The sequence below is a fragment of the Haemorhous mexicanus genome, chromosome 3, assembly GCF_027477595.1.
Source record: "Haemorhous mexicanus isolate bHaeMex1 chromosome 3, bHaeMex1.pri, whole genome shotgun sequence".
NCBI lineage: Eukaryota > Metazoa > Chordata > Aves > Passeriformes > Fringillidae > Haemorhous > Haemorhous mexicanus.
This window is the reverse complement of record NC_082343.1, coordinates 103,932,219-104,076,397: the sequence shown is the minus strand read 5'-3', so window position 1 is coordinate 104,076,397 and position 144,179 is coordinate 103,932,219. Positions and strand designations below refer to the sequence as shown.

General features: G+C 38.4%; 3 protein-coding genes across 6 annotated transcripts; 2 read left to right on the top strand and 1 right to left on the bottom strand.

Moving 5' to 3' along the window:
• The first annotated feature begins 3,154 nt into the window (after window positions 1-3,154).
• On the top strand, window positions 3,155-13,743 carry E2F6 (E2F transcription factor 6). 3 transcript variants are annotated; one of them, XM_059842887.1, is made up of 7 exons: window positions 3,155-3,363; window positions 7,433-7,481; window positions 9,013-9,229; window positions 9,545-9,704; window positions 10,699-10,812; window positions 12,118-12,270; window positions 13,015-13,743. In XM_059842887.1, exons 1-6 carry the CDS (start codon window positions 3,313-3,315, stop codon window positions 12,235-12,237), a joined length of 711 nt encoding a protein of 236 aa, XP_059698870.1. In that variant the 5' UTR covers window positions 3,155-3,312; the 3' UTR covers window positions 12,238-12,270; window positions 13,015-13,743. The 3 variants fall into 3 exon arrangements, with proteins under 3 accessions (XP_059698870.1, XP_059698869.1, XP_059698867.1); XM_059842886.1 differs by having other exon boundaries at window positions 3,155-3,369; XM_059842884.1 differs by having other exon boundaries at window positions 3,155-3,378.
• A 14,570-nt stretch (window positions 13,744-28,313) lies between these two features.
• ROCK2 (Rho associated coiled-coil containing protein kinase 2) lies at window positions 28,314-133,250 on the top strand. 2 transcript variants are annotated; one of them, XM_059842881.1, is made up of 32 exons: window positions 28,316-28,908; window positions 69,033-69,114; window positions 79,779-79,879; window positions 86,000-86,137; window positions 88,720-88,980; window positions 94,643-94,787; window positions 97,158-97,296; window positions 98,973-99,064; window positions 99,883-100,042; window positions 100,630-100,693; window positions 102,450-102,529; window positions 102,918-102,966; window positions 103,692-103,827; window positions 103,956-104,047; window positions 104,291-104,537; window positions 104,868-104,974; window positions 105,636-105,795; window positions 106,460-106,620; window positions 107,017-107,201; window positions 108,382-108,451; window positions 109,771-109,874; window positions 110,011-110,197; window positions 110,527-110,620; window positions 110,736-110,830; window positions 111,492-111,671; window positions 111,891-112,059; window positions 115,083-115,153; window positions 116,123-116,211; window positions 116,948-117,026; window positions 117,229-117,490; window positions 118,116-118,329; window positions 122,982-133,250. In XM_059842881.1, the coding sequence occupies exons 1-32, from the start codon at window positions 28,759-28,761 to the stop codon at window positions 122,983-122,985; spliced, it is 4,167 nt and encodes a 1,388-aa protein (XP_059698864.1). In that variant the 5' UTR covers window positions 28,316-28,758; the 3' UTR covers window positions 122,986-133,250. The 2 variants fall into 2 exon arrangements, with proteins under 2 accessions (XP_059698865.1, XP_059698864.1); XM_059842882.1 differs by lacking the exons at window positions 115,083-115,153; window positions 116,123-116,211; window positions 116,948-117,026; ... (1 more) ...; window positions 118,116-118,329; window positions 122,982-133,250 and adding an exon at window positions 112,439-114,598 and having other exon boundaries at window positions 28,314-28,908.
• SLC66A3 (solute carrier family 66 member 3) lies at window positions 131,782-141,398 on the bottom strand. Its single transcript, XM_059842883.1, has 7 exons — window positions 141,137-141,398; window positions 139,045-139,127; window positions 138,528-138,597; window positions 137,835-137,892; window positions 136,528-136,648; window positions 135,354-135,395; window positions 131,782-133,534 (listed from the first exon to the last, which is right to left on the bottom strand). Exons 1-7 carry the CDS (start codon window positions 141,277-141,279, stop codon window positions 133,446-133,448), a joined length of 606 nt encoding a protein of 201 aa, XP_059698866.1. The 5' UTR covers window positions 141,280-141,398; the 3' UTR covers window positions 131,782-133,445.
• Window positions 141,399-144,179: the final 2,781 nt, after the last annotated feature.

The following is a 144,179-nucleotide window of genomic DNA, read 5'->3' as shown; positions in this document are numbered from 1 at the left end:
GGATCACTTATATAGGCTAATAAATATTAATACTATATTATACTAATACTATATTTTTATTAGTATTACTATATATTTATTACTAATACTAATACTATATTTTTACCAGAAAAATCCCACACTGCACGAAATACACACCATCCACCATTTCAGTGCTGCATGAAGCTTACCAGTAAAAACTTTTACAAAGCAGTCAAATTTCAGCTGCTCAAAATAAAAGACCTAAGTAGTGCACAGTAAAATATTAAATTACACAAGTAATTTAAGAAGTTCTTTTAAGACACTTATGTTGCCTTTCACATACAGTCATTTAAAAATATTAGTAAATCCACTATTCTGGCAGGTTTTGATGGTAAAAGATCAGATTTAGGAAATGAATTATTGCCCCCTGGTGGCACACTGAGAATCAATGTAATGAAAAAGAAACCGATTACAGATAAATAATCAAATATTTTATTTTAAGATTACAATTAATGTCTGGAGGTGTTAAAAGAAAGCACAGTCATTTTAATATGCATTAAAATAAGAGTAAATGGGGTATAATTTATGTTTTCATCTACAAGATGATTCTAATAAAGAATGTGTAATGTTTAATGATCAGCTTTGTAAAATGTAAATAACAACATACTAGAATAAAACTCTTTATCAGCAGACCACCACAACAAAAACTCCTGATAGTCAAGCGAGTTACTTCAACATCTAATTTTCATTTAAAAGAATAATAAGTCTTATTAATTTTCATATAAATATAGAAAACACTTCCTGAATCTGAATCCCTGTGGGGCTCTTCTTCATTCCATGAGATAATGTCAGCAGGCAAGAACAGAGAAGCATGGGAACAACAGGATTTGATCTTATGACTGGCTAGAACAACAGCATAGTTAAACGCTGATGCAATGTTTTCCACATGGGTTAATTCAGGAATTCATGTATCCTAATCCTCAAATTATGAGTTGTTAACATCCTCCTAATGTCTGGCCAGCCAACAGCCACCAATTCCTGTTCAACGACCTTAATACTGCTCAGCACATTCCTCACATCCCCTCAAACTAACGTGGCCCTAAACATCTACTCCAAACTGTTTTGCTGTTCCAGGTGGAAAAAACCTGCTCTGTCACAGGGGGTTTATACAATCTGTAATTGCAATGATAAAATACATCTTCAGAATACAAAAAAGAGTGAGAAATATTCATTCCTCATGGAACTACACACATGACCGCATTGAAGTTAGCAATTACGTTATGTTGCACACACAGTAAAAATGAGCATTTTTACATTTTGGTGCAATCATGTGTCCCTTCCATGATAGGAAAACCTGCACCTGCAGCCGTCTAACCTTGCCTTACAATACTGCATGACGTCATTAAATGCACAACTCCAAATCTCCTGAAACACAGACATCTTGCCTTTGAGGAGCTGTAATATATTTTCCCCTCTTTTATTCTGGTTGATTCATTAGAGCACCAGAACAACTTACCTTAGTTCTACACTTCTCTACAAGGTCAATTATTACCAGGCAAGTAGTTGACTGAAAATTAGTTGCTATGTAGAAAACTCTATCCTCTATCAAGGCATCTTATACATCATTGGTGATACCATAAGCTACTCTAAAGAAATGTCTTAACCAGAAGGGCTATGAAACACATCGTAAATGAAAATTAATTCAGTATTTATTCAAGATAGAGTGTTTGTTGACTTGTTTGGTCTGACAGAAGATGAACAAAGTTCTTCGTGGCTTTGAATTCCTCATACCAGACTAGCAGTTTTACACATCTGATGAAATCAGGACTAGAAATTCCACCTGAAATGTGGGTGGGAGAAGCAAAACAGTTCATAATTCTTAAAGCAAAAGAACTCCATGACAGACTTACTTGCTGTAGAAGAGAGTTAACTGCCATGAAGAGCAACAAATGGACTACCTAACAAGGAGCTGCATTTTAAAGAAATGTTTTTGGCTGACAAAGAGAAGTTATGTAAGCAACTGGAAATTTTGAGACTACTGCTGAGGTTGGCAAATGACAAAGCATCCGTGCTTGTAAAGGGCAGGAGCAATGGAACTGGGACTTGGGAAAGGATATTGCTGCAAGGTAAATGTACAGGATTAGTTTGGACGTGCCACATTTGATGGTTCCTGTCTGGCCCTAGAGGAATACACCTCGCCCTTCACTCACAAACCTCTTGTAATTAACTTATACCTGACACGGGCATTCCATCCATGTCTCCCCTGTGAGCGACACACACAGCTGTGGCTGCCTTGTACTAGCAATTATTGACAAAACCAGGTAATTTGGCACAGAGTCAATACTAATTACTCTCACACACACTTGCGTGGCAATGCTCAGCCAGAATGCTCTCTCCTAGCTCACGCTGTTACCTGGAGGAAAGAGAAAGCTCCCTCCTCGCAGTAACCAGTGAGGACCCTCACCGTGAGGGGAAGCCGTGTGAGGGCTGCCTGAGGTCACCTGGAGGAGACCGAGGGGAGGCCTCGCCGCAGTCACAACTTCTCGTGAGGGGAAGAGGGGCCAACACTTCTCTTCGGTGACCAGGGACGGACCTGAGGGAAAGTCCTGAAGTTGTACCAGGGGAGGTTTAGGTTGGATATTAGAAAATGGTTCTTCACCCAGAGAAGCAGTGCTCGGATACTGGAACAAGCTCCTCAAGGAAGCGGTCACAGCACCAGCCTGACAGACCTTAAGAAGGACCTGGACAACATTCTCAGGCACATGGTGCGACCCTTGAGGTGTCCCGTGCAGAGCCAGGAGCTGGACTCGACGGATCCACGTGGGTCCCTTCGAACTCAGCATATTCTGTGACTCCTCCCTTAACGCACGCTGGCCGCTGCAGTGCTCAGTGCGCTCCCGCTGTCGCAAAGGCGAGGACGGGGACGACGGGATCGTTTCCTGCGCCGGTCTGGCAGGCTGACGGGAGGGGAGGGGAGGGGAGGGGAGGGAAGGAGCTGATTTGGCGCATTCCAGCCGGCGCTGGGAGAGGCGGGGGCTGTCCCGGGGGGAGGGAGAAGCCGGGAGAAGCCGGGCAGGGCGGGAAGGCGCCGCGGGGGCCGATGGGTAACAGAGGGAGAAGGCGGCGGCGCCGCGCGCCCCGGCGGCAGAGGGGAGGGCGCGTGCGCGGCTCCCGCCCGTTCCCGCCCCAGCGGCCGCCTCAGGAGCGCGCGGGAGCCGCGGCCATGACGGGCAGCGATGAGGGCGGGAGCGGCCCTGCGGCGCCCCGCGCCCGGCCGCGGCTCGGAGCCTCGGCGTGAGGGCGTCTGTGCGCTCTGCCTCCTCCAGCGCCTCGCCGCGGGGCCGGGCCGACATGGCCAGCCCCGACCAGTGGGAGCGCCTGAAGACGCTGCAGCCGGACGCGGTGCGTGTGAGTGAGGTACATGGCGGGAGGCGCTGCCTGTGGATGCGGAGAGGGCGGGACGGCGCTGCAGCTGCGCTCCCGCCGCGGGAGCTTGTGAGGGGGCGGCCGAAAGCCCGTCCTACGTCTCTGGGCGGGAAAGATGCGACGGGCCTGGCAGCGTGGTAGCCGTACGGAGCATTGGGGTGCTTCCCTCCCTCGTAGCGTTGGGGCGAGCTTCCCGGGAAAGGTGCTGGAATGCAAAAGGATTGCTTTTCTCGCCTGTGTTACTTATAGCCTCTTAATCGAGCTAAATATGGTGTAGCTAAGTATGAGAAAAGGGGACTACAATGTGTTTTCTCCTCTTAACGTCTGTGATCATCTTACATGCAGCTGCCACCGTTACACCGTTACCTTTAGGATTGCTATGAAGTAGTTTGCAAAAAAGTCTATTTTGTAAAACTTTAAAAAAAGTTACATGTTTTTAGTTAATCGTGATGGTGTGTGCTTTTAATTTTGCGATATATTTTAAATATACTACTTTTTTTCTTAAATTAATCTTGTCAGTTGGGCTAAAGGTTACTTGGTAGTACTTTTGCTTCCTAAAGGCATGAAAGAGTTCACGTTAGTTTTTTGGTGGGTAATTGAACTGATGATTTTAAGAAGCAAATAGTGTTTGGCACAGCTTCTTTGTGCAGATACTTAGATGCGGTTACAGTAGGTGATACTTTCCTGAATCAGCTTTTTATAAACAGGGAGGTCAAAGATGTGGTAATCATTAACAGCCCTTGCCTGTGATGGCTATGGAACAGTGGGTGGGTATTACATCTCGTGCAGGTAGCTCGGTTTGCAGGCAGCAGATGGGTGGGATCCCTAGGCAAGAGGCCATGAACTGCCCAGCCCTTGGGATAACAAAGGGCAGGAACAACATGGTGAGTGGAAACTGAGGGACACAGCAGAAGCCATGAACTGCCAACCCTTTGGGTAACTAAAGGACACAGATGGTGGCACTGCCAAGGTGGATGTAGAGAGATGCACGGGGAGACACAGCAGGAGCAGAGGACTCAGGGCAAGATTTACCTGAGTAGACAATGAGGGTATAAAAATTTAGAGCTTCCTTTATTGTGCATCCCTCATTGGAGGTACCAGCTTGGGCTGTTTGTTCACCGTGAATAAATTGCTTTTTGGAGAGACATCTGAGACTCTGCAGTGGGAAACCAGGGGTTGAACCAGTGAGGAAACATGGCCTGACTGCATGAGTGTGGTGTGTAGGGAGTCAAGTGAGCCTCCCAATAGCTCACTGAGGCAGTCCACCATGAAGGGGCTTCATTCCCAGCAGTGACAGCATGAGACTTAAGGGAAATCTCATAAATGGTCAGACTGGGAAGTTTTCTTAATAGTGGGATATTCAAGACCCTGAGCCTACTAATAAGGAAGATTAGCAAGGTGCAGAACCTGGATTCCCGCTTACTCAGTCTTCAAGACTCCAGCTTATTCTACCAAGAGGTAGGTTGAGATTTTTGGGATGGCTGCTTTGGAAGCTGGAGGAGCTGAAGAGATTGAGATCAGTAAGGAGAAACATGTTTCATCATGACACTCAGGGCAAAAAGAACAGGACAGACTTAAAGGACAGACTACAGAACAAGGATAAAAAGTGCCTGGACCTTCAGATATGATGCTTGGAAAGCATGTCTGTAGTGTTGAAACTGGCAAGGAATATCAGAGGTCACAATATTGAAGAAATTTCCCTGTCTGACCATTCAAGAGCCACTCTTGTCAGTCACTCTCACACCCCCTGAGCTGGGACCAAGGCCCCTTTGCAGCTGCACCCCCCACACTCACACACCCAAGGTCCCCTCACCAGATTGACCCCAGGTTTCCCATAGCAGAGCCTCAGACATTTAGACCCTTAAAATAACTTATTCCTGGTACAATAGCTGGAACAGGGACCCCAAACAGAGGAAACCTCGGGCTTGTATAAACCTGTATTGGGTTTTTGTGGTCATGTTTTGATAGCAGGTTGGGGGCTGCAGGGTGGCTTCTGTGAGAAGCTGTCAGAAGTTTCCCCCATGTCCTGCAGAGCTAATTCCAGGCAGCTCCAGGATGGATCTGTCACTGGCCAAGGCAGAGTTCATCAGAGAGAGTAATAGTGCCTCTGTGATAACGTATTTAAGAAGGGGAAAAAAAGTTACTATACAGTTGTAATTACAGCCAGAGAAGAGTGAAGTGGGAATATATGAGAGGAACAACTCTGCAGACACCAAGGTGAGTGGAAAAAGAGGAGAAGGACGTGCTCTGGGTGCTGGAGCAGAGACTCCCTGCAGTCTCTGGGGCAGCCCATGGTGAAACAGCTGCAGCCCATGGAGGACCATGGGGATGCAGAGATCCCCCTGCAGCCCCTGGAGGAGACCCAGGCTGGTGCAGGTGGATGCCTGAAAGGAGGCTGTGAACTTGTGGGAAGCCCATGCTGGAGCAGGTTCCTAGCAGGGACCTGTGGATCCATGGAGAGTGGAGCCCATGCTGGAGCAGGCTTTCTGGTAGAACTTGTGACCCTTGAACCATGCTGGACCAGGCTGTGCCTGAAGGACTGCACACTGAAGAAAAGTGATGGTCGTTGAAGCAGTTGGTGAACAGCAACTTGGTGAACAGCAGTTGCTGTGGGATGGACTCATATTGGAGAAGTTCATGGGGGGCTTTCTTCTGTGGGAGGGAACTCCACTCTGAAGTAGAGGAAGGACTCTCCACCCTGAGCAGCAGCAGGAACAGCATTTGATGAACTGACATAATCCCCATTCCTGTCTCCCTGCGCTGCTGGTGTGGAGAAGGTAGAGCTTGGGGAGGGGTGGGGGGAAGGTGTTTTCTTAAGATATGTTTTATTTATCATTTTACTGCTCTGACTTTATTGGTAATAAATTTAATTAATATTCCGAAGTTGAGTCTGTTTTGCTCATGATGGTATTCGGGGAGTGATCTCTTCTGGTCTTTATCTCAACTCCTGAACTTCTTGTTACATCTCTCCCCTGACCACTTGTAGAGGGGAGTGATAGAGAGCTTTGGTGGGTGCCTGGCAGGGTCTATCCTAGGGCCTGTTGTTAGGTGAAGGATGTGAGGTTTATGGGCTGGAGGAAGGGGTCATCTAACACCTCATAAACCTGGGAAGTTGAAAAACAAGAGTTAAAGCCTTGCCTTTACCCTGTAGTGGTACAGGCTGGGGACTACCCTGTTGAAAGCACCTGGAGGTCCTCATGGACAGTGGGCTAAATGTGCACCTGCATTGTGTCCTGACATCGAGGCATATGAGGCTGTCTTAGCAGGAGAACAGTAAATTGAGGGAAATTATTCTTTTTCTTTACTTGGCATATGTTAGATTGCCCTTGGAATGCTGTTCCTGTTTTAGGCCCACTAGTACAGGAAGGCTGTTAATAAACTCCTGAGAGAACTTGTTAAGCCACTGCAGCCTTCAGTAAAATCATAGCATATCCTGAGTTGGAAAGGACCCATAAGGATCATCAAGTCCAACTCCTGTCCCAGCACAGGACAATCCCAAGAGTCACGCCATGTTCCTGACAGCATTGTCCAAGAGCTTCTTGAACTCTTGGTGCTGTGACTGCTTCCCTTGGGGAGCCTGTTCCAGTGCCCAACCACCCTCTGAGTGAAGATCCATTTTCCTAATATCTAACCCAAATTTCCCCTGACAAGTTTCATTCCACGCTTGCAAGCAAATTAGGAATTTTAAATGTTACCAGATATTTCACAGTTGTATGTGATGGGCAACTGAAAGGAAATAGCCATTAATTGAAACATGAATTGAAGCAAGAGAGGTTGCAGCTTGCCTGAGCATCAGCGAGTTCAGTGGAGTTTCCCGTTTTTGAAAACAGAGTGAGTTGTGCTGAGATGAAGGGCTGAAAGTTCTGGCAGGAATTAAAAAGCATGTATTCCTTTATTCTATTGACAGTTCATAGTAATAGCTGTTGAGTTGTCAGAGCTGTGATGGCTGTAACATCTAAAGAAGATTTGAGGATTTCTTCTGAAGAAGCTCCCCCTGTAGAGAGCATTTTATGACAGTTGTTTTTTTCCCTTTTTATTTCCTCAGGCACCAATGATTGACCTGAATGTTCACAAGGACACACAGCTTGTGAAAAGTAAGTTGCTATGTGTCATGTGTGAAAATTAATCTTGCAGTATGTCATGCCTTTTTACAATGTGAGTACAATTCTGTAGACAAATGAAAAATTGTATTTAATATCAGCAAAGCAGGAAGAATGCTGAACACTGACTGAAATAACAGATGTGAAGCAGTACATTCTTTATAGTTTTTTCTTTTCAGATCTGTTGCAAGCATACATTCCCATTGCTATATAGAAAATAGTGCACAGGAAAAGTGAGTTAAGAGAAAACTGGAACAACATACTGGCAAACATTGCCTTTCAACTGGTGTTAATAAATGTGGAAATAAACTTGAGTGAATTTCTACGTGTTGGGTTGGTTTTTTGTTTTTTGGTGGGGTTTTTTGTTTGTTTGTTTGTTTGTTTTCTCACCAGCTGAATTATTTCATGCTTTCCACAGTAACACAGTCCAAAACTGAGTTGTTGAACCTGTCACTTTGTGTTAAGTAGTGCATAAACTTGCAACCATTTAATGGGTGTGATACATTATGAGTAAAAGTGTGTATCTCATTCATCTTGGGAAACATACTGATGGTTGAAGTATTTCTGTTGTTGTCTAGGGTACTTTGTTTACACACTCACCTTTTATTGAAGCTTTAGACTGCAATGTTGCTCGGGGACACAGGTTGATCAGATGAAATACCTGGTTTGCTTTACAGGAGAAACAACAAGTAACAGCTGAATTTGACAATCTTTTATTGGTTGGCATCAAATGAATGTGTGCATACCATGACTTTTTGACTCCGAAGTAGGTGCTTTTTTGTGCTTTTTGCATACATAAATAACAATCTCAAGTTATTCATCAGGGATTTCTGCTCTTTCTGCAAATATGGTGGTAATGAATACACATAGCCCAGGGATCTTTTAAACCAGGGTGTCAGGGTAGCTGTAGATCTTTGTTGTATTAGTAAATCGACCAATGGAATGACTAGTTCTTTTTCCCTGAGACCAGATGCAAACAGTTTGTCTGCATACTAAATTCTTCAGTTCCAGAGCAGATGGGTCCTGTCCAGGCTGAAACAGTCCTGAAGCCAAGCTGACTTGTGAACCATGCCTAATAGTTGCATGTGAGGTCTGCTGGTTAAACTGGACCAAAAAGATATTAAAAAATACTCTAATAGTGTCATGCAGCAGAGAAAGAGCTGTGTTTCTCTGGCAGCACCTCAGCACTGTCTATAGTTAACCAAAGGTTTCATTGGTATTTGGTCAGTGATCTGATCCCAAGTCCTGTAGAGCATGCAGTTACTCCGTTATTAATATCCATACTAGCAGTGTGGAGTCATGGATGTCGAAAGCACAAAAATGTATGATTTTATTTAGATAAAATCATTGCAAACAAATGAAAGTATGTGTAGTTAATAGGCTTTATATGGTGTCATTGCAATATAAGCATTAAAAACTGCAGCGCTTCCAGACTTTTACCTTCATTGTTACTTCATCACTATCACTTTTTTTAATTCATGCTTATGTAGTAGCTTACCCTAAATATTCTACCAAAACCTTACAGAAACTGTGGACATCAAAAGGCCTCGATTTGATGCATCCTTGGTGCTTTTGACACGAAAATTTATGGCTCTTCTCAGAAAAGCTCCAGATGGTGTTCTTGATTTAAATGAAGTAGCGACAACACTTGGAGTACGAAAACGAAGAGTATATGACATCACCAATGTGTTGGATGGCATCGACTTGATTCAGAAAAGATCTAAGAATCATATCCAGTGGATGTGAGTTGGCTTTGAAGCTTCTAGTTTCTGAAACAGTAAATCCCAGCAGTGTTGAGTAATGTTTATAACTTTGAGAGTATCTTTAAGCATATTAAGTTACTTCTCCTAGATAATATTTTATGTTCTGTATCCTTCCTTATGTTATATGAGTTACCTAATATGTTAACAAGTATCAAGTGCATATGTACATGGAAACATATTTCAGCAGAATAAAGGATGCCAGACTTTCATGCTGTTTGCTGTTAGTATACTTGATGTTTAATAAACAGGCTTTTATTTATACAAACATGCTAGACAATTTTCATATTCTTCTAGAGGTAACAGTCTTGACCAACTTATTGGAAAAGCACCAGAGCAGCAGAACCTTAAAGATGAACTTTCTGACTTATCAGCCATGGAAGAAGCTCTGGATGAATTAATCAAGAATTGTGCTCATCAGATATTTGAACTAACAGATGACAAAGAAAATGCAAAATATCCTTTCAAGTCTTGCATTATTTTAACACATGATTTTGGTTGCACGTACGCACATATCTAGTAAGAAGTGTAGGCTGATACCACAGGTATGCAGTACTACTTGATAATGAGTTTCATAATAGCAGGCTTTTTGATTATTTTGCATTTGAGAATGCCAGTCCTGTGCTTTGTAGTAGTCCTTGCTTTGTAGTATCGTGGAGAGTCTAGCCTGTCCTCAGAGGAGTGCTGCTTGTGTGACCTTTCCTCTGTAGAAGAATGAAGTGGGGCAATAGTTTTACTGCCCTGACCATCACCCTCTTCTCTCCATTTGAGTCATCTCAGGGGCAGGTTTTGACCCACCAGTGAGCTGAAGATGCTTAGTGAGATGACAGAGAGGACTCAGAATGGAGACCCAGTGGTCTGTCGCCAAGGAGATATAATGGTATGTTGGTTATGTCCTAATACTCTTCTCTCTTGAGAGATTCCAGTGCAGTTCTGACTTTCAGATGGGTTTTGACAATAGAAAAGAAATTCATTTTAATATGTGGCATAAAGATTGAATTTTGCCTTTGGGTTACAATAAAATATTATTTAGCTCCCTTGTTTGGCAAGATGTTAAGGTGTGTGCACAAATGAAACATGCTCATATTCTTTATACCTTACTGGTTAAGAAAATAGTTCTACAGTGTCTCAGGAAATTATTTTCATGCGATTAGAAAACAGAGTGTAATTCCTGAAGAAGAGTATTCCTTCTGCTTTATAGACTTTTGACAACATCTGTGAAGACTGTTCAGGGGGGTTTTTTAACACTGAATATATTTTTTAAGCTTTTTTTTCCTTCCTGGAAATACAGAAATGTATTTTTCTGGTACTTCATTTTACAAAGCTAATATTAACCTCTGCTGAATTGTTGATCAATTTTCTGAAGTTGGTGTTCTGGCTCAACATATCTTGACATCACACTCATGCTTCTGCCCATTAGCAAATTACATAATCCTTGACCAATGTATACACTAGCTTATGTGACATACCAAGATATCCGAAGTATTCCAGCATTTCAGGAACAGATTGTGATTGCAATCAAAGCTCCAGAGGAAACCAAATTGGAAATACCAGTTCCTAAAGACGTAAGTTTTATACATTTCTCCTAAAGAAACCAAAGTTTTTAAATTTGATTTTTTCAAATTTTTTCAGCAGTCAGTAATTGACTTCCAGTTTCTCTGTCATGCGATAAATGCTGTTGTTTTCCACTGAACAGTGCTGCAGGGATAATAGTCTTAGAAGCTTACTTGCCATATTTTTCTTTTTGCCTAAATTACTAAGCCATGAATGTATCTGAGTTTTAGTTACCTGGTTTTGTTAGAGAGAATGGAAAAGCTGTAATAAAGTATGCAATGTACAGTATGGTTGGAAAAAGAAAACCTTTTGTCACTCTGGTAGATGATATCTAGAGGGATTTTTTTATGGAATGGGGCTGTGCCCTGTCCTCACCCCACAGTGCAATACACAGGCTCCATTCTTGTCTCACAGAGGAGCCAGACCTTTGCCCCCTGCACCCAGCAATGCTGCAGCTGCATAGTGGGGTCTGTGTACTGGGAACCCACTGTTGGTAATGCTCTGAGAGGGCAAATCCTGGAAGACAGCCTAAGATAACAAATGGAACTTTAATTCCATTTTCTTTTTTGCATGACCATTTTTGATAATCTTCCCAATTGCATAGTCATTGAAGTTGCCTTGCTGTGTTGACAGAAATGTGGGTATATCTTAGAAGGAAATGAATCAGTAGAACCAAAGAGTTAGATCCACTACATAGATCTCCAGTAGTTTCCCTGGTCAAAGGAGCTGTCTCTCATCCAGTGGAGATGAAAAAGATACAATTCCAGATGCCTCCTGAAGCAATAAAAAGGCAGAATTTAAAAAGTTGTACATTAGAACTGAATATTTTCTCCATTGTGTATTAAGATTTATTTGCTCTGTGTCTTGCAACATGATGTCTGTGTAAGGAAAGCAGTAAAAGCAATAAGGATTAGTTGCTTTACTATTTTGTTAAAGCTGTGTGCTCCAGTTTGTTGTCTGATTCATGGCAATGTTTTCTCAAGTTTTTAAATTTTGTTACTCTTTCTAAACATATAAGTAAGTCTGGGTCATAAATCTGAAGGTCAATAGACAGACTAAACAAATACTTAAATGCACAAACAAATACTTAAATTCATTAAAAATGAGAGCTTGTTAGCTTAATTCTGCATAATAGTTGTCCTAGAAATGTATGTAAAAGTCATAATTTATGGGGAAGCAGTAACACAATTTTAAATAGCTGCATCATTTTTGTATTTGTTCTGTTCTTAATCTATTGTCTTTAAAATAAGTGCAAAAATAGATAAAGAATGTATAAGATTTATTCTTTGAATTATATACAAGTTGCTGTTTTATAGGATCACATAGAAGTACATGTGAAGAGCACAAAAGGACCCATTGATGTGTATCTATGTGAGGTGGAAAAAGAGAATCCAGGTGCCGAAACTTGTGAAGATATGGATACTGTCCTTATCTAGTGAAACTGAGACATTCATTTTATCCTGATGAAGGTAACAACCTCCTTTTAAATTTTAATCCACATGTTTTTTTTTTTTTTGTTTGTTTTCTTAAGATTATCATATTCTGATAAACCTGTAAGTTGTACTGTTGAACAAGTATAATTTTCAGAGCCTAGATTGTGGACCAAGATTTGTGGGAGTATAGGAAACGCCTGGAAGAGAAGTCGGTGCTGCTGTGTTACCTCACAGCAACAGGAGGTCAGAGAGTCAGGCACGTGCACACAGAGCAAGGCACTCTTGTTCCCTGGCCTTTTCCTTCCTTTGCTCTTGCTGATTTCCTGTCAGAGCTGCGCTCCATGGATGGAGCTCTCAGCTCCATGTGTCAGCTCTCAGCTGCTGCACTACAGAGTCCTGCTCAGCTCAGATTGTTGCCATGAGAGTTACGATGCTGTTTTAAATGAGACTGTGCTACTGCTCATTCCTGCCCTAAGGAAGGGCAGCCAGAAGAGGGGATGTAGTATTTTAATCTCCTAAAACAAGATTGGACAGAATAGAGATTCTGAAGAACTCTAGTGCTGCAGGATATTGTGGCTTAAAAGTAAATGTGGCAGGAATTGCAGTAGCTCAGAACACAAAGAAAGAAATTATCTTTAGAAGTGCTGCTTTATAGGTGAAGGGAAGAGTTAGCTTTTTCATCCCAGGCATTTTTTTAACTTATTTCACTTGGGGAATAACTCAAAATTGTATTTTCTACAATTAGAGTAATCATATTCCTTTTTTACTTTCCTTTTAAAGTGAGATCTCCGATGGAAGAGAAAAAAACATTTGAGATGCCAGATTAATTACAACACAAAAATCTAATATAGAATGTAAATATCTGTGTTATAGGGCTTTTCCAAACTGCTTGGATCTGCAAACTTCATAACCTGAAATGTTCCAAAATGTTTTAAAAATCCAGCAGTGGATTGGTTGAGTGCTTTCACAGGATTGCTTATCTTCCCAAGTCAAAGGACAACAGTTTCTGGAGTTGCGTTTAGGAGCTTTGTTTTCTTAATTGCATATGACCTACAGAGATTTGGGTAAAAAGTTTTTTACCTTAAATTTTTAATTGACAGAAAACAAAGATAATTAATTACTTCTAAAATTTAAGGTTGGAGAACAATTTCTGGAACGGTCCACAATCTGCATGAGAATGTATAAAATGAGGAAATGCACTTTTCAGCTCTGAGGCAGCACTACTAAGCAGGATTGTCAAATACAAGTGTAACAATGAACTGGCGTATTGGAAGCCTTTGCTATAAAGAACAAGATGTAAATATCCCAGGAGTTATGCTTTACACCGTGTAAGTGCTGTTTGCATCCAGCTCTACATGAACTATGGTATCAACACTGAAGTGAAATAATTGGGCCTTGTGTACATACTTGTATAATTTCTAGGTAGTTACTGATGTACATTTATTGAGATGGTTTGCATTTCTGCCTCTGTACAGCAAAGAAATAAAATAAGCTTACAAAAACATTAAATAGTGTAATGAAACATGTTGGGTTGCCTTTGCTGCAGTTCACTGAGTAACTACAAGCATTTAAAATTATGTGAAAATTTAAAATCTGTTTTACATGGTACTGTCAGATAACACTTAAGTCTGGATCTTGTGATGCCACAGTAATGTAGCTATTTTCAGAAGAACTATCGATAACTGCTTCAATTGGTCCATTCCAGTTTCTGGAGTTTACATACAGCAGAACCTTAGTTGAGTATTGTGACTTCTTTGTGGCTCAGCTTGCAAAAGTATGTAAAATACTTTAGGACTATGTCGGTATTATCCGTCTTTCTTATCCATAAAACAAAGCTGACATTTGTATACTGGATTTTCTAATGGAGTGAACTGCCATTGTACAAATGCTGTGCGTGGGCTCACTTCAGAATTATTTAAGTAGGAAAGACCTCCAAGAATATCAACTCCAACCTTTGACCAAACACCACAATGTCAAGTAGTCTATAGCACTGAGTTTCAGATCTAGTCATTCCTTGAACTCCCCTAGGGATGGTGACTCCACCACCTCCCAGTGGAAGCATCTTCCAGTGCTTCACAGTTCTTTCAGTGAAGAAATTCTTCCTGACATCCAACCTGAATCTCCCTGGTGCAGCTTGAGGCCATTTCCTCTCCTGCTGGTTGCTCAAAGCCCCATCCAGCCTCGCCTTGAACACTTCCAGAGATGATAAGGCATCCACAGCGTCTCTTGGCAACCTGTTCTAGTGCCTTTCCACCCTCATAATAAAGAATTTCTTCCTAATATTTAATCTAAACCAACCCTCTAACTCATAGCCATTACCTACCTTACCTATAGAGTAAGGAAATACATTTTTACAAAATAACCATCTTAAAAATGTTGAGGAAGTTTGTCTTCAACAGCAGAACAATCCATTTAAATGAAACATTGGGATTTTTCAATTTTTGAACAAATCTCTAGTGGTTGTTTTTCCTTACTCATTTGTACAGGTTTTCTAGCAGTATAATTAATGCTTTTAGCCACAAAATTGTCACAGTGAAATGGAAGAAGCTGTAATATGACAGTTATACTGCTACTATTTTATTAAATACATCTGTTGTTTTAATAGTGCACCTTCAGCAGAACAAATGGACTTTTGAAGATTAAACCCCTGCTTTTGCTACTTGGTTACATAGAGTATTACCCATTGGTGATGCTGGAAAACAGTGTAAGACCAGTGCACTATAACTAGCTGAAAAGATTCAACTTGGACTTGAAAAATTCCCGAGTGATGCTGAACTTAGACACAAGTTACAAGCTTACTTGTAAATGTGACAGGACCTTACTCTGAATTTGTATAGTAATGCTTGATTTTTTTTTTTTCTGAGAGGTTATTATTTTTGCTGAGTCTCCATCTGTTTATTTTCAGAACATTTCTAAGTGTAAGAAGCTCTCTTGGCTATTTGAGGACTCTGATAAATTAAAAGTTTCTAGTACTCTTTCTGCCTTCCCTTCAGTAAGAGTGGCTAAGCATGTTAATGCATCAGTCAGCAATAGCAACAGCCAGGACCCATAATTATTAAATTCCTGGTTTTGCTGATTCTTACAGTAAAAAGCACTACAGGTTGCCAGTTCAGGCCTTACTTGGTGTGGAGAGTCACTTGTCAGAGTTTTCAGATGTGAACTACAGTTTTAAATAATGTGATTTTTAAGAAGAGAGAAGATTCTTGCAAATTATTGTCTGTTGGAAAGCATTTGAAAGTCAGCAATTTTCTTCATTTTGAATAATCTGTGTGTGAAGAGCCTCATTTTATAAGCGTAATTAAACACTGATTTCAAAAGTCACTTTAGCTTGTCCTTGTCAGTGGCAAGGTTCACCTTCTGGCCAGCCCATGAGCTGCTCCCAGCATGCTGGGGCTGGCTGCAAGCTCTAAACCCTTGTGTTCCATGATCCTGGCATGGTGGCCCCTGCGTCCTGCTGGGACCTCAGTAACTGCTGAAGGGTTTATCAGGAACACAAATCTGCTATTTTTGGTTCCACCTCTGATCTGCCTGGAGTAACTTGCAAGAAGTGCATTGAGGCTAAAATCATATAAACTATCCTTGGTTGTGTAGGTTATATAAATCTAGACGAGGCTTCTCACTGTTGGTAGATCTTTAGCGAAGGACTCAGATACTTGTTAGTCAAAAAGCATGATCTGCATTTTGAAGGGAATTTAATGTTTGCAGAGAAAGGGCAGTCTGGTTCTGTCCATGTATGGCACCCCTAGTTCCCTCCCTGCCACCGCTGCAGGCAGACCATGGGTGATCCCAGGGTCTGGAGCTGCGCTCTCCAGACACCCTCCATGTGGACGTGGGCTGACAGAAGCTCCTCACCTTGTGATCCATGAATGAAGTGGTGTTTCCGGTTGACTCTAGATTAAGGGATGGAGCTATAGAAGACAATCCTAGAAGCTGTAACAGCAAATTCAAAGATCCAAGCTCAGCACATCGCAACTCTTACTGATTTCTCTTAGGCCACGGGGGGGGCATTCCCCCCACCCAGCCACACTGTGATCCCAGAAATGCTCATTAGGCCTCAGTCTTGACAAACAGCAGCTGGTTGAGCTTCTCTTGAGCTTACCAGAAACACTCTTTTCTCCCAGAAACTTTTGCTGTCTAACAAGCTCCTGTTTTAATGAACAGCCATGGAAACTTATTTTTGTTGCCTGAACAACCTAAGTGGAATAAAATTTTTGTTATCAAATTTTCAAAGAAAGTTACCGAATTGTGGCCAGGATGGAAAATTACTGTGACTAAAGCCAACTCTCTTGTGACCCTATAAACACCAGACCATAGTGAGACCCTTGGAGCTCTCCTGGACCGCAGTGCACTGTGGCCAATACCCGACACTCTGCTGCTAGCTGGGCATTCAGGGATCAAATCAAGCTTCCCAGAAGTTAGTTGTGATGTTTTCACAATCCCTAAAAGACCTACGAAACAGGACAATATCCACACAGTGCCTCCATCCTATACACTAAAACAGGTTGCACAGAATTCAGTCAGGAGCTAGAACTGTGATTTACTTGACAATGCTACTCTCCGCAGATCATCAGAGAACTTTTTTACCAAGCAACATTCTCACCATTGTGTAGAAACAATTTCTGATGAGAAAAATCTCCCTGGTTTTAGAAACAACTTCAGCCTTAACTGCCCAGCCATGTGTGCAACATTGTCTTCAGGCTGACAAGAAGCTATTGGAGGTGATTTCTGTATTTATTCAGCTGAAGAGAAAACAAACACATTTGAAATTATGCAATATTGTCCTATCCTGGGAGAATATTAATGAGGGAAATATAGAGATACAGGATTAATTCTTCCTATGATTAGAGGTTAAAATAAAGCAAAGTAAAAGCAAAATACTGTGAAAGCATTAGTATTGCCTTTCTTTTGAGATAGAAGAAACTTAATTGAAGATTTATCTTAAAGAACTGAATAAAGGGATAGAAACAAATGCTAGTCTTTCACATTGCCAAAATTGACACATTGGCTGTCAGTCTCCATGCAGAGATTAGTAGTTTTGATTTAAAAAACATTGACAACCCTGGGCCACTGAGCAGCAGAAGAGGGAAATGTGGATTAATGTGTATTTATTGATAATTATGTGTTTCTCCTGATCTGAAATGCTCTAGATTGTATTAAAAATTTACTGCAGGTTGAAGCTCAGGTATTTTTCTTCTTTCAAAAAGACTTTAAATTTGTGACATTAGATGATGATTAGATTCTTTAAAACAAGTATCTTCCAATCAACATATATTTTATTCCAAATCTGTAAAATACTGTTCCTTTATACAGAGAGAAAGTATTAATTGCTTGGAAAGAAGGGATTGGAAAGTTGTCCAGATATTGTTGTCTGTATTCTGTGTATGTGTCTCTGAGGATCAGTTGCCTGGAAATGAAAACAAGACAACAGCAATTGTTTACATAGATGTCGCCTAAAAACTTCTCAGGCGTTTATGCTCTCTCTGCTGACTTTAAGCCAATTGTCCATCTCTTAAATTGACACGTGGAGCTATTTTTGGGGTGTAAGGAGGGAAGTCTGCAAAGCAGTATTTATAATTTGGAGGGGAAAGGATACCGAGCTAAAGGGAAAAAAAAATCTCCTTAATGCAACTTAAAAAGCTTTTTACCACCTTTGAAATCAAAACCTGATCAGGATGGTGATGTGTGTTCAGTCAGTTGCTTCCAATCAGTTTAACAAAATCAAGGTTCAACCAGAAATACTCATTCAGCCATGGCTTTACTGACAGCAAATGCTGGCTTTGAAATGGGCCTGAGTTCAGCTCTAAGTATAATTTACTTAATTGTTGCACTATGATATTTTTGTATAGGTAATTCTTACTTAAAAATAATAAAGGATTCACAATGGTAATACTGGTAGTACAGGTGGATTACTGAGATACAGAACTATCATTACCAGAAGGATGAGATCTGTAGTTTCTGTTTCCATACAGAGAAAATCTCAGAGTGGGCTGTCCTTTAAGGACAGTTTTACTTATGTATAAATCCGAATCTCCTTTCAACACCACATCCTGCTGCTATCAGGCAGCTTGCTGCCTCTGCAACAAATCATTCCTCTGTGCTGTGCCTATTTGCAAAAAGGGGGCACTGTCTTGATCTCCTTTGCAAACTCTGATCACTGCTCTGCAGTGACTCCTCAGAGTATCCCAGCTTCCCCGGGACCCTCCATAGGATGCTTGTCCAGCACCAGCAAGGGCAATTCCCAGACTTGCTGTGCTCCATGAAGTAACCACAGTGGGTGCCCTGGGACAGCACCCTTTCTGAAGACAGTACTGGAGACCTCTTCACTATCTTTAAAGTTGCTATCCCAGGATTCCCATTTCTGCTGCATGTCCTTTAACAAATTAAAAAACAAAATAAATTAAATGTTCCAAACACATAAACATAATTAGTATCTTAATGGCAACTTCAGTTGAGAAGCCAAACTATACACATGTACAAATAAGTGTTCCTTATGTTTATTTTACATATACTTTGGGGTTTTTTGGGGTTTTTTTTCCCTTTGGTATTCTGTCGGTCTTGTATTAAAGAGACAAGAAGATCTGAAACATTTAATTAATCTTCAAGTATAACTTGCCTTTTTTTTCAATAATGACAAAGTTTTTTCTCACTCTGGGTTAAATAAACTGACATTAAAGAAAACTTAGAGACAGAATTAACCCTTTCCTCATACCACCTCCCAGTACCTCTGTTTTTTACAGTGGCCAGTGAAATGGGTTCAGCCTTCAGGTATCAAGGCTTGTGAAACAAACACTCTAAACAGCCTGAACTGGTGCAGAGTTTCCAGGGAAACTTAAGTGAAATGGAAAAAGGCAGACATTATCTGCTAGTTCCCCAGCCCCGCAGAGGACCCAGCTGCACAGAGGAGCACATCTGCCCCTGCTGAGCCCGGGGATGCCAGAGCTGCTCCCGGCGTCCCGGACGCTGCGGGGCCACTAGAGGGATGTCTACAACCATCCTTCCACGGCTTCTGAGGCAAACCACCACTTCACATTCCTGACCAGCTGCAAATCGCACACGGCAACCAACAGTCCTTAGAAATGCTGCAAGGGATGCATCAGAGGGCTGCTTGCCGCGGCCTAGGGAGAGTATTTGGACACTACCTGTTGGAAAGATGAGATGCAATGCTTGGAGTGCTACAAGGTCCAGCAGAGCAGACCAGAAATCACACAGTCATGGATTCACCGAATGGTTTAGGTTACAAAGGATCTTGATGACAATCTAATTCCAACCCTCTTGTTCTGGTTGAATAGTTTTAACACTATTATAAACTACATCTAGTTATATCCTTTTATTTGATTTGTTTCCAATAGTTTAGCTTGTATCTAGTGGAATGGTATAATCTATTTAAAATATCAACAAGTTAGCACAAGGCTCTCTGCAAAAAGTGCTTTATTTTTCTATTACTTTAAATTAATTGACCAGAGAAGCGTGAAAATGTAATAGAGAAGAGTTCCCTCTCCTACAGTGATCAGCTGTTGGAACTGATAGGATGAAAGGGGCTGCAAAAAAAAGGAAAATATGAGTAAACGGAAGAAATAAGCATTAGTGGTAAGTGCTATAAAACAGCTTGTGCACTCCAGGACAGCAAAACTAAGGAGCCCCAATTTACTACCCTGGCTGGATAGATGGGTTAAACTGTTACATTTAATTACATATACTAATTAAAAAAAAAAGTTTCAATTTATGTGGAAAAGAAGCATCATGGATTTTAAAAGAGGTAATAGTTAGAGTTGGGTGGTTTATTTATTTATTTTAATAGTTAATTCCCTGGAAAATGTGGTTTCAGTCATGTCTAAACTATTTGCTTCAAATTTGCTGAATAGTTTTGGCTGAAAAAAAAAAAAAAAGAAGGGGATAAACTCTGTTGGAAGAAAGTTCCCAGTTACCCAACAGCTCAATGATCAGAGCATTTACTTAGGTAGCAGAGACCCCTTAACAGAGGCTCTATTGAGGTGGACTACGCTCAATCCTTCCTGTGATTTTGTCCCAGTTGAGAGGGATGGGGACACACCTCCCAAAGGAGCAGGCTGCTTCCCAGAGTAGGAAGCTGTGATTCTCATGCTCCTCCTCGGTGACCCAACAAACTTGGTGCCTTTGTGCAGGTCAGCAGATTCATTGTGAGGAAGAATTTCCCCTTTGTCCTGCTTCATGGATACCAAGTCCTTGGACAGCTTTCTAAGAAGTAGAATTCTGCTTCAAGTTCCCTTGGACAAAAGGAAGATTTCCTTATCCTAAGTATCTCCATGCTATGACATTCTTTCCAAGCATCCAAAACAAATATTCTACATCAGATTAAAACATAACATTTAATGGTTCACACATAGAAATAACCTTCAGGTTATCTTCTTTCAGCAAAGAAAAGCAGCCAGTTTAGTTATGTCCACACTGTGCTGATTTTTATGACATCCACTGAACAAAAATGTAACTTCCACCAGGTCTTTAACTGATCATGAAATAGTTTGATAACCTTCATCCAGACTACCCTATGCTTCTTACAAAGCCTTATGTCTGCAGCCACATAAGAGCTGAAAATGACATTGAGAGCTCCTGATTCCAGTCCCCGTGGTGCCAGACACCATATCTTATGGCCCTTTCAAAGTGCACTGATATACTGCAGGTAGGTATTTTCTGGCTGCCTTTACTTGGACAAAGGTTGTACTAACCCCACATTGTGAATAGCCAGAAACAGTCTTATTTCCCATCTGTGTTTATCTGTGACCAGTTTACTTGCATATGCTCTTCTGCCAGCATTCTTCTGTAATGTACAGCTCTTAAACTCCTTGGTTGCTGTCTTTGCTGTCTTTTAGAAACCACCATATTCTCATTCACTTCTCTGCTGGATCTAGAAAACTAAGTTATTGAAGCTACCTCACATAAAACAGGCTGCTTTGTTCCTTTATCTCTGCCAAATTCCCATTTTCAGTTCCTCTTCTCCAATCAGAAGAATGGAACTATTTATGTCCCAGTGTTCTCACTGGATCTTGCCCTATCCAATCTCACTTGAGTATCTTTGTTAAATTTTACAATATCATTTATACTTTATAATTCCACATTTTCATTAGCTAATGTAAGCCTGAAATAATTTTCCTCAGCTATTTCCAAGTGGTAAATTCCCACGTACATCAGAATTTCTTACTACTCCCCAAGGGCACTCCCTCTGTAGACTCTACCATTTAAAAATGTCTTGTTTCTATCATTCCCATCATTGAGCTGATCCAGATCTTCTGAGCAATATCCTAACCCTCAACTTTCTACTGATGTCTGATGCAAACAACATCAATAGCAGAGTCCTGGATTTCATGCTGGTAAACAAAAAGCTTCCAATTTCAAAAAGTTAAACAAGAGGGATCAGGACTGATCCTTGTAGTTCCTACCAATCCAAATCTTCAAGGATTTGACTAATACTTCCCTCTCTATTTTCCCCCTTAAGGAATTGCTATCCTACATGAAGTGAGTTCTTTTTACTTTGGGAATAGCATGATATCCTTCAGCATGTTTTATTCTCCTTTAAAAATTTTACATGAAAATGTCTCCTAATAATTCCCAATAACTTCAGCTTTCTCACATCAAAATCTTCCAAGTTTTCTTCCAATTTGGTTGCAATTGCCTCCTGTAATACCATAATTTTTCTAATCCATAAACGTGGAAAAATAAAGTATTACAAGATATGTTTTTCTTATCCATGTGTAGAGTGTTTCATTTTAATATTGTCCCCATCACCAAAGACTGGGGCAAAACTGAGATCATCTCTATGTCAGCCTCTTCATACAGTAATCCCATTTATTATTTGACAGCCAAGTCTAGAAATAACAGCAGTTAAACATACTGTACATGTTGGAAAAAAGGATAGATAGAAAAGTCATATTTTTTCCAAGCAGTAACCTACCTTCCTTCCTTACTTACTTCCTTCTTCCCTTCCCTTCCCTTCCTGAAACCTTCCCTTCCCTTCCCTTCCCTTCCCTTCCCTCCCTCCCTCCTTGACTCTGATTCTGTTTAAATACAAAGTGATGTTATTTCTCAAAGACTGTAAACGCTTATAAGCAAAGCTGTGTTTTCACTCATGCACTCACAACTGTTCTTATTTGTATCTAAGCCCCTGCAAGTTCCCTGAGAGCAGGCCCAGCAGCTGTAGTTGTTTACACCCCAGTATCAGCTTGACTGGCTTGGTTTCCCCACAATTAACAGTAGCTAAGTCTTGATGAAAAGCAGATCACAGGAATGACAGTGCTAATGCAGAGACATATAATATGGGTATTCAGAACCTCTACACTAATCATCTTTTTTTAGCTTGCTCTATCCAAGTCATCTTCTACTGGCATTTCCCCCTAATTGCAGGGAGCATTCAGTGCCTGGGGTTTTACTGTCATTTTCCAAGCCAGCTCCTGAATACTTATGGCAAAAGGCCAGATCAAAAGAAAGATTGATTAGGTGCCTCCAGTGGTTCTTACACCAAAATCCAAGATGGCAATTCAAAAAAACCTCAATAACTGTATAACTGTGAAGGTCACTAAGTTTGCCACCTACCTTTCTGCCTCCATTCTGCTGAGGGTTCTCATTGAAAGGCTACAAAGCCTTTTCTTCCTGGCATCCCATTTCTCCTTAATACAATTTTCTGCAAAACCACACACCAACCTGCAAGATAGTGTCTAGGAACTTTATTTGGAGGTGTACTGTGCAACATGAATTGCCACAGGATGGAGAAAGGGCAATGTGTACATGGATTCTTGTTCTGCTAAAGACTTCTGGATCCGATCAGAATGAACATGCTGGTTCAGATTATGTCTCATCTAGGAAAAAAATGGGACTTTGGCCAGATTTCTCATAATTCCCATTTGGTATCCAATGTTTAAATGTTTGATCTTAAGTACAGACTAAACTATCAGAAATGCATTTGTTCTTACTGATACATGTTCACTGGAAAAGATTGTGAAAGGCATACAAGTGACAGGTCTGAATCAACCTCCAGTCCCCTTGTCAAATTAAAAGGAGGCAGAGACAGCTTTGAGAAGCTCTGGCCAGTACTTCCAAAGGACCAGCAGCGTTGTACTCCAGCATATTTCCAATATTTCAACCTTTTCAATGTGTCATGTAAAGGAAGTGCTGGAGATAATGCTCATAGCAGAAAGAAGAGCAGTAGAAACCCTCCTCTGCTCCAAGGTACTGTGAGGTATAAACAGCCTACTGACAGCATAACAGCAAGGATTTCATAAATCACAGCTGTCTCTCAAACTGCTGTGATTTACACCTATGGGCCACAGAGCCCTAAGCTTCACCTAAATGCACAAAGCAGCAAAGGAAAACTCGAGGTCACTTTGTCCTTACTCTCCAAGCTACACTTACTGCAAGTTTCCTCCTGAGACTTAGAGCAGAGAATCTGGCACATCACCATCACATAAGCATTTCAATTAACCTAGATTCACAGCTTCACTTCTGTCTTCCCAATGCATCCAAGAAACTATAAAACTACCTTATTAACAAAAGCAATGTTATTTAGCTGGGGAGAATTATGTAAGCAATTAAGAGCCAGGCAGAGACCAAGTCCTGCATTATCAGACACACCCAGACATTACACAGCCACTTTTGATTCACACCTCCTTTTCTTGATTCTTTGGTATTTGTGCTTAAGATACTAACTTTAACACAGCAACAGACAGTACCAAACTAATAATTCTGTATTTATCAGCTATATATGCTGTTTGAAAAAATGGGAAGCAGCTTCCTGGTGAACCTTCAGAGACAAAGGTACATGCCTTTCCAAGCAGAATGTAGATATAGGCCTTTACCTACAAAGCTTACCAGATGAAGACATTTTCTTTAGCATTTGCTTGATTACTTTGGTTTGCATTTAATTACACAGATGGCTGAGTGGTTTTGTAATTTTATAGCTGGCCTGTGCTAGTAATTGATGTGGTAGTGTCAGTCTTACTGAGGCTGGTTTGGAAATGCATGGGGTTTGAAAAGCTACTTGTATTTAAAGCCTCTTGTTACAATGCAAGAGATTAATTAAATGAAAGAACGTTAAACAATGTTGGGGTTTTTTTCTGTGGACTTTACATAACTGTACTATTTGTCCCAAGACAACACTGGAATCAGTATATCAACTATGAAGATTGCGGCTGACTTTGCAAGTCCTTCAAAAACATAACTCCTATATACACAAGTTGTGTGCCTGTCTTCCTGTGTGTTTTCACTAACTTAAAACGAAGAAGTTTATTTTTAATCCAGAAAAAATAATTTATTAACACTTAGGCTGACTGAACACTAGCTTGTGAAAAAGGAAAATTAAAACAAACAAACAAAACTGACAATAAACTTATATTCCTTTTCACCCCTAGTTTGTATTTATGAATATAAAAGTAAAGAAACTCCTGAACTAATGACATAAATCTACATTATTTTCTGGAGGTAGGATGACAATCTTTAGCTACGCCCTCCAAAGTCTCAAGACCTCATTATCTGAAAAATTACTTGTCCTATTTCCATCACAACAACACTGATCCACGTCAATGCAGTGTCCTGAGTGAGTGATGATAGTTATGCACCTTTGCCTGTAGCAGTCTGGCATGGTTTACTTTTGGCAGCTTTCAAAGACTGTATTTGCTTGGACTACTGACATTTTGTCCTTCTTACTCTGTTGTCATAATTTGCTTCTCATTTGGGATAGAGTTGATTCATGTCATTGGATAGAGATAGTCCACGATATCTCTGGCAACTCACTTAGCTCTTCTGTTCTCCCATATGCAAAACACAAAGATGGACTAGATCCATGAGATGCTAAACCTAAATTTTAGAGAACCTAGCTATTAGGAGAATCAACTCCCCTGTCAGTAGAGCTCTTATGTTCTTCAAATATTCTCAGAGTGGGAGCCTGCAAAGAGGATTTGCAAAAGCCTTGCTTAGCCAGCAGCAAGTGCTAAAAGCACAGCCCCTTCTCTTAAAACAGATGCACACATGGGTTGTTTATCTGCTTCTGCTTCTTTTGCAATAGTAGTGAGAGCATGCCTGAGGTCCAAAGCCAAAGCCCACTTCTCCCTGAATAGGCTTGGGAACTATGGAATACCCTAAAAGAACAACCTGAAGCTGATGGCTTTTAACCAATAAGCCCCAGGTACCAACATCTTACAAATCTGTATCTATAAATGTAGTCAGTTGTGAAAATGGTCAACAGTGAATTCCCTACTGCCTTGGGACACCTAAAACATATTTGGACTGTAGAATATCTAAAGTGTTCAGCAACATTTCAGGGAGCAAACAGAGAGATGAAGGATCCAACTGTGGAGTCCTAGGCTTAAAGCTACAGCAGACGCACTGGAAGGCTTGGACTTTGCCTTACAAAACATAGTAAATAGCATTTGACAATTCACTGCATAGGACTTCAAAACTAGCATACACAGAGAGAGTAGGAAGAGTTCTGCCTTAGATGGTTATTGCAGGAATAGGTGATACCCTGAGAGATTTACACCACTGACGGCAGAAAAGGTAGAAAGACCACAGAAGGTAGTGTTATTTTCCCTTGAGGGCATGTTAAAACAGTATTTTTTGCAAACACTGAGAGAAGGATTGGACTTTCTGAGTACTATTTTTGTTAATTAGTCACTTATAACCAGCAATAAATCTTCTGCTGATGATTCTGTTGAGGATTTGTGTCGTACAAAGGAATTCAGCTGACAACCGTTGTCAATGTGTCCCTGTAAGAGTAAAACTTGTTTAGCTAGTAAACAGATATGTCCTGAAGTGTGGAAGAATAGATCTATTGGGCAAGAATTTCAAGAAGGTACTATTTCTACACACTTGCTTTTGAAGTCACAATCACACTTTTTTTCCTATGTAAAAAGGGCTGTTATGTTTATTTAAGATTTTCTTTGTTACCTTTTTTTAGATAGCACCCTGAACAATGCCATTAAATCACATAAGCCAAAAATCAGTTTTTACAAAGCTTATAGATAAGAAAAACTGAAGAAAAAAGAAGCACCTTGCTTATAGCTAAGAGGAAACTAAGAGCTTAGATCATCAAATGACCTAGTGCCCAACTCTGAGTTCATTGAAATCACCCCAAAATTGTTCACAGCAACAGAACTTAGCAAAAGCTCCTTATTGATCACTAGAGACACACTCATTATGTTTGGTCTATTGTCCAAACCTATTTTAAATCCTTTTCAAAAGCCAAAACATTTTTGTTGTGCTACTTATAAAAATTAGCCAGTTAATAGGCTGTAAGTGAAGAAATCATGTTTATTTTAGGTAATTTAGAGTTTTGAACTGCTGTTTTGCAAGGCTGTGTAACTTCATGATCCAGTTAGTACCCACATATAATCCTAATAGCAACCCAATTCATTCTCACACTTACTTCTTTTACTTCCTAGTCAAATAAACTGTTCAAGGAGAATATGTGATTTTTTTTGGTGGTGCTGCAGTTAAGCAGATCCTAATCTGTTTTGAAGATGAAGTAGTCCTAAGATATTAATAACCAGCACCTCTCTCAAACAGATTTCACCAGTTCCTTCAGAAAACTCACAAACTCAATGTGGTTCACTGTAAAGCGTGAGTGATAACACCCATACTGACTTTTCAAAATGTTCTTGTGTGTGCATGTTTCTGTGAGGCTTGAGGATTTTGACTCAGTGGACTGTAAAAGCAGAATCCAGTTATGGAGTTTGGGTGGATATTCAGAGCAGACCTTCCCTCAAGCTGGGAGTTGTTTAGCACCAGGGCCCTGACTCAGAATATCACTGAGTGAGATCTCGCTCAAAGCCATGCAAGTGACTCACATATTTACTTCTCTGACTCCCTCTCCTCTTCCTTTAAAGTTAAAATATTGAGCCGCTTTTCTGACATCAGCTCACTGCCAGCCAGCTATCAGCTGAAAGTCAACACAGTAAAATGTTAACCTTTCCTCCCTGAGGTCCCTCCACCTTAGTGAATGACACTTCCACAGTCTCTGTTGTTCTGCCCCAGAACATCTGCCCAGCAGCCACATCTCAGGGCTGCTGGAACCATAGTTTGGCCACAACCTCACACGCCATTCCATGGAGTATCCCTACCATCCAATTCCCCACCTCCATTCCTGCGGCCACAGCTCAGGCATCAGTGACACTCTCCCTGCTGTAGCCACTCTTGCCTGGGTCTGATAAACAGCATCCTGTCCTCTGAAAGTGTCCACAGAGGGCAAGGTGGCTGTACCCATCTCCAGCAGTGTGGAGGCTCATGTTCCTCGAGAGGCATGAGGGTGGCCTGCACCTTCCCCAGCACAGCTCCTCTCTGCCTAGTTCTTCATCCTCCCTCTCATACATGTAGGATATACACACAGCAGAAGGATGGAGTACCACTCCTATGAGAGAATTTGGACTGCTCGGCCTGGAAAAGAGAAGGCTTTGGGGTCACCTTATTGTGGCCTTTCAATACCTGAAGAGAATTTATAGAAAAGATAGGGCAAGACTATTGACAATACCATGTAGCAACAAAACAACGGGGAATGGTTTCAAATTCAAGGAGCGTAGGCTTAAACTAGATATGAGGGAAAAAATCTTTACCATGAGGGTGGTGAGGCACTGGAATACATTTCCCAGGGAAATTGTGGGTGCACCATCCCTGACGTGGTAGGGCCAGGCTGGATGGAGCCCTGAGCAATCTGGCCGAGTGAAAGGTGCCACTGCCCATGGCAAGGGGCTTGGAATTAGACAATATTTAAGGTCCTTTCCAACCGAAACCATTCCACGAATCTCTGATTACTGCCGTGAGCACTGCTGGTCTATCGGAAACACTGCTCTCCCACCTTCTCAAATATTTTTCCCTTTTTTTTCCTGTGTGCTTGCCGCCATGCGGGCAGGCTGAGGTCTCAAGTGCCAAAACCCCGTCCCTGAGCGGCTGCCTTGCCCAGGCCCGGCACGGCCCCGCCGAGCTCAGGGCTGCAGCCGGGTGCCGAGCGAGCGCCGAACAATGCGCCGCTCGCAGCGGGGCCTTGTGGGTAGGGGAGGCGGCCTGCGCGGGGCCGGGGAGCGGGAGGCCGCGCCGGGCCGGGGGTGGGCGGAACGCGGAGAGCGGCGAAGGACAGCGAGGCTGGTAGGGATCGCGGCTCCTGCCCCAGTAGCAGGCGAGCGCTGCAGAGAGAGCTGCCGCACTCTGAGCCCGACCCCACGGCAGCCGCTCCCCCTTCGCTCCCCGCCTCCCACCGCCCTCAGAGCGATGTCCCGGCGGAGCGGGCAGTGAGGCGGCGGCCGCCAAGGGACGCCCTGAGCGGGAGAGGCGGAGGCACGGCGGGAAGCGCTCCGTCCCTCCCTTCCAGCTCTCTCCCCTCCCTCTCCCCGCGCCCGGGCGGAGCAGCGGCCGTTTTCCCTCGCCCTTCATGCCCGGGCGGCCGCCACCGGCGGCGCTGCCCTCCGCTCCCGCCTCGCCGCCCCCGCCCTTCCCGGGTTCGCCGCCGCGCTAGGCCCGCCGGGCGGCCCCGCGCAGTGCCCTCCGCGGGCCCGGCACTAGGCGAGCCGGAGGATGAGCCAGCAGCCGGCAGGGAAGATGTCGGCGGCTCCCCTGGCGGCCGAGGCGCTGGAGCCAACGGCGGGGATGCTCGAGGGCCGCCAGAGGAAGCTGGAGTCCATGATCCGCGACCCGCGCTCTCCGGTCAACGTGGAGAGCCTGCTGGTGAGGGGCGGCCGCGCCTGGGGGAAGCGCTCGGCGGGGGAACAAAGGGAGCGCTGCCCTCGCCTCAGGCGGGCGGGAGGGAACGGGAAGGAAGGAAAGGGCTCCCGCGTCCTGAAAGTGCTTTCCTGGGGGAGGACGAAGGATCGTCTCCACGCCCCCGGCCGGGCCACCGGCTGCGGGGAGGTGGCGGGAGCGGCCCTCGCCCCTAGGACGGTGTTGAGCGAGGGGACGGGCGCGGCGCTGTGAGAGGAAAGCGAGCGCTCCCCGATTAGCTGCATCGTATTTGGGGGAAAGAGAGAGACGTCCCTGACGAGATTTGATCCAGGGAGAGGAAAGCGCCTTGTTTTCCCTCCGAGCATCGTTCACACCGTTCGCTTTCGCGCCTGGGAATCGCAGCGTGTCCGTCCCCAAAGTACCTGCCTTTGTGTGCGCTGCCGGGCACCCATCGCTCACCCCCCGTGAAACGTCCCCTGGTGAAGCTGAGGTTGCTGTGTGATGTGGAAATAATTCAGGAAAAGGGGACACGCCTAAGGGAGAAATGTAACTGAGGGGTCCAGTGACCCTTCACGTTTATTTTTTATTGGGGCAAATTGATTCGTCTGTGTCCTGTTTCAAATAGCAATTTCCCGTGTGAGTGTATGAAATACAATTTACTGTAGTGAGAAATCTATGCCCTTGTGAAGAAGTGTGAAAGGGGTTAGATTTTCTCATTTAACCGTCTGGAATCTAGAAAGGCAGCCAAGAGACAGATTATTATCATTATTGTTATCACTGTTGTAATCATTATTTTCATTATTAGTATTATAATTATTAGTATTTTAACTGAACTTTAGGGTCTTCAAATCGTCTACTCCAGTCTGCTCCAGGATTTCCAATGTGTCCCAGTTATGAGGAGCAAAAAAAGGGGGAATAAATCCCAGTCCTTCCAACAGTTGCTCAAGGCACATAACACTGTGGTTTTTTTTGTGCTTTCAAATGACTCAGTTCTGTTTGGCCAAAAATACAGGAACTGACTGAACAGAATGTATGCCTGTGCTGTGTGGAGAATATAGGAATTTCCTATAACATCTGAAAAATGTTCTTCCCGAGGCTGTGGTGCTGTTACTCCTCTCATACATGTTCAGAGGCATAATGACAGCCATAGTCAATGGAGGGGGGTGGGAAACAGTGCTACATATTTGACTGGATTCAGATAAGTTTTTGCCTAGGCCAAAGCAGAGAGAGCTGCCTCTGGGCTTCGCTCCCAGCATTTTCACTTTGGTATTTTGCTTGGAAAACTTTGACCTGTGGCCAAAAAAGAGCAGTTAAAAATAGTACAGTCGTTCTGAAAAATGCATCAGGTTAATACTTAACCCCAGTAGACTTTTTCACACTCTGCTCTTATACTTTTATATGCATGATTCTTTTATTCTCTCACCTCCCATGCCTTGGACATAGATTGAATACTCTAAAATATGTTCATGTTTCTGAAGAGAAATCCTAGCTACAAAATTGAGAGTGGGCTGCTTAGAACTTGATTTTTTTGTTTGTTTTCTGTGCTAGCAATGTAGTAATCTCATGTAATACATTGAGAAAGCAAACCATGGGAGAGTGTTAGCTAGATTGTAAATGCATTTTTTTTGTAGTAAAGGTCATCACTGTTCTCTACACTCTGTAAGTATTGTTTAAAAAACTAGCAGCAAGTGAAATATAATGCTAATCAATCAAATTTCCTAGCTTTTGCAGTCTACATATCTGTGTATAAAATAATGGACTATTTATTATTCTTATTTAGGAAATTTATGACAGATTTCCTGTAAAAGCGCTTTCTTTTGGTCTCTGGTTTTGTTGCTTTATGCAATTTGACATTAATTTTGCATTGGTGTGCTGCTAAATAGTCGAGTATGAAAGCATATTCATATTGAAAAATTTACTTGTTTACTAACCAGCTCCCTTGCAGTGTAAATTATCAAAAGTGGAAATGTGTTTTCAGTTAAAAGTAGAAATACAGCAACATGAACTGAGAGTCAGGGAAGGCATCTTAAAAAGACTAGCTGGAATGCCACTATTCCATCCTCCAAAAATAACATAACCAAAACTAAAAATGTGGAATGGAATTCGAAATGGAATTCATTTCCTTACAGTGTAAAAAGTCATAAACAGCTGCTATTCTGTATTTTGTGTGCATGCTTTATTTTTGGGAAGCCGTAAAAAGCGAAAAAGTAGCTGTTGATCTATAACGCATGGTGTAAATTTGAAAGTCGTGAGAAGCTGAGGTAATAAGCTGTCTTTCTCTAGATAGCAATTCCAGTGTCATCAAGAGATGTTTTATTCAGTGTCTGTAAATGAAGAGACTTTCTTTGCGTACCTTCCTGACCACAGGATGGCTGACCATATCCATCTGTTTCTTTAGCAGGAGAATCTATGAAGCCAAATACATTGATTGATTGTGTTCCTCCCATCCCCCTTGGGGGCTCAAGAGAGACTGTTTGACATATTCTAATGGGTTTTTTGCTAACTTGTGTGCCTTAACAGTTATTAATGCCTGTGTTGAGCATAATTATTTGTGTTTGATTAAAGCATATCTTCAGAAAAGATCTATGCATTCTCAGTTCAGAGGCATTATGAGATGGAGAACTCTGCATTTAGTTTGTTGTCATAGGCAGTTATGAAAGCAAAATAAAACGTCCCAGGAAACAACCAACCGACCAAAATGTGTGGCATGTTATTACCACCCTTCTTCTAAATTAAAAAAAAAAAAAAAAAAAAGGAGGACTTTCTACTCATTAGCAGAGATGAGATGCACAGCCAGCACTTGGTGGGGTTCTTCTGGTTTTGGTCTGATAAGGAGATGGAAAGAGGAATGCTAGGACTGTGTGCTCGGTGCAGTGATAGGTGTCAGCAAAGACATCCACAAAGGGAAGTGGTTATTGCAACCTCATTGAGGCGTTGGCTGAGTGCTCATTCTCTCATTGTGTCTTGTTGAAAGCTTGTTGTTAGGTTGCCTATGCTAAGATAAATAATTTTGATATTGTCACAGCTTTCTATGGTACAGTCTTACTCTTTTTGGGCATGTAACAGTGCATTAGTGGTTATGAAAACCTGTTTTCTCTATTACATTTAGATCATGCAGATTACTTTGTAAAGCTACCATAATTTTTATTATTTGCTTTTCTGCCAGTTGTGTCACCCACTAATTTAATGAAGTGACATTTTTATGTGTACTGCATGTACACATGGATGATAGCACTTAATGGCATTTGACCTTGGCTGATCCATAAGAAACCCTTCTATAAATACATTCCTACCGAATAGTTCCAAGTTGACAGCTACATTTAAGGAGAGCTTAACAGTGCTCAAATATATTTGGGCATTTATGATTTTGCACATAAAATCTATCTACAGTATGAACGGAGTTATTTTTGATAGTATTTCGTACATATTATCTAGGGGTGCCTTGGCAAGTGTTACCTTCTCTAAAACAAGAGCAGATAGGTCACTGTAGGCAGTGTAAAACTAATCCAGACCCATGCTTCCTTGCCATAAGTAATTGTATCACTTCAGCACATGCTGAACTCAACTTTTGAGTTGTGTGGTGGTGATGAACAGCTCTGGTAAATCTTACCACGCTCTTTCTGCAGTGCTTTGCCTGGGCTGGAGCTGCTCGAGTGCAGTTGTCCAGAGAAAGGTGCTGGTGTTTGCCCTTGGACTCACTCGTTCAGTGCAAGCCTCAGGATTTTAGTGTTAAGCTTGAAGTTTGGCATTACACTGGAGGTGTAAAATGTTGAGTATATTCTGGCTGCTCTGCTATGGTTGTGTCAGCTTTTGAAAGAAGGAGCTCTTAAAACTGTTAATTAGGCAGTGCATCAGTGAAATTGTGAGCACAGTGCTGGGCTATGCTGGCATGCGGGCATGGTGGACTGAGAAATGGAGAGATGATTAGCAGGAGAGTGCTCAAGTGTCTCAGAATACACATGCCTTACAACCCAAACCCGCAAACCAAAACTGAACTAATTTGCCATTTCTTTCTTTTTTAAATAAAGCTGACAGTAAACTGTGTATTTACACTAGTTTGAACATGAATAGATGTTCATCTACAATGGATCATTACCATCAAGACCCTGGAATTTTATTCTTAATGAAAAGTGGATTTGAGATACAGCTGTGACTCCCATTCTTTCAGTAGGTGCATCTGTCCATAAAGATCTCATCAACTGAGTAGATGCCAAGATGTTAATTGAGCAGATCACTAGGCTGAGCTCTGTTAATTCAGGGTCTCCAGGTCATCATGGCTGATACAAGGTATCCCTTGCAGGATTTTAGCCTTAGGAACTTTCTAAGTATTTCATAGTTAATATGAAAGTTGTTTCACTTTCCTGAATTTATTGCCACACATAATTTTGAATCAGCAAGAACAATCTGTTGTGTTAATATGAGCCAGCAAGTACAGGGAAGAGATGCATATGTAGCAGTTAGCAGGATCTGATCTAAAATTCATTGCCCACTGAGTAATTTGAAGGCTAGATGATTATCTGTTGTTGAAGAAATAACCTTTTCTTGTTTGTTATATTTCCTGTGCTGTGATTTCTCTCTTAGTTTCTGACTCTTTCTATAAATGTTCTATTTTTGATCTGTAAGTTTAGAACATCTACTGCAGAGTTAAAAATTATGATCCTTAAGGAAACTGAATTGTCTTTTGTTCATTGTTCCCCTGTGATGGATTTATATATAGCAGTATAGTTAGCTGGAAAAAGATAGTTCTACTTTTCTGACAGCTTTATGTGTTTTTATATTCTGTCTTGTTCTACACTAGGATTAAAGTGTTTCACTTCTGGTTTGAGAAAGCAGAAAGTACATTTTTCTCAGCTTCAGGTCTTTTTACTGCCACACGAGATGCATGCAGATTTTGTGTGTGTGTATTCACAATAGGCATGTTCACTCCCAGTATTTCATCTCTGTTGATCAGATTGCAGAGTGTGTCATTAGTATCCTTTAATTGTTCAATCTTTGTAACAACTTAAAAGAAACATAAATACACCTACACTAGCAAATTAGCAGAGTTTTCTTCTGTTTTCTGTGTGCAGGAATAAAAATTCAGGAACTCTTCACATTTCCAAATATTAGTAGTCTCAGCTTCAGTTGAAATGTGTGCAAATGCTTATTAGAACCTGATTTTTTAAGTACATTTTCAGTGCTAACTAATGGCAGAGCAGTGCCAAAGCATTTGGCTTGTTGTCTGGTAATGCAATCCATAACAAAAGCTGCCTAATTTCAAATGGAAGGAAAGTGCTACCTCAGTAGCCAATCTACACAGCAATTAGTTGATGATTTCTTGCCAGTGTTTGATCTACAAAATATGACTGCAATTGTATCAGTGTCACAGAGGAGCTGACTTTGGATTTTAAAGCTAAAAGTGATTAAAATTGGGTAGTAGAGTTTTACATAATGAAATATTTAAAGAAATTAAATCTGTATATTTTTACAACTCATAAGCATGGGAGGTTTTGGGGGGAAGAATGCTATATTGTGTCCAAGGTTTCTTCTTAAGTGTTACACTGTAAAGCAGTGAATGTTTCTAGTAATAAATTTCTTTAAAATACTTTTTTTCTTGGTACATCCCATTGGTTAAGAACAAGAATACAGTGTTTATATTGGCAGACCTGGCTAGTAATAAACTTTTTTTAACGAGCTGTTGGCAATGTAAACGCAAGGTTGAATGTAGTTGCCCAGCCATACCTATGTGCGTGAAGCTCCTGCAGCAGTGCAGTGTCCGAAGAGTCCCGCTTTGCTCTGAGTGCCTCTGCCCGCCACGCGTGGCTGCCTGAGCACAGGTGAGAGATTGCCTGCATCCTTCCTTGGCAACATTATATTCATTCCCTGCTAACAGTGTTTTAAGACTGTATGCTTCAATCAGTGATTGGGCCCCTAATCTGCCAACGGCTTGCAATATTTGGAACATTGTGATTTTGTGAATTTTGTCTAGATTTCACTGTGCTGGATAGTCTCAGTCTGTAACAGGTGCTTTTTGTGGTGTGGACTTAGCTTTTTCTCTGTGTTCATCTGCTGCTGTTACAGTTATTGAGAGAGGGGCCCTTTTTTGTCTGTGAAGTATCATGGAGTTTTGTTGTTGGATGGACACAGATTTCTTCATTGTCATGTGAAACGTGCCTCCTGTTCAGTCTCTGCTTCATTTGTTGTAGGGTGCAGAAGGTGATAGACACAAGAAGAAAAACAATCTGGGTGTGACATACAGTGGGGTTTTGGTTATGCTTATCTACCATTAATTTTATTTCATGTAGAACAACTTACCTAAGTCAAATCTTTTGCAAAAAATAACCAATCACATGCTTTGTGTTTTGTGTGCCTAGATGGAAACTAATGAGTTCTGATGTTAGTGTTCAGCATTGTTACTTTAATTACACAGTCATTTCGTTCATTTTGTTTTAGGATAGTGTTGTTCAGATGGTACAGAGAATAAAGAAAATGGTGTGTGGGAGGGTCTGAATCCTAATCTACTGAGACCACTTTATGGTTTCAGACAAATCTTTCTTCATTTCCAACTATATGAAATGGAGATGATGAAGCTTTATTTTTAAGATGTACTGGAAAATAATTTAATATTTAGAATAGACTTATGTGATTAAAAAAGCTGATCACAAATAAGCTATGCCCAAGTGTTTAATTCTAAACCTTGAAGATTCAGGTAATCAAGTAATTGCTCTATTGCCTTTTGACTGTTCTAAATCATGGGTACTGATTTTATTAGTCTGTATTTAAAGTACAGAATTACAGGATCCTACATAAAGCTAGATAAAGTTTGGGTGACTCATCCAAACAGAAGAATTTTCTTGTACTTTTCTTCCAGAGGAAATGAAGAGGAGGTCACATACAGGCTTGAAAGTATGCTTAAACAACTATGAAAGAAGAAAAGTTAAGCTTTAGCAAATACTCTTATTTTTTTTTAATCTCAAAACACATAATGTTGACTGTTACTATCACCAAATAAATAAATAACTAGAAGAAAAAAATGCCTGAGTTCCACACTTTCTTCCAAATGCTATTTAAAGTTTAACTGAAATCTTGATTACAATTTAAAGGCTGTAACACATCATTGTTCTTTGTCCGTGTCACTGCTGTTACAGGTAGCTGTCCAAAGTCTATAGCTTAATTGTTGATTAAATATCAAACATAGTTCTGTCAACAGCATAGATTTACCCTAGTATGGAACAGAGAGAAGGATCTTCAGGTTCTTTGGGAATTCCTTGTTATTGAATGAGCTCTAAACTTGGAAATCTGCTTGTGTTTGTTGCTACTGTACAACTTGATTGACCCTCTTTATTTTTCTTTTGTTTGAAATGAAGAGTGCTGCATTGATAAATTCACAGTACTGTGTATCTGCATACTTTCAAAGAGATTATGCTCTAGAAACAGTAATAGCACTGGTTTTGGTTGAGGGATATACAAACGTTTGGTTTGCCCATGCTATAAAAATATTCTATTTCATACAGAAAATAGTCTTAAACTGGTTTTCCTTGTGGTTACTGTAACTAGTTTGTTCTAGTCTTGGTTTTCAGTTTAGTGCTGATCATATAAAGTACAAGATTAGGGAGACAAGCCTTGTCATTTGTTGCATGTTTAGGACACAGATTTTTATTTGTAAATTACTTTTAGTACCATCTGCTATATAGGGAAGGCTATATTATGATAGGCTTCTACAATGTGCAACTAAAGTCATTGGAAACAAGCTGCAGTAAATAGATAAAAGATCTTGTGAGGTTACTTAATATTGGTTGCACCCTTTGCACAATTTTATAACTATGCTTTACTTCTGAGTTATGGGGTTTTTTGTGGAATTTTAAACTTTTGTGATAAAATAGCCATGAAGTCTCTCAATTTAGGAATAGAATTATTCCTTCTAATAGTTTAGGAAAATGGAGAAGAGCAGGGAATAATAGCATGTTAGAAGCATGTTAGAAGCTGTTGGCTTAGTGAGTGAGTAATGAAAACCTTTCCAATGCCAGGGGTATGCATGCATGATCTGTTTCCTTTAGGGAACATCTCAGGACCTCCTTCTCCAGCAGTAAAAGCTAGGCCACTTGGGCACTAAGCCATAGTTTTTATTTCTTGGCCTGTTCAATTTAATGACCTCTTTAGGGTGTATAAACCTGGATTATAAAATAGCCCCCTTTTATTTTATGTTCTTTTATATGAAAAGTGACTGAGAACAACTGCTTGAATTACTCATCTGGCAAGGAGGTACTGATAGTTTATGATTGTATTGCAGCTGCTGCTATTAATTTAAGTATTATTCTATGTTAATTTTTTTTCTCTGTGAGTACAAAATAAGAATTCTGTTAAACTTAAGAGTTGCATCCATGTTGGTCTTACAAGCACCTGAATTATAGATCTGATAGGGAAAGCTGAAAATAGCTGCGCTTTCCAAAAAAAAATCCTATTACTAAATTGTTAAATTTTTAAAGCTGTTTTTTAAATTGCTTTCAAATTCTTTTTTCAGTATTAGTTTAATTATATGGAATGGGCTTATTTTTTATTGTATTTTTAAGTTACTTTCCTTATTCCTCACTTGTCATCTTCTCAGAACTGAAGGATTTGTCTTGACTCTGCAAATGTGGCAGTATTGACAGTGAGGGTAGGAAGCAGCAGAACTCTGTTGTCAGAATTCTGCTGGTAAAACCTGAATGTAACAGCAAACGAGGCAGCCTGAACATTGTTTTGTATTCATGTGGTGTTCTGTGTCAGAAATATTTTAAGCTTGTATTAAAAGAGAAATAATAAATATACTAATATAAGCTGCATCTCCTGAAAAAAAATTATGTTGGCAATTCCTTTTAATCATAGACATGCAGTTAGATCTCTGGTTTAGAAATGATTTCTACCGAGATTATAAAGAAAACCTCTAAATGTGGACACTTGTGATGAAGAATAGTTTATGTGCGTAGAAGCCTGAAACAGTAGCACCATGAGGTGTGAATCATTTCATCTATTTTAATGGCTGGCTGCCTCTGAAGAAAGGCAGTTTAAGTGTCAAAATAAACTATTTCAGTGCTCTCATTTTTTAGAAGAAATACCAGTATTTGTTCCCACATGTGCCTTGCAGTGTTTCTCAAGTGCCAGAAGTCCCAAATGTCCCCTCTCTACCCATGAAAACATCTTTGGCAAATTTTGACAGATATAAAGGGAAGAATCTAACTAAAAGATTTGTAAAGTATGAGGTTGTTCATTATTTAAAAAGCTCCTGGCTTTATTTTATATGACTCTACTACAGGACTTCACTGAATCAGAAAATCAAAGACAGCACTGAGCTCAACTGCAGAGCTTGTTTTATGTTTTCTACCTAGAGTGGACTGTTCTGCTTATTCTGCCATATTGCTGAAAGAGTGTTTGCTATAGGTTGGGTAAAAGTACATATGGTGATATGGTATTTGTGTTTTGAAATCACTCTGTCTAAATTTATGAGGGAAGATGTGCAGTATGTCTTACAGACTGATGGGAATTAATAAAAATTGCAGTTTACTTGCAATACAAATTTCTCTTGTTAAATCAAAACCAAGTGAATGTACACTGACGTTATTTCTGTTTATCAGTGTTTTACATCAAATGGATGCTGAATGTCACAGGGGAGAGGAATGGCTGTTTTGCCTTTTAGGAATATGCAGGAAGCAGGACTGAAGAAAAGTCTTAGACACATTTTATTCCAAGGTGGAACTTTTTATTTCTATTTTGATTTCAAGCTTATTTTCTAGAGTTTATCAGAAGAGGCTTCCATATAATTGGACTCCTTTCTTGGCACATGGGAATTGTTCTTGGGTTTACACACAGACTAAGTTTCTGAATTGTGGAATTTCCTTTGGTTTTACTGCCATCATGCCTTGATTTTTTTTCTCATGTGTGAACTCTTAGCACTGTTGGGTCAGTTTTCCTCTAAAATGGAAGTGGGGGACAAACAAATGTGCTTGAAGTTGTAATATCATAGGGTCACTGATGCTGAAAGCACATATGGATTGTGAGAGAAGCATAACATTTTTATCTTCTTTGTGTTTGCATGTAAAAAAGTAATGAAAAAGTTGTTATTGTGGTAAAATGTCACTGTCATCTGTAAGTTTGTGTCTAATAGCAGTAGCTCAGACTGTGTCAGGGTTCTCCCCTGTAGCTGGTGTGGTGTTGCCCTGTCCCTAGTGGGAAGCTCCTGGCCCAAGGTTGTCCAGAAACATTGCTGTGGTTACAGCGAAGGGACTGGAGGCTTCACACAGAGGTTCAGGTGCTGCTCTTGTTTCACGGAAGGATTCACCAGAATACCCTTTCAACTTAGAATATTCTGTATATCTGTGAATCTGTGATTTAAGTCAAAACCAGCAGAATGATCAGGAATTTAGGCTTAAAATGAACCTTTCCAGTGCTCACAGAGTGAATGATAGTTTCCAAGGCCACATCTGTAGCAACAAGTGAAGCAAGAGCAGTGCCAATTATCTCATCTTATTCCTGAGTTATTTCTGAAAATGCTAGTCTTTGAATAAGTGAACATATTCAATAATCAATTTTTTTGTATGTCTGAACTCTCTTTGACAGTGAGGTGTATGTAGCTAGTCGTATGCACATTTTCCATGTAGGGTAATAAGAAATGACAAGAAACTCAAATTATTTAGGGACCCAATTATGTCTAGACTGGCTTCAATGTGCAGTGAATCTATTAAACTGTTTTGTGTTGATAAAAGGACTTTGTATCCCCAGATTTAAATTCTGCTTTAGTAGAGAATTAGTAGTGATCTCTGCTTGCTGTTGGGTGGTGCCATGCTGTTGTGGCTGTCCTGTTTCTGGTTAGGTCAAGGTTGTGTACTCTCTCCCTGTGTATATTCATATAGGATGTGTGCAAAAATACTCTTACAAGAGGCCTATGTAAATTTTTTTTCTTCCTCACAATCTTTAGCCAAGTGCATACACTTCTTCTGACCTTAATGGTCTTTATGCACGAGTTTTTTCTTCAAATGTAAAAATTGTGATTCCTTGAGGAAGCAGCTGATGCAGACGGCTCTTGTGAGCATTAACCTACTCAGGTCTTAGGCAAATATTTTCTTGACTTTCCATATAAGAATCACTTGTTGCCAAAGGTGAAGGAAAATTTAAGAAAAATCGAGTTATTGTCTGGGGGAAAATAATTTTCCACTTATAAAACCATGAGTAATTTGAAATCTACTTTCTGTTTTGCTTTGCTTTCCCGAGTAATTAAGGATATTCACTTAGTCCTGAATTTCTTGCCATATTTTTATTTAACAGTTGTGGGGTTTTTTAATTCTTTATATTCCAAAGATATATTTGCTTTAAAAAGGGAAAGTGATTATGGTGGAATAAGCACAAACTAAATAAACTGAAAAATATTATTCTATTTTAAAATTTCTTTTTTTCTACCATAATCTCAGTTGATATTTTTAATGCCAGTTTGTAAAGAAATTCTGATAGAGTTTTATTTTAACTGTCTCAATGAAAGCAGTCCTGCATATCTTCTGACAAGGTGAAAAGGCAGGATTTCATTGCCCGCATATATGAAGATAATACTACTACCTTGCAGAGCTGTTATGAATTGGAAAGAATATTTTATATCTGGTTCAAGTTTTACAGTGCCCAGGAGCCTTTGCTTTACCTTGAAAAGGCTATGAAATTGTCCTACCATTCTGAAGATACAAGGTACTTCATTGTCAGGTTGAGACCAAACTTCCTGAGGATGTGGGTTCCTTTGTGAAGATCTCTATCAGCCATAATAGAGGGAAGCTTAAAAATGCTGTAGGACGCTGTCTCTGTTTCTGAATTACTTCTAGAAGCAGAAAGAGAGGAGATTTTGCAGACACGAACTTAGTAAATAGGTGAGTGCCATGCTTGGGTCAGATAACTGTGGTCTGTAATGTGGATGTAAATGTGGCAGTAATTAAGACAAGCTTAAATATTCTCAGGTATTCTGTAATGCTATGAAGGAAGATACAACAGTGGGGGTGTTGTAAGTAAAAATTTGGGAAAAGTGGGCACAACAGAGGACAGATGTTTTCTCAGATACATGTGCAGTAATTATTATTAATGGCAGCAACTTAACTTTTCTGCCTTAGGACTAGCACATTTAGAAGAGGAGCAGACATGGTCTGCTCTTCTGTGGTCTTGATAACTGGAATAAGGTTTTCTGGATTATTCTTTAATAGTCTAGATTTTGATTTTTAAAAATTTATATTTTTGTATTTGTTTAAGTGCTTCTGTCATTAAGGGTAGTGCCAATCAAATTTTTATGTATTTAACAAAAATACATCTGTCTTGGAAGAATTTGTAAATGAACCAATAAAATTGTGCAGTGTTAGATGAAGATACCAAGCAGCTTTTAAAACAAGAACAAGAAATGTTCAGAAATCTGAAGAACAGAGAAGTTTTTCAGTGTGAGAAACTAAGCCTCAGTGATCTCAGAAACTTTTTAACTCCTGTCTTTCTCCTTTAGTAGTTACATGAATCCATTTAAAAACAAATGGCTAACACAAATAGTTTCCCTATCAGTTAAAGCAGTAACTCCACCTGCTTCCCTGAGGCACCACCTTGGTGGTGACACAATATTTGTGCTGGTGTGTTGTGAATTGCTTTGAGTACCTAACCTGGATTAAAACTAGTCTGAATCACTTTCTCAGCTAATGCTGGCAGATTTGTAGAATGACCACCAACCATATTAAGTTTAACAAGGACAAATGCTGGATTCTGTATCTGGAATGAGGCAACCCCAGTTGTGAGATGCTTCAGAGCAGTGTCATGGAAAGGGATTTGGAGGTCCTGGTCAGCAGAAAGTTGAACAGGAGCCATCAGTGCCCTGGCAGCCAGGAGGGCCAACCCTGCCCTGGGGGCATCGGGACAGCATGGCCAGATCGGCAAGGGAGGGGATTGTCCTGCTCTGCTCTGCACTGGGGCAGCCTCACCTCCAGTGCTGGGGGCAGCTCTGGGTGCCACAAGGTAAGAAGGGCATGAAACTATTGCAGAGTGTCCAAAGGAGGGCAGCTAAGATGGCGAAGGGCCCTGAGGGAGGCCATGTGAGAAGTGACTGAGGTCACCTGGTCTGTTCAGCCTGGAGGGGAGACTGAGGGCAGACCTCACTGCAGCTACAACTTCCTCGTGAGGAGAAGAGGAAGGACAGACACTGATCTTTTCACTCTCAAGGCCGGTGAAAGGACTTGGGGAAACAGCATGAAGCTGAGTCAGGGGAGGTTTAGGTTGGATATCAGGAAGAAGTTTTTCATCCAGAGGGTGGTTGGGCACTGGAACAGGCTCCCCAGGGAAGTGGTTACAGCACTGGCCTGACAGAGCTCAAGAAGCATTTGAACAATCCTCTCAGGCACATGGTGGGTTTCTTGGGGTGTCCTCTTCAGGGCCTGAAGTTGGACTCAATGATGCTTGTGGGTTTATTACAATTTAGCCTATTCTGTGAGTCTGTAAACTATCACAATAACATAAAAAACCAAACAACCCACAACCCTGAACCTCTCCAAAGCAAACTAAAAATCCACAGCATATCTCCTTTCTCCAAAGAGGTAGATTCCAAGTGAATGGTGTGTTTATTGATGCAGCCTACTTTTTCTGAATGCAGGCCATCATCTGCATGTCCTACCACAGTGTTGGTAATGAAACTTTGAGGAGAGCTTGGTACAAGAAAAAAAATTTGTGCACTGCTCTGCAAATACTTCTTCTGTAGCTTCTTTCAGATTACTGAGAACACTTCAGTTCAGCTCGAATATGCTAATATAACTTTAGGAGAAAAGAGAATGAGAATAAAAGAATGAAATAAATTCTGCTATCACATTCAGGGGTAATATCATACTGTCTTACTAGTCTGTGTACAGAGAAAATTGTAGAAACTGGAAAGGGTTTCTTTAAAAAAAAAAAACCTAGTAAAAAGTAAATTCTGATTAGTACTTGCCTGTGTTTGAATTTAGGTAATTTAAACAGATTTTTTTGTGCTTTAGTCTATTGCTTTAATCTGTTCTTTTAGGAAAAAGCAGGAATCTGTGAGTAAACATGCTTGTTTTAAGGATAAATACTGGCTCGTATTTTCTTCTGGAAATAGTGGAATCCATCAACATAAGAAATGCCAAATGACTAATTTCAGTTGTTAGCTGCCAGTGATTAGCTAAAAGTTGTTCTTGGTGCCATGTTATTATTGCTCCATCTCCAGTATGTAGGTTCTGTTACATGGGCACAAAGCAGACTGATACCACTGCAGCCTGCTTTGATACCTGACTGAATTAAATTATATCAATACTAATTTAACCTTACACTTACACAGTTTTCTGATTTTATATTCTTACATCAGGGCAACATCAACTACATCAGTGGTGTTAGCATTGAAACAAGGTTGTTTAAAGAACAAAGGTTTTACTTCTAGGTTTTTGATGGAGAGGTAGATATATTTATAATAGACAAAATTGTTCTGAAGGTTCTACATAAAATAAATGTTTAATTTTACAGTTGGTAAAAGAAAGAAGTATTTTTAATGATGGGTACCATTTACAAATTAAGGAAATAGCTGATTGTTGATGTATCATTTTCAGTACTGATTACAAAATTCTTTCAGAATTACAGAATTTCTTTCAGAACAGTTTGACTTGAAAGGGATTTTTAAAATAATGTAGTTCCAACCCCCATGTCATGGGCAGGGACATTGTTCACTAAACCAGATTGATCAAAGCCCCATCCCAACTGATCTGGAACTTTTCCAGAGTCAGGGCATCCACAACCTCTCTGGGCAACCAGTGTCTCAACATCCTCACTGTTATGATTTTCTCATGTCCATTATAAATCTACCATCTTTGAATTTAAAAAGGTTACGCCTTGTCTCCTGTCATTACAGGCACTGCTAAAAGGTCTCTTAACTTTCCAATTAGCTCCCTTTAAATATTAAAAGGTTGCAGTAAGGTCTCCCTGAAGCTCTTCTCCAGGTTGAACAAAACTGATTCTCTCAGTCTTTTCTCAAGGGAGAAGTGCTCCAGCCCTCTGATCATCTTGGTGCCCTTCCTGTGGACTTACTCCAACAGGTCCATGTTCTTCTTTTGCTGGCGACCCCAGGGCAGAATGCAGCACTGCAGGTGGTGTCTCACCAGGGCAGAACAGAGGGCCAGAATCTCATCACTCACCTGATGCTCACAATGTGTGGATGCAGTCCAGGGCACATTTGGCTTTCTGGGCTGCAAGGACACATGGCTGGGTCATGTCCAGCCTCTCATCCGCCAGCACCCCAAAGTTCTTGTGCGCTCAATTCCTTCATTCCCCAGCCTGTCTGGATTGCCCCAGCTCATGTTGGCATTTGGCCTTGTTGAACTTCATAAGGTTCACGTGAAGAAGCAGGCAATAGTTTACTGCAGTAACTGGAATTGGTATTCTTTATTTTTTTCCTGAAAATGTTAGAAAACAATGTCAAATGCAATTTATGGAGAGAATAGCCACTTGCGGTATCACTGCAGTCAGTTTTACATTCAGTTTGTTTCCAATTTGTAGCCTAATGCTAAGCAATTCAGAGCTCTGTTTTGGTAACAGACTCAGGGTGTAAAAAAGGGTTTTTTCACCATTAGAGTGCAGGAGCCATGGCAGGCTGATTTTTTTGTAGATACTGGATCTCCAGGTCAGATAAGCTAAAGGCAATTTTCTTTCAGAGAATTTGGGGTCCCAGGGAGTAGTTACTTTCATACAATTTCCTTTTTTTGGACAACACTAATGTCAAAAATCAAATACAGCTAAATAAAAATCTGTATCGTTATACTTGTTCAGATGTTGTCAAAACGTGAATATATCATTCCTTCACAAAAATAAATGCAAATTTCTCTGTCATAGTGGGGAGCTTCTGTGGCTGTTTGAATTCTTTCCCCCTGGGTAAACAGAATAGTCAGACATGGATTTTTAAAATTATTACTTAACAAATCATGAAAGTGAAATGGATCCTAGAGAGATGGATTCCTGGAAGTCTTTTGAAAGACACTTTGGGGCAGGGGGAGTGTTTTTCAGAAATATTATTAGAGTGCAGTTTTGCAAGCCCTTACATGCATGTTTAGGTTAAAACATTTTAGTAAATACAATTAAGTAGGTAGGACTACTACTAGGCCCAGAATTAGACATGAGGTTGTTTCAGTCCACAGAGCTGTGGATTGGGTGGTTGTTGCCAGGACTGTGTAATTTTTCCTTGTCATCTCTTTGATATGTAAGATACTTGTTGTACCCACTTCATTCTAATCTCTCTTCTCATCTTAGAGCAACATGGAGCCATTTCAGTTGAGGCTAACAGATGAAGTCTATTTCCTAATAAAAATATGCTCTGTTTAAGTGGATTCCTGACATCTAAGAGCTAATGTTTGAATGTGTGTTCTGTTAGCATGTAGTTCTGTGAGCTTAGTCATTATTGCTTTGAAGCCAAAGAGTTTACTGTATGTGAAATTTAGTCATGCATTCAGTAATACATTCAACTCATTTCTGTGGAATTCTGCCCCTTCATTCTCAGGTATTTCATTGTGTTTTTGGAGTGAGTTTTCTATGCTTTGTGGAGGAATAATTGGAGGAAGAGGAAGGGGCAGATGTCCTGGCTTCAGTGATGATTTTATTTTTTTCAGACTCCAGATGGTTTTTTTTCTGTTAGTAGAATATCCAGGTGAAACTTGGAGCATAAATGGAATATTTGCAACTGTGCCACTGTGATGAAAATCACATAATTAAAATTACTGATTTGTCACATCTTTAAATATGAACAGGTTGATAGAACCTTTTAATTATTTTTCTGAAAGACAATGTCTGAAAAACATTGACTTTTTTCCATGATGCTGTCACCTTTTCTTTGAGATCATTGGTCAGAGTCTGCAATGTTTCTTGGTGTGTGTATATATATATATATATAAAAGTATGTGTATGTGTGTGTCTGTAATTGGAAGACAGTATTTCTTTACTGAAAGTGAGTTTTGGGCTGGGATTTGTTTCATGTGCCTTACTTGAGTAGTTACAAAAATGTGTTACTCTTCGTTTCTGCTATGATTGTCTGTTTATTTTCTGAATTTTCAACCTTTTTGGCAAACGTGAATATGTAACACTGGAAATAATAATAAGTATTTTTCGATATTTTTAGTGAGGAAATATATATACACTACTTGTCTTTTCTTTCCCCTGAGTGTTTCAGTAAGTTTAATCAGGTGATATTGGTTGGCTGATGTTTTCTCATGTTTATCTCATTTTGCCAAGCGTTTAGTGACATTTACTTTGCTTTTATACGCACTTTGCTCATTTTGCTACAAACTGCACTACCTTTGCTACGCTTGTCTTTAAAAGCAGTTTCAACCCAAACTGTCAAAAAATAACCAGCTATCAACTTTTTCTCCCCTTTTTCTCCAAATGCACAGGTCATCTTAAAAAGAATAAATATATATCAAAATTTTGGGATAAATTGTAGTATTTCTTAAGCACTAATTTTGTAAGTGGTTGTGGTAACTGCTAACCTCCTTACTGTTTGTAAGAGAAACTTTCTGCAACAAACTGCAAATGCTGTTGAAAGAACACACTTCAGTGTCATGAAATGTATTTAAAAAATGAGTTTGATATAGGGAAGAAAACTGCAGTCTGTCTCAGATGTGGGGCACCGGCTGCAAGCTCTCTTTGCGTTTAGAGTCTGAGGAATTACATTCACTCTTCTCTAAGTTGTTATGCTGGCTTCCTCAGCTGTGGTATTTGGAGACAAAACCCTACAGGAAAAATGTAGCAGATGACTAGGAAAGAGGCAGCTTGTGCTGGAAAAGATGTGGAGCTTTTCTGTGGTCCTTAATTCTGTGGAATTTCATTGCCTAATTTTGGACCAGTCTCTCAAAATCTCAGGCTTCCAAATAGAGATGATAAAACTCATCTCTGTTTTGTAAATCTTATTTGCTCAAGAGGAATGTAATTATATACCACAGTGTTCAGGTGAGAGATTCCACTGGTGTGGTGACACTGTAAGGGCCAGTTGATGGACTCTGTGCTCCTCAAGGAATGCTGAGATCAATTTGCAAAGTCTAAATCTACTACAGGAGCCAAAGGCAAATGCTTTGAGACAGCTGGTCTGGCTCTGGAGGAACACTGCTGTGTTTGATACCACCGGACTAGGCTCCAGAAATCTTCATGTCCATAAAATTGTATGGCAGCACTCCAGCAAGATTTAAGATAAGTTGAATAAGTAAGGCTTATCTGCACTATGGGATAGGAAGTTGAGGAGGAAAAATGTTCCGATTTTTGCGGGCAGATTTTTTTTTTAAGGTTAGGGAGGAAAGAGATTTTCAAGTTGACAGTGCGGATACATGAAACTCAGGATAAACATTCTTTCAAACTACTTGATATAAATCCAAACAACACTTTTATGAGCAAGGTCATGACATTGTCTTAAATAGAATGAAAAAGGAAAATTACTTGAAGAGGTGAAGTGATGTTACTGTTTCTCTGTAGAGGATAATAGTTTACGATTAATCTTTTCCCAAAATATGTCCTTACTAATATAGCTCTTTGTGCTTACAGCTGAAGGGAACCCTTGTGCAATATGTCAGTATGATTTTCTTAAAAATTATCTTCCACTTTTTCATTCTCTCTAAATTTATAGATCTATTTCCTAAGCAAAAGAAGGTACTATTTGCATGTGTGAAGAGTTTTTTATATAGTTATGTAAAAATTCACTGGTTTGGTATTTTGACTTTCTTTTTATGTTCGGCAGGAAGTGAAAAATGAACTTACTGGATTACTCTGAAATATGTAGGGAGTGTTTTGTTCTTGAGAGGTCTATCTGTGCATTTGGATGTGAACCATAACTTAGTGAAACAAAACATTTTCTGTGGATAAACTAATTGCTTTTGGTAGTATGCTTAGCATATTTTTCTTACAGAATTATGGAAGTATTATTTTTCTTACAGAATTACGGAAGTATTTTCTATTCTAATGAGTATGCCAAGAAATAGTCAGTTCTAAAGATATACAGCTTCTTTTCAAGTGAAGTTGTATTGGTAGAATAAAAGAAAAAGGTTCTTTACAGCTTTTTGTTGTTTTGTTATTGCTTTTCCCCCCTCTCTGTGTTTCAGGTTTGAATGAAATGACATTTTCACAGGAGTAATTCCCCATGCATAAGACTGATCTGCCTTGGTTGCTATATTCTTTCTGTTGCCTTTTCACTGATTATTTTACTTTTTTGACCCTACAGTGATCATGTTTAAGGGGATAAATGGCCAAAAATGAAAACAGCAGAAGACCTGTCCAGTTTGGCTCCCTAAACTGGCTTGCCCAGGGTGAGAAAGACATAACTGCTGAGGCAAAGGAGGGGTGGGGATTTTTGTTTAGGGGATAAGGAGACTGGTTTAGACTGTCCTGGAACTTCATCCTCAGACCTTGACTAGATCACTTCTGTATGCAAACATATGCTGCTTGACTGGTTACTCTGCAGCTCTGAAAATTACTGTGGGTTGCTGTAATTTATTTACTCATTGTTAGGTGCCTGCAACACACAGCTTTGGAAGCAAATGTTAGTGTTAACCTGCTTCCGAAGTTTGTTTTGGGAAGAGCTGGGTGGAGTAAGTTCTTGAGACATCCATCCTGACTGCTGTGGATATCACCAATAGCACAGGCTCAAGCTTCCCATTTCTCTGTGGTTTTTATTCAACTGCTTCTTAATCGGGTCAACAATGTAATAGCTGTCTTCTGCAGTCTGGGGCAAATGAAAAGAAACAAGCTTCAAAAGGTTATTTCACACTTGTCCTTGATACAGCATGTATACTTGAATGCCATTTATTAGTAATTATTTTTTATGAAAATTATAAGTATTGGTCACTCTTAATGAAAAGTATGAGCTGTTCAGTATTTCCATCTCAAAACTCCTCCCATAGAGCTGTTTTTGATTGCTTTTCTTCAGTGAATTGAAATAAAGCAATTACCAACATGTTTTACAGTTTTAGCATTTCAACACTTGTTATTTGTGGAAGTCCTTCAGGCTTTGTTAGCAAATGTAGCAAAAGATGTAGCAAATTACTACTTCGTCATGTATTCCAAGGGTCATTCACTACAGCTAGGCTTTTTCTCGTTTTACCTTTAAGACAATCCTGTTTAAATTATGTTAATTGACTCTAATATGTTTAGGCATGAGTTTCAGACTTTATTTTTCTTTAACTTTATTTTTTTTTCAAAGTGTCATTATAAAATGCCATTCTGTGTAGTTAGTGTTTGCAATACCTGTGAAAATTTGTTTTGTGTAAGCCAGATATTTTGAGATGTTGAGACACGGAGGTAGATGATGTAGGAGGCATAGAGTGCAGAGAGTTTATTTATAAATCTAGTAGGTGCATTATTGTTAATGTCATGGAAGGAATATATTAATGCTGTCATTTACATAATCTTTTCATGAAGGGCTTAATTGTCTGAAAGTTATCTTGTTAAAGAAATGAAATGACATCACAGAGCTAAAACTAAAAGATTGGACAGATTTCTGTGTTAAGCTATAAACTGCATTCCAAGAAATTACATAAAATAAATGCAATGAATGTAAAACTCCAGCTTCGTACGGCCCCCCAGGCACTCTGTTGATGAAAACCCAGCAGTTTATGCAGCGGTGTGTGCCTCCTTCAGAGATGGTGCCAGGCTAGATCCTCTTCTGCTTCCCGGTCAAGTTTTTGAAGTGCTGTTAAATAATATTTCTATCAAACATTTACTGACAGCATTTTTCAGTTTTCTTGGCTACTTCTGTCAAATTCCACTATGCAGTCATCCTTACTAAAAACTCTCTTTGCAGCATATGGAAGTTAAATGTTTGTAACAGAGTTACAACTGAAATTGTGTGGTAAATGTTATACTTTCACATAAAATGCTGAGATAGTATTGTTTCATATAACAAATATGCAGAACTTCTTTCTAAATGGTTATTGATAGTAGTTATTTGGAATTCTCTGCTTTTGTGAAGTTGGTGGAGTGCCATTTTTTAGCTGTGAAGTAGAACTGGAGTATTGTTTTTTGCCATTGGGTAGACTGAAAACGAACAAACTTTCAGACAGCAATGTAAAGAAGGCACTAAGGTCAGAGAAAAACTCCTGGTGTCCTCCCAAGGCCTGTAGGTGCATCTAGAGGAAAAATGAACAGCTGAACTGTTCTAGTCTAAAGAGAAGGATTCTGAAAAGTATTATTTAAAAGCTTGACTTTGCTGGAAAAAAGTTCATAATATTGAAAAGTTTGTGGTGATTTCAATCTGAAGGTTTGAAAAGGTTTTTTACTGTGTCATCTGATGAGAAGAACAGCAAGTATTGTTGCAGATCTCTTCACATGTAATGAAGAGAAATATATTAATTATATGAAAAAATAGCATGGCAACCTGGCCTGTGTAGATAAAGATGAGTTTAAAGAGCTGCAAATGTCCTGGCTGTGTCAGACATTGCAACTCTGAAGAAGAGCTACAAATGTGGTGAAGCGTCTCAAATTGAGAGCAGTTCCTGACAAATCACGAAAACAATGCAAGATCAGTTTTGAGAAAATGAAATTTTGTCTGGGAATCCAGCTGATATGGAGCTATAGAAAAGAAAGAGACCCAAAGAAGAAAAGATCAGGATATAAGAGGAACACAGGAGCATGGCTTTGTTAAAAATCTACTTCTGACATTGTATTACTGGCTCAGCTAAATCACAACTTTTTAAAAAGCCTTAAAATTAAAATGGAACAGTTCTGCTGACTTCAGTAGAAACATAATTGCTCTTGACTGAAGTGCCATATTGCAGCACAAAGAAGTAAGAAGCTTTTAGCTTTCCTCCTTATTTCTGTAGCATAAAGCATTGGTGCAGCTTGGTTTGCAAGTGGAAGTTGTGAAAGCACTTATCTCTTTTTCCTGCCTGCTGTGCAGAATGGCTTACACTCTGCATTTATGGGGACAGTACTTCATGTTCCTCTGAGCTGCCCAAAAAATCTCAGTATAAATGTCCATTGATCTTGGGTCTTCTGTCGTACTTTAAAATGTGCATTCAGTCCATTTCTGTCCAGGAAAGGACCTAGATCTTTTAGTGAAACGTGACATGTCAGCAGGAAGGTTGTGCAGCTGGAAGGCAGCTGTGTCATAGGGCTTTTGGAGGGGTTGATGAAGGTCTCTGAATGCATCCTCCTTTTTGACTTGGTGAAAAAATTTAAAAGGAGAGAGTTGGTTTATTAAGATTATGACTGGTTGGAAGAATGTGCATAACTGAAGCATGCCATAGTTATGCAGTCAGTCAGTCAGAAAGTGAGTTTTCATAGAGCATCATGATTTACTTTGTCACAGCTACACTGAGTATTGCTTTAGTGTTTTCTGTTGTAAATGTGAGTTTAGCAAAGTATGGTATGACACTTGGAGTTTAAAGTTTGACATGCATTGTTTAGATAAATTGCAAGTCTTAATGTTGTTAAAAATTCATGCTTTTTACAAAAGCATTCACATGGTATCTCATGCAGATGGTTCTGTGTTATGTACCACCTTAAATTTGAGGCTGATCAGGAAATTAAATAACTTCCCATTTAATACTAGAGGATAGTATTTGAGCAGCTGTTCCTAGGAGTGGGCAGGTGCCCTATTCTGCTTTCGTTCAGCTACTTCCTGTGGTGAGTGGAAAATTTTTAAAATGAAGTAAAATATGATGATAATTTCTTAAACATTTCAGAAGATGAAAATGTCGTACTGTAAACTTTACACATACAATCTTAATTGAGGTAACTGAGGGGGTTGAAATCAATATATAGCAAAGCATGGTTGCAAATTTATAGGTTGCTTCAGAACTTGGAAGACTTTTGGAAAAGTCAGCTCAGAATGATTTCTACATACTTGCTGCTAATTTTCCCACAGTGGATTTTTTCCTAGCACTTTTTTTAAATACAGAAAGCTAAAATTATGCTAGTAAGAGGTTTCATATTTAAAATATTTCTGCTTGACAAAGGGAGTGAGTTAATAATTTCATCAGCATTCTTGTTAATTGAATATCCCAACTGTAAATGTAAAATTGATCTGCAAAACAGTATATCCTAGCACATAACCCTGAATTCTGGTAAACTGCATTTTGGTAAAGAAGGGTAATGTTTTGCACGGTTATAATGGAATTCCATGTCCAAGATAAGGATAAGGCTGTTGCTCTGAGGGCAGCATTGCTTTCACATGGAATTGAAGGTCAGTCTCCTGGTTTTGAAAAGGTCTGTGGTGCTGCCTTGGGGATGTGGGTTTTTTAATTCCCCTTTATAATTTTGGCTACATTGCCATGATGTAGCAGGGAAGAGCCAGGTGGAGAAGCGTCTCTAAAGCCTTCTTGGCATAGGGGGGGAATTCTGGTTCTTATTCTTGAGTGTGTAAAGGGACTTTAAGTCCCTAATGCCAACCATAGCTGTAAGTGTGGAGGACAGGACCAGAGAGGCTGTGTCCTGCCCTGGCCACCATTGCTGCTCTGCTCTCAGTAATGCACCCTGGGCTGCAGGGGACAGGGTCCCTAGCAAAGGCATGGTAGGGCAGCATTTTTATTAAACTGATCCTGTTTCCCAAGAAGTCATGCTAGTTGCTTGGCTGAGTGTTGTGTTTGCATAATGGACAAGATATGAGCTGTGACATTGGTATAGAGTGAAAATTCATAAGCAGGAGGAGGAAGGAATTGTGTCACTAATCCGGTGTCATGGTGGTGCGCCAGAAGTCTCTGCCTAGAAGTGTCTGTGTTTCAAGTTGCAATGGGACATGCAAGTAACAATTGTTGAGATCATCCACCTTTTGCTTTGCAGTGCAGGGTTATGGCTGAGCTGGACTCTGGGCGTGGTCTTCACTGCTGGTATTGCTCAGAAATAGCCATAGCCATGAAATACAGCTCTACAGACTGCATGAGACTCAGCCACTGCTTTGGGTATCTGCACAGGGATGACTTAATTAGCTGGTTATAGAAATCTTTCTCTAGGAACTCAGGGCACTTGTGATTCTGAAATCAGGGCTGTCCTCTTGGCAGAAGACTATACTCTTAGAGTCGACTTTTTTTTTTCTTTCACCTGTACACATTTTTTTTGTTGATGTTGTTGTTTGACCTGTACCCCACTCAGCCTGTGCTATCTACCTGAAAGGCTTCCCATTTGTCTGTGCTGTCACATCAGAGGTTCTGGCATCCCCTAGTCTTGCTTTGTAAGCCTACTGGATTGCTTTTCATAGAATCATTAAGGCTGGAAAAGACCCTTAAGATCATCAAGTCCAACCACTAACCTAACATTAAAAAAGCAATAAACTTCCATTATCAGATTATTTTCCCCTACATTATTCGCATGGATGTAATATGGGGAATTCTGGAAACAAATTACAAATCATGAATCATATTCTATGTTGATGTACATGTACTGGTGAATGACCTGCAAGTCATCTATTTTGCTGGCTCAACAAGCAGCTTCAAGGCACGTGGTTCTTTCACTTGTTGATAGTGGGAAAAACTCAGATAAGAGGTTGTCAAATCTGGTTCAATTTATGAGGCTTTGTGGACTGTTTTTTTACATATGCATGTAGGAGAACCTGCAAAAAGAATCAATGTAGTCCTTTTACTAAAGAAATTTATGTACAAAGATTGTAAAAGTCTAGAACTAGTTCCAGAATTTTGACACTAGTTCTAGAATTCTAGCACTAGTTTGTGTCAGTAGGATTTTAGAATTTTACAGGAAAGATAATTTTTCAAATAATTGGCTTCAGTTTCTCCAACATTATCAATCAATGGTTTAGCTCGGGAGTTAAATTTCCATTTAATTAATTTGATTTCTTTTTAAAAGAATTTACTACCTAATTTACCTTATATTTTAGTAGTAATGGGAATTAAAGTCAGTACAGAAACATTAGTTTATAATTGGAATTAAGCCATTCAGACTAAAAAAGCCATAATAATTTTAACTGCTCCTTTCTTCCTTTTGCTCACGTCTAAGTGATAATATTTAGAAATCCTTTCAAAATGTGTTTGGAATGATCTTTGACATTTCCCTCTGTAATCCTTTTCTATCCTTTCATCTTTTTAACTATTGACCACCATTCTTGTCTGCATTATGTCTGCTAAAACTCTGACCTGTTTTTTTCTGGTCATTTTAATACTAACTTGGATTTTCAGTATTATGATTTAATGTAGAAACGTGTTTGTGGATTTTCATTCTTCCAAATCCTGTGTATGAGCAAATGTGAGCTTGTTTTCATGCCAAACTTTCATCAATATTTGATGATTAATAATAGGTCTTAAATATCATCTAATTCGATGACTGCAGTATTTCTTAGCCTAGCACTTCTTTGCCTGTCCTTTGTAGAAGAAGTTTTATGTTGCTGCTGTTAGGCAAATACCATCATATGTACTTTTCAAACAGGTTTCCATGACAGGTTTGTTATTCAGATGTATTGAAGTGGGATCAAACAGAATAGTAGGCATTAGCTGCATGTTAATGTTTTTTCACAAATTGTTGTTGTTGTGGTAACTGTAATTCAGTGTTTCTCAAAAGTACACGTAAACATGGGGGATTTGAGCACATAATGAAGTTAGGTATATGCTTTCGAAGAACTGAAATTATATTTTCAGATCAATGAGTAAGCATAAAGGATTACTGCTTCTAGGAGTTCTATTTTGGTATGTAACTAAAGTATTTCCACTGAGAGTGATGGCATTCTGAGTGAAGAGATGGGTTAAATATAGATTGCATACTGTGTAGTGTAGGGTGATAGCAAAATTTAGAAATAAGTATTAGAAGGTAATACTGCATGGTGGGTCACTGCATGTCTAAGTGATGAAAATTAAAATGGGATCTTTTTATCTTTCACCTGTGTATCTCTGTGTATCTCCATCTTCTTGGTTTGTGTACAGGAAGTTAGGAACCAGGAACTCTCTTGAAGAGTAAAGGTGCATATCAACTTCAAAATGTGGTGGGTGTGGATGACATTTTTTCTTGAGAGCTCGGAGACTTGTATGTCTCTCTGAAAATCACATTACTCATGGATAAAAGGACAAGTGTGTGTACGTAGAGCAAAACCTTTGATTTTATTTCATCCATAATGAACAGAAGAGTGAGTTTGCAATAGCTCAAGAATAACATCTTTACTGTGAAAAAAAAGTATATTGCACTAATTTCAGAATTTTGCAGTAGTGCTTTCTTAGAGATAAGTGGTTTTTTGAATTGGATTTGAAAATAATAATTTCCTAGGTTGGTGAAATTGTGAAAATAACGCTAAATTCAAAATTCAGATACTGAGAATTGAGATGTCTGGGAAAAAAAGACTCTAGAGTTCTCTTAAACATAAATCCTGTATTTAAAGTAGGGATAGAACTTAAAATAATTTTCACTCTTAGCAGTAAAAATCTAAGGAACTTCATTATGATTTTAATTCTCTTCTAAAAGGACTACAGTTTCCTTTGCCAATTTGATGTGATTCCTTTTCACAAATGCAAACAAAAAGATCTTGTATACATAGGCACATTGAATTGTTTGATTTGCACCTACAGCTGGAACATTGGGAAGAGTAATGTTCTGGGAACTCGTTATGCAAATTCCAGACCAAGTGTCCCACTTTATTTCAGAGTTACCATCTAGAGTATTACCAAAACAAACGGCCTTTTTTAGCTAGCATGATGTTTAACCAGCTGTAAAATTGATAATCAGTCATGGTGTTTCAGAAACTGCAGTGTGAGTGGCTTTTACATTTTCTGTGCAGTAATGGAAGTCAAGTTCCTAGAACATTGAATGTACCTGAAAGTAGTTTTTAAGCTATCCAAGAGAAATTTTAAACACTGAATTCTGTTGGTTTTGTTTTCACTGAGCAGTAGGTGAACTTGCATCCAGGAAAGAGTGCACAAAGTATTGCACAGCCACCCATTTCATGCTGGATTATCATGTTGAAAGGGAAGTGAGATAAGGTTGGGCAGTCAACCTTTATTCTATTTTATCCTCTAAGTTTTGATTTTTTTTTCCTTCTAATAGGTCTGTATATGTAAGCAGTTGTACTGCCACTCCCAAGATGTAAAAGTTGGCTTAAAATAGATGCAGTATGACTTTAAAACATTACTAAATGGTTAATAGTCTTTTTGTTGTATATTTCAAAGATGAGAAAAATTGTTTTATTGCACATGGCTGATACTAAATCCTTTCAGATGTTTTCTGCAAGCTTATAGCCTGCTTTGTAGCAGTAGCCCTTGATTTGGCTGTTGCTGGAGCTGGCATCTGAATCCAGCCTCTGTTTTCTCACATTTCACAGAATTATTTAGGTTGGAAAAGACCTCCAAGATCATCAGAGTCCAACCTTTGAACAATTACCACCTCATCAACAAATTACTCCTCGAGCCCCAAATTTCAAGGTTCCTCTTGCAGGTTGGGAGGATGACAGGCGAGATAAAATGTACTTGCTGGTTTCAGAATGGTTTATTTTAGTCTCTGTTATGGAAGCTCTTCTCTTTTTCCATGCATACTTTAGAGTTTGGCATGATGTTCTCTTTTGTCCAGAGCATGTAATAGGTAGGCTGAAAGAAAATTGTCTTACTTCCATGTAATTATTTGTAGGGATTAAAGCAGTTTATGTGAGCATGAAAAGACAGTCTCGATAACTAGATTGAATTAGGTGTTTTTCTAGCCTAACAATGCTGTTCCCAGCAGTAGTTGGTAGCTCAGAAGTGACTGGGACAGAGTGCAGATGAAGGACTCTGCCTGTTCAATTCCACTCTCCCAGCTTGGACAGGGCAACACAGGGAATCTCCAAGGTGGATGTGGTGGTTTTCTGTCTCACAGCCTTTGTCAGCTTTATCTCCCTTGAATCGAATAGCCTTCAGCCCATTGTAAACTCCTTGGCAGCAGAAACATCTCGCGGCAATAAGTTTTATGATGTGAATAAACCCTTCCCTTCTGTTTTAAGTGTCTTGCATGCTGGCTTCATTTGCCTTCCATCTTCCTGTTAATGGGGATCCAACTAGCCAGGAAGTCTGAGTCACCACATATGTAGGAGACCAGGTTCCAGCTGAATGTCCATGATACTGTCTGATATTGTCTCTGCTTATTTTAATTTGTGCTTATCCATCAGGCATCTCTTATCTTAGATTTGACTGCAATACAAAACAAAACAGAGTCATGATCTTCCACAGACAGGCCCCGGTGCGTGATCGATGACACTGTGATAATACAATTCATGATGAAATATTGTTTCACAAAATATCCTGTCAGCTCTTCTAACAGCAATGTCTAGCCAAATAATTGGTGGTATTTCTGGAGATGCACATGGCACCCTGTCAGTAATTGAGCTCTGGTTGAAGTTATTTCCAGAACTGAATACAAATACCCATCATAGGATAATTTAGGATGCAAGGGACCTGTGGAGGTCTTCTGGTCCAAACTGCTGATGTACTCATTATCAGCTTCAATCAGATGATGTTTAAGAATTTCACTTGGAAAATATCTAAACATGGAGATGCCATACCCTCTCTGAGCAACCTGTTCTAACATTTGACCGCGGTGAAGAAAATGTTTCCATGTAGCCAATTTCAGTTTCCCATATGGCAACCTGTGTCTCTTGCCTCTTGTCATACTCCTCTGCCGCGGGGCCCACTGCTGACCCATGACCAGGTTTTTGTTCACCAGGACCCTCAGATCCTTTTCCTCAAAACCACTGTCTAGCCAGCAAATGCCAGCTTCTCCTAGTGTGTAGTGGTATTCCATCCCACATGTGGGAGTCTGTGTGTGTCACTGAACTGCGTGAGGCTCCTCTCAGTCAGTTTTCCCTAGCCTTTCTGAGTCCCTCTGAATAGCAGCTCCGTCCTCCAGTGTATCAGCCACTGCCCGGGCTGTGTTATCCATGAGGTTGCTGAAGGTACACTGTGTCCTAGCTTTTGGGTCATTAGTAGAAACAAACAGTATTGGTCCCAGTATCGCTCCAATTATTAGTCCCTGGGGAATGCCAGTTGTCACCAGGTGCCAAGTTGGACTTGATTCTGCTGATCACAGTGATACTTCGAGCCAGATGGTCCAGCCAGGTTTCCACCCATCTGATTGTTTGCGTACCCAAGTGGCCCATACAATTCCTGCAGGAATCTGTGTTGAATACCTTTCTGAAATCTAGATAAACAAAATAAACAACACTGCTCACACCTTCGGCACTGAAAAAGTCATCTCATCTCCTTAGAGAAGACAAGCTGATTATGTACAATTTACTTCTGATCAATCTAGTCAGTTATCTTATTCTGCATTTAATTGATAATGGTGTCCAGGGGCCTGAACTTAATTTGAATTTTGGCCTGTTTTTCTGCAGGTCCTCCTTGTTGAACATGGGCAGAAAATTTGTTCTTTTCTGTTTAACAGGAGACTTTCCCAGTTGTTGTGATCTCTGAGAGGAGGTAGAGAGCAGCCTGGTAATGGTTTTGACTGACTCCTTCATGCCCCTTAGATGGATCCCATGAGGATGCCTGAGGTGGAGCTCTGTATGTCCCAGGGGACAGCAGCAAAAAAGGCATGAAGTGCCCATCTTGTGTCCCCAGATCTCCTGCTTTACCAAAACAGTGTGCCCCGGTTTACTTTCTTTAGTTGCTGATTTATTCATAGAAGCTTTTGTTCTTGTCTTTCATACCCTTTCCCCAAGACCTGAGCCTGTCACTGTGAGTGTGCATGTATGTGTGTATATTCTGGTTTTCTAGGGACAGACATACTAAACGCTTTTCAGTTTAAGAGAAATATGTTTAATCACAGTCATTCTGTGTCATGCTCCAAGTCATGCTCTTTCATGCACGGCCCAGGATTTTTTACATTGTCCAAAGTGAGATAATGTGTTTATTTTATTATGGTCGTACATGACATTTAAATATCTCACAGACACTGATGTTTTTTCTGACTGAGACAAAACTGAGGTGCTGTGTACAAACACAAGTTTTTATTGCTTGCATTTGTCTATTCAAGCTGCAATAGTTTGGAGTTTTTTCTTGGGTATCTTAGTATTATGTAATGTTTATTTTTAAATACACTTCCTTCTGATATAACTTGCAATTAGCATTAAAAGCTTCTGCAAACTGATTCATAAGGCAGAGGATATAACAACACCCACTGAGTGGAATTTATGGCTAGATAAACAGATCAGAAATCAAGAGCTGTTATTTTCCTGAGTGCATGATCAACCATGATAGAAATTTTACATTTTGTAATGAATTCACATGCTGGCAGCTTCTAAAACAAGGTTCTGCAGTTGCCTTGATGTCTTTTAAACTTTACATTAACTAGATTTTAGTGACTAAAGAAATAAAAGTTCTTCCATGACTCAACTAATTTAATGTTAAAGTAGTTTTGAAAAAATCCTTCAGAAGAAAGTTTTTGCTCTCTTTGCGTCACCTCCTCTTCAATGAAAGAAGCCCCAAGATCTTGATAAAGGCTACCCATAGCTTTGGGGAGCAGTTGTTTGCAATGTGAAGGTCTTAACTAATCTTTTGGGAGAAATAGCTATTTAATATAGATTTGTGCACAGAACCAACTTCTTACTCAGAAACATGGAAATGAGTAGGTATAGCAGCAGATTGCAATAGGCATTCACTTCAGTAGGCTTGCTGAAGTAGTCTTTCAAAATCTGCAGATAGCAAGTTCCTGTCAACACTTCTTTTCTACTGCTTTACTTCATACTTTTTTACAGTAAAGAAATTCCTTATTCAAGGACTGTCTTTATCTTTGCAAGAACAGAAGTTTTTTGATTCAATGATACTAAACCTGATTTTAATGTTCCTAATCTGCCATATGTTCACATCTAAAGTAATTGTAGCATCACGGAGTAACTCAGCTTTGAAGACCTCCAGAGGTCATCTAGGTTCAACCACTGCTCAAAGTGGCTGCTTTATGTCTGTCCTGAGTGTGAATTCAGTCTCTTTTATATGGGACAGCCAGTTATGTGGCACGACAGGGTTTGCTGTTCTCCATGTTTTGCAGGGGAGTTTTCAACTGCTTTTAGTTGGGCTTGTCAGGAGAGTCAAACTTTGTTAGCGTCCTCGAGGTTGAGGCTATTGACCTTTTAAATATTTTTTTGTTACTGAAGTTGATGAGAAAACTTCAGTTTTTGATAATACCTCATCATCATGGATTTTATAAATGATGGAACTATTACTTTAGTCAGACCCTAGAAGAATGTATACAGAGTTCCATCAGAAAACATCCAGAAAAATTCCTGTTCTGCTTTAAAATCTGGAATGTTCCATTAGAAGTCCTGACACAGGAATTGGAATTGAAGTGTTATTTATGTTATTTTATATATTTAAGCATTTTAAATATTTATGTATTTTAACATATTTGCATGTAGGTTTTTCCATACTGCATCCAAATTCTGTACTCCGGAGTTAGATGTGATTTTGATTACCTCAGTTTTATTCATGACTTTAACTGCAAATCTGGGCTCATGGAAATATGGTGGAGTACAGCACTTACATTTCAAGAAATATGTGGTGCAGCTGATAAGAATATGCTGCTGACATTAAATACATCAAATTTGAAGTTAGGCAGGAGTTAACATGATGGGCAGGCCATTATTTATTTGATTAGAAGTGTTTTAAAGAGTGACTTAAACAGTTGCTGGTATTTTTAGTGCAGGAAAATTTTATAATAATTTGTTCTGAATCAGTGACTACAAAAAAAACCAAGCTCTTTAATAACTTCTAATTAATCATGCTTTTAAGAAAGGAGGGTGCTAGGCTTTTTCTTGATTTTTTTTTTCAAGCCATGTTGTTTGCAGCTCCAGTTCCTGTAATAGAGGTAGTTACAATTTTTGTTGTTTACCCTAATAAGTGTCCTTTTTAGTTAGTAGATTGTATACTTGCATCTTATTTATCCATGACTGCTAAATAGATTAGTAAAAATACATAATATAATACAACCATCAGCATTACGTGAAGGAATATATAGGAAATTCATTTATCTGTAAACAAGTTCACAGTGGAATTGAAGAATGAGTGATTCTGATGGTGTAACATGCAATGGATAGTTGCTGACAGTAGTTTCACAGACTGAACTGTCTGAGATTACAAAAAGATAAATAGAATAATTTTCATGATGGACAAGTGGGATTCTTAGTTAATAGGGAACAAGGATGACCTTGTGGTCAAAACAAGATTTTAAGAATAGGCTGTGTATCTGTCTCCATCCACATGCACAGATAAGCCTCCTGACCTTTTATCTATGTTACCTCTTCATCCAACAGCTGTAACCGTTGGAAGCGCTTTTTGAGAAAAGAGGAATTAATAAAAGGCTGTGTGTTGCATTTGGATTTTCTTGAAACAGTAGGTAATTCCATTTTTTCAGGATGCCAGAGAAACAATTCCAGGCATGGGTTTATTTTTTGTGCATTTGTTGATAGTCTTTTTATAGTTCTGGTACTTGTACGGTTTTGCTTGATTGCCTGGGCAAACTCCATCTGAGCTGGTGCATAAATGACTGCAGGAAAGTGACAGTCAAAATTACCAACCTGCTCTTGCTCTCCTGTTAAGGAGCAAAGATTGCTAATAAAGGCCTTGGAGATTTCCAATGAATAGGAAATTATCTCTGATGTCATTTTAACAGGTTTGTAGTTCTGGGCTTTGGTGCACATTAATGTTTTGAAAGCACTGTGAATTCTAAAATCAAAAGTAGCTAAAGAACCTGGAAATGTACAGTGACTTCAGATGAAAGATTATGCTGAACTGCTGAATTTTCCATGGCTACAGTGATAATCAGCAGCACATGCAAGACCAGTTTTATTTTATCAAAGCTTAAAGAGAAAACAGCTACAACCAGTTTGGAGGAAGAAAAAGTGCATTTTTGTAATGGTTAAGTTTTTAAGGTTTTTTTAAGTGAATAATGTTAAGCTGTATCTTCAGAGCTTCTGTTTTACTCCTGCTTTCAATCCTTTTTCTTTGACTTGATTTACTGCCTTTGTGCATTTCTTACAGTAATTTGTGAAGAGATTTTAGGTAGGCTTGGAAGGAATTTTAGAGAACACTGCTAAAGGATCCAGAGCTGGACCTACTGTAATAAGTATTTCTCTGGCTTGTGAATCTCTTGTGAAGGTGGTTTCTCAACTCCCTTGAGGAGCTGCATTATGTCAGTTTATCACTACTGCTATTTAGAAGTTTTTCCCTAATCTGTGACCTAACCTTTGTGCCTAATTTAGCTAATTTTTTATGCTGTTTTGGGGAATGTGAGGAATTGTCTATCATCAGCATCGCTCATGACAGCTTTTTATGTTCTGAGAGAACTTGTCCTGTCTCCTTAGGCTAACCTTTTTAAAGACTAAAATCTCTGGTCCTGACAGCCTATTTTAGCACAAATTGCATATCATTTCCCTGCTCTTGTTAACTTCCCTTCAGTGTTTTTCCAGCTTGTCTTTTGCAGTCCTCTGTGTAGGGATGCACAGAACTGGACACAATATTCTGGCTTAGATGGTATCAATGTCAGCAAATTATTTCTGATCTTCATTTTCAAAAGAATCTTAGTTCTCTGTGAGGTCTTATCCATTGTACCTCCAGTGTATGCATCTCAGACTGGACTTCTAGTCTGCTTTAACCCCCCCATCATTTTCCATTATCTTCCTGCTTGGTCACAATTTCAATATTTATATTCTGTGCATTTAACTGCTTTCAAAAGCATATGTTAGTGCAGATTTTCTCCCACTTTTTGTACTTTGAGTTGCATCTGACTGTATTTTTATCAGGGGTTTTTTTTCCTTCTTTTTGAGGTAATTTCAAGTGCAGTAGATAGCCTGCGCTCAAAACTCCAAGCTTGGTATCATTTGCTGAATTTATGTATTTTATTTTTAGTTCTTAATAGATCTGTTTCTAATTCTGTTGCTTTATTGTGGCAGTGAAAATATTCTGTAGAACTGAAACAGGACAAACCCAAGGGAATTTCTTTATGACACACTTTTCCAAGTCCTGATGATTACCAAATTCCTAATACTTTTTTTTTGGACCTTTTCTCCATGATTTCCTATATCATATTTTTTTTTACTTTGCCAATATTAATGTTGAGTCCTGCATTTTATTCCTGTGTTTAGATTATTTGCTTTATTGATTACTCCCTATAGTCTGCCAGAAGTCTTTTATATGGCACTGTTTTATCTTTGAGAAGAACACAAAAAACCTTAAACCCTGGATCTCACATGTTAATCTTCTTAATCTTCATGTTTACAAGGTGATAAATATCTTATTCTATCTCCTCATTGCCAAATATTCTGATTTGTAGTTTGGAAAGCCCTGTGCCTTTTAATGGGAGCGTTGATTTACCCTTTTCAGTCCTGCTGACCTCTCCTGTGCTCCTGAGTTTTCAATGTAAATTGGTTGGGACAGTCTCCTTAAATACTGTGAGTGAATTTCAGTGTATCTTGCTGTCCTCAGCACATTTCTTTATGTATATAATGAATTTCTTTAGGATTTGTTTTCATTCTTATCCCAGAAAGCATGGAAAACATAAACCTTCTGTGCATTCTTTGTTTTTTGTAACTCTTAATGGATTTTTTTGATCATTCTTAATATAAAGTATCTTCCATTGTTTTCTCTTGTCTCTTGTAAACTACAACTCATTATACCCCTTAGCCTTCCTGATCATTATTTACATAAGCTTTTACTATTCTGTAGTGGTGTTCCTTAACATCTGTCTTCTTGCATCTTGAACAAGTTTGTGATTATACTTTTGTAAGTATTTAGAAGGAAGCTGGTTTAGGGCTGTTACCATCCTATCATTATCATTACACTTTCACACTGTGCCTTTCAAATAGCAGGGGGAAATGTATAAAACCATTAACATATGCATGTAAGATGCAGCACATAAGAGTACATGTCTTGAGGAATATTGCTTGTATGATGAAGAAAATTTGCTTGTATTCACTAGTAGACAACATTAAAACCATTTCAGTATTTGTTTACCTTCATGTACAGAAGTCAGATTGTAAGTGAAGCCTGTTAAGTATTTACATACTCATTAGTGGACAGTAGCTGCTTTTAGGTTTCTGAACTGTACATACTCAATACTGTTAAAAAAATCTGTTAATTAATGTAAAACTGTTAAAGAACTAGAATAGCAAGACCTCCCAGCAGTAAATGTCGACTGCATTATCATGGCCCAGATTATTCCTTCACATACTGATTACTGACGCTTAAATAAGAGAAAAGTGAATTACAACATATCCTAGAGATCACTGAGCAGGGAAAAGGCTGTATTTGCCTTGCATATGATCTTTCAGTTGTTTTTCCTATTGTATGCTGTTACTGAGCTGTTCACCTTGCATCCAAACGCGGCTTCTGTGTTATGGAAAGAAGTAATTGCTCAGGAAAGACCAGAATTATTTAAGTGTCCCATTGGCATATGGAAGAACATAGTGGAGGTTTAGTCCAGGGGAAGAGTCATTAGGTGCTCACTTCCTGTGTTCGTAGATTTGGCTAGTTCTGCCTTTAAAAGCATTTAGGCCCAGCTAGAAAAATGCAATGTGATATTCTAAGACTTTTCTGTCTTTACTTTTTGCTGCAGCGTATATTATTAAATTTTATTTGGTGACTTTGGAAAGGAAAGCAATATTGTTTTAGTTTTTTAACAAATAATGGCATAGTGAAATTTCCATAGGATCTCATCAGTGTAGGTTAGAAGGCAACCTTGAAAGATCATCTATTCCAGCTCCTTGTTTGGGCCAGGGACATCTTTCACTAGATCAGGCTTTTTATATTTTCCAGTTATTGCAGGATTATGAATTGTTTCCTGAAGTAACTGATACCTTTTCTGTTCAGTCATCCACTATTTGCCCTTGTGTTTTATTTTTTTCACATCATGAAAGTGAGGAATAAATCAAAATAGCCAAAGCTGTTTTTGAGAGCCAGTGGAATTTGCATGCACCTATCAATGTTAGACACGTTCAGACAGCTACTTTAATATCAGAAACTTTTATCAACCCAGAATGGTTTCATTTGGTGAAGACTTCTGTGGGGTTGCCAGGAATTAATATTAAGCTCATTATTGAGAAGCTACAAGTATTTTTCCCTATAACTGACCCTTCTGTCAGAGAAAAACACAAACATTTAGTTCCTGTATTTCATGGACTTTTCTTGCCTCTTTTTTTCATTAATGCCTGTTCATTCGGGTCGATAAACAGTGCATACTGCTTGCTGGGGAAGCCAAACCATGTTATCCACAGAGGGTGACTGCTGTCAGAGTGGCCAAGAGTTCTGCTCCTCATGTATTAGGAGGGTGTTGCAAACTTTATCAAGTTTGGTCTTTTCTCTTGGAAAACATTTCAGCATGTTTGCCATCAGCAAAAGGCTTTTGATGGGGGCAGATCTATCTTTGCCAGTGATGCTTTTGCTTGGGAGCTGCTATTTTTGGCCTGTTAGCTCAGAGTCTTTTGTAATAGCAGAAAGCGGAAGCAAGCAGTGAAATCCCTTTAATAGCATATTTCCTGGTTGAAGTGACTTATCTGGGAGGCCTAGACAGAGGAGACGTCATTTCCTGGATTACTTCTCTTCAGTCCCAACTGTCTGTTTTACTGCATAATCTTTTGACCCAACTTCTTAATTGTCGTGATTTTTTCTGTTAAGTGATATAAATTAGGTCTTTCAATGAAAATGTAAAGCTTTAAGGAAACAACTTTTGACAAAATGCTAGCATGCAAGTTTTTCATAGATTACAAGTTGATATGAACTTGAAATCTTGTACATTAAAATTTTGTTAAAAAGCTTAAAATCTTGTCTTTGAAAGAGTATGAGAATAAGATTTGTTCACAGTGCTAAAAAAAATTTGACACACTTTCTGTTCCTTGTGATGATTATACTTATCACCTCTCTTTGACACTAGCTGTATCTGGCTGTGATCTAGAGTTAGGACACTTCCAAAGAGCTAAAATAGTCAGTTGTGCTGTTCTCAAATTTCTTTTCATTAATAACTACTTGTGAAAATTGTTACCTTTTGTTACTATTCTGTTACCAGAATGACACGTGGGAAAAAAGTGACATCTGAAATTATAGTATACAGTTCAGCTTAAACTGGCATATGTATGATTGGTTTGGACCTTGTAATCCAACTTCACTAAAATTTTTTGGGTGTAATAACTATTCTTTCCCCTAATGTTTTGCATAAAATAGAAGTCAAGAACACTATATATGGGTTTCTTGGTCAACCACTAAAATATATTCACATGAAAAACATTAAGACATAGGTGACCTCACCTCTCTTCCCCTCCAAAATAGGAAGAACAAAAATATGCCTTCCTGATTTTTGTTAGCACAGAGGGCTTTTAAAGTGTCCCCAGTTGTTAGTTGTCCCTTAAAGTGTCTGCCCAGTTGTTAGTGATCATGAAAGTATTTTCTCAGTATCAGTGAAAGAGTAATGTTGGAGTTCGGTGTAGATTGCCATCTAATTGGAATTGATACTTCATTGAGCTGGGTAAAATCCTAAAAGGTGGCCCAGCTGTTCCCATCAGGGCATTCAGCATGGTCCTTCTCTACATGTTGCAGGGTGAGGATCCATATTTCTGCAGGCACACTGTGCTGCAGAATGAGATACCCTTTTTTGAAGGTGGTGTTTGCCAAATCAAGAGTAGTATGGATTCTATTACGCTATTTTGCAGGAAGTCCTCTCAAAATAGTACTTTCTATTGGATTTGTCCAGATTATTGGGTGTTACCTGTGCAATTCATGTAGTGACTAATCCATAAGTTTATAACAACTTTGTTACTTTGGTTTGGTTTTATTGTATCTTCTGTAAAAGTGTCATATAAATTAGGAATAAATAGTTAGTCTTCTGTCCCTCTGAAAGATGAGTGTGATGTCCTGGTTCATCACTCCTTCCTCCTTAATGTGTCTTTCAGGAGCTGTTATGGTCAAGGCTGAAATAATTCCTATATTTACTGTTATTAAAGCAGCTACTGTGCCTTCCTGAATTACTTTCTGTTTGCTTATTTACACTGTCTTATGCTTCTTTCTGGTAGGAAGTTCTAAAACTTGATGTGTAAGACCGTCAAAACAGTTAAGGTTACAGTCAAGAATAAAATTCCACCTTTTTTCTGTGCAGCAATGGAACTATTATAGGTGTTACAGAATGTTTGAGGTTGGCAAGGACCTCTTGATATTGTCTAGTCCAACACCCTGCTCACTGCAGGGTCTACCAAAGTAGGTTGCCCAGGACCATGCCTTGTCAGATTTTGAGTATCTGCACTGGTGGAGACTCCACAGCCTCTGTGGGCAGTTTGTTCCAGTACTTGACCACTCTCACAGGAAAAAAGTGTGGTGTTAAAATAGAGTTTTGTATGTTTTACCTTATGTCCATTGCTTGTTGTCCTGTCAATGAGCAGTGCCTTTTATTCTGTCCTTCCCATCAGGTACACTGATCAGCTCCCCTGCCCTGAGTCATCTCCTGTCAGGTTGCATAGTCACAGCTCTTTGGACCTTTTCTCCTTGAAGAAATGTGTTAGTGCCTTAATCTTACTGGCCCTTTGCTGGACTCACTCCAGTAGATCCCTGCCTTTGATGGTTTGGGAGACCAGGAGTGAACACTGCACTCCAGATGGGACCTCATCAGTGCAGAGTAGAGAGGAACCTGTTGTTCACCAGGATCCTCTGGTGCTTTATTGCAAAGCTGCTCTCCTGCGTGTCAGGCCACAGCCTATACCTGGTACCTGGGGTTTTCCTCTCCAGCAGCAGGACTTGGCTTTTCCTCTCATTGACCTTTGGGAAAACCTTCTCTGTCCATGAGAAGGGCCAGTGCAGGGGTGCACTGCTGGTGACTGGCTCCGACTGGACTTTGTGCCACTGATCAGTCTTCCAGGCCCAGTCTTTCAACCTGCTTTTAATCATTTCTCTAACCCATACTCCATCAACGTGTCTGTGACACTTTCATTTGTTAGGAGGCAAAAATAAATTTAAAAAAAAAACTCTTCATTTTGGAAATTGTCTTAACTACTAATGTGTTTTGTGATGTAAACTGATATTGCCATGGATGAGGTGGTCTTATTTTTGTATGAGCTTATTTAGGACAAAGTGGCATTCAAAATGTATTTAATAATCTTAGGTGTTGCCTTTGAATGTCTCCAGATACATTGTTAAAATGAATATAATAATTTTAGTAATATTTGCAATAAATTATACATTCCCAGATATATTAATAAAAAATATAAAATCAGCAGGTTGTTAGCTATAGCCTCAGTTATTAAGAAGACCGAAAAGCTGTCTAGTTCTGTTGGCTGCCTATTAATAAACATGATATGGTCTCTGACTTAAATCTCTGTGATGCCCTGTCAAGGCTCAAAAACTTGAAAATGCAGTCTCAGGATTTTATTCTTAGGGCAGTGAATAAAGCTGCCAGTTCAGGCTGAACACTGTAGCTGCTGACAATGAATGGTGTATACTGCTCTCAGTATCTGAAACTAATTTTTAGTTTTATTTGTTCCTGTGTAACTGGAAAGGTCTCTGTGTTAGAAGAGCAATTTTCTAAGTTTTTCCAGGTTGCAGAAAGGTGGAATTGAGTAAAGTCTTGTAACAGGCATTTAAAATACTATTTTTAGTTTAGTTTTGGTGATCTCATCCCTTGCCATTTTAGGAGTCTCAATTGTTTTCTGCATTAGTGGGTAGCAGAACGGCATGTCGAGTTCTGGCTCATCTACTGTTGAGTCACTTAGAAAAGGTATTTTAGTGTTGTGAGCCTGCATTACATGGTGAATTGTCTTCTTAGGTTTAGGTCATGTCTTGCTTCCAAGAAAAATGTGTGTTTGGTTTTTGAATGTCCAGAATGAGAAGGTAGAGAGACATTGATCAAAGCAATAATATGGATATACTAACATAAAGTCTTTGCAGGAAAAGTGTAACAGAAGTAAGAAAAATGGATTGACTGAACTCAGTATCTTAAATCAGTGTTTAATGAGTAAGATTACTTACTGATTAGGATTAAAACTACTACTCCAGTTTAAGTCCCAGTGCCACTAATCAGTGGTAATGTAGCTGTACTGTTTATAGAACTTGGAGCCAGTCAGTGTGTGTTGGCTCCTCTGCTGGTTTATAAACATACTTGAGAGCTTGTTTGATTTGCCTACTAGGAATGTAATGCGTGCTTGAATAATGTATAATCAGTCTCAGTGCAGTAATTTTAAGTTGTTAATTAAGATTTTAGAATTCAATTAACTTATTTTTATTTTTTTTCAGGATGGCTTGAATTCTTTGGTCCTTGATCTGGATTATCCAGCACTGAGGAAGAACAAGAACATTGATAATTTTTTAAATAGATGTAAGTTGCAAGTGGCTCTGAAACAATTACATTGTTGTGATCTCAATCATAAGAAGTTGAGTGGTCAGAAATGCATTACTCATAGTTATTCTATTAATTTTTATAAATCTGAGCTTCAGAAGGTTTTGGAGGACCATTTATTACAGAGAGAAATTTCATTTAAGGGAATTGTTATATTGTGAAAATATGTTGGAAAATAGCAGATTTTTATTTTCTAAATACAGTTGGAAAAAACCTTTTATGTTATGTTCTTATCTTACAAATGTGTAGCTACATAACTTGCTAAGTATATCCTAGTTATTATTCTTTAGGAATTCATTACACTGAAGTCGGCATTGTTTATATAGTCATACGTAATCTAACAGAGAAGTCTTCTGTGGGTTTTTAAAACTAAATTCTTGTACCTTAAAATCTGTTGGTTCATTTTTGAACCTTTGCATAAATGTTTGTGATTCTCCCCAAATTAATTGCAGATAGGATCTTGGAGTTTATTAAGCATATAATTCTACATCAGAGTAGCTGTATTTTGTCGTTTTTAAGTGTTTTCTATTGTTGTATATAAGCAGAACATTTTTTTTCTTGTAAAAATAGCAGATTATTTTGTAATTTGCAGTGAGTAAGCCTTCTTGGAATAACTGTGCTTTGTAGTGAGCTTATTTTGAGATGTATATTTTTTTAGAAAAAACCTTTTCTATTGCATATGTTGAGGTTAGGTTTCTGCAGATGCAGTCCTATTAGCAACTCCTTTTAAATTCTTTACTGGTAAGACTTTTAAATTCTTTACTGGTAAGACTTTGTATGTGTCTGCCTTGTGTTGCCCTGGGACTCCTTGGAATATCCACTCAGACTCCTCACTTAAATAGTGGCTGGTGTAGTAATTTGTGGTGAGTTCTTTGTTTGGAATTCAGTGCTTCTCCATGAGGTTTAGCAGAGCCCTATAGATGGACATACAGCTTTTACAGTTGCCAGTAAAGTCTCATTTGGAGAAATCACTTAAAATACTGTAAATAAGAAAAAGCAGATTAGGACATGGAGGCATATTTTAGGATTATTTTTGGTTTGAGTTCAAAGGAATTCAAGCAGATATTTATGAAAGAAAGGGTCTGTAACAGCATTTTAAAGTATCTCTGTTATTTGCAAGTGAGCATTGTATGTGTAAAGTGAGGGGAAACCCCTATGAAAATGACATAAATAACATTTATCAGCAAATTCTATGAGCTGGTCATATTTGCTTTTACATTACTATTTTTGCTGTAGAACAAAATCAGAAGTCTCTCTCTGATCAGAAGACCAGTGTCTTTTAACTATTAGAAATAGTAACTGTGGGAAAACAATTTAACCTCAGGAACAGGTTGGGATTTTGGTTATTTGATTGGTTGTTTTTTGTTTGTTTGCTTGCTTGTTTTCTGCAGCCCCTGATCATTCTGGCTGACTCTCTCCCTTTTTCGAAGGCTGTTGCCCCTTCTCCTCCTCTAGGCTCTCTGTTATGGTTGTCGTAAATATTTTTAAATGTCTTATGTGACGTGGAGGCTACCAGCAATGTCAGAAACATGACAATATACTTTTGTTCACAATTTTATTACTGCCTTTTTATTGTTAAATCAGCTGACAGTATACTGTTGAAATAGCCAGATACTAGTTAAAAGAATTTTGAGATGGGTTACAAAAAAAAATCACAGTAGCTAATAAAGAGTTTTGAAGAGTACACTTCATCCTTACCTGTTGAACTCTAAAAAAGCATGCAACACCTGACTATTTTGGCCAACATATTGTGTGACAATGCATCTTTCTTAAGAATCATGCATGTAACTTCTCTTCTGTTTCTGTATTGACTGGGAGAGAATAAAAATAGTGCTGCATATCTTCTGTGATTTACACTTTGGGAAAAAATAAATTGTGAAATGAGAATTTTGTAAACATTCAAGGCTGGTAATATTTTGATATTGCAGAAGGAGGAATCAATCTTGCCACAGTGATTAATTTCAGTCTTTTCCAGCACAGGTGGTGGAAAAGACTGAAATGGTTTGTTATATACCACACAGGGGAACTGAGCAGAATTAATGCAGAGAGTCAGGTTTCATTTTTTCTTTTTATTAAAACTGGTCAGGCAAAATAAAAGCAAAGACCAGTTTCTGATTTTCATTTCACTTCACTAATACTTGTGCCAGCACAAAATGAGCCACTCAGATACAGGATAAAACAGGACAACAACTGGGTTCTTATTGACATCCCCATTTTATGCAGTTTAAAATTGTTAAACCCATAGCTCAGGTCTTCTTGGAAGCTGTTCTAGGGGTAGCAGGTATCACTGGAAAGAGCGTGGCACGTGCTTGCTGAAGCCTCTTGCAACCTTGGGCTTGGAAGAAAAGTTGGGAACTGTACTGACAATTTATGGAACTGTAAGTTGTTGCCTTCTTAGGGTAAGGAACAGCGAGTTCATGTCTCTTGTGATTTTTCTCAGCATCTGAAGGACTGCCACAAATGCCCAGCTGAGAACTGCTGTCAAAAGGTTCTGACAAACTCTGCTGAGCAGTCTGTGCCAGGGGCCTGGAGCTTGCATCCTCCCCAAGGCTTCCTGAGGCCAGCACGGAGAGGTGGCAGGGCCTCCTGGGAGTTACACTGTGCTGCACAGGGAGGCAGCTAAAGCAGAGTCACTGCGATTCTGCTCATCCACATTACGCAAGTCTGCAGAAATTGTGGAGAACACTAAATAACCATCACACTTTCAGTCAGTTTAATCACTTAATTCTTCCACAATAACAATTTGAGAGATAATTTTTTTTTTTCCCATCACAATTCCAGGGGTTTGTATACACCCTACTTCCGACCTATGGCAAGTCATTACTGTTCAGGTTAATGTTTTATTAATAGGTTTTTTAAATTTAAAAATTAAATAGCTTGCACTTCAGCTGAGACATTAATTTATGTTTATCTCAACTCATAATTGCAAGCTGAAACTCAAATGTTTCAACTATTTCACTAAGGCAGTTTATTTAATTATCCACACCATAGGAGTTTGGTGTATTCTGCTTTTGTGACCACTTCGCCAAAGCAGTCTCTTCACTCATTTAAAATGAAAGAAATTCTTTAATTGCCTGCTTTGCCTTACTATTCTGGTTTCTTACCACTTTCTTGAAGGTGCTGAACCAAAGTGTAGCCTGTGTTTGTTAGAAGAGGCACATTAAATATCTGACATAATACAACCATTCCTTTTCAGTTTTTTTGTTCCTTTTTTGTTGCTTTAACCAACTGTTGGGATTCTGATTTTAAATTGCTCTGGTTTCTAGTGTATTCATGGAACAGAAAAACATAATGCAATACTTAATTCCCAAAACAATGAGAGGAGTCTTCTAGTCCTCTGAGAGCAAAACCTAATTCACTTATTTTAGAAAAGGAAGCTCAGTTTTTCAGCATGGGCTTGGTGTAACAAATCTGTCTTAGCCTATTCCTCTTCTGTCATCCAGGCAAAGGCAATAGGTTTAGTAAATTCTTCCAAGTCAATTTTTCTGCTGTCTAAGATTTGCCAGTTGTTGAATCATGTCTTAGTGGCTTGTGCCTTTTTTGGTGTCTGCCATTCAGATGGAACTTAGTCTGAAATAGTTAAATAACAGGTTTAACCAATAGTTGGAAACATTTAATAATTTATAATCTTATCATCATGAATGGAAGGGCACGAAAAATGGATTTTGAGTAAGTCCAAATAACAGCATAGAGAGGGGTGCCATAAACAGGCCTTGTACAACCCAGAAGTCTTGACTCCCTAAATGGATCAGTGATTTTCTATGCATTATTTAGCATCACTCACGAGTTGGAAACTTGTGTTGTTAAAATGATTTGCTGATGTTATGTAGGTGGGCAGACTTGTAGAGTGTAGTGACAGTGGATCTACTTACAGTAGAAGGGACTTCTAGTAGAGATGTGGCACCTGTGCACCAGTTTTTCTAGACTCCCTGAATAAACTCCCTGAAAAGTTCCTTTGGCCATTTTCCTCTCCAAGCAGACACTGCTTACTTGGAAGATGCATCTGTTAAAATTCATTTCTTGCAAAATCAGCAGTTCTGGTTCCTTCCCTTGCATTTTGTTATGTCATTTGAAGTTGCTGAACCCTGCCCAGCCGTGTGGTTACTGACAGGAACCGGTGTCACCCCGTGTGGTGTGAGTGCCTCCCAGGGCTGCAGCTCTGCGTGCTCTGGACATCCTCTCAGCAGCACTCATGAAATGTCAGATGCCATTTGCTATCTTGGAAATTGAGTGCACTGTAGAACTTCCACTGAGTTAAGGAGCTAATTGCTCCTCTGGTTTTCTCTTGGCTTCTCTAAGGCAGCTCCCTGCCAGGTCTTCACTGTCACCTCAGCAGGCTGGGCTCCAGTTCCATTCTTAATGATACTGTTCTGGTAGGAGTAGGGATGGAAGAGGTATCAAATAACCAACTTTCCCAAGCAGAGCGTGGAAGCCACAGTGTGTAAGACAGAATGTCTTAGATGTATAAACAAGTTATATGTCAGTGTCATTAACCACATTCCCTATTAGGTACTTGGTAGATACAAAGCAATTCAGCCCTGCCATCAGGCTTATTTTCATTACATTAGGGATGTGTTCTCTGTAAGCCAGAGAGGGCTGCTGCTTTCTATTTCTCTGTGTTCTGCTCTTTTCCATCTATGCAGGAGAACATACTTCTCATGTTCCCCTTGTATTTCTCTGAGGGAGGAAGCATTACCCTGTCTGGAGCTGTGCCTTCTAGTTCCTCCTGATATTCTGCAGGGCCTCCAGCAGCTTCTTCTGCTTCCTACACCTTTGATGAGACACTATAGATGCACCCCTAATTAGTTCAGTCTATCTCTTGCACTTTCTGTTTGGTTTTGTTCAGCTGTGGCATTGCAGCACTTCCTGGCTCTACTTCAGTTTAACTTCTGGCTGGACTTCTGCCTAGGGCAGCAACTTTTGACTTAACATACTCCATAGCAGCACTCATTGACTGACTGTGTCTGATCTGTGGGGTAAAATTGCAATCCCTTCTAATTTTTTTCATTATATATACACTCCCAAGAACTGCTTGATACACATTATTTTTTTTTAAGAGAAAATAACCTGCATATGAACTTTTTTTTTTATCTTAAAAGGCAGAAAAGTTTGGGTTTTTCCTTCCTCCTTATTCCCTTTTACTGTCCTAGACAGGTATTTTTTCCATTTTCACAAGCATTTTCAGCCTTCAGCTACATTCTTGCTGCCAGCTGTCAGTGACTGATCCAAATACTCTGCCCTTTCAGAAAGTGAAACTTCATTTGTTTAGAAGTTATAATGCCATTTTCAAATAGTAAATCAAAAGTGGTCTTTAAAGACTCTTTGTATCTAACATTCCTGGTCCTTCCTGTGTTAACAAAGAAAACTGAGTCGTAAGTGATGGTATTCTCATGTTATAGAACTTTTATTTAAATGTCACAATATTTCTATAAGATTCCATTGCATCCTGGGGCTGGGTAGTCCATCTAATGGCTTCCTTTAAACAAATGCCTTCCTTCCTTTCTTCTGCTGGTCTTTGTGCTGTTGCAGATTCATGAGACGCGCATACAAATACCAAAACTTCCAAACTCATCTGTGTGAATCTGGAAATTCAGACCACTATAAGAAAGCTGCTATTGGAAAGGTCTCCCGCACCCTGGATTAGATCACGTTATGTGATAGTGAACTAAATCTTATGATCCAGTATGTTGCAATTATGATGTGGCTTCAGGGTTAATCTAAGCTTGCCTTCTTGCACTCCAGTTTTTTGTTTCAGGTTAGTTCCATGCATTGATTATCTGTTCCATATCCATAAGATTTTATGCCAAAATAGACAAGCCATCTGTGTTACTGATACCTTTGCAATATTTGCATCCCTAAGTGGTATTATTATTAACTGAGATTATTAAATTTTAAAGGAGTTAGGAGGAGTGACTTTATTGCTCTCTAAAGAGGGGAAAAGTGCTAAGCTCAGCTTCCTGGGATGCAGTGACAGGACATATGGGAATGGTCGAAAGCTGCACCAGGGGAAGTTCAGACAAGACATCATGAAGCATTTCTTTACTCTGAGGGTGGTCAGACACTGGAACAGGCTTCCTTGAGAGCCAGTCAACATCCTAGGCTTGTCAGTGTTTAAGAGGCATTTAACAACCTTTAACTGTTGGTCAGCCCGGAAATAGTCAGACAATTGCAGTGGTGGTCACTGTGGGTCCCTTTGAACTGTTCTGTTCTGTTCTGTTCTATTCTATTCTATTCTATTCTATTCTATTCTATTCTATTCTATTCTATTCTATTCTATTCATCTTTTAGCAAAGCAAGTAGGATTTCTCTATTCTCAGCATTTCACAGGGATGATAAAACTAGTAACTCCTCACCTGGTTTTTTCATATATTTTTGAGTTTTTCATTGCTTTTTTGCATTATTTAATGCTTGAAGAGTTTCACTCGAGCTGTAGTAATTTTGTTTGTAGTTTCTACCTTATACAGAAGTATTCCTGTGAGTTTCTTCTCAGATATTGAGCTGCATAAAACTACACACTGCTTTTTCAGTGTGTTTAGATCCCTGCTCATTTCACATATTTGAAAACATTGAGACATGTCAGAAACATTTAAACTCATGTCATTCCTGTGTCTAATGAGATGTAACATTATATTCAAACATGTAACTGCACATTCTCTGTCACTTGAAGTTTGCTAATATTCTTTTTCTACTGCTGCTTCCTGTGAACTTGAATTTATCTTCCTTGTCTAGTATCAGGGTTTGTGATTTGCAGTTCCAAACACAGCAATTCCCTTTGCAATCTGCAAAATTAATTCATACTATTAACAAAAATAATAAACTTGGTGTGGGTGAAGCACTGTTGCTTTCCTGAGCTTTTGGTCTAGGCTTTCATGATTCTTTATGGAAACAACATCACAATTCTCTCAACTCCTCTTCCTGTTGACACACTGAATTACTTAGGTCTTATAAGTACACTGAATGTAGCAGACTTGTTTACTTTTGGAGATTTTAATTGCCTCTGTCCTTGCAACTTTGCTAGCAGATCATAACATCACTGTAACATTAATCTCTCCCCTTCCCTGTCACATCCAGTCTTTTCCTCAGAAGAAACTTACAGTTGCATTTTTATGTTCCACAGGTTAGGAGGGATCTCTGGAGGCCAGCTGGTCCAACTCTCTGCTCAAAGTCAAGCCAGTTTTGATGTTATATCAGATTGTTCATGTTCTTGTGCAGTTGAATTTTGAGAATTTCCAAAGATGGAGTTTTTTAGCTCCACTTGACAGTCTGCACCTTTCCCCAGTTCTTACTATTCTTTTTCTACAAAATAGCATTTCTGGTATTTCATCTTGTCTGGTGGCTCTTGTTCTTTCACTTGGTACACCTTTGAAATAAAACCTCATTTCAACTTCTGTTGAGGCCAACCATTTATCCATCCCTAACCTGAACAATTCCAGTTCTCTCAGCTTCTTTGAGCATCATGTGAGCATCTTGGTGGTCTTCCATGAAGCCATGGAATGTTTAGTATTTTTTGTGCACTGAGGACCCCAAAGTTAGTCATAATATTCCACATAGGGTTTCACAAATGACAGAGAGGGGAGAAAATCTACTTCCCTCTACTTACTGGCTGTGCATTTACTAGCACATGCTCGCAGAGTCACTGCAAAGGCTGGCTCCTCATTCCTCTCTGTTTGGCTTGTTGTCCACCAGGGCTGTCAGGTCCTCTTTCTCATGGTCCCTTCTAGCTGGTGAGTGTATCCTGTTCCATTGTGTGGTGCTGTTCCATCCCAGCTACAGGACTCTGCCCTTGCTGTTGTTAAACTGTGAGCTTCCTGTCGACTCGTTACTCATCCTATGTGGGTCACTCACAGGAGCCACCCTCCAGTGTGTCAGCTTTGGACTTAAAACCATTGGCTGTGACTCCAGCAACTTTACCACTCACCTGATAATTCCTCTGTGCAGTCCATGTCAGCATGGTTTGGCTACAAAGATACTTGGAGATGTTGTGTTGGAAGTCATGCTATAGTCAAGGAAATGTACTGCTTTCCCTTTGTCCACCAAGACAGACATCTCATCATTGAAGGAAATCAGGTTAGTCAAACACAGGTTGTCCTTTCTAGATCCATTCTGGGTGTTCTTATCCTTCCATGTGCATCATGTGCTTGAAAGTGGATTCCTGAAGGATTTTTCTCCATTATCATCTTGGGCTGTGTGGTCAGGCTGCTGTTCCACCCTGTAGCCTCCTTGTTGTCCCTTTAGAATATGGATGTGGCATTTGTGCTTTACCAGTCATCACCTCCCAAGTTGTCATGACCTTTCAAAGGTGATAGAGAACAGCCTGGTAATGGTCTTGACTGGTATTTTCAGTACACTTGGCTGCATCCTGTATTGTCTCAAGACCTGGTATATGTCAAGTTTCACTGGCGCTGGGAGGCCTCTGAGCAGGGCTTGAGAGTGAAGTGAAGCAAAAATTGCATAGACTGCTTTGATCTTCTCCATGTCCCTGGTACTAGATCACCTCCCTCACAGGGAGCAGTGGGACTATATTTGCCTCAGTCTTTCTTTTATGGCCAATGTATTTATAGAGTCTCTTGTATCCCTTCATAATCCTAACTAGTTTCAGTTCCAGCTGAGCTTGGTTTTCCCAATTCCATCTTTTCTAGTTTGGGAGGTCCCTGCTGGGTAACCCAACTCAGCTTCTGTGTTCCAAACCTTTACCTTTTGTGGTGAGTTGAGGCAGAGGTTGCCCATTTAGGCAGACTGGCTCCTTGCCATTCCTGCTTGATTTCTAACTAGAACAGCTCGATAGCTAACTAGAACAGACTGTTCTTGTGCTATGAACATCTCATCTTTGAAGATCAGCCCACTCCTCTGCCCTTCACAGCAGCTTTTCACAAGATCCTGCTGGTGAGTTTTCCAAACAAGCCATAGTCTGGCTTGATTCTTCTGGATTGAAGTCCAAGGTCTGCTATCTTCCTTCTTCAGGTCTGTTCAAGTCTTAAATTCCACCATCTTGCAGTTGCTTCTGCCAAGTCTGCCACAGACTTTGTCTTCCTGAACCAGTTCATTCTTGTCTGTGAATAATAAATTAGAGTGCCTCCTTGTCCACTTCTGTTGCCTTGTCCACCTCCGTCCCTGCTGCTAAAATCCCTGTGTTGCATTGTACGACACACAGAGATACTGATATGATCCATAACTGAAATACAGGTATCACTTCTTATGGCTAAGTCTTGTACTTTAACACCTTTTGATTTCAGAGGACTCTATGCAGAAGGAGAGCTCTGGTGTGAGTTAGGTGGTTGTTTTTGGGGTTGTTAGGACTCAGTAAAATGCCTTATTGGCTTATTGCTTGTTTGGAAGAAAATAAGTGTTCCTGATGGTCAGGCATCTCTTGGATTGCTTGTAACCTGCCAAGTTGCTCTTCATGAATATGTAGGAATGGTTAAGCTATTTACTAGATGTTCTTATCATTAACTCCCATAGACCATGTCATCTTTAATGTCATACTGGATTAACTGTATTTTGCATCCTTTTCTCCCCTGTATTCAGATCTGAGATCCTGTTTAATAACTTTCTAGGGATAAAATTCTATGGTATTTGACCCTAAACCAGGATCTCACAGTATATAAACCTCTACCCCTCTCTGAATATAAGCATCCACAGCTTTTCTTACAATTTCATGCTTTTTCCTGGTAGAGTTCTTGCTCCAGTCACCTGTTTTGCTTTGTTTTGTTCTTCCTCTTAGTGTGTGTAGGAGCTTGTCATGCCTCAGATTACCTCCAGTATTATGGATTCCATTCACTGATTCCATTATCTTTTGTCCTCATAATAAGAATAGATTTAAAAAATGCATTTAGCTGGGAATGCATTCATAGCATGCTTCATTTAAAAGATTAAAAAGTCTAGGACCTTGTGTGTTTGTAGAACTTTTCAGAGATCAGAATTCACTGTTTTCCCTTTTACAGATTCTCACAACTGCTAAGACACATACAGGCAGTACTTATCTGCAGAAGGCTGAACAGAGCATTGTAGACATAAGAAGTGTAGAAGTACACATGCAGTGAACACCAAAAAAGCAGTATGAGATGGCCAGCAGTTACATACACGTTTGTAAACTTGAATCAATATTTCATATGGAATGGGTGAGTGGATTTGCCAGATTTTCGTGTGATCTGCAGTTGTACATGAAGGTTACCAAGTCACATTCCTCGCCATGTGAGTGCTGTTGAACCCTCCAGGTGTGTAGGAGCAGGTTGCACCTGCAGTGCTTTTTGCATACCACATACTCCACCTTGCATTATCAGTGGAGTGTCAGTGGATCCTGGGAGTGCAGCGGATAGCAAGGAATGATTGAAGATTCCAGATAGGCATCTCTGGCTCTCTTCATTACCAGAATCTTCCCATAAGCTTGTGAGTGATTATTAGAGGTGTGAAATGAGAGTCAGCAAAATGTGAAAGATAATTCATTTGTTACAGCTAAAGGTAGACAACTAATGGTTTCCAAAGAATAATGAAAGGGGATATTAATAGTGACTACAGATTTCAAGAATTACCAATAAGGCTCTAAACATTTGAATAAAATTAGCTTAATTTTACTCTAAATGAATAGCTAAAATTGCATTCTATTGATGCATGCATTATCACAACTTCTGTTTGATTTGTTTTAGATGAGAAGATTGTGGAAAAAATCCGAGCATTACAAATGAAAGCTGAAGACTATGATGTTGTTAAGGTGATTGGAAGAGGAGCTTTTGGAGAAGTGCAGCTGGTAAGAATGCAATGATTTAATGTTTAGACAGATTAACGGCTTTAGCCAAAACCTTCCTCAATCTCCATGTTTTATATTAATTCTCCTTAAAAAGATTAAGTGTAACTTTCATTGTATTGAGAGATTCTTTCTGTGCATAGTAAACAGTAAATCTGAGTTTAAAATACGATGGATAGGAAGGGAAGAACTCAGGAATGTTTTCTATCCTTTGATCAAAATCAAAAAGGCAGCTCATGGCAATTCTAAATCTTTATGGCCACAAGTATCACTGTATAATACTATAGAAAACCTTCTACAAAAGAGCAGGTGAAAACTGCGACTAAAGATTTTTGTTTTGTTCTTATAATTGTGATGCTTGCATTGTATTTTAAGTGACATGACTCACAGGATCTTTAAAAGATTGCTTCCATAACATTGTCCCCTTGACAGTGTATGCAATATAATATCTAAAGTATGAATGGGATTGCTTTTAAAATTTCTATTGCAGAGAAACTCAGTTCCAAATAAAAAAGGTAATCAAACTACAAAAAGTAACTTGGTATATCACATGTAGTCTGATATTCATTTAATTTTGCTTTTTCCTGGACTTCCAAGTCCTACTGTCTGATAAGTTGGCACAAAAATGTGAACCTATGTGTGAGATGGGTTGATATGTCAATTTTGAAATAAGTATTGGATGTAAGTGCCAGGTAGAATCTAGAATGCAAACACTAGGGACAAGTTATCATGGGCTAACAGATAACTGTGCCCCAGCTGATACATGGTGATTTTCTGGGTGAGTATTTTTAGAGGAGGAGAGGTATGAAGCAGCTCAATGGAAAGGGGCGCAACTAATGTGCTGCAATTGAAGCTTGTTATCTTGTTTGCACAAGGTAACAAAAATTACTCTTTTGCTTGTACTTGCTGACCTGCAGCTGGCGTTTTACTGCTCTTTGGTAATTTTGTACTAGGAAGCTGGGAAAATCATATTGTCTTGTAATGTATAACCATTTTGCAAAACACAAAGATGTGTTGGAGTTTCGTTGAGGAATGTGGTAAGATCTAAGCTGTGAAGGGCTTATAGGAGACACAGTGTATAATGCAATAAATTTATGATCCATTTATAAAATTCTTTGTATTTTCCATATTAGTGTTGTTGAAATTTGTTGGAACTTGAAAAAAAAAAACCCTGTGATTAGCCTAATGTTATTTGCATGACTCATGAGTAATTTGCAAAATTAGATGTGATTAGTATGGCAGATAGCAACATCTAATCAGCAATTTTTATTCATCTATGTCATTTTTTAAGACAACTTCATCCAAATCTAGTAGTATGAGAAAGTAGCACCCTCTTCTCTTTCTTTCTGTCAGGGTAATTTACACTTTGTTTTTGTCCAGGAGAGTGAATGAATGGAATGGAGTATTTCCAAAAATCCTCATTTTCTAGCAAGACTCTAAAGAATTATTATGTGTATTTATATCCTTGTATGATTTTCTATCTTTGTAGGCAAGAAGTTAAAAACAAAACCAAAACCTTCAGCAGAACCTTACTTTCTTGTGAAGGGGCTGCTGCAGGGTGTTTCTAAGAAAGCAGTCTACTCCGTGTCTTTTCAATGATGGTCACATCAAATGGTTTATTTTAAAGTCTTTTAATTAGGCATTTGTATCTTTACATTAATCCACAGGGAGCAGTGAATAGAGATGCTCCTTATGCACTGGCATATGAAGTCAGTGAAAAATCAAGTTGTAAGGAGCAGAGTTCCTTGTCCATTTTTTGAGGGGGTAGGAGATGAAAAAGAGCAAGTCCCAATAACAGAAGTCATGTGTTTTAGATTTTTAGATGTCACACTCATATTTCCAGGAAGCATCCAAGATAACTATATTGTTGATGCGCTTCAAAAATGAAAATACATTGCTTTCATATGTGTATTTCTTAAGAACAGAAGGTTTTTTTCTAAATTATTTTTATTTTCTTTTTAACAATTAATTTCAAATAGAAGGTCCTGCTTTGTTCTGGAAACTCTTTTTTCTTCATTCACTATATCATACACAATTTAAATTTTTAAGAAGAGATAATTTTTCATAGTGTACATACTGCAATTTGGCACTTTGAGGGATCTGAAGACAAACATTATTTTTCATTTGTCTGACCATTAAAAGATAATGACAAAATGCCTAGTAACCTGGTCACACAGTGATGGGGTTTGGATTGTATTGTTGTCATGGGGGGTTTTAAAAAAATCTTTAATAAGCCCTTCAAAAAAGCAAGAATCCTTGGTATTGGAAAAAAATGTGTCTTCATATAGAGCTCTTCTGTACTTCATGTCAATTTAAAAGAACATTTTTTCTGGAGAGTAAAAATACAAGTAGAAATCATAATGTTATGCAGCCTTACAGCTGAAGCAGTGGGCTAATAAATACAACTGAACAGATCTGAACTAATATTAGCTGGTGGTGTGGACATACATACCTCAATTTTTTGCCTCACAAGGTATGGTACAAGTTTAAACTATTGAGCTAAGCTCTATCTATTTCTACTCCATTCAAAATGTTGACACCACTGTTGCAGATGATGGATTTGTGGTAATGAAAATATTTTGCAACACTTTCTGTGATCAAAATAGAAATTTGCTTCAGTGGGGATTAAATACAGAAAGAACCATAAATAAAACATGATTTAAGTACATAAGTTAAATTAATGAATGTTGTGTTATCAGTATGTGTTATTGTGCATAGGAATTTTAGCATAAATATTTATTTTATGTTTTTAATTATTATATTAGTATGCTCATTTTTTGACTTGTAATATTTGCAACATAAGATAGTCAGCTATGACCTCTTTCATTTAATTTTGTTTTCCATAAGTCTTCTGCTCCAGTATAACATTTTCTTGCTAAAGAACTGATGTGAAACAATCAGCTTTCCAGATTCTGTCAAGAAAGTGAAATACATCCTCTGCTTTCTCTACTGTTGTCTTACAGCTAGATTTTTTTTTTTAAAGGCTTGATTTTTCCTCTTCCTCTTCCCTCCAAAAAAATTTAAAAATAGTCCAATAAAGAGAGATCAGATGTCTCTGGTCTGAACATCTGATTGTGGTGAAGAAACAATTTCCTTATAAATCCAGAAGTATTAAACTCTACACTTGTGCTCTGGTCTCTGGTTTTGCTGGATCTGTACTGATGGGGAAAGCTAAGAAAATGATTGCCAGCTGCCAGACCACTTCTTCTCTTACGCAGTGCCATGAATAAAAGTGACTGGTGTCTAGGGCAGACAGAAAAATTGAATTATGGTACTTAATATGTTACTTCTGGTTTATGCAGAAACAATTATTTATGAAAGCACATCCTGAGTTCCTCTCATTTGTTTTCACTTGTGGAAAATCATCTTGATTTGAAATTGAAACTTATCCCTAGTTCCTTCTCCCAGGTCTAACCATGAAGGACTGTAATGTTGCAGTGACACAGCAGACTGACCTGCTCACACACTGGAAGGGAAAACTAAAGCAAAGTTAACACTTCCTTGTGTTTGGGAGCTACAGGATGGTCTGAGTGACAGTCTCTACTGTCTGATTTCTTAGTGTTGCAAAGCACTGGTCATCGTGGCCTGCTGGTTTGTTTTTCTTCATTAAGTGCTTTGTTTATTAGGTTTAATTCCCCATGCACTGCTGATATCCAGTTTTGTAGTAAAGCAGATAAAGCAGTCATGTTTTATTACCTGAAAATTTGTCAGGACGTGAACTTTGATACCCTATCTGTAGTCATTTCTTACAGCTTTATTACTTCTTTTAGGATACCTGTAATTACTTCAAGCCATAGAGTTCATTTCAAAACACCACTCTAGGATTATAATTTTTGCCAAAATCATAAAAGAGACAGTATCATTACCAATACTATGTACTAAATCTGATAACTTCAAATTGTGTTATTTTCTTTGCCTTCAGATTGTTTTCCCATGTGAATGCTGGGGAAATAATGGAGAAATTTTGTTTATTGAAAGTATTAGATTGTTGAAGCAGAGTAGAGTGAAATTCTTTTTTCTTAATGCATTTTCATGAGTTAAACAAGGCCATGTTACTCAGTGCTAATGGCATGAAGGGATTTTCCTACCTATTTTGAGAGTTACTCTGGTGAGCTGCAGTTTAAATTTGGCAGTTCATTTTAACAGTTGGAAGAAGTTGAAACATCATGACAGTTTAATACATGAATAATCTGCTGTATGAGCTAATATCTGTATGTACAAATATAGCTCTGAGTAAAGAGCACAGTGACTAGCAGCTCAAAAGGCTGTCTCCAGGGCCCCTGGTGCTGATAGCAGGAGGAATGTCAGCGGTAGGTCTGCTCACCTGCAAGGAGTTCCAAGACATACTTAGTCTCTGGCTGGGCCAATATACTTGTTATGCTTTGGTTTTGTACAGAGAAAGAGCCCATCTTGAAACTTTCACAAGAAATCATTAGCCAATAACCTGTTGGCCCTATTTAGACAGGTGTACAGACTGATTTTGGGCCCCCCACCCCTCTTTACTTTGTTTCTGCTGTATATGAGATTCCTCCAGGCTGTGATGACTTCCAAGAATTTTTTTCCCCAAGTCATGGGAGACAGTTGTTTTTCTAAATGCAGGCAGCTACTCTAACTGCACCTAGGCAAGAGTACACAGTGACTTTAGGAATTGTAAACTACTAAATACATTGCAGAGCTTCCACGTGAAGTTTCACAGAAAATGCATCTTCAATTGAACAATATCTTTTTGAGGTTTCTGGTCTTTGTGTTTCTTCTGGTTTTGGGCAGGATTACAAAAGACCTACTTAGAGGAGTATAGTTTGTGGTGTGCCACCAAGTCTTTGTAAATTATAAGTGGGAAGAAGCTAGTTTTCAAAATACTCTTTTAGGACATCTTCACTAGCTGACTAAATAATGTCCTAAAATATGCTTAGAGTTGTTAATGCGCATAGATACTATATTTCTGTTCTGGTGTTAGGTTGGAGGTTTTTTGATCTAATTTCTTAGTGTTAAACTATGCAAGATACTAATAATAAAACCTTTGCGCCTGTATCTTGGAGGCAAAAAGCCCCAATTTCAAAACAGCAACTCCTTAAATAATCCTCTTTCTTGTTCATGTTCTTGCTTTTTCCAGGTTTACCCCTCCACCTGATGCTTCTTCTGTTCCTTCAGCAGTATTAATTTTTTCAGCTCCTCAGGAGCAGGAGACTGATGCTCTCAGATCTGTGGACCAAATAGGTGCCTCTCTGAAGCTTTGCTCTGCAGGTGTCATGGACCTGCATCTACAGCTGTTCAGAAAAGCCTATAAAACATTGTTCCATGTACCATAATTAAACTCAGATCTTGTGCAAAACTAAGAAGTTAGGAGATCTGCTTTATTTACTAGATGTGAGAGGTTTTAAATGCACCAGAAATTCATCACCTCAGTTTCTGGATTTTTTATTTTAACAGGAAAAAAATAGGCAGAAATTTAAGGTCCTGATGACTCAGTCTTCTTACAGCTGAATACTTCTCACCTTGATTTCTTTAAGAAACACTCAAGAATGTGAAAAACCTGTTCCTTTAATGGTTTTTTCATAAAATAGTGTGTCACATGATTAATTAGCTGAGTAATGACGGCAATGTGCAATTTAAGGATTTGGTTTCATGTCTGAATTCAGATGAAGTTTTCAGAAATGTTTTCATATTTTGTAATAAAAGGCTTAATTACCGTTTTCCAACAGGGTTTATTGTATTGATTTTGCACCATTTAAAGTGAATTTAAGAACTGTTTAGGAAAATAAATAGGAAGAATCATGTTTTGGTGTAAAATTAAAATTGGAAGAGGTTGAAGCAGACTGCTTGCCCAGTTTCTAACATGGATGGATTCAATGGCTAGACGGTTTTCAGAATAAGAAAATAAAAGCAGAGTTAGTCTTTATTTCCTGCTATGGTGGGTTTTTTTGAGCAGCTGTTAAACTTTTCTTTTGAGGTTTTGACCTTGAGTAAGGTCAAATCATTACTGAGTAGAAAATTGGGTGTATGAAGACCTGGAGGCATCACATCCCAGAAAGCAGTTTGCACATAGCAGAAACACACTGTGCTGGCACTGAGATTTTAACGGGCATTTTAAAAAGGTTGATTCTCTTCTTTCTCAACCAACAGGTTCGCCATAAAATGACACAGAAAGTTTATGCAATGAAGCTCCTTAGTAAATTTGAAATGATCAAAAGATCAGACTCAGCCTTTTTCTGGGAAGAAAGAGATATCATGGCCTTTGCCAACAGCCCATGGGTGGTTCAGGTAAGGAAGATGTCTAAAAGTAACATATTAACAACAACAGCAATAGTAATGATGCTGAGGCCATAAATTCTTCCCAGTCTTGAGCTGGTTTTGAATTTACATTGAAACTCAAATCAAGGTTTAGGTTCAGATTTTTACTTTTAAAAAATACATTTTTACAGCAGTTTTACTAAGTTTTGTATATATGGATGTGTTAAAAAGTAGATTAGTTTGCATTTTAGTTACTGCAAATGCATCATAAAACAGAATTAAATCAATTTTTGAAATGCCTACATAATTATTTGGAATAATAGGGAAGTTATCTTTCCAACTGTGAAAAATCCTGTATAGAAATGTAGAAACAAATGTGATTGGCATTTCCAGTCTTTCCTCATGATACAGTCAATTGATCACAGGCAATTGGTATTAAGAGTGTCTTAAATAGCCACTCTCTTTTCCGCTGCAGTTTGATATATGGATGAGTGTGCAGTCCTGGTCTCTTGCAAGACAGGGGCTGTAGCAGTGGTTTCCTTGAAACCATCTTCTCGTAGTGGTCAGTTCTGGGCTCACATCAGCCCTGGGCATGTCCTGTAACAGAGAGCTGACTTCTTCCTCTGGTCTTGGACACTGTCACTTGCAGCTGCCTCGTGACATGTGTCATCAAGATGCTGAAATGTGAATTATGCCTTTGGGAACAATCAGTACTGATTATTGCCATTTGTTGTAACTGGTAAATTGCACCAGGTAACAAAAGGAGTAGTGAAAGCATGTGCTTGGAGAAATTGTTAGTCTTTATAATTAATTTAAATGCTCTCATATATATTTCTATGCTTCTGTATATTTGATAAGACTGACTTTAAGCTTTTTGTATATTTTTAATAACACTTTACCTCAGGTGTACAAAGATGGTTTGCTCTTTGAGCATGTTTTGTGCTCTTGCCTATCTTCAGCAGAAATACTTAAACAAATAGAGGATTTTTTTTTGTTTAGTTCTTTGTTCTAGTAACAGTAATTGTCAGGAACTATTTCTCACATGCAGTTGAAAGTAATGAGAAATGCATGACGTGGATTTTCAGAGGAAACAGTCACAAGCAGGATATAAATGTGTGTCTGCATTTGTAAATAGTAAATGAGCTAAAGTGTAATTGCAATTGTGCCTTCTATGATTAAGTGTGTTAGTGTGATATATTTAGATGATGTGGTCCAGTGGGGTAGGACATTGAGCTGGTTTGAAGAAATGTAGGTCCTGTTCTGGTCTAGAAACTGGTACAGATGACGCTGCTTCTCTCTGTCTAGTTTTTAATGTGAAAAATAAATGAAACAAGAGCCCTAGATAGTTTTAAATTTTTTTTAATAAATCCCTTGAGGTCAGTAACAAAAGTGCTGTATAAAGACATAGTGCTGTTATTTATTATTATTATATTAATATCTCTACATGTGACAAAGATTATTTTTATTTTTTCATTGGGATTTTAATAACCCAATCCATTATTGTACTATATATTGGATATATTATCCATTTGTGCAAACAAATACAGTGCAGCATATATGTATTAAAATATATATTTCTAATCTAGGTCTTCTGTCGCTACTTATACAAGTAATTTTAATCTGAAGGTCAAATCTCCATAATAACATACCTGCATTTCATGGTTCCTCATCCTCCACAGTTTCCCTGATTCTGACTTCATCCTTTCCTCACATCCTATTTTTTAATTGCCTTTTAATTTTGTGTGTAATTTAGAGATGTGGATGATTTTAGTTTTTAAGGTAAGGCAGTATTCCCTGAGAAATGAGGTAAGACTTTGAGAGACTTTTTCACAACAGTCACTGAACATTTGATAGTAATGCTTTTTGCTGGACTGGGCTATTTTCAGACCTGGTGATAACCAAGTGGAATCTCTAAAACTTTAGCACTCTAGGTCTGAAGTACATTTTAAAGAGACTGAATTTACTTTCACTATCATGCCAGTAGGAAACATACTGACTGCCACTTACACCAGACTAGTATTTTATTGTTAAGGACAGTTTCTTTGTATTATGTTAGTTTTCTTCGGGAACATTTTGTTTTTATTGCTTATTTCAATATGTGTTGATTTAGGACAAAGTCAGCAGTGACTTTGCAAATATGTACAGAGATAAGGAATTTATTATAGAAAATTTGGAAGCAGTCTTAAGATGCTGCTCACTGTTGTGCTATTTTCAAATCAGAACATGATGCTCCCTGTTACAGATTTGATACTTTGCATTTTGACTCAGTGAAACTTCTTAATGCCAGGAAACATGGAGATAGATAGATAGATAGATAGATAGATAGATAGATAGATAGATAGATAGATAGATAGATAGATGCCTATAGTATTAAAATAATCAGGAAATATTTTTTACTTTCTCAAAAATTATAATGAGGGGCTTCTGAAGTTCAGTAAATTTCAAAGTACTCTAATAATTAATAGAAAAATGTATATTTTATGCATATTGAAAGTAATCTTGAAAATGTATTCTCAGGTTCAATGAAACTTCAAGATAAAGGGCTTTATTCCTTTCCCTAGCTGTCTGAAAAGTAATTGCATTTTTTTCTTTCCTTTTTTCTAATGTTGCAGCTATTTTGTGCCTTTCAAGATGACAAGTATTTGTACATGGTAATGGAATACATGCCAGGCGGAGATCTTGTAAACCTTATGAGCAATTATGATGTGCCTGAGAAATGGGCCAAGTTCTACACAGCTGAAGTTGTTCTTGCTCTTGATGCAATTCACTCCATGGGCTTGATACACAGAGATGTAAAGCCTGACAATATGCTTTTAGATAAGTATGGGCATCTGAAGCTGGCAGATTTTGGCACTTGCATGAAAATGGATGAAGTAAGTATGCAACTGAATAATTTACCTATTAAATTATCTATTTAAATTATCTATCTATTACCTATTATCTATTAAACTGTAGTTCTAACTTACATCTACATCTGAGGTTATTTTCATATGAAGTGTAATACCCAAAGGAATATTCATCTAATAATCTACTTGGTTAGAAAGCTGATTCTTGTTTCCTATTTTTAAATACAAGAGTACTTTAAATAGTGTAACCTTTTCTGTTATAAACTGTTCTCTCACACGGAAGAAGGATGTAAACTTACTCTTTGCTATTTTTGAAAGCATGTGCCTTTATGAATTTTTAAGGTACTTTTTTTATTTTGCCAAATGTTTGAAAAGCTCTAAGATAACTCTTAGTTTCAACATTAATAATCTTGGAACAGTTCATAAGCTGACATTTTTTTGTAAATGAAATTATTTTATAGGCAAGATAGATTCCATGTGTGTTTTTCCTGTATCTAATTGTTCTCATAGCATCCTCTAGTGGTCATTCAAATGAGGTCACAGTACAGCAGCAGTGATATGTGATATATTGATCAAAATCTGTTAGTTATTTATCAGGATGCCATGATGTCAATTAAAATGATTTAATTGTCCAGCCAAACACAGTTTTCTAATGAGTTTGTATAAGAATATTTTTAACAGGGTACTTTATGTTATTAAAAAACTTGAAAGTAAAATGACCTTTTGTAGTTTACACTCTTGCCTGACAGACAGTGTTGTGCTGTAATTTACAGAATATACTCTTCCTATGAAAAAATATAACTGTTCTTCCTATGAAAAACTGTAAGATTATAACATATACAAAAAAAATGTATATGAATGTGTGTTATGATTTACCTGGTCTTCGATAGTTTCTGTAGTAGTGTTGGCAAGGGTAATCCTTTTAAGCTTACTTACTTTTATGTTTTGGGATTTTTTCTGTATTGTTTAGGCAGTGCTTGATATAATTTCTGCTATCTACTGAATTTGCATTTGCGTCATTAAGTTAATGTCTCTTCAGCAGTATCCAGAAGTACTGTGTCTGTTCAGGGTGGGTTTTTTTCACATGAAAATATATTAATTTCATTATTGTCTAACTGCAGCTATTTATTGAAGTTCAGTCTATTCAGTTTTGGTGATGTTGTAGTTGTTAGTCTTAAGGCAGAGATAATATGTACCTCCATTTTTTTAAATTTACTTTCCTGTATTTTAGAGGACAGCATTTACTTAAACTGAAAAAAATCAAAAGTAGTACTTGGTCTCTTAATTCAGATTGTAATGTCTTAAAAGAATCTGTTGTTTGTTGGACACGACAACAAAAAAGCTCACAATATAAATCTACCAAAAAAAGGTGATCCTCTATGCTATTTTAGGGGCCCCAGAAATGGTGGACCTATACCTTTTATGATGGTACTATAAATGTGACAAATGCATCTGTGTTCCTCATAAAGTTACAGTGAGCTCCACTTTAGACCAGACATCATCAATGGACCAGTGATCTCCTAGAGAAGTTAATTTTTTAATGGATTGCATTTTAAGTTCTTTGTGTTTCTCACAGTCGGTGGAATGGCAAAAATTTTTTGTACAGGAAGCTTTAGAAGTTTGAGAAGCTTTCTACGGAAGCTTTTAGAAGTTGAGAGGTTCTGGATTGTCTCCAAATCTCATGCTACTTCTTACAAAACATGAACACATCCCAGCTGTGTAAATATAATATTGGTGTTGGCAGACTGATTTGTAAAAAATACTTACCCAATACTTATTTATTTTTTGGATTTGGATCTCTTTTAGCAGTTGTGAGCATTAGCATCTTCCTTATGCTGTTGAAAACCCAGGAAAATTTTGCTGCAATTTGTTGAGGGATTTTTCTGACCTTTGCTGTGGAATTGTGTTCAGTGTTTGCTTAAGTCAGCCCGGCCAGGCCAGCACAGACACTAGCAGCAGAGTTTCTCCTTATCATTTTGTGAAAATAGTTGCTAAGTGTTTTAGTGATCTTTCCCAGCATAAAAGGGACTGTTCTGTTTTTGTAACTCAGTTGTGATAATTGGGGGTTTGTGGTGTTGTTTTTCATTGTTTGTCTTGGCTATTTGAAATCAGTTGTCTGATTTAAAATCTGCAGCAAAGTGAGTATTTCTGTTGTTGAATAAAGAATGGCATAGACTCAAAAATTTAGTAGGATTCATGGTTCCCTTTTCTGGTGTTTAGGTATATGAGGTAGACCAGGGCAGGGTTCACCAGTCTTTCTAATCCTCAGGTGTTGTGTAAGAGATGAAACAGCAGCAGCCTTTGGTAGGTATCGCAGGGCCAGGAGCTCCCAGTGTTTCCATGCACAGCACTCTGCTAACTGAGCTTTCACAGCTGAGCACAGATTCAGAGGATATCTGTTGAAAAAGATGTGACTAAAAGAAGGGATGTTTGCCACTTGGGATTATTGCCTCAGCCCGGGCAGTTCAGCTGAAAGAAGCAGCGTTTTCCTCTTTTTGGAACTCAGCTTCTTTCTCACTGAAGCTTGTCCAGTGAAGAGGACTCTGCTGGATCCTTCCTGCCTCGGTGCATTGTCTGCTGTTAACACCTGATGTGTGTGGTCCTCATGTTTCCACACAAACACCCTCCAGCTCTTGTTTACTGGAAGGAACTTCCTGAGGGAGTGAAAGCCTGATTGTCAGCCTTGGTTCAAGACAGCAAGTCCTTCAGGTTTGATGGAGATCCTCTTGAAGATAAAACCTGAATTGCTTTGTCTTCAGCAATACAATAATGTGGAATGATGCTGGGAAACACAACACTCTCATCTCCCAAGTTGTCAGGAGCTGCAAGAACATTGCTGTGTTTCCTGGACAGCCTATTTTTTAAGATTGTGCACTGTACATTTCTGACATATCTGCAGGAGATGAGTTCCAAGGTCCCCCATGATCTTTTGAGGTGATGACAAAAGTTTCAGGTAAAACACTGGCCTGAGACTCCTGACAGGAAGCTTTGAATGACAACTGTTATAGTAAGTATGCTACTCAGGCATAGAGACTTGGTGTTTGAAACACAGGAATAACACATTGCCCAGAGAAAACAGCATCATTTAAATCTCTTCAGAATGCAGGGACTGCCAAGGTGCTCTGCATTGGACAGAGAGCATGTCCCTGTTTACTCAACTTTGATGGCAGAGATCACAGTCTGACTGTGGTATTAAAGGTATCCAGTACTTAAAAATACATACAGAACAACACCCAAGTTCTTTGAAAGAAGAGGTGTGTAAATGAGCAGAACAGAAATCTGAGAATTTCATATTCGGGTGATAATGGGCCAACCTCCTGAGGATCTTGGTAGAATCCCCATTTTGTAATGCAGTCCCACAGGGTGCTAGATAATCTTTTATCAGCTCCTTTTCCCATGACTGGTTGAGTCAGTGGATCTTTCAGGTCCCTTCCAAGCCAGGCTGTTCTGTGATCTATAAATGCATTTCTAGGTCAGTTCCTGAGACAGAAGGTAGAGAGTTTTCTGGGGAATAAGAATCATCTTCATGTGCTTCAGAGAGCTATGGCCCATTGAGCCTGGTTGTTAACGTGCAAAGGCTTCTACTACTGTAGAAGTATTTTTAATTTTTTTGTTCTACTGTTCAATTCTTTGCCATCTTGCCTGAAAACTTAAAGTGTTACTACATGGAGTTTTTTAGCATCTCTAACATTTTTGAAAATACTTCCTTTTTTGCTGTGTAGCAGCCATCAGACTGGTGTAGGTCTGGCTGGGTTTTGGCACAGCCTTTACTTTGTTTGTTTAAGACCTCAGAAAATATCAACATGTGTAACATATTAAAAAGTATTCTTGCTTTGGTGTATTAGTTATAGAGGGATGAGAAATAGGGTGTTATTAAGTGCTTTGGTGTCAAAGTGGAAAGGCTGTGACTGAAGCTGCAGACTTCAGAGAACTCAGACTTCAGAACTGTTGTGGTGACTTTGTTTTTAAAGAATCTCCTTACCCAGGGAGGGATTCAGGTGGTTTCAACCAGACTTGACTGAGCAAAAATTCAGACTTTCCCCTGTTGTAATTTTGTGTTTGGATAAGGAAGAGATAGACATACACCAGTGTTGGAGCCTCATTAAGTTGCCACAGTCCTGCTGGATGAGTAGAACCACATAACCCTAGAGCAATTCCTTCTGTGCTCAAAGCAAAGAGAGACTTAAGCTTCAGAGAAGTCATACAGGTTAGTGCACAGAGTGCTGTGACAAGCAGGATATTCAAATAGTGGTTCCTTGCCCTGTGTTAGATCCATTTTCAAACCCTCTCAGCTTTAGATTCCTGTAGTCTTTGAGCTTTAGTTTATTTTGCAGTGTTAAAATGTGTTTGCCTGAATTTTTCTTTGTCCAATGAATGCAATAGATCTTCTGGAAAGAGCTAAGTTCATTTTCTTATCCCAGTATGAATAAGCTATGTGCTATCTCAACCAAAATAGAATGCAAAAGTTTACCTGCTCTTCATTCTGGAAGTGAGAAGTTAAATTTTCTTAAGGTTTCAGTTTTAGCATGGAGTCATAGAAGATAGGCATTTGCCAGGAGGATATTTGAAGTATTCTATAGGTCTTTATAGTATGTAGTCATCCCTTTCGTTTTTGCCTACTGGTTAATGACTTTCTGGATTCTGTTTTAGTACAGAAATAAAAGCTTTTCACAGTTCATATTGTGTATGAGAAAGAATATTGTAATGTGGTGTCTAAATTTTGTGTATCAGTACAATTGCAAATTCAAATGGTTCTCTTATTTTATTTAAATATATATTTTGAACTTAGTTGCTGATACTAATATTTTGTGTTAATATTCAAAATTAATATATATTGCCATTCATGCTGATGGCAAAATGCACAAAAAACTTTTGTAAAATAGTTAGATAAAACTTCGGATTAGGAAACAGGATAAAAGATGAGTGTATTTTTGGTACTTCTAACTTCATCCAGGATTTAATTTCGTTCATCCATCTGGTCTCAGGAGTGAATTCAGTGAATTCCATTAAAGGAAACAAGACTTATAGCTGATTCGGAATGATGGCAGAGCTGATTGATGCTTCTGCATCACTCAGTCCCTACATTTTTGGTTTCTCAGTGTGAAGCACAGTATGAGGAATCATTTCATGGATACATGAAATGTATCCATGAAATTGTGGTAATATGTTAATAAAAAAATAAAGCTTTGCTGTTCTTTAAAAATAGCTTCTCCTTTTAATCTTCTTTCTATATAAAAAGAAAAAGCACATATAAAAATTTACCTATAATTTGGTTTATTGGCTGAATTAGACAAAATTGTTATGTATCTGCTTTGTAAGGCCTAGAATTCATAACTTGTCCAACTTATTCTAAAATTTGTCCCTGAATTCAATGAGAAAAGGAGCAGTCTGATACACTGTGTACCTTCATATTAAAACCAATGGTAAAAATAATTAAATTGGTGAATTTTGAGAAGATGAAGTCAAGAGAAATCACTACGGAGTAGGCAGGGGTAAGCACATTACCAAGAAATGTCGTTTCAATCCATATTGCTTCCTGAATTATAATTAGTCTTTAAAACACACTCCTCAAATCAAGTATTTTAGGCTATATTTTTGATGGTTTTCCGTCCTGCTGACAGATGAATTGCTTAGAGAGGTGCTCAGAAGGCCCTTGAGCTGAGCTGTTTGTGTTGTTGCTGTTGCCCAGACAGGAATGGTGCGCTGCGACACAGCCGTGGGGACTCCCGACTACATCTCGCCCGAAGTCCTGAAATCGCAGGGGGGTGATGGCTACTATGGACGGGAATGTGACTGGTGGTCTGTAGGGGTTTTCCTTTTTGAGATGTTAGTTGGTAAGTAATGATTTCTTCTGCTAATGAGACTATATTTGAGTCTTCCCTGTGCCTTGAGCTGCATTTTGGTGCATGGAGGCTGCTCGTACCTCACTGACAGCTTCTGGCTGATGCTGTGGCTCATTGCTGTTCTCTTTGCTCTCTGTCACTCTGGTGCTGTGACAGCTGTTTGCATGCTTGCTCAGTGATGAGTTCCCTGACTCGGTTCAGCTTAAAACTAATTCTTAGAATAGTTTTAACTGGGGTCAGCTACCTCACCACATTTGTGCCACCGCAGGCAGGATTGAGTTTGCAGAGACACAGGAGATGAGAGGAATGGCAAGGGCAGGCCTGTTTGTTTCTTTTCTCCTCCTTTTCCATAGCACATCAGTGTCTTGTATTAGGTCAAAGTGTGGAAGTATGACACAATTCTTTCTTTTGTGCTTGAGTCAAGATGTTCTAGTAAAATACACTGGACTGCTATGGCAACGAATATAGAATATAATCTGTTCAGGAGATGAGTCATCTGCATCTTAAAATATAGCAAGGATCACTATGATAGTCTGGTAGCAAAATGCTGATTATGGAACGATGAATTGAGCATACAATTATTAAAAATCAGCATTTTCTGGGAATACTGCAGATTTGATGTTTTTGGTATGCTGAGACAGGAAATGCACTTGAACATATGATGCTATTACTATTTCCAATTCTTTCAGAATTACAGCATGTTGACTTTAAGAATGTGTGGTTTATATTTAATAGTCTCTCATGAACAATTTTAGAAGTAAATAAAATTATTTAGTTCTTAAAATATTGGGCATAGCTGTCCAGAATGTTTTCTCAGCATTTCAGAGCCTCTTTTTATCCCGCCTTGTATCTAGGAGGAAAATATTACTGAATTTCTCCATTCCCCACATATTGGTAGAAAGTATCTATTTTTTTCTGTGCTTATGTATCAGATTCTGGCTATGGTCTTCTAAAACTTTGCACTTCACAGAAAGCACAGAAGCCATTTTGTTATTCTGGTTTTGATAAGGCCGCAGACCTAATGAAAACGGTAATTTATTATGAAAATGAAAATTTTATTGTGTGCTTAACTAAACCATAAAATGTTGGTCACAGGATGAATCCTAACTTTAGTTCAGTGACTTAAGATAGTTTTGAGGTGTTGTGAAAATCAAAGCTGTTTCCAAGATAGAAGAGGAATGTTGGGAAAGAGGGACGCAGCAGCAAATATCAGTGATTCCCATCTGCAATGCACTGGTATGGCAACCTAATAAATTTACTAAATGTCCAGAAGTTAAGTTCAAGCTGGTGTGTACTACTTTCTTATTTTTCTATAAAATGACAGAAAGAGACAGAAGTTAGGATTGTTCTTTCAAAAGCAGAGTGGTTTTGTCCAATGGTTTGTTTGTACATTTTTTCTTTTTATGGCTTTTGAGATGCTCAGTTCCTTGTTGGAAGGCTGCAGCCTGCGATGCTGGGTGATTCCTGCCTGCATGCAGCACACCAGAACTGAGGAAATAGCCTAGCTCACATGACTGATTGTTCACCTTCTCTATGGATTAGCTGGGAGAAAGGATTCCTGTGAAAGTTGCAGCTTCTTGATTACAGACCCAAACCATTTGTATGTTAAGAATTTCCAGTTGCCAGTTGCCAGTTTATTTGACTGTCAGTTGCCTCTATCACAGCCTATTCTTTTCACTTGCCCCTGTTTTACCGTTCTTAGGTCTAGTTCCTTTGCAAATATCTTAAACTACAGCCTAGGCTGGAAACCTCTGGGTGAGAAAAGTCTATTATTTTTAAAGCCACCTGCCATGTTAATATGGGCATTCAAGCTGATGTAATTTGTCAGTCAGCAAGATTTATTAATATGGGTTTAACAGTGTGGTAACACACTGGGAAGGCTCATGCTCAGAGCTGATATGCCTTAGGGAGGGATAGACCTGTGTGCCTCTGAAATCGTCTTCAGAGAGTTTTGGTGGATTCCTTCCAACAAATGTGCATGAGCAAGTCTTTTATGAGTTTTGGTCCATTTTACCCTTGGAATGTTTAAAGATTGATTCATATGGGTGTCGGCCATTATGTAAATTAGAAAATATATTTCGAGAGCTTTAAGGCAGATCAAAAGATGTAATTCACCAAGCAAAATTTTGGTAGGGATAGACAGGATGGAAAATGGTGTAGTTTCTAACACATTTTAGGGAAGGAGTATTTTTAGCAGTATACATTATTTGTCCACTGCATGTCCATTTTTTTTCTTTTTCTTAATAAAAGCCTCTGCTAGGTAAACTGCTTGTAGACTTTTCATTATCTCTTCTGTCTTATTCAACTCAAATAACTTAAACATGATGTAAAATCACAGCCAGTTTACTATTTTATTTTCAGGTGATACTCCTTTTTATGCAGACTCGCTAGTAGGAACATATAGTAAAATTATGGATCATAAGAACTCATTGCATTTCCCTGATGATGTGGAAATCTCTAAGCATGCAAAGAACCTTATCTGTGCCTTTTTAACTGATAGGTAAGTGCACATACTGTTCTGGCACTGTTTTTTATTTTGGTACATTGTAAAAAATTTTTATTGGTACATTGTAAAAATTAATTCCTTCTTATACTTCTCCTGATCTCTGTTCAAATCTCTACTGCCAAACCTCCTGTTCCCTAGTTTTTCTTTTGAGGTGTTTTTTCCAGGTATTGTATTTTATTTCTATGAGCAATTTTGACAGCTCTTGTTAACAACATAGTTGGTGCTGAACAAATCCTTCCAATTGCAGTAACAAACTTGTAAGGCTGAAAGTAATTTGTAACCTCCAAGGCAGGGACAAAATTGTTTTGCTCAATGTCTGTGTGGGTGTTACTTAAAAAAAGTGGAAGTAAATACTTTTCTGAAAGTAAGCTTGTATTTACTGAATTTTTTTTTCTTTTGCTTTGTTCCATTAATTGGTATCAATTAATAAGGTTAATAACAAACCTGCAAGGTTATTGTTTTGGCTACCAAAAAAAAAATCCTAGAAGTTTCCCTTGATGGAACTAAGCCAATTATTTGAATTGAGCTGTGTAAGCTCGTTCTTGACCTGAACACTTACATTTTGTTTACTTTCAGAAAGCAGAGATAATCTTCAATTTCACTGATTTAAAAGAACAGCAGTGTAGGTCCACAGTTAACTCTGGATCGATGATGTCTTCTTATGCTTTCCTGTGATCACCTGAACTTGGCCGGAGCAGGGCATCCGGCAGCTGTAGAAGGAAGAATTAGGAAAACAAAGCACCTTATAATGGGTTTTGCATTCGAAGAGAGATTGTTTGCTCTGCTGAGCAAGCCTGTGGTTGGTCAGGAAGGATGTGCTGTATTTAACAGCATTTTTCACCCTTAGTAACTGAAGGGTAGAAAGAAATATGATTAGAATTTAATAGTGTAAATGTAGTAAGGTGGACTTCTACTACGTGTGTCCCTCTTCCTGTTTATATTTAACTCAGGGCTCGAGCAATTTATTTGAAACAGATGCTGCGTGATCGCTGCTGAAGCACTTAAAGGAGGACTAAACATTGACCCTGTGATTTATGGCTTCTTTTCCATGCATTGTTTTTATGTCCTGTTCTTGTACGTAGTTTCAAGAGAGACTCCTCTGTTCAAACTAAAAGTTTCTTGTTGCACTTAAGATTTACTTCACGGCAAATATCAGCAAGAGACGTGTCAGGGTTAGTTGTAGGGCAGAGGATGGAATTCTTAGAATATTTATTTTAGTCCAGCTTTGAATAACTGTTCTGTGCAGCAAGTCAGACCTTCCTTCACTTGCGTCTTACAGTCTGTCATGTGGTTTGGCAGACACGAAAGTTCTGCAGTTTTATTTCCCCCAAGGGTGTTGAGATTTTGTTTGTGTTTTTAGTTTTTTCTTAGTTTTTGCCGCAGTGCTCACTTTCTTGCTTTACTCCCCACGTGGCAGACTCCAGATTCTGGACATTTTAGCAGTCACGGGAAGAGTGCATGCTAAGAATCAGTAAATTTTATATAAGAAACTACAGATTAGTGGTTGGTGGTTTTTAAATTTTGTTTTTGTTTGACCATTAGTGTGGTTAACACAGACAATCTTTACTGAAAGTTTCATTGCTGCTTATGAACAAGTGAGAATTAAAAAAAAAAACAACAACAAAAGCAGCATTTTTTCCTAATGTGACTCTGGATTAATTGCTGTTTAGGGATGTGCGACTTGGGAGAAATGGGGTTGAAGAAATAAAGCATCACCCTTTCTTCAGAAGTGATCAGTGGAACTGGGACAACATTCGAGAGAGTAAGTAAATCAGGTTAAAAGTTCTATTTTATTCAGTATTTACAATAGTAGAAATTTTAAAAAACTGCCAGTTGTATAAACAAAGTAATTTCTATCTATCTATCAAAAATCTTGCTCAAACATACATATTTATCACTTGTATTATAAAGCCTTATATGAGGAAGGTTTAATAAATTGCATTTTTCCTACTGGAGTTATCTCACCTTTATCATGTTTTAAATGTAGAAGTTTCAATTTTAAACAATGGAATTGGAAAGTTCAGAATTTTAACTAAAAGGAATGCATGTTAGGTTCCATTTCTCTCGTTTGTTTTTTTTTTTTGGTTTTTTTTTGAGGTGGGTTTTTTTGTTTTCTTTCATTTTTGTTTTAATCTTCTGGTAGTTAAGACAGTAGTTTGTCAGTGGTCTTGTCAGTTTTACTGCTTTTCATGTAAGATACTGAGAACCTGATAGCTTTAGGTTAAAAAGCAAAGTATGTCAGTTCTCATAAGCTTGTCATAACTTCTAAAGTTATATATTTACTAAGAAGTTTAAAAATTATTATTGTATTTAAAGTTATATTCTCAAGTGTGATTACCTGAGCAGATATGTCTTGCATACTAGATGGTCTATGCATTAGGCAATGAATACAAAAATAGATTGCTCTAGAAAAAATTGTTCATAGTAATATTTCCAGATCTGCTGTCTGGTTAATACATATTTAACTCCAAGTTATTTAAGGACAACTTATAATACAGTCTTTTAACACTAGAGAGATACCTGTTTATAGCAAGTGACTGAGTCTTGGAGTGAAATGCATCTTTTTTTCCCTTTTTATAGCTGCTGCTCCTGTTGTTCCTGAGCTTAGCAGTGATATAGATAGCAGTAATTTTGATGACATTGAGGACGACAAGGGAGACGTGGAGACCTTTCCAATCCCCAAAGCCTTCGTGGGAAACCAGCTGCCTTTCATAGGATTTACCTATTACAGAGACAATTTGTATGTGATACTTTAATATGCATTTTTAAAAACATACCTCCACATTTTTTCTTATATTCTTTCTTTTTTCACTCTAAATACATAATTTATTCCTTGCATTATATTAATTTATGTCTAGTTGTGAAGATACAAAATACAAAGTTTGAGTAAAATAATTTGTTACTCTTTCAATTATTTCAATAACTCTGATTAAACAGTGATTTTTATGTGCACAAAATTAAACATTATCTTAAAAAACAATTAGGGTTAAACTTCTGATAGATTGGTAATTTTTTTTATAAAATTACTTTTTATTAGTTATTTTAGAAGAAACCTTACACAGCATAATAAATTTCTAGAATTCATCTTGAATAATCAAGAAATAATTGTATTAATTAAAAAATTTCAAGCTGCTGTAGTTTTGGAAACATTCTGTTAAGGAACGATTGAAATCAGAAAGATGTACTGACACCAAAATGAAACAAGCTTCATTCTGAAAGCAGCATAGGACAAATTGAGATTTGAGAGAATTGATTAAAATGGCAAAGTTGCCAGAGTTGTTGAAAACTTGAATAAGAGCTGGAGGGGTTTGTTTTTGTTTTTGACAGGTTGCTAAGTGACTCTTCTCAGTCTTGCAGAGAAAACGAATCTGTGCAATCTAGTAAAAATGAGGTTAGTGCCTTTTTTCCTTAGTATTAATGGGATGATTAACTAATTTTCTTACGTCTGTTAAGAAAAGACAAAGTCTAAAATAAGTGTTAAAACTTATTTTGTTGGGAGCTCTGTGTCTTTTAATGATCCTCAATAAAAATGATATTTTTTATTTACAGGACAGCAAAGAGGTAAGTATAGTATCTGAATTATGATAGGAATAAAAAAATTCCTTCATAATTTTATGTGGATGTGAAGTATCTTTAATGTTTATTCACCAAATTGTTAGTAGTAAACCAGCTGTATTTTGAAACAGTTGTAATCAAGTGTTAAGGTACTGTTGTATAAAGATAAATGAATACTGATTTTTCTCAAATTCTTTTTGCATCCAGAATTTGTTTGGAAAGCCAGTGTGTGGGGCTCTGTTTCCTACAGACAGCATTACTCTTGTGAATGTCCCACACTTGCATTAATGATTCATGACTGATTTATTCAGAGTTTGAAAAAGTAAATTGTCACCTGCAGGGATAAAGGAATGTTTAAATCATACTCCAGTTGGAGCATATGGAGCTTGTTTATCCAGCTTTTGAAGATTGACAAATGAATTTAAATTTGCATGACAGAAAAAAGCAATGGTATTTTCATATACTTACTTCATTATGTTACTTCAACATTTGTATTATTCAAGTGTAGATAGTATGTTGTTAACATTTCTTAAAACTTACAATTCCTTTTCAAAGTTTAAAAAATACATAAAGGAAATGCATTATGTATTGATCAGATAAATTTAAATGCAGAAGTTTATGAGAGTCCCCTTCCTTCCTGTCATTGATGAATAGATGAATAGTTTTAGACTTCACCTTTTAAATAGAAATGGTGCTGCTGTTTAAAATACATATGGTCACATTCATGATGTTTGCTTTATGTTGTGTATGTAAATGCAGATGGTAAAACTTTGCATTTCACTTCTGACAACTTATTTTATTTGTATTTTCTCAAGCAACAAATCTCCAGTTTTGATGTCCTTTTCAATGTTCCTGTTGTGGAAATCTTCTAATTGTAACAATTATAAAGTGTTTTGGAAAACCACATTTTTACATTTCGATGTTTGGGGGGTAGAGGAAGAGGAGGAAGGGAGGAAAATAAATGCATTTGAAAGCCTGAAGTCATGAGATGAATCCAAAAGTTATTATTCATAATTTATTTCATTAATATTTGGGTACTGGATTCGCAATTATTTCTTAAAAATATTTTAGTACGCAAACCAAAGCATTTCCAAAGTGTTCATTAGCTTCTAAGGTATGAGACAGAAATTCTTCTTTATGTGAGGTCATTGAACATGTTTAGCCATACTATCTAATATTGTCCAATTTGGTCATGTACACCCCTTTTTTATTTTTTCATTTCATTTAGAAAATGCTATCCAAAAACAACTGCTCCAGTGGAAAGTCTCTGGCTACAGAGCACAACAAAGGGCCGGTAACAATGTTTTTTGCCCATATAAATTTAATGACTCACAATCTGTGGCACATAATTCTGTGATGGTTCAATTCAATTCAGTATGCAGCAAATTTTGTTGCTATAAATCCATGTATTAAAATTATCAGAATTAATACCCTGTAAAGATGTAACCTTCTAGTGATGGTTTTAAAATAATATACTGGAAGATTGAAGTAATTTTCCTCGCTTTCCCTTATTTTTTATTTCATTGAATTGCATTTGTTTTCTGTGAAAGTATTTTTATACGTGGGCCATGCTTTTTTGACATTTTACACAGTTTCAGAAAAAACTAAGCAAGCTAGAAGAACAGCTCAGCAATGAATTACAAGCCAAAGATGAACTAGAACAGAAGTACAGGTGAGAATGTTTCAACATGTTTGGTGTGTTTATAAAAATGTTTCATTAGACCTTTTGTTTTTAAATGCTTAAGAGCATTTTAATCCACTTCGGGGATTCCCAACCCTGCAAGCAGACCTCAGTGTAAGTTGCTGGCTTAATTCTTGCTACTCCTGTGACTACTGGGGTGGTTTTTGGGGGGTTTGTTGAGTTTTTTTTTGCTTTAACTCCCTATAAGAGTCTCGCTGTTTAGTGATTTCACCAGTCCTTGAGGTTTCATGTTTTTGCTTGAAATAGAATATCTTGCATAAAAATAATGAGACAAAAGCACCTTACATAAAATTTGTGAAAAACAGTGTAATTTCTGTATTATCAGAAGGCTTTAAAATTATTTTTCAAAATTTTTTAGGTCTACAAGTGTTCGTTTAGAGAAGATAGTGAAAGAGCTCGATGAAGAGGTAAGGCCATAGATTTCTTACTGGAATTACAACTTTATCATTTGTGTGTGGATTTTCCCCTTTAATAATGGCAAATTGCTTTTGAGTAGCTGTATATTTTATAGCAAATAACAGCAGTTGATTTCTTGGTGTTGACAAGCATGAAATTGTTGTCACTGCTAAAATATTTTCATTATGATTTGTGTACTGTAACTGCACATTTCTTTCTAGAACTAGATTTTTACCATATTTTTAAGTTGGCAGACAGCATGACACCAATATCCCATACAGATTTTAAAAATTGAAGGTGTGAGAGTAATGTTTTCAGAGGAAGAAGCCCGTGCTTTGGATTGTTTGGTGTTAGTTATTTCTTACCCAGCTTTGCACCTTACTGCTTCTACAAATTTAGATGTGGCTGTGTACAACTTAATGTATGGCTCATGCAAGTGCATGTCAAGGCCTTACCTTTACATGTATGTTTGTCTGCTCCCAGAGTGACTGCTTAGGCAGGTTGACCAGGTTTGTCAAATTCAGATGATCAAACAGTATTTAAATTGCAAAGCTCCTGGCCATAGACATCCTGGGCTGGATTGGACCACGTGTTCTGATACGTAGGATTTGCAGCAGGCAGATGGGCTGGCTTCCTCCATTGCAGACTACACTGGGTGCATGAGCTGGGTTTTTATCGTAAAAGAATACCACTCCTGTGTGTGTAATTAGTGCTGTGTTTTTTTAAATATATCCAGATAACTTCAAGGAAGAATGTAGAGTCTGCAGTCAGGCAGCTGGAGAGAGAGAAGGCTCTTCTTCAGCATAAGAATACAGAATACCAGAGGAAAGCAGAACATGAAGCAGATAAGAAACGCAATTTGGAAAATGAGGGTATGTTGAACTATGCTTGAAGGTTCTGTTTTGATGTGGGTTTTTAATACGTAAAATAAATAAATTATAGTTCCAATTGAAGTGTTTTCATGGCAGTGATTAACAATGTTGAATTATTTTTGTTGCAGTTAACAGTTTGAAAGACCAACTTGAAGATTTAAAAAAGAGGAATCAGAACTCTCAAATATCCAATGAAAAAATCAGTCAACTGCAAAGACAGGTATGTCAGCTTTATATATTTTAAAATAATCACTGCTTGAAGTACAGATTTTGGTAACAGTGGAGGAATTTGAAATGTGCAGTTGGGTTTTAAAATCTGTTCTTTCTTGTTAGGTTTTTGTGTTCAAAAGTAATCTTAAAATATACTCCTTACTTCTTTAATCCATAAAACCTAGTATTCTGTAGTAGAAATAGTGGGCTTTATATTTTAATTGTTTCTGAAGTGTGTTTTTATCAATCTTAGTTGGATGAAGCCAATTCTTTGCTGCGGTCAGAGTCTGATACTGCAGCCAGGTTAAGGAAAAACCAGACAGAAAGCACAAAGCAAATCCAGCAGCTGGAAATTAATAATAGAGAACTACAAGATAAGAACTGCCTGCTAGAGAATGCAAAACTCAAACTGGAGAAGGAGTATCTCAATCTTCAGTCAGCTCTAGAATCAGAAAGGAGAGATCGAAGTCATGGATCAGAGATTATCAGTGATTTACAAGGTATTTCTGCAAATCTTCTGAAGTTAAGATTGTTTCTTGTTTCTGGTGGTTTCTGGTGTGGGTGGTGTTATTTGAGTTTCAGACTGTGACTAGGTAAGGGCGCTGTTTTATAAAGCATTGCATAATTGTGAATAGCATTTAAGAAAAAATGTATGGTGACATATAAAAAACATTATTGAAAACTTTTAGAAATCACCCTAAAAGGAGACATTCTTAATAGTCAGAATTAGAAGCTGTTATATTTTAAAAAATGTTATCTCTAAACAGATAAAATACAGTCTTCTTTTCACACACTGACCACAGCCTCATTAATATTTTGGTAATTTTAAGGTCGAATATCTAGCCTTGAAGAAGAAGTGAAAAATGGAAAGAGTGCATTAGCCAAACTGGAAATGGAGAAAAGACAATTGCAGGAAAAGCTCACAGATTTAGAAAAGGTAACAGCACTGCTAAATGAACATTGGTGTTACATTCTTACAGAATTTTTGAATTTGTACTTTTATTATTTGAGACATTGCAACTAAACCTATAAAAAAAGTAAGCCTTGTTTTCGGCTTTTTTTTTTTTAATTTTTTTTTTTCCAATTTGAGAGGTGGGGAAAAAAAGACATAATTTCCCATGCAATCATGACACATTTTACTTCTAAAGTACTTAAGTACTTAATTATATACTCTGGTGTGTACCTTAACAGTACAGTAGCTACATTTAATTTCATGTGTGGAGTTTTTTTAAACTCTCATTATTGCCAGAAATAAAAGAGCCTCTGCTAAAAGGATTTTTTTAACAAATTTGTTATTGAAACAAAAATCTTGAAAAATTTCTTCAATAAAGTTAAACTTTGAGCTGCTCTTAGTACAGAATGTTGGTTGTTAAGGCAGTAATTCTGTAATTGTTTCCAACTGGGGATGTCGTTGTACATTTTTAGAGCACTTTGGTGTTCACAAAAAAACATTTATGGAAATGAGCTCTCAGTTCCTTAGCATGAGCTCTCTCTTCTCTCCAAGCATCCTTGCAAGCAGCACATTACTGTTTTTCAAAATTCTGCCACTAACCTGGTGTATTTAATGTTTTATTTCAATGTTATTTTTTCTTTAACAGGAAAAGAGCAACATGGAAATAGATATGACATATAAATTTAAAGTTATGCAGCAGAACCTTGAACAAGAAGAAGCTGAACATAAAGCCACAAAAGCACGATTAGCAGACAAAAATAAGATCTATGAGTCTATAGAGGAAGCAAAATCTGAAGCCATGAAAGGTATGGATTTGACATCACAGTTGGACTTAGGTGTGAATTGTACAAAGTAGATAATATTTCACTGTGCATATTCTGGTGTATCTCATACAACTGAAGTATCTTGAAGGGAAGGATAACTGCCAAAAAAAATCCAGAAGATAGCTCTTACTTTTGAATTAAATGCTTGTGTTTATTGCAGCTAATTAAAAAGCTACCTACAGATCCTGTCCTTCCAATTGCAGAGCATTCACAAAAAATTTCAGCATGCAGATCTTCAAAAGAAGCAAGAATGATTCAGTAATAATGGCTGAGTCACTTGGCATATGAGGTTCCCAAACAGCTTCAGCTCTTTGATTTTATATTATCACAGTCAGAGCACAGTAGATTTAAATGTTTTATTTTTAAAATTCCACCCATCTTGTTCATCTCAGAGGTGTTACAGATAAACTGGAAGTTATCTACAAGCTCAAAAGTAGGAAATAGCTCTGTCAGAAATGCTTGAAAAAGCATCCTCTGGGCATATATTTACTGTGAAAGTTTTAATTAATCACTTCCAAGTAGTCTTTCTGTTCAGTTTTAAAAGGAAAAACATGTGGCTCATTGTTACTACAGGGTAGACATCCTCTTCCCTTTGGCCTCCAAAAGCTGCTGTTTACACTTCACTGATGTCACTTTTACTTCACAGAAATGGAAAAGAAACTTCTGGAAGAGAGAGCCTTAAAGCAGAAAGTAGAAAATCGGCTGTTGGAAGCTGAGAAGCAGCGCTCCATGTTAGACTGCGATCTCAAACAATCGCAGCAGAAGATAAACGAGCTCCTTCGGCAGAAGGATATACTGAGTGAAGATGTAAGGAGCACTGACAAAAGGAGTCTTGAGTCAAACCTTGGTTTCAATGTCCTTGTATTTTTCCTGTTATAGCTGTATTTAGGAATATTTGTGAATGAAAATGGCAACAAAGTTTTCCTTCTCTGCCTTTGAAACTTTGAAAAGTCTACTTCATGGAGTGTGGTGTCATTTTCTGATATATTTCAGCATTATTCATGTTAAAAGGTTTGTCCTCTATAATGGTAAATGCTGTGAGATTGACATGGAAAAACTAGGTAATCTAATGTGCGCTAATGCTTTTATTCAGGAAGCAGCTTTGATTTACCAGGAGATGTAAAGGAAGTCAATTAGAGACTGTTTAAATGTTGTTTTCCTGTGTAGATCTGTAAAATTCACAGGTTTTTGCTTCTTTTTCAGGTAAAAAACTTGACATTAAAAATAGAACAAGAAACACAAAAGCGCTGTCTCACTCAAAATGACCTCAAGATGCAAACACAGCAGGTCAACACCTTGAGAATGTCAGAGAAGCAGTTAAAACAGGAGAATAACCACCTTCAGGAAATCAAATTAAGTCTGGAAAAACAAAACAATGAACTCCGCAAGTATGCAAGTTGCTCTATATGTTTTAGTCATGTTACTGATTTGAAATATTTTTGGAACAAAAGCTGGGAGCAAAATTAATTTTAAAAAAATTACTGCAAAGAATATGCTATGCTACAGTGCAAAACTTAATTGTTCTTTAAAATAATTTACAGTGACTGTAATTGTGACTTGCCCTAGTGATTCATCAATGTATAGGTTTGTATTAAAAGATGTTTGTAATCCTGAAAATCTTAGAAAACACCGTTTAAATATGAGTCTGAAAACTTCAGAGAAACACTTATTTAACTGAAGGTCTACGTACTTTATTTTAATGATGTAGGACTTCGGTGAAGAGGAAAGTTACTGCAATTATTACTCTAGGAAGTTATTACTGGAATTATTAGTCTAGAGTTGGAAATGAATACTGCTGCAGAGCTGCAAAGCATAACCATTGGAAGTACCTAGTACTACAGATAACACATCTGTTGGACCTTCAGATAGGAGTTCTTCAAGGTTTTACAAGTAGTATTTGCGCCTGATAGGAAGTAAGGAAAGAAATAATTGTTTTTGTTTACATAAAGAACTTTCTTATGAATGAAAAGACCAGATTACCACACGTGTCAGATGAATCTCAATCTTAGCTCCTTTTATGACTTTGCATGTTTTGTCTCCCTGTGCTTTGGTTTTCTGTCAGCAAGATGCAGTTAGTCATGTAGAAGGTGGCCATAATGTGGGAGACTGGCAGAAGTCTTTTTTGCTACATTTCTGTTGTTATGGAACTGATTATTGTTTAAATAACAGATGAATTCAAGAAAATATGCATGTGAAGGAATACAGACGTTCACACACCGTGCTCTAGCAAACAAGAGACCCAAAACAACCAGTCAGATCAGTGACATTTTACATGGAAATAAGATTCTGTTGGTGGCTGTTTATTTTTATCAGTGTCTCTTACCAGTTAAACTTTGTGATGCTGTTGTAGTTAGTGTGTTAGCAGTATTAAACTGACTTGTTATTAGTGCAGTATTCTCAGCTGTACAAGTGAAAAAGAGAGCTGGTACCCAGAGGAAGCTTCAGGTTTAATAGCTGATGATACTTAGGTCAAGAAATTGCTGAAGATCTCAAGAATGTGAATGCTGTCTTTTCTGTTTACTGCTTTGGAATATCTTCATATCTCTGAAGCATGTTCTTCCTTTCTAGGGAACGTCAAGATGCAGATGGACAAATGAAAGAGCTTCAAGACCAGCTTGAAGCTGAGCAGTATTTCTCAGTATGTTTTATGCTGCTTTATTTTTATATTAATCTGTTTAGCGAGTACGTTAGCTTTTCTTTGTCCCCCTCAGCCATCAGACATTTCACATCTGTAACCCAAAGCAACTTGTTTTTCTTGTGCCTGTCTCCAGTGTAGTCTGCTGCCTTGATCTTGATCACTGAGCAGCACAAAAGAGCTCATGTTGAGAAATGTCACAGCTTTGTAGGGGAGTTCAGAGGGAGGAGTCAAGCAGCTCATTTTTCCACAGTGTGAATCATCTCGTGCATGTTTCAAGCCTTTTCCATGCTGTATGGTAGAGAATAGTTGTATTCTCATGTGATGTGACAATACATGTGCATCTACAGCTCAGAAGGAAATTTTGCATTACAACCAAACTTGGTAGTGATCTGGTGGGAGTTTGTAATTTATTGTGGCACGGTACACCAGAGCATACTTAAAAAATCATTACTGGCATGTGGAGGTCAATTTTTATTAACAGTGCATAGCCAGTCACACTGCATGAGGTGCCAAAAGACTTGTTTCAATATTAATGAAAAATTAAGATTTCCTTGTGGATTTAGGTCAGTGAGGAGGAGGCCTGCCTAAAGTTCTATAGATGAAAATGTTACACATATTAAAGGAAAGAAAGAGAGAATTGAGGTCAGTTGACTGCTGTAGATGGGCCAGAGAGACAATCTGTCTTGAAATCCCTGCAGTAAGTACACTTAGAGTCATCTGTCACTTGACTTGTACTCAGTCATTTGAATGGACAGAGCAATATAATGTTTCTTTCACTTTCTTCAGAGTTCTAAATTTATATTGATTCCATGAAATTTTGCATTTCAAATTATTTTCTAATTGGTTTTCCCTTATTCCTGTATTTCTTTTTGTTCTTTAACTGTCATATTGGTTTTATGGATTTGTGTGATTAGAATCTAAACTCCACATGCCTAATTACATGAGACAGAAATTTAAAATAAAAGAGAAAAAGAAATTTATTATATTCTCTGCTTCTGATACTTCTGATTTTGTACAAAATAGTGATTTTCACATTTAGAGTATCTTTAGCAGTATGTATAAAACAAACAACAAAAATGTAAATCATATTCCTACCCATTCACAAATATACAAATTAAAAAAGGAAAGACAACAAAGTAAAATAACCAAAGCACATTTTTGAGTGATGATGACGTTTAGATAAGTTTCAAGAAGGCATTGCACAAGTATACTCTAATTAGTGTGATTAAGGAACTGCGTACCATGTAAACTTGTATAAATTTTGTGGACCTTCAAGAGTATAGAAATCACATAATTTTCTTTCCAACTTTAAATTCTAGACTCTCTATAAGACACAAGTTCGAGAACTTAAAGAAGAATGTGAGGAAAAGACCAAAATTTGTAAAGAAATACAGCAAAAGATACAAGAGTTACAGGATGAGAGGTAGGTTTTGCTAGTTGGACTACTAATACATAAAAGATCAGGATGGCTTTTTGTTGTTTTCTTTCCTCCCCTCCCTACCCTTCCCATTTTAAAGTTAAATGTATATATATATATAATTATATGCAATAATTTGCAGAGATTCCTTGGCTGCTCAGCTAGAGATTACTTTGACAAAAGCAGATTCAGAACAACTTGCCCGTTCCATTGCTGAAGAGCAGTACTCTGATTTGGAAAAAGAGAAGATTATGAAAGAGCTGGAGATTAAAGAGATGATGGCGAGGCATAAACAGGAACTTACTGAGAAAGATGCCACCATAGCCTCAGTGAGTTACATGATCTGTAATTTTGGTAGAGGTTGTACGTGAGCTTTATTTGCAGTTTGAGTGATCCATTGCTCTTTAGCAAATTTAGAGATATACAAGTATATCTAATGTTTTAAAAATATTTATTTCTTATGATTGAAATTCAAGAATCTCTTACTGTGTTTCTTCCATGCATTTTTCTGACCATTCTTTCTTCAGTGCCCCTACCCCTCTTACAGCTAGTCCTCTTATCCTTATCTTGGTCTCACTCTGCAGCATTTTCTTTCTTGTAATGCTGCTTTGTTTGCCAAATGAGTTTTGTTACATGGTCATATGTCTTTTTTTTTCAGTTGGAGGAAGCAAATAGGACACTAACTAGTGATGTGGCTAACCTTGCTAATGAGAAAGAAGAACTAAACAATAAACTGAAGGAAGCACAAGAACGTACGTAATCTCTGAACCAAATGGGATTCAAATTGAAACTAGGTTTGTTCTTTAATAGTACTATATGCGTTTGTCATGAGTTTTCATAAATTTTCTTTTAATTACCTTGCTACAGAAATTACAAAGCTAAAAGAAGAAGAAGCAAATGTAGGAAATATTAAAGCACAGTTTGAGAAGCAGTTGTTGAATGAAAGAACATTAAAAACCCAGGTAAGCAAATACATTCAAATGCATGTAGACACAGTGTTCATGAATCAAATAATTTTTAATAAAATACTTTCCATTATAAACTATTGATGTATACCAGTATTGCTTTATTTGTGTTTCCTCTCAAAGAAAATATATTGGTGGTTTTTTCCTTCTTCTAAGTAGACTTTCAGTGTAGTGAAACTGGATCCTTATGATTCATAATAGATGAACTTCTAATCCAGATGTATTCCACCAGCAAAAGCCTTCGTTTTCATCAAATGATTTAATATGTTACTGGTTTCAGTCTTGATTTACATATCTCTACAAGTTCTATAAAGAAGTACATTTCTGATTTTAATCTAGATTGTTTTTTAGAACAAGTGGCATTTTAATACAAAGACATATTTTGGGTCTGTCTAGTGAAAATGGAAGGGATTATTTAAATGAGAGAAAGTGCTCACAGAGCTAATGCTTATTTTGAGTAAAAATGACATCATTACCTTTTTTTATGTTTTGTGTAATATGCTGAATCAAAGCAAGCTTGTAGTACTGGATTTAAGAGGTCTTAGTTTATTGGTAGAAGTGCCTGGTTAGAGATGGAGAGAAGATTTTATTTCTTCACATCTTAACTCTGTGTATTTATTAGTGTGGTTTATGTCACTTTTTTCTTTCCCATGGGAAGGCTGTGAATAAATTGGCTGAAATCATGAATCGGAAGGGTCCAGTAAAACGTGGAGCTGACACTGATGTACGGCGGAAGGAAAAGGAAAATAGGAAGCTGCATATGGAACTGAAGTCTGAACGAGAAAAGTTAACCCAGATGATGATCAAATACCAGAAGGAAATAAATGAAATGCAGGCAGTAAGATCCTTTTGTAAATATAAACATTGCAGTATTTTCTGTAATGTCTTACTATTGATATAGACTTTAATGTAGCATATCCAATCTCTTATTTCTGAATTTCCCCAACCAGAAGAAATACACAGAATGTATATTGAGATTGGCTACAAATTCTGCATAATTTTCTCTTGAGTAACCAAATATTGTGATAATAGGACATCTTGTGATTTATCCCTGCAGCAAATAGCAGAAGAGAGTCAGATACGGATTGAACTGCAGATGACTCTGGACAGCAAAGACAGTGACATTGAACAGCTTCGTTCCCAGCTGCAGTCACTGCACATTGGTCTGGACAACAGTAGCATAGGCAGTGGACCTGGAGAGGCTGAGGCAGATGATGGATTCCCTGGTATGTTAATTTTATTAATATTTCTGCATTAACTGGGTTTATACCAGTGTTTTTCCATAGAAACTGGAGTATTAAATTGATGGTCTGATGATTCTGTGATTCTCATCTTCATCTATTTCTACCATCTTACGATCCTTTGATAGTGATCACTTGCTCACCTGCTAACTAAATCTGTCTGTTGTAATACTTCACCGTATTTATTTAAAGAAATTTTTTTAAAATTCTGTTGTGCTCCATTAGAACTAAATATTTTTTCACTTTATTTTGGTGGTTACCTTACAATTATTGTATGTATGTGATAAAATGTAAAACTAATACTCTCTTAGAGATTCTATTTTGACTTCTTTTTTACTTTTCCTCCTTTATGCTTTATGTTTAGTCCATATCACTCAATCCCACACTATGGAATCCATGTCCTTTACCTATCAGCACTCTTCTACCTCTGTCAGTATTGCCACTAAGCCTTCCAGTTCTCGCATGCTTCTTGATTCCGATTCTGACTCAGAGGAAGAGCCTTTGTCTTGTTCCCACAGCCCTACAGAAGTTGATAGCACAGGTGACATCCCTGAGAACTGTTTGGTTTTGTTCTTATTGTGTTCTTCTTTGTTTCAGAACTAACACTATTAATACATAATGAAAGAAACATAAACCAAATCTGGCAGATAACACGCTGCAGCAGCAGTAAACATTGCCATCAAAGACATGAGAAAGTTTGCATGAACAAATAACTGGCCTGTTTTCTCTAAATGTTTGCAAATGCTTGCTAACAGTTACAAACCCACCATTTTTATTGAGGCATTGGATAAATGAGCCTTATGGCTTGTTTTCAAGATAGCCTCTACACAGTATCTGCAGCTCTTTGTATGACCCCAAGGTACTGGACACCAAATAGTCAAATCTTTGTGTTTAAGTGAAGTCTGGAAATATCTATCTCCTCACATCTAAACATGTATGATATTCTTGTAGAAGTTCATTGTCCTGAATATTACGTTGTTTCACCTTAAAAGTATATTATGTGTGATAAGGCCCTATTTTATAAATTCTATATTCATTTTATATTCATTTTTTATTTTTATTTCTATATTAATTTTTTATACACATACACCCTTTTAACAAAGCTTCTGTTTAGTGTTAATGTTAGGTGGGTTAGGCAGGTTTTTTATTGCATACAAATTTCTGTATTTCACGTGAGGTTCCTTTAAAGTGTGAATACCTTTCCACTGAAGGTAGATCCTCTTTTAGTGTTTTGACATTGCTTCATCAAACTAAAGTAAAGAATAATGCATTTCCTCTATTTTCCTCATTCTCTGGTTTTTGCTTTGAAGCTTCTAATGAAAGAAAACCTACATACATACATATTTTTTTCCTTGTTATCTGCTGTTCTGGTATGTGCATGGTTTTGCTTTGTTCTAAAGTAAAAATCATAGCTAAGATAGAATTTTTTGCTGACATAATTACAAAATATTTGAGGTAGGATAGTGTATTCTGTTGTTTCTTCCCTCCTAGTGTTTATAAGCATGTATTTTGAGAAGTTTGGAATATTCTGCCCTTTTTCTGATTTGTTAGTATTGATGAATGGACACCAGAAGTGAAGAAGTATAATGAGAAGCTCTCCATTTGTCTAATTTAATCTGTATTACAGGTTACAGAGAAAAATAGGAAAATCATATTTGAGGAAATAGGAGAAAAATGCATATTTTTTTGCTCTACTTCTGCTTCCTGGATATGGTGTAGACTATTTTTTTTGTTTCAACCTTATGCTTGCTACACTTTCTATGAGGTGTAGTTGAAAGGAACAATATAAGGTGGCAGGTATGAGGCAAAACAAATGTTACAGAACTGTTTCATTTACTTAATTTGTGTATTAAAATAGGTCTCAAGAACATTGCTTGCAGGGCAGTAAACATTGAAGACAGTGTGTATCTGTGTATCTTGCTTTAAGTCTCTCTAACACAAAAAGAATTCTATGAATATCTAGTAATTATTTGTTACACTGTTAAACATGGGCAGGAACCTGCAAATGCCCTCTGATGAGAAGAAAAATAGTTTTTGTAATTTTGGAGTATGTTTCTACTTATTCCATGGTTTTGTCTTTGTTAATACTTAACACTTCACTATTTTTGACTTTGGAGATTCCTCAGCAGAAGTCAAGGTTATCTGCTAGGGTAGGAAACTCATTAGAAAAATATCATTGCAATTAAGCACTTCCCCTTAATAAAACATAGGGGGAAGAAACACTTGTGTTACATGCAGCTACAAAAATAGGGTGGAAGGGTATGTGATCCTATGTATTACCAAGCACTGGGAAAGTGTGATCCTGTTGAGCTTTTGGTGACTACTGAAATGTGTGTGTCAAACAACAGCTGAGCTCTCAATACTCTTGATAAATCAAATCTGACATATGTGCCAGTGTAATATAAAATACTGCAAGTGTGTGAAAGGGCAGCTGAATTCAGGCAAGACCTAAGAGTTAGCCAAAAATTACTTATTTTGGATCAGAAAGCCTAGGAGATACCAGCAGAATTAGAGAAAAGAAAAATTTACAGACCAAAAAGTATGAATTAGAGTACTAAACTGACATTTTCCCCAGCATATGGGGTATATAGGTTATTTGTGGTGGTAATTTGCCTTTTCTTTGGTCTTGGATTGGATGTTGTGTGGTCTGTACTAATATCTTTAGGTGCTCTTGTAAAAGGTAACAGTCAATAGACATAAGGCTTTTAAGACATGAAAAAATTACTAAAGGGAATGTGTGTGCTATAATTGCAAGTTTGTTCTTTCCCTTCTTCCTACTACTTCTTTGTGATTGCATTGCTGGTTATTGGCTGTATTCAGTGGTGCATTATTTAATGTATTCCTGAACATTTTCCATGGTAAACTTCAAAAGATCTCATACTGTTAAATAGTTCATCTTCTCATGTTTGCTCTCTTGGTTTATTATTGATGTTCAATAACTTTAAAAATGTACAGAATTCTCAAAAATATTTTTTTTGTCTGTTCTTTAATACATACCTCTTTTTCAGAATCAAGATTGGAAGGTTGGCTATCAATGCCTGTTAGAAATAACACTAAAAAATTTGGATGGGTTAAAAAGGTAAGAAAACCAGATTTATTATTTTGTTTCATGTATAGGCTCAACTTTAAACTTACTGTAGGTTTTCAACACTTCAGTTTTTCTTTTGTGTGTTCTCTCCTTACTTTAATGTATAAAATCTGTTAACTGGTATAGCTACATCTGAGGCGAGCAGCTTAAGACAACTGCAATAATTTAAGACACCTCTTTGTATAGCCAGAGTTGAGAACAGTTGTTCATGATCTTCAAATGTTTATACATGCCATAAGCATTCCCAGCAGTATTACATAGGTGGAATTAGGCAGAGTCTGGAAACAGGTGCTCTTGACAATTTCTTTATTTAGGAGATAAAACTAAAACCTCCTCCTCCTCCTTGTGCAGCCTTCAATTGTTTACTGCTTCTCAGTAACCTCTTTGATGAGTCTTTGTCCAAAATGTAACATCCACATTTTCATACAAATTTCCTTACTGCTGCCCTACAGTTAATTCTAGGCAAAATTCTGGAAGTAGGACATCTTTTAGGTAATTAGCTTTTTAGTGAACATTGCTAGCTATTCTGGTAAGTATAATAGTGATCTTTTTAAATTTGATCCCTATTAGTTGTGCACATGTGAAATAGGCAGAGAATGACAGTTACTCTCTCTACCAGTCCAAGTGAAAATGAAATCAATAAAATAGAAAGGAAAAGCTTATATCCTACTTTCTTCCTGATCTTCATTTTTGATTCTTCATGGATATTTAAATATGTTTACAAATCACTTACTCTGATAATATAACTTGATTTATCAGGTAATCAGAATTTTGTTTGTTATGCAGTGAATTCCTTGACGTGGACTTAGTATACAGTACTACCACTGTCCACTTAGATACTATTTAATCAAATTGTAGAAAAATATTGCTACAACATATGTGATAGAAAATTGCTGTGACATATTTGACATCTGTGATGAGCTGAATTAAAACATGTTTTATCTTTTTGTCTCCTAACAGTATGTAATTGTAAGCAGCAAGAAGATCCTGTTCTATGACAGTGAACAAGATAAAGAGCAATCTAATCCCCATATGGTGTTGGATATAGAGTAAGTATTGCCATGTGTGTTTCCTTCTTCTGATCTGTAGGTGAACTCTGTTGGAAAGATCTGTGACCAAAGGGCTTTTTGAGGTCCATTCTGGGAGCACAACGTCACATGGGACACGACTTTTTTAATCTGAACTGTAGAGCTGGACCCACTGTGGTGCAGAGTGGGGTTTGCTGTAGGCACTGGTGCAGGAGGAGCAGTGTGGTGCTCAGACTGATCCAGAGAGCTGCACTGAGCCCTGGTGTAACTGAAGTGCCCCCACTAGGCTCAGCTAGACCTTCCTCACACACACTTGGGAGCAGAGCATGTAATGAAAACTGTAGCACAGAGGATAAAATTTTTAGTTTTCATGTATTTTCTCTTACAACGTGGCCTTCCAGGTAGGCTATATAGTTAATTTATTTTCTTTATAAATGCAGAATGTGGCTATTCAGCGCATGGGGACAGAATTGTGTTAGAAAGGTGCCAGCAGCCATTAAAGTCACATGATAATGGTTTCTCAGTGCTTCCACAAATGTAGCTGGATGCTTGTGATTTCTTTTTATTTAGAGTTTTTGGGAGTTCATGTGCAGGGTTGAAAGACAGGGCTTTACCAAGTGATTAGAAATCTGTACAAATTTGACAAATCTTTAATGGTTCTAAGCCTTAATGTGGTATGTTGTATCCTAACTTAATCTGTCATATTTGTCATTGTGGTAACATTAATTTTTGTCCTTATTGAAACAATTTCCTATAGCAAACTCTTCCATGTCCGACCAGTCACTCAGACTGATGTGTACAGAGCAGATTCCAAGGAAATTCCTAGGATATTCCAGGTATTCATTAATAAATTAATGTTTCTAGTGTAACAGACATGGCATTTCAGACATTGTCAAAAATACTGTCTAATGAAATATCTACAAAAAAATCATTGACAAATCATTCCTAGTGTACTTCTTCAATCTTTGTACTTAGATAATGACTGTGAATTTATATTTGCCATCTCAGAGAATTGAGATTATTTTGCTTTCATTCTAGATCCTATATGCTAATGAAGGAGAGAGCAAAAAGGAACAGGAATTTCCTGTGGAGCCCATGGGAGAGAAGTCAAATTACATATGTCACAAAGGACATGAGTTTATACCTACTCTTTATCACTTCCCAACCAATTGTGAAGCTTGCATGAAGCCCCTGTGGCACATGTTCAAACCTCCTCCTGCTCTGGAATGTCGCCGCTGCCATATCAAATGTCACAAAGATCACATGGATAAAAAGGAAGAGATTATAGCGCCTTGCAAAGGTAAATAGCAAGTATTTAAATATGCAGATAGTGCTGGAGTCACAAGGCATTCTAATAGATCAGAGGATTCTAGTAATGGTCCGACACCAACCGAACATAAAGGTTAATTTGTCTTTTGTTAGTACGTGGCCATCAGCCCCTTTCCGAGGATGTCTCCATGAGGGTCACTCTGCTGTGGGTTCATGGCACGTGGCTGTGGTGTGCATGTACCTGTTGTGTTGTCATCCTCATGCAGCAGAGCATGGTGGTTGTAAGGTGCTCACACTGTGTGTTGTGCTCTGCTGTGGGAAACAACAGTGCTATGGAAGGGGTTACATTTGGTGAAGGTTGTTCCTTATGACTCAACATTATATAATTTCTTAATATCAGTCACACCTCTTTGCATTACCCGTGTTTACTTTCACTTGAATGTGTATCTTCCACAGTACTAAGTTGTTACTCTCAAAATATAAGGAGGAAGCACTGTCAGCAGCCATGAAACCTACTGGTTTATTTTACTTTTGACCTCTCTGCTGACTTCTCTGCTTCGAGTATGAGAGTATCCTAATCTGACAGCTAATTTTTGATGTGGGGTCATGTTTAGAATAAAAATGATACTTATTTTTATTTTAAAATCTTATTACAGTGTACTATGATATTTCTACGGCGAAGAATCTACTACTGTTAGCTAATTCTACGGAAGAACAGCAAAAATGGGTGAGCCGACTGGTGAAAAAAATACCCAAGAAGCCTCCAGCACCAGACCCCTTTGCTCGATCTTCTCCCAGAACTTCCATGAAGGTACAGCCAAACCAGTCCATCAGACGACCAAGTCGACAGCTTCCTCCAAACAAACCAAGGTGACACAAGAGCTGCTATTTAATTTATTGTTCTAATGTTTTCCTACAATTGGTTTCAATTCCTTATTCAGGGTAGAAGGGCTCATGCTAATGTCTCATGATCCCTAAAAGAATAGTCAAATCAGATTCTTTCAATTGGGTAAAAACTGTCCATATAAAAATCATTAGTTTCCTGCTGGATCACTTCAAGGGAGCAGAATCCTATGTGCTGTGGAAGTTGATAGCATTCTACAGGTAGCATTTACATGATTGTGCAGGGCAGTTGCTGGCTTTTTTCCAGTTTGTTTTTTTCATCACCTGCAGTACTAGTTTATATTTGTTTCTGTCAGTTCCCAGTGCTGGCAGCCTGTGAAAAAGTTGGTCTCACTTATTTTGTTCATCGCAGTGTTCCAGTTTTGCAAAGGCTGAACATTTGTCCCCAGAGAGGTAATTGAGCAGTGCCTAGACAGGATTGCTGTCCTTTTTTCTGTGACCAGATTGGCACCAATATTTCAGGTGGCTGGGTGAGACCTGGGCTGGATGAGTGGTCAGAGTTACAATGGAGAATACAGGGAAGCACACTCTTGCTGTGATGCTGCTATTACCACAAAACATCCTTATGCTATGAAGCATAAGAATCTTAAACAGATACTGGTATTTTAATGGATGGACATGCATAGTGGAAGGACTTAGAGTAATTTAATTTCACTTCCCTCCCAACCTTCATACAGTCAAATTATGTTGATTTTATTTACATATTTTAGAGAGAATCAGACCTCATAATTTGGATTTTAAATTAATAGATTTATTATAATCATAAAGGAAAAAAACTTTTAAATCACTTTTTAGGGACCAAATATTGAAGAGTTTCTTTCTGCAAAAATAATCAAAATATCAGTGATAGAACTGAAAGCATGAATCAGGAAAACATTCATGACAATTTGGGGGACAAGTAGATTACTTCTGCACAGTTTACAGTCTAACTTATTGGTGTAACTCTGTTTCTTGCTGTTAACATATAAAGGTATATGATATTCTGATTTTTCTTTCAATAGCTATTCTTAGGTTTTCTGCAAATAGTTCTTTTCCTTTCAATACCCTTTTTTCAGTCTTCAACTTTGGTACAAAATGCTTTTATAGCATAGTATTTACCATTCTATACTGGTAGGAAAAGGAGGGGAATGAGCATTTTTGTATGTAAAGCATATAATTCTTCAATTTAAGTTTCCAAGTTAGCCTCACAAATGTACCTAACAGATGAAAAATGTAGTTCTGTGGGGTCATGTCACCTATTACCAGAATAATGCAGGTCTGTCAAACCAGTGGTAATTTGTATGGATTTAAACACCTTTAATTAGAAACCACATACTCATAAATAACTCTAATTGCTCTGGTAAATTTATATCTCAGTGTTATTTCTATGAGGCTCTTGTGCAAGGGCTTACCATATGAAATAAATAATTTTCCTTTATGAACTTTATGAAGAATGAAGATGTAGTTGCCAGTTCAATCTAAGGACTGAACAGTGGGCCTTGGCAGCCAGGTAGGCTCTGGGACTGCACCCAGAGGAGCACAGCTGGATGGCCAAGGGAAGAGATGATACCCCTCTGTTCACTCCATAGTCTGCAGCACAACACTGCCTCCACCTCTGAGCTAGACATAACACTAGGGAAGGACCAAGCAGAGGCCACCAGGATGGTCAGAGCAGATGCCTGAGGGAGCTGGGCTTGTTCACCCTGGAGGATGGACATGTCCAGGGGCTCCCCTAGCAGCCTGCCCCAGCCTCAGGGAAGGGCATCCAGGAGACAGAGCCAGGCTCATCAGTGCTGCATGGTGAGAAACAAGGGGCTCCCCTGAACCAGGAGACACTCCAGCTAGGAGTGAAGGAGCCAGGATAGAAGGAAAAACCAATGCAGAGAGGGAGGCCAGTGAGACTGCACAGGCTCCCTCCCTGGAGGCTCTCAACACCTGACAGGACAAGGCCTTGAGCATCCTGGGCTAGCTTTGTATCTGACCCTGCTTTGAGCAGGATGTTGGGCTAGAAACCTCCTGAGGTTCCTTCCAAGCTGCCTGATCCTAAAAAGGCTGTCCCTGCTAGGAATTTCACACAATGATGGTTTCTTCAAGGTTTTCATGGCTGTTTTTCTTACATGAGGATTTAAGAAAGGGCAAACCAGTTTTTCATACAGGCCATATAATTTCTTCTTAGCCATTTGGTTGGATCGTGCCAAATGGATAACTCCAAATTGGAAAAAAACCAACTTTATTGTACTTTAATTCCTATAAATTGTTTAAGTGTAATAGCCATAGCTCATGTAACAAATAAATATTGAGCCTTTTCAGGGCTATATCACATTTAAAGGTTTAAATAGTTTAAAGCCTGAAAATACAAATTCCCCTGAAACCCATTTTGTTTAAAACATGTGATTAACTGTATTAAACAATGTAACATGTTTATATTGATGCTCTCTTAGGGTAAGGCTTCCATGCCTGCATCCTATGCTTGGCATACGACCCTGATTAGGATCCTTCCAGCTCACTGGAGAGATGACTAGGCTGTGTTTCATTTGTTGTAGCTATAGCAGTTGAAAAGTTAGTACTTCAGATATTAGAACAGAAAGAGATGAGTGCTTCTAGACAATGATTCACCTCATCCCAAAATAAATGCCTCAGATAAGTAAAATGACTCATTTGCTGACAGGGTTTGCCTTGTTTGCCGTCTTTGTTCTATAGTGACCATACAAGGAGCACAGACAGGGAGGTCTAGACAACAAGTTGATATATCCTCTTTTTTGGCATTGCTTAACTTTAAATAATGAGCTACAGGATAGCTTCCTAGTGTAATCACCCTGTATTTGGGACACAGTAAAATCCTGCTATATTTGTTTGTACGTTCAGATGAAGTGCTATCTTATTCAGTGTTCTTTTCAACACTCAAAATTAACTTGATTTTATTGGAAAAATTGTTAGGTTTGCATTATTGTCTAGAAGGGGATAGCAAGAGAGCATAAAACCAATCAGCAAAAACAGCAACAAAACAGAAAGCAGATAATTTTATAAAAGGTATGTTAGTCTTTCCTACTGAAATTCTAGGGAAAAAAATCAATATGGTAAGAGTTCTGTATTGAATGGAATGATTTTTGAGATGAATTTGCAATGAATGCAATATTCTTAACTTACGTGAACACTAACTGAATCTTCATACTCGTGATAGGCAAAGGAAAAAACCACCTGCCTTTAACAGTCTTTCAGTGAAAAAGGTTTAGTGATAGCAAAAGGAATTTTCAAGTCTTTTATAGAAGTGTGACACTCATTAAACATCAAACCCTCCTGTTGCAGATTACTTGATCTGGCATTTAAGGACTGGGATTGGTCCTTTGATGATGTTGATGATATTGATGGTGATGATGATGATGATGACGATGTTTTTGATTTCTGAAGAAGTATAAGGGGTAAATCTAAATAGAGAGGAATGGATTTGTTTGCCTTTGAATACAGCATGCTATGTTGGATTTTGTTTCTCAAAGCAGAGAAAATACAATATCTCATTTTAAAATTTTAAATAGAAAAATGAGATTCTGTTCATCATATTGAACCTTTAGAGGAGTCATTTTCTTTAAAACAAAGTTGTTGCCTTTGCCAGTGTTTTTATTTTTCTAATTTTAGACTTTTTTTTTTTTTAAATTCATGTCTGCCTGCCTGAAAAAAAAAACCAAAACTGCTGTTTTCAGGGTTGTTGCTCATATCTAATGTTAATACTGGGAACCTCAGCATTGAATATTTGAAGGATAAAAGGGACATGCTAGCAGTTGGATGTTTAGCTGAAGTAGACTTGGTATTTACAAACACTTTTCATTTCTAAGCTTTGAATATAAACTGATCTATGGCTAGCAGACATGAAATCACTGGAGTTCTGCATTTTGCTTTTCTACCTCTGTTCTGAAGTGAATTTGACTTGGCTTCCTTTGCAGTGCTGTGCTTTCTGGGTACCTAACCACGCATTTGCCAACTATGTAAACAAACGGGTTTGCAGCTTCCATGGTGTGGTTTCCCTGACTGCTTTAGAAAGATCCTGCTGTTGCAGTGATCTGATTTGTCCCATGGCTTAATTCTGGATGTATTGCAAGTAGCTTTAGCTTCTTTATAGACCTCAGGATCTGATCATTTCACACATTGATGCAATCTTATATTTACACAGAAAAAAACCCAAATGTTAAATGCCAAACAATTGTTTTAGACGGTATGTGAGATATGTCTCAGCTGTATAACAGTGGCACTGGGGCTGCTCCTCTGCTGTGTGCTCAGAGAACTGAGGAAACCAGCTCCTGCAGAACTTAACTGGCTTAGTGTTCACAGTAATGAGCATTATGTTAATTAAATATACTGCATCTTTGTGTATTAAAAGCTTACTGATCACTAATCCTTTAGAAGTAACTGTTATACTGTGCATACTGTACTTTACCCTCATGTATTGTAAGGGGGTTTAATTGATTTGGGATTACAGTGTGTAAGGATGTGCTATACTGAAGTAATGTTGTTGTTGGATGCAGAGGAAAGGCACTTCTCACAAGTGCAATGATGAACCCATCTTAAAGGAAGACTTTGAAGAAGTGTATTTTTGTCAGATTTACATTTGTTGCATTTACTGACCAAACTTCCTGCTTCTTTTTCAGCTAACTGCTTTCCGTGAATGCAGACACAGTCAAGGTGATAATTTTCTTCCCATTACAGCAAGACTGAAACATATCCCAAAATATATTAAAAATATATATTTTCCTGAGAGATTGTGCTATATATATCAGAGGTTTACATTTTTGCTGCAATATAAATTACTAATCTCTGAAGGTTTTCCTGTATTCTCCCAAGTGACTGATCAGTTGAGGAATGGTTGGTAAAAAGTCAAAGGATATGTTAGGTAACCTTTTAAACTCTGTTCCACAAAAGCTTTCTTGGCAAGACACATACACTACATTTCATAAAAGGATCGAGAGGAATGAGTATTGCAATGGAAGAAACTGACTTTTCAGCTTTCGTAAAGATGCCACCAGCACGTCTGCACGTAGAACCGGAGGAAGATCCACCATAGTGATATAGACTGCATCTGTGAGAAGTGACCATTAAACTGTGTAAATATATTGTACTGTAATACTGCAAGAGGGTTTAAAAATCTTTCCACTTTATTTTTTTATGCTTATTAATCAGATACCGTTACTTATTGCAGTTGCAACTATGCACTTGTATAAAGCCATAATGTTGAAGTTTATATCATTCATACACATCTATCAGAAGCTGCATGTCAGTGTTCAGCAGCTAGTATAGGTTTGAAGTATATACTAGTTTCAGCTACATCATCATGGGCAGTCCCCTTGTACCTGTCTAATTGCCTTAATTTAAATTTTTTTCAAGTTTTTTTTTTTGCCCATTCTTTCTATTTAAGGAAAAAGAAAGTTTACCAGCTCTTAGGATGCAGTTTTGCTTTGTGGCAGAAAAAATAGTGCACTATTTTTACACCTATTAAGTATATCAGTGTCAACCTATTTTGAATGTATATCGACTGGTTTTAAGGGTGGAGAAGTGTTGGTTACAGAAACAATGTCTGAGAGCATGGGATTTACCAGACCATTTGCTTGTACATGTAACTGCTCATCCAGCCCTTTTTACAAACCTCAGTACTCCTTATTGACTTATATTAACCCTCATTAAGTGCTATGAAACTTCATTTTGCCTTGTTTTTGCATACTCTCCTAGATGTGGGTTTGTTTTTTTTTTTTATTTCTGGAAAATAAAAGAATCTGTGACTATTTTTACATTTCACAACACAATATCTGAGGACTGTCACAAACTTTAAGAAAAGTGAAACATACTGTAGATGTATTTTAAAGTTTTAATCTGGTTCTCTAGCACATAGCTGTAGGCATAGATAAATAATTCAGTAGTGTGTTTTGAGAACTGATAGCTGGGAAGAAAGGGCCTCAGAGGCACTTATTCTGACTTTTTTTTTTAAACTTGGAGTTGTACAAAAAATATAATATATATGGGCTCATTCATGATGTGTTCATAATTATCCCAGAAAATGCATGTTTTATACAACTACAGTATGTGATGTTAAACATATTGACAGTAAAAAAATGTAGTCTCCTATTTGGTCTCTTTATATATATATAAATATATATATATATATATTTAGAATATATATATATATATATAAAATATTGTGTGGGAGTGCAGTAATTTAAAATATGATCTAACACTTCAATGAAGGAGGACATTTCACTTTAAAATTTTGTTTGTTTGTTTTTGTTTTTTAAAGAGTGTTGAAATGTTTGGAAGGATAGGACCATGTTTTATTTAACACTATCATGAAAGGTGGACTTGGAAACACTGAAATACTGAAAATTAATAAATATATTTACATTTTGTAACCTCTACTACAGCTCAGCTTAACAAAGCAAGAATGTATTCAGTCTTCTATTTATGTGCTCACAAAGTAAAATGTTGTTTGTGAGTTCTTAAATTTAAAACTAAAACTTTCATATCATTTCTGTTAGGTATTATAACCCAGAGCACAGCAACAGTGGTTTTTCCCTGCTTATTTTGATTTACAGAAGTACGGTATATTTTTAGATAATGCAGATTTGCATAGAGTACAACATTAAAAATGTATACAGTAAAACTGTTTCCATTCACTGAATGCATAAATATTTTATATATATATATAAAAAATTGTTACATTGTGGGAAGTTCTATCCTTTTCTGAATTGGAGAATATTATATATATATATATTTTTAAATAAACTATTTGAGTAAGGTAAAATAGTTTCTGAACTTGAGAAGCTGGTAATTAATTGAAATATTTAAATATAAAGATAACTACTGCAGCAGATATGGGAAAGGCAAGGGCTGCTCCAAAGGCAGTCCAGCAAAGGCTGTGTGTTTGGAGAAAGAGCAGACTCTGGGGGAGCTGTTTGGCAGCTCTCCACTGCTGGGGCTGGATCCTTTGCACTTTCTCTCCTGGCTTGCCCTCATTTACTGTGAATCCATGGGGCCCTGCTAAGTGTGACATTTTAGGAAATGTACTATATGATAGTATTTGCTAGCCCCGTGTATGAATTCCATGCTTGTACAAAAGGTCCTCAGCTGTATGGACAGCAGGCTGTGCTGAGATGGAGTCGGGGAGCAGTGGGGTCCTGTGCTCTGCCCTCTGCCCAGAGCAGAGCTAACTTAGCACAGCTTCCTCAAGGCCAGTGGGCTGAGGCACACTGGCTTTGTACCCAGGACACAAAAGGCAGAGCTGCTCTTCTGTTCTTCTGCCTTATCCTGCTGTGAAATGCAAACACCTCTTTAATGCTAGTTCCTGGAGTATGTGTTGTTTCCTTATTGTCTGGTGGCGACCTTTTAGTATTTTTGAGAGAAGGGATATTCATGAACTAAGGAGTATTTGTCTTGAAAGTCACTGATGTTTTAACATTTTCTTTTTGTTACAGGCTTGTCCTCAGCAAACAGGACATTTTTTGGCCTTTATTACCTATAGAAAATTCTCTCATTGCAAGTCCTTTTGTCTCATAAGAGTAAACAAGTGGTATAGCCAAGCTGCAGATTAATCTTCTGGAAAATCCAGGGGTCAGACTTGGAGCCAGAAGCTCAAGGCACTTGTACAGAAATTGCTCCTCAGTTCCCAGTGCAAGAGCTCACCATCACAGAAGGACAATGGTAATTCCATTGGAATTACCTTGTCAGGTGTCAGAAAGACCCTTCTGCAATAAGATTTCCACTTCTGTCCTAGTTGTGTGCTGCAATTCCCTACCTCTTGTGGTCCCTGAAGAAGTGCAGCCCCTCCAGCACTGCCAGCAACCCAGCAGCAAGTCTGCTTTTAACTAGAGGAAAACTGTGGTGGTTCTTGTGCTTCTGAGCATGGCATGATGCTGTAACCAAAAACATGACATAGAATCACAGTAGGATGTAGGACTTGGAAACATGCAAGAGGTTTGAGGATCTTAGCAGTGACAAATTTAAAACATCACTGAAATTTCGCTTACTTTCTCTTACTGCCTCTGGAAAACACTGAACCTCCTACATTTTGACAGGCATTCAGTGACTCTCTGAAGGCACCAAGGCCAGGAAAGCTGCCAATGAAATTATGTGCTTTTTCTCTTTAGTTTCTTTTTAGTGTCTAATGTCAAGTGATCATTAGAAATTTGAGCCTTTCTGTTTGTAATCTTGCAATGTATTAATTTCCCATCTAGCTGTGATAGAATCATCCTTAGAAGAGAATTACATCTTTTGGTCCCAAGTGCCTTTACCATCCTGTGCTTGTGAGGTTGTATTTGGGATGCTGCTGTGAAAAGGTGAATTTATATGAAAGCAAACTTCTTACCTGCATTGCTCGTACAAACCCTTAATCACCTCCTTATTCTGTTTTTGAGGCAAAAGAACAAACAGTACAAGGTCTGGTTCAGTGAACTGGAGTATTTCAGTCTCCTCCACATTACTGGATAGTTTGCCTTGACATTCATGTTAAAATAATGATTAATTTATTTTTTCATGTAATCACAGAATATATCAAGTTGGAAGGGACCTATAAGGATCATCGAGTCCAACTCTCTGCTCCTCACAGAACTACCTAAAACTAAACCATATGACTAAAAGCATGATCTAGATACTCCTTGACCTCTGACAGGCTTGGTGCCTTTTAGAGTGTATTACAGTTTTTTTACAAATTATCATCTCTGCATATAGTACACTTTAAATTGAAAACATTATTTCTTATTTTTTAAGATAATCTTCTGAATCATTTAAAATAAGCTTCTGAATCATTTAGGGTTCTATCAGAATCCCAAGGATCACAGAGTTTGCCTGCTACTTTGAAGTATCCCTCATGAGGTTGGGGGGGATTCTTCTTTCTAGTCTCCATAAAAGATGTAGATGGAGAAGTTCTGAAAATACAATTTGTGTTCAATGTTGAAGTTGCCTAAAAATTGGGCAGGTGTACATACTCAGACATTCTCATCTGAGAAATACACAAGTCTACTGCAATGTGTGTGGCAGAGAAGAACACTCAAAACACATCCAGCCTAGTTTTCCCCAGAAACTACTGCAATCAATGGAAAAGCTGTAGCTGTAGAAACATAGCTCTTAAGAAGTGGAGATGTAAAGAAAATAATGTATTGGCACAGGGATGCTAATTAACAGGTCTTATTAATGAAAACTGGGGTTTGGAATCTTTTCCACTTTGTAGGCAGGAAGCAGTGTTAAGAAGCAAGATAAGAAAGCCACATTGCTACTTGATATTGCAAGAGTGAAGCCTTGGATTTGACTGCAGCTGCTTTTGCTTCAATAATCTTGTAGAAGCTGCAAGATCAAAGTGAGCTTTCAAAATGAAAGTCATGGTGAAAGGTCATGAAATTTCCATTATAGGTGTATGTGGTCCTGATACCTTAAAGAACTCTGGAAAAACACATCATCACCCTGAAAAGAAAGGGCAGAGAGTCCAATAATGTCATGTGCCTGCAGCCCTTACTTGTTGGAGGAGCTGCACAGAAATGCTTCCACAGCCAAGACAGCTGCGTGGGATGCTTCAGTCCTACCACCACATTTTAAAGTTGAGGCCTTCAGTGTTTGTTCAGAGATGTGTGCCTGCTTCTATGCATTGTCTTATATTGTCCCTGCGGGCCTCATGACGTGTACTTCTTGTCATTTGTCATTGCTCTTTGGGGTGTTTTTTGCCCAGGATGCTCTTGCACCACTTGGTAAGCATGGCTATCCAGCAGTAACTAGGCTTGTGAGATCACAGCCAATCTTCTTGTCCTTTGGATCACCAACTGCTTAGACTTTGGGCACTGAATTGCCAAGTGAACTGGTTGAAACTTTTTTTGGAGTTACCTAAGATGTTAAATCCCTTAATCATTTTAAGACTGAAGAAGCCGGGTACCCCAACTGAGGTCTGAGCCCTCTTTCATATTGGCTCGCCTTGCACTGTCTCTGACCTCAACTGGTCCATTTTCTGGTAGGCTCTTGGAGCAGGTCTTGCAGCTGGATGCAGGTCTGGCTGCAGCTTCAAGACTTGAATCTGCTTGCTGCATCCCATGGTCTCAGGTGTCTCTGTGATGTTTTCCAGCATATTACAATCCCTGTGTCCTGGGGGCCACTGAGACTCAGTAGGATCTGCGTAGCCTTTAATCCAATCCGAAGCCATGGGGGGAGGCTCCCCTGCCAGCTCTGTTCCGAGCTACAGCAAAGGGAGTTGTATTACTGGAAGGAGGGCATTTGTGCAAACCAAAAAAACCAACAAAGCTGAGTGAGGAAAATACCCATGAGCTCAGAGAGTCCATGAGGACTGTAAGTTGTGCTGACAGTGCATTTCATGGGGGGAAAAAATCTCACAAAATAAGTCAGACTCTTGAAAGACCACTCTACAGGATCTGTATATAGTCAGCTGTTCAAAGGTGAAAGAATTTCCAGTAATTATTTAAAATATGCTTAATAGAAGCTCAATTCGTGTTTCATTAAGATTTACCTGACAGAGGCAACACTGAGGCATAGGATGTGTGTTATTCCATTTATGATTTTCATATAGTATGAGTTGGTACTGCTGCCCAAAGCCTTCACATTCCAAAGCAGAAATCTTGTACATTCCAGAGAAGGCATATGCACAGATGACTTGCAATTATAAGATAGTAAGTAGAATTGATTTTCAGCATGGAGCCATGTTACTACACAGTTTGGATCAGAACCATCATTAGCCAACTTAACTTGTCATGTTTTAGACTGTTGCAGGTTCTGTTCTTTACATCATTTTCCAGAATACTTGACAGATAAAAGAAGGTGTCTGCCCTCTTAAAGCTCCCTCCCTGTGAGTCAGTGATATAATGCACAGAGGCACCTGTTTAGGCTTCTGACAATTTAAGAAAGTTCTAAGATGAAATAATGAAACAAAACAGGGTATGAACAAAATTGTGACAATTATTTAAACTGTTCTTCAGTTTAAATTAAATTTCATCAAAACTATGATGTAAAAATCTCTTATTTTACCCCTGGCCCAAAGATTGAGTTTTTTTCCAAGACAGAGATGGTTGCCCCAAACTACTGCCAATACAGAATGGAATACTGACACCTTTAACTTGAAAATGACTGTATGTCTGTCTTGCCGTTAGGCAGGAAACACCTGAGGTTTATCAGGACTCAGGTCTGTGAGGCTGGCAAGGGCTTGTAATTGGATCCATCACAATTGATGATCTATCAGATTGTTACAATGATGTTCACTGTGGCTCCCAGGCACCTGATTGACCTCAACAGTTGTCATCACTGAGAACTCTGAAGTGTCCTGGAGAACCCTGGCTTAAAATCCAGCAAATTAAATTTAGTACAAACCAAGAACTTTAGAACATCTTATTTTAAGATTTTTTTTTTAGCTTCCTCACTTTCAGAAGTGAGACATCCTTAGACCATTATTAGTGATGAAGGTGACATTTAATGTTCTGCTTCATACATAAATATGAATTTCAAGTATGTAAAAATTTGGAAGAGAGTGGAAAAACCAGCCTGAAGAGAATTTGGAGGGAAGTCATTGTTTATCATCAGGGAAAATACATGGCTGGGAAACTACCTCATTTCAGTTATCTCCACATCTGTGGAGTTCATTTATAATGGTTCCTTGTGTGGACTCAGCTGTTATTTTCTTTTTTTTATTTTCCCCCTATTACATATGTCACTAAATGGATGGTTGGTTGGTGGAGGAAGAGTAATTTTACCTCATTTAAAGAACTGAGTGAAGGCCTTTTATAAGACTGGGGCCACTCGGCTAATTCTGAATTACTTTCTCCAGAGTCAAACTGCACTAAAAATCCAGCTCTTGACCTGCAGTGGTTGGGGGCTGTCACTGCCTGCTCACCCCACTCCTTTCTCTTGTGTTTCAGTAGATGAGCAGAGCCAGGATCAGGAACAGCCACGGGCACAGTTGTAAGGCAGATAGAGGTTCAGGGGTCAGGCAGGGACAGGGACACCTGAGCAGTCCAAGCAATTGCATCCTTTGCTGGACTGGAGCAGCACAAGGAAAGACACCTGTGTCTGCTTCACACAGAATGCCCAGTGCTAAGGGAGGCCCATAGGGTGGGGAGAGGATGGGTTTGCATTTGTGTTCAGTGTTCTGTTCACTGAGGACAGAAAAAATAAGCTATACCCCTCTTCCCCTGTTCACATCCATGTCCAGACCCACTGTCTCTGGACTCAGATCCTCATTCTTTCTACAGTAAATCTCATGGTAAATGTTTTCTTTCTCATACAGCTGAAGTGAGCTTCTAGCTTACCTGCTGCCAAATCCAGTTGCAGTTCCTCACAGCCACTGCGGGAGGTACTTGGGGTTTTTTAGTGGACTCTGCTGGAACTCAGACCTTGTCTTCTCATAGACAAGAAGACTCAAAGTTTTTGAAAGCCCCAGCAAGACACACACTTTGTCAGCTAGGACAGGACAGGCTGTGTTGCCTTGTGAGCATGTTGTGAACTGGTACAATTAGACACTGAGTGTGTAATTTCACACCTGTACAGCATCTGTGAATGGAGTTGGATTACTTCCAGCCCTGTGGACAAGAGCTGCTTACTTGCTTACACCTTCTGCCATTAATCCAAGATGCTCTCCCTGCTTGCTTTTGCCCTGCTGCTGCATTACACAGCAAATGACCTCCCTGTTTCCACCCTGATACTGGTGAATGACAAGTTTAACAAGATTTATCCTGCCTGTGTATTTGTCTAAAGCTGTTGCCTTTAATCCAGCCACTGAGAAGATTATTCTTTACCTACTGGAAACCACAGTGTCTGCGCTTTCGTGGGGCTTGCCTGGAATTTGAATGTGCCTCTGTTTATGAAAGTTACTCTCTGAGAGAGGAAAAAGTGTTAAACTATTTACTGCTAGTTTCTGATTTGTTCCATATCTCTTGCAGCTTGAATGAACTCATGGTCCAGCTTTCCAAGTCCACAAAATTACTTTACCTTAAGTTCATTAATTACCCAGCTTTATTTGTTTTCCTCAGTCTTTTTTTCCCACAGGTTTCTAAGGTGATTTATTCAAAATGTGTTAAGTAACCTATTAAGAACTGTTCTTAAATGCATTTTCAGTATTTTATGATAAAAAACCATCTTGAGGTGCTGATTCTCAAACCAAAAATGGAGCAGCTTCATCTTGCTACAGCATCACTCAGGAGTGTGAAAGATGTCAATAACAGAGAAGGTTTGGATTCCATACAAACCTTTCTCTATCAAGAAAAGGCTTTAATTTAAAAGCTAGTGTGTTTTTTTCATTTTAAGATGCTGGAGCTCTTTAGCATTTGGCAGGTCATTATTCAGCCTGATGCTTCAGGTGTTAAGGTGAAAGCTGCCCATTTATGACCTGTAATGAATATTTCATTTTCTCTCCATATATGGAGAGAACAATAAACAATAAAAACTCAAATGCAATGAAAATTAACTGTAAGAATGACACTATCAATCTTGAAGAATAGCATTTATTAGTATCACCTGAAAAATGTATCACATGCCACCTGCCACCATTTAGACCACTTCAGATACTTTACACAGCTTTAGTAAAATCAGAATGTTTACAATTAATCTTTCAACCAACATAGAAAGACTTTTTATTGGAGCAGTAAAAAAAAGCTCATCTTTGACTTGCTCTCAGTAACGTGGGATACATGAAATCACTGCCCACAGACACATCTCTTCCCAGCCCTTCCCACTAAAATTTAGAATACGAAGGAGCTGTTTTCTGCTGGTGAATGCTCCAATTGCTGCATGCTCGCTGGCAGAAACATCTGCTTTTGCAGATCCCTTTGCGCCACAGCAGTCACACAATTTAGAATGTTATGAAGAAAACCTGCCTCAAATGAAGTCAATGCAGTCTTCCCATAGTTTTCAAGGGTGTTGGGATCAAGGGTGCCTAGGTTTTTACATGCCAATCAACACAACACCATAAGAACTCTTGGAATGTTGTATCTTTTAATTTTGGGGAATGTAATGATAAATGAAGGCAAGCTGTATGATTACTAATGGAACTTTTGGTTGTGAAGGCAGTACTTTCAAACTAAAATCCTCTGTTAATAGTTGTCAAGAATATCCTTTCCCCCTTCTTACTCTAAGTACTATAAATTTACTAGAATTTCTGAAGTAAAAGTTTAAGTGAAGTCTATGTTCTTCAACACACTTAGCACTGACAGGCCAAAAATTCATGAACCACAGAGCAGTATCACTAAAACCTGACAACCACAGGAGATCAGTCTGCTGAGATGGATCAAGGTGCACATGTCACTGTCAGTATGGATGGTGTTTGGGAATTCTGGATATCATTCCAGGAACTTTTGCTCGAACAGCATTTTTAATTGTTGGCCACAGTTTCATCAATTCCCATGCTTTCTAATCCCTGCTGTTCTCAAAATACTATGTTCAGTGAATGAGAGCTCAGGTTGAAAAATGATTCATAGTTGAGTTTTTGCTCTCTTATCCAATAAAAACTGGGTATACTGAGGAAAGTGACTCTATGGGTATCCTGTATCAGCTGTATAAATTGTACTATTTAAGTGTTGCATGTAAGTGCTACAATCCCAGCTGGATTTGTGATTTAGTAATTAGAACCTTATTCTGGATTGGGCCTTGACTAAGATTTTCTTCATCCTAAAATACAGACAGTTAATGTTGAACTAATTGAGTTGCTTGCAAGAAGAAGACAAAGTTCTGTTGTTGTTTTACAGTCTTGCAGCAGGACAAGTCAGTATGTTGGTGCAAAACTGATCATGTATAATTACAGAAAATTGCTTATATGTAACCAGAAAGTACTGAAGTGATACCAGAATATATATACATCTAACTATGAAATACCTTGTAGTAAAAAAATCCAGAGAAAATGTGGTATCAGTGAAACTTGTCTGAAATGACCAATAAAAATATGCTGCTTAAATTAAGTATCTTATCAGAATTATTTCTAAGAGAAAGTAAGCATGAATGTACTACACTGTAAGTACTGTAAATACTGTAAGTATGCTAAAGGGTAAATATTAGAGAGAGAGAGCGCTTCCTCAATCTTTGAAGAATTCTTAAATTTGTTAGGCTTAATTATATATTTTTATGGTAATGATATGTGTGCTGATGAGTGTCGTCTAGTCAGTCTTTTTAGTCTTCTTGTAGTGCAGGATTGTGGCTGTGACCCAAATATTGAGAATGAGCATGACTATGAAACGGATGAGAACTAAAAGAGAAAAAAATACTGTAAGCATAAATCAAAAAAATCAACTGTTACAACACTGGTTTGTAAACTTTTGCTGGTGTACACACAGGCTGGTTCACATTTGGAAACTGTTTTCAGCCAATTAGTTTCAATTATCATGTTCAGGAATCCACACATTCTGAGCATGAATCCAAGCATTTAGCACTTCATCACTTTCAGAGATAGCTCAAAATTAGACACTCCAGTACCTTTAATTCTTTTGTAACCTGGAGAATAGTACAAGCATGAGAGGCCTCATATAAATTTATATGCACACCAAAAGTTAAATTCAGAGTCACAGCTCACATGTTCTTTATAGCTGCACATGTTATTTATAATAAAGGAATTACTCTCTACTGCTATCTCTTAAGTTTAGATTTTGAGAAGACAGGAGATACTTTTATCTGTCAGACTTTGATGACAGAAAATCTGACAACTGAAAAAAGCAGTTTTTCAGTACCTTTTTAAACCATAACAGCACAGTACCTCTACCTGTGAGAAGGTATTTAAAGTATAGGTATGTCTGATGTCTCTCTGGTAGGTGGAATATTCACAGAAATGCACACAAAACTTTGTTTCAGAACTATGTGATATCTGTTTCCTACGTGTCAATGTGTTCAGTGTTGCAACTTAATGGGAAACATTTTCCATTAGAGCAGCACAGCATCAGTGTTTGCAGCTGGCCCTTCCATGTGCCAAAGTGGATGGTGCTGTGTTTCAAACAGCAGCTCTACCCAGCAGCAGCTTTGCTTTCCTGGTGTTTCCTCCCTCCCCCTCAGTGTAAATGTGTAGCTGTGGGTGACGTGGACTCAGTACCTGACCCTGACCAAATCCCTGCATGAGCATTTTGCCAAATCTTTGGTGACCAGTTAACTGCACAGCCCCACAAACTCCTTACCTTGGCAAAGAAAAAGCAGCAAGCATGGGGGTGGAAATGTGGGCCAGAAATGGGACTTCCCCTTCCAGTGAAAGACCCACTTGCAATGCTTGCAAAGCTACAGCTTTACTGGGCTGCAGAGGCTGCTTAAAAATTACAAAATCCATTCAAGTGATGTTTTTGATGAAGTAGTTTTGAACGAGAACAAGGAACCACCAGATGAAGTACAAAGGGATTGTTACTGTTCTTGCATCCACCAAGCCTTGATTTTGACCAATTTACTGAAAAATCTGTGACATTCCCTAGCTCTTGTGGTTTTCTCAGGACAGTAAGAAGCTGTTAACTAAATCTGCTTTATGATTTGCTGGAAATTATATATTTTAAGTCAGATTTAAAAAATTTCTTACCAGTCTACCATTTCATGTTCAGCCTGTCATAAACTTTCTGAATGTTGGACCTAAAACTGTTCACATACTAAACTGAACTTTAGTTTTCTAAAAGAAATTTTCAATTCAAAAAGCTGTCAGTAAGTGAAATACTTATTACTTGAAAAACTCATTCAATTACTACAGGTTTTTTTTAACTTGTATTTTACTATATTTATTTACTTATATACTAAAATAGTACCTGTTTTAATACTTCATTCTGCTATTTTCAGAATTAATTTTGTAGTGCTTTTGCCATTTGAAAAAAAAGCCTCTTGGACCAGTTGCACCACATGACAAGCATAAGCAGTTTTCTGGCTTTTTTTTTTCCTTGAGGTCTTTGCCTGATTTGTAATCCTGTGTAATCCTGCCCTCACCACACTAACCTATCAGGTTCATGGTTTGTTCTTGTGAGACATTCTAAGTGTTTTGCAAAACAACTAAAAACTACTGTGGCAGCTGTTCCCTAGAAAGGCAGAGAATTCCATACTTCACTAACCTGCAAGATCATTTGTAGTCATTAGAGTTGTAATAATTCTTGCTGTAAATTGAATGAATTCTGATTAGTGGAACAAATAGGACACATTAATACTTCTAAAAAATTATGAAATATCTGTTTTTCAACAGAAGATCATCTTGCATAAAATATATATACTGTATATACAAAAATATATACATTCTCAGTTTTAGTGCGTCCACTCTTCACTTTTTTGTCTTCGGAGATCGAGCTCTCAAAGCTGACTGACAATGTATTAAGGGTCTTTTTTAATGAGAAAATCACAGATATAATTAGCATTTTTACATCTATCACACTAGATTGGACGTGGTCAGTTTACTGCTTTTCTTTCTGTTCAGCCCCTCCTTCAGGAGCTGACAGTGAGCTACACCCACAGTTGAGTTAGCATGATTTAACCATTGGGAATGTTCACGTGTGTGCCTTCAGGTTTTGCAAGTACAAGGAATTCAGCTTCTCTTCCCATAAGGAACCTAACTGTTAATTATTTCACACATGCAGCAGAGTAAAAGCATTTATAAAGTTTACTGTTGCTGTTCACCACAACTTCTAATTACTGACTTTTTTTCATGTAGAAATAGATCCAGCATCACTGGATAATGAGTTTTATAGTGAGAATATTTTAAATGAGTTTTGTGAAGATGCAAAAGGCACTTCTGACAAACAACTGTTCATGTAGACCACTGGGGAATCGCCACATGAACTCCACAAATCACTGTTCATAAATTCTGTCAAGAAATGTAATTATAAGTAGCCATAGAGTTAAAGGTATTTAGCATTAAGTGTGTTTTTATTTGTAGAGAGCTTTTCAAAATTAGCATTGTCTGACTGAATACCTGAAATTTTAGCACCTTTTCATGCTGGACCACTAGTAACTTTATTAAGTCATAGAACATGGAAAAATTTTCTTCATAAAGACAGCCTTTCAGTTATTTCAATTCCAGTTCTCTTGCTCATATTCACACTTTAAGTCATTGGTTTTTATCACTGGTGTCAAAGATAAAGCTTGTTTTCAAGAGACAGCATAATATTTGAGTCCCAGGCATCAGCACTGAGGGAAAACCAAGGCAAGATCTTTACCTACTATGATTGAGTAAAGACCTATGAAAAAAGGAACTAGGAGAACTCAGTACTTCACACCAAGTTGTCTGTAGCTTACCTGCAGAGGCGTATACAGACATGCCCCAGGTCAGGGCGCTCGCTTGTCCGGAATCTTTGGTCTCCCTGAGGTGCTGCAGCTGAACCAGCTTGCTGGCTGCACTGATGAACGTGCACATATTCTGAAAAGCAGGTGAAAAAGAGAGAGAACTTCTGCCTCTGCCATGGTATTATGTGAATAGGAGTAGCTTTCTCATTTAGAATTTAAAAAAAAATTACAGTTTTCCAGTATTTGGCAACCCAAGTACTTCAGTTTCTTAGTAAGGAACAGTGAAGCAAAAACTGAGAGTTGCCAGAAACAAGGACTCATTTCTGAGGCACTGCCCAGCAAGAAGCTCAAAGAGCACAGTTGCTAATGTTGTTGACAAATGCTTGACAGAAGCAAATGCAGTAAGAAGCAAAGAAACAAAACAAGCTTCTCAACCTGCTCCATAAAACTGTTTATAAAAGTCAGCTAAAATGAGACTGACCTAGTCTAAACAGCAAGGTTGATTGAGACCATCTGTTACCATTACGTCTGGCAAACCAAACCATAAAGGAATGAGAAAACTGACAAAAATGTGTGGAAAATTAGTCTAATTGGAGGGAAAAAATAGTAACAGGAATGCACTATTCACTCAGTCCCCCTTTTAAAGGGGATTTTGCAAAGGCAGCAGGTAGAGAGGACTTCACACAGGCCTTTGTGCCATGCCTGGATTTCTGATGCAAATAAGGATCAGCACAGGACTTGGAACCTTTTCTCCCTATCCGTATCATCAAGCATGCAAACTGCTTTTGCATTAGCAGTTGCTGTTCATCTCAATTACTTTTTTACTTTCTCTCTCTTGCTAAGAAAAGACCGTCTTTAACTTTTGTAGGCGTTATCAAATTATATTTTTCTTGCAAAATTTTAGAACTAAAGGGGAAAAAAGAAATATGTCACAACCCCTGTTTCAAACGCTTGGATGCTCTATTCTCTTCCTCTTGTGTTAAAGGTTTTTTGGTTGGGATTATGACCCTAGGACTAAAGTGGCAGTAGAATTTCAACATTTTAAGTATTTGCTAGTTTTAATCAAGGCACCACCAAGTAACAACTTATCTCAGAACATGCTTTTTTTCCCCCCGTAGAGTCTCTATTTTTGGTACTGTTTTCCAGCTACTCACAAAAGAAAGAACCTGTATCTGAAAACTGGTGGGTTATTCTGAAAGCTAACCAAAATGATGAATACTTCCAAGGACATATATAGGAGAGAGTCCACTAATAAATACTTCCAGAAAAAAAGTCATTTCATGTGAAGATCTAATTTCAGATAATCATGTAGCACTTACCATGGCCAGGTCTATTATCCACTTCTTCAGTGTTATCATGTACCAGCCCACCCAAAATCTTATATTACATTAAGTTTCACAGCACTTAAATTATAGGATACAAAGTTCTCAAAACTGCCTGAGGAATAAGATTTTTTTTAAACATCTGGAAATAATCTTATTGAAACTTTTTAACAGACTATACAATCGAGATAAAACATATTAAGAACTGGTTGAAACACTAAGTGTTCCTATTTTTCACACTATCTTTGGTCAAATAGTGTCTGGAGTTTCTCAAAACCTGCTCCAAAGCACAAGATTTGAGATTTAAACCCAAGTCCTATTTAGAAAAAACCCAAACAGTGCTGTCTTTATGGTAAGTACAACCTGCGTGGGTAGGAATTTTTTAAAAAAAATTAAAAAAAAAAAATCTGTTATTTCTTCTCTGCATCCCTGTAGAAAAGATGTGAATTAAAAATTTAGTTTAATCTTTATCAGTTGAGAGCCTTTTTAAGCTATAAAGCTTACTTCCTGCAGAGATTTTACTGTGATTCCAGAAATCAGCATGTGAATGTGGCATACATGTAGAGGGGTGCCTGAGAATGATTTACAATAGTAGCACACAAGAAGTAATGACACAGCTGCTATACAAACAACTATCAAACAAGCCACATTAACCAAACCTCCCCAAACCTCCCAGATTTCAAAGGATACACGAAAGCATAGAAAAAAGCTCGTCTCACTTTTCCACTGAAATGCATAATACAGCTAAGGAGAATGACATCTGCAATAAACAAAAGGTGGCTCATCACAGAAAGGACTGAAGGGACCCAAACACAATCCTAGACAGTTCCACCGGGCACGAGGTCTGTGGAAACGCCTTTCTTACAGCTTTTGTCTCTCGAATGTGATTGATGACCAAAATACTACAAGCTCCAAAACCAAGCTTTTCTTAGAGTTTGGAGTGTTTAGTATGCTTCTCTCCCATGTGGAGAAACCAGACAAAAGGATGAGTTTACACTGTCACTCTGTGTAATAATTCAGTTTTTCTCCTCTACCTGACCATCTCTTTCAATGGCATTTAAAAGAATTCAGTTATTATATGAGATGTCAATTCCCTCTTCCCCACAACTCCAGCACCACTGCAGTGGAGCACTGTACCTACATGCAGAGACTTGGAGCGCTGAATGAGCCCCATTCCATTTCCAAAATAATGGCTTACACAACTTACCTTGTGCAATGACGACAGGAAACTCCAGGTATGTCTCCAGGGGGTAACCATAATAGATCTGGTACCTCAGAAACACAAGGAGGCTGAAGAGAGAGATACAAAACACGAAGTGCACAGAGGGACACAAATGCCTTCACAACTTTTATACTGTTTTGGTGGTGCCAAAAGGCTCCAGATAGGTGTAGCCCTTGCTGTCAAACCGAACAAACAAAACACAGGTGCACAGAGCAAGCCTGATCATTCTGTAATATATTTTTGTTACCCTCACTGCCCACACTTCTTGTCAAGGCCTTCATGTCACAGTCTATAAGGCATAATTTTACTTATTGTAATTACTGAGAAAGAAATAAAGGCTTCCAGACCTAGGACATACCTTCTCTCTGCAAGAGCCTTGGCACCTCCAGGATAACTCTGATTTCTTTATTTATGTCTGTAGTTCAATTTGTACATTAAGCAAGTTTTATAGGGGTAGAAAATGTCTTCCAAGCTGTCTAGACTATACTGTTATGAGATTACTCAGTGTAGCTCTACTGGTCAGACCAAGAGTCTGTTTCTAAGTGCACCAAACAATGGCAATTTTCCTTCCTGCCATTCCACAATACAGTACCTAAAAGGAATTGAACTTTAATGTTTTCTGTACTTCCAACTCTCCTGCAAGATCATGGGGTTAGAAAATTCAAAGCTGTATAGAAAACAGAAAGGACTCAGAGCAGTTTTACATAAGAAAAAATATTATGGTTTCTCATGTAGAAAAACGGCAGAAGGAACAGCCTGCCTTGTAAGAAACTGGCTTTTGCAGTATTCAGAATTTAAATATCTGAACTTCCTAGAAATGCTATTTGATGTAGAGTCAAATCAGACTCCTAGCCACCAGCACCATGCTTCTGTGTCACCCCTCACACCTGGTCACTCTATGATGATTTCACAAAACCAGCCCAGCTTGTAGTGGCAGTCACACAGCTCCCTGCAACTGGATTCAAAGTCTTTAAAGGTAGAAGGGTAAACAGTCTACTAAACACAATAAAAGTTTAAAAGAGGACCAGAACCTGTAGTTGTGTGGGTACCATGGTTCTCACACAGGTGCTGAAGAGACATTTCCAGCTTCTCCATGCTCATCTCAAACATTACTTACAAACCCTTTTTAATGCAAACCATCGCACACAAATGATTGAAGTGTTGTCACCGCTTTTCGGCTGAGGCTGCTGTAGAGAGAGGCGGGCGGGGAGCGGCCACGGCGGAACCTGAGCGATTCTGCACGGCTCCACTGAGAGCTCCGGTAAACCGGAGCTGTGGCCCTGCCTGGAGACGCGGCACGGGCACCCTCAGACACACCACGCCGTTTTTGTGAGGGGATTTTTCTGGATGAAACCCCCTTTCCTCGCAGCCGCCCGGCTGGATGTTCTGCCCACCTCCACCCCCCGGTTCGGACAAGGCAGGGCGCTTCAAGGTGCTTTCTCTCGCTTGTACCCGCACCTGAACGTGCACACACCGAGCTTATTTGTATGTCGTTTCATACAATCCTCTTTAAGCAAGATTTAATAAGCCTAGCCCATGTAAGCTCATTACAGGCTCACAAGTCTTTGGAGTTTGACACGGCTTGTAATTTTCTTAAGGAATTATTTAAGTCTTACTGATTCGGGTGAGGGAAGCCTGTCTGACGAGTACAGCTACCTGCACCACAGGGCACACGGGCCACTGAATAACCTAAACACAGGCTTACACCCTCTGCAGCTGCTGTGTGCACCGACGTGCGTGGTCCGGGATGGTTTCGGGCAAGTTAAAAAACACGACTTTCCCTTTAAATAACAAAGCGGAATCACTAAACCGGGAAGTTTTTCAAAAGGCTGTGTGGGCTCAGCTGGCGGAGCTGGTCCTGAGCTCCGAGCGGGGCGATATGGCACCGCGGGAGCGGGGAGTGCTCGCCGCCCCCAGGCCGCCCCTCAGAGCACCCTCACGCCTGACCTGAGCCGTGGAGGATGGAATGAATCCCTGGCTGTCGCAGCAACCCCGGTGCTCCGCACCCCCGGCCGAGGGGACCCGCGGCTCCAGCCGCTGCTCCCGCCGCAGTCCCCGTGTGCCCCCGCCGCCTTACCCGGCCAGCTCCAGGAGGAGGCTGCTGACGCTGAGTCCCCAGGCCGAGCCGGCCCTCAGCACCGCCACCAGCTGCGGCAGCTTGATCACGGCACACACGGCCCAGGTTGTCAAGTGCACCAGGTCCAGCAGCCCCGGCGCCATCCCACTGGGATGGGGGAATCCGCGGAGCGGCGGGCAGGGTGCGGTGGGACGGTGGCGCCGGCTCGGCCCTCACGGAGCGCCCGGGGCGCCCGCACTGCCCGGGGCACGAGGAGGGGAGAGCCAGGCCCGGCGGGGACCCGCGGCCCCGTCGGGAGGCGCAGTGCCACGGTCACCCCCGGCCCGTGGGGCTGAACACCGCGGTGACCGAGGGGACACCCGGGCCGCTGGTTGAGGCCTCCCTACCTCTGATTCCCTCGGTGACCGGGCCGAGACCGCTCCGCTCCACGCTCGGAGTGTTGGTCATGGAATGAGTCTGTTACCATAAACAACATCCCCGAACAGGGATGATGTGATGCTGTGCCGGCCTTGGGCCGTGTTCACCCCGCAGCAGTGCAGGTCAGACGGCCGTGTTCACCCCGCAGAAGTGCAGGTCAGCTCCGGCTTTGGAGCTGTAGGCTGCAGCTCAGTTTTCTTTCCCAAAGTATTTGAGTTCCCAGTGCTCCAGCGCCTGTGGTTTTCAGGTTACTCTCTCTGGACTGCTGTGGAACTAGTTCCTGCACCAGGGATCGCACGGGTCTGACAGCAGCACTTTATTTTTTAAAGAAAAATATGCAGCAAAATTAAAAGTTGCTAAATGCTGAACTTGTGAGATGATATCGAAATTGGCTGAAATAAACTTTTTAACACAATTTGAAGTATTAGCAGGCATTCTTTACTTGTGGACAAAACAGTGGATTTATTCTGTGTCTGGAGTGAGACTGTACAGCAGGATTTTTGTTCATTATAACTATACATATTCATTAAAACATACTTCTTATTTAATATATAAATATCACTTTCCTAGAACTAATATGCATGCATTTACATCTTACTGGAAGTTTCTGGTTCTGGAGGTTTATTAAGAGGAGTCTTTGGTGATTGTATTCACTGAATGCTTTGATATTAAAGATGACTTTCCCTTGAAGTTTTTCTTTGTGTGGGCACTATTGTTTCTTGTTATATAAAATTTGCTAAAAACCCACTGTAGGCCTCCTTATCTGTTTCTCCACAGCTGTGTTTATCATTCTGTGTGAGTACCTTTACATTATTTTATTTTTTTTTGCCAGTTAGTCTTTCAACAACTTCAGGGGAGCTGAAAATTATTATTCTTTAAGTTATTTATCACAGGTTATTGGAGATGGAGTAGCTTCTCCAGAACATGCACCCACTCACCATACACAGTTACATACAAAACCAGTAAAGTTTTTGTACTTCTCAGTGTGTCAGAACTAAATAAATGTTATCCTAGGACCACACATTTATACTGATTACACATGGACACATGGACAGAATCTTGGCTCTTTTGTGCCTGTATATGGCCAGGACTGCTCTGACCATCAAATCTACACCATTAATTCAGAGATTTACCTAGAATGTAATTGCTTTAACATGAGGGGTTATTTGCAGGCATAGCATTTCTTCTTTTTCATTTTAATTTTGATGAAAGTTTTACTATGGTCAATAGTTCTTAAAATGGCTTAAAACAGGTATATTGCATTAATTCCACATACTCTTGGTGGTTTTTTAAACTGCATTTCTAATTCTGAATTTGTAAGTCACGTTGCCCTTTGGTAATTCAGTCATAAAAGGAAGCAGGTATGTAGAAGTATATAAAATCTCAAAACTCAGAAATAAGTAGCCCCAAATACAAAATTCTTATATAGAAACTGTGTTTCTGTTAATACAATTAAAAAAAAAAATCAAGCTTTTCAAAGACAATAAGCTAAAACAAGAAAAGAAATTTTGGGTTTACCTTAAACTGTTCCAAGATTTTCTTGATAAACTGAGTTTTTGACTTACTGGGAGCACTGTGTACTTGAAAAGGTTGAGACATTGTCATACATGATGAAGTTATTTAAAGTTAGCTCTGAGGTGTAGATATGTCTGGCATTTCAGATAATCTGAAAAAGACAGAGAAATATCTAAGATAGAAGTTGCATATTTGCACTGCTGTGTGGATGCTGATCCAAAAAACCTATAAAATTGTCAGTTACGTGTACTGCCTTGTACCTCTCTAGAGTAATCAAGAAGCTGAAATAACTTCAAACTATTAAGCAGGTCCATGACCAAACAGGTCCCATTTTATTCAACCATTTTTATATTTAAGAAGATACTAAGTATATTTAGCTTTAGTCAGCATTTTACCTTTTTAAAAACATATCCTGCTTTGCATTGCAAGCAGTCAGATAACCAGGATGATTGACCATCTCCCCTGCCCTGTGTAATGGCCCCGCTCTGCATCTGTTCACTGCCCATTTGAGCAGCAGTTTAAGGAAGGAACAGATGTCACTGTGCTGGGCAGCCCTGTCCAAAGTCAGGAAGAAAAATTTAATCTGTGAGCAGTATGAGAAATTCTTCCTAGTCTGTCTAAATTATTTAGTTCCACATCAAGTTGCATTTTTGGTGAGTTGCAGCAGAATGCAGGACCCCTTCAAATTACAGTTCAGGAAATGAATTCATGGCATCCGAGTCTCCAGTGCAGATTGCGAGTTCTGCAGCAAATGGGCAGTGGTTTAACACTGTTGCACCTCAAATGGGAATGCACATGTTGATTCCTATTGAAAAAAACACAGAGAAGGAAAATAATCTTCCTGTAGTAACTAAGGACAAAAAGCCAAAAGATTTTTTTCCACGTAATGATGTTGGCATCACAATTGAGTTTTTGAACAGAATAATGCCTTAAATTTTGTGGGTTTGCAAGGAATGCAGAGGATGCACTCTTGCTGGTTATTTCCACTGCCTGCCATCATTTTATAGATAATTTCAGCTCTAGGTTACAGTAAAGGAGTTCCCACCAGTGAAGAACCTGTGTGGATGGGGACAGTCCCTGAAAGATACATAAAGGAAGGCTGGGGTGGACC

Bases quoted from the DNA above. Each gene is read 5' to 3' on its own strand.
- SLC66A3 (XM_059842883.1), bottom strand. From the start codon at position 141,279: ATGGCGCCGGGGCTGCTGGACCTGGTGCACTTGACAACCTGGGCCGTG. The intron at 138,598-139,044 runs GTAAGTTGTGTA...TGTTTATTGCAG, and splicing joins TCCTGTCGTCATTGCACAAG to ATGTCATTCTCCTTAGCTGT. The intron at 136,649-137,834 runs GTAAGTGCTACA...CCTGCTTTTCAG, and splicing joins GGATAATAGACCTGGCCATG to AATATGTGCACGTTCATCAG.
- E2F6 (XM_059842884.1), top strand. From the start codon at position 3,313: ATGGCCAGCCCCGACCAGTGGGAGCGCCTGAAGACGCTGCAGCCGGAC. The intron at 9,705-10,698 runs TATCCTTTCAAG...CCAATGTATACA, and splicing joins ATGACAAAGAAAATGCAAAA to CTAGCTTATGTGACATACCA. The intron at 10,813-12,117 runs GTAAGTTTTATA...GCTGTTTTATAG, and splicing joins AAATACCAGTTCCTAAAGAC to GATCACATAGAAGTACATGT.
- ROCK2 (XM_059842881.1), top strand. From the start codon at position 28,759: ATGAGCCAGCAGCCGGCAGGGAAGATGTCGGCGGCTCCCCTGGCGGCC. The intron at 107,202-108,381 runs GTATGCAAGTTG...CTTCCTTTCTAG, and splicing joins CAAAACAATGAACTCCGCAA to GGAACGTCAAGATGCAGATG. The intron at 117,027-117,228 runs GTATTCATTAAT...CTTTCATTCTAG, and splicing joins AAATTCCTAGGATATTCCAG to ATCCTATATGCTAATGAAGG.